The sequence below is a fragment of the Coregonus clupeaformis genome, chromosome 26 (genome assembly GCF_020615455.1).
Source record: "Coregonus clupeaformis isolate EN_2021a chromosome 26, ASM2061545v1, whole genome shotgun sequence".
NCBI lineage: Eukaryota > Metazoa > Chordata > Actinopteri > Salmoniformes > Salmonidae > Coregonus > Coregonus clupeaformis.
Window position 1 is genome coordinate 45,064,832 of NC_059217.1, and position 144,179 is coordinate 45,209,010.

General features: G+C 43.2%; 3 protein-coding genes, 1 long non-coding RNA gene and 1 other non-coding gene across 6 annotated transcripts in view; 3 read left to right on the top strand and 2 right to left on the bottom strand.

Annotated features, from left to right (window-relative positions):
- LOC121540747 (CD81 antigen) overlaps nucleotides 1-6,327 on the top strand; it is a 21,000-nt gene extending 14,673 nt beyond the window's left edge. Inside the window, exons 4-9 of one of the 2 annotated variants that reach the window (XR_005995543.2) lie at nucleotides 1-33; nucleotides 257-370; nucleotides 693-794; nucleotides 4,745-4,828; nucleotides 4,939-5,605; nucleotides 5,705-6,327. The exon at nucleotides 1-33 is cut by the window's left edge and continues 42 nt beyond it. Coding sequence is in view for 1 of the 2 variants with exons in the window: in XM_041849812.2 (XP_041705746.1) it covers nucleotides 1-33; nucleotides 257-370; nucleotides 693-794; nucleotides 4,745-4,828; nucleotides 4,939-5,004 (399 nt within the window). In the remaining variant the exon portion in view is untranslated. Of the gene's footprint in view, nucleotides 34-256; nucleotides 371-692; nucleotides 795-4,744; nucleotides 4,829-4,938 lie in introns of both variants that reach the window. The other variant, XM_041849812.2, reaches the window with a different exon arrangement.
- An 11,743-nt stretch (nucleotides 6,328-18,070) lies between these two features.
- Nucleotides 18,071-70,796, top strand: LOC121540096 (plakophilin-3). Its single transcript, XM_045207642.1, has 17 exons — nucleotides 18,071-18,503; nucleotides 37,260-37,351; nucleotides 39,678-40,205; nucleotides 40,358-40,474; nucleotides 40,706-40,852; nucleotides 41,184-41,432; nucleotides 41,803-41,963; nucleotides 46,591-46,714; nucleotides 47,676-47,880; nucleotides 50,004-50,178; nucleotides 51,308-51,425; nucleotides 52,083-52,247; nucleotides 52,475-52,657; nucleotides 53,553-53,706; nucleotides 53,971-54,166; nucleotides 58,650-58,737; nucleotides 68,931-70,796. Exons 1-17 carry the CDS (start codon nucleotides 18,275-18,277, stop codon nucleotides 68,970-68,972), a joined length of 2,973 nt encoding a protein of 990 aa, XP_045063577.1. The 5' UTR covers nucleotides 18,071-18,274; the 3' UTR covers nucleotides 68,973-70,796.
- A 28,823-nt stretch (nucleotides 70,797-99,619) lies between these two features.
- Nucleotides 99,620-132,294, bottom strand: LOC121539994 (anoctamin-9). The gene is made up of 20 exons (XM_041848646.2): nucleotides 132,250-132,294; nucleotides 131,941-131,999; nucleotides 129,755-129,834; nucleotides 123,603-123,737; nucleotides 122,228-122,321; nucleotides 110,369-110,429; nucleotides 109,038-109,120; nucleotides 108,726-108,830; nucleotides 108,383-108,547; nucleotides 107,704-107,740; nucleotides 106,642-106,753; nucleotides 106,017-106,074; nucleotides 105,756-105,853; nucleotides 105,267-105,460; nucleotides 104,578-104,730; nucleotides 103,780-103,927; nucleotides 102,684-102,806; nucleotides 102,274-102,367; nucleotides 101,866-101,978; nucleotides 99,620-100,431 (listed from the first exon to the last, which is right to left on the bottom strand). The coding sequence occupies exons 1-20, from the start codon at nucleotides 132,278-132,280 to the stop codon at nucleotides 100,416-100,418; spliced, it is 1,959 nt and encodes a 652-aa protein (XP_041704580.1). The 5' UTR covers nucleotides 132,281-132,294; the 3' UTR covers nucleotides 99,620-100,415.
- Nucleotides 132,295-132,450: 156 nt separating this feature from the next.
- On the top strand, nucleotides 132,451-132,523 carry trnaa-ugc. The gene has a single exon. It is a non-coding gene; the product is annotated as a tRNA-Ala (tRNA).
- A 4,856-nt stretch (nucleotides 132,524-137,379) lies between these two features.
- Nucleotides 137,380-140,686, bottom strand: LOC121540921. The gene is made up of 3 exons (XR_005995568.1): nucleotides 140,625-140,686; nucleotides 139,174-139,266; nucleotides 137,380-137,458 (listed from the first exon to the last, which is right to left on the bottom strand). It is a non-coding gene; the product is annotated as an uncharacterized LOC121540921 (long non-coding RNA).
- Nucleotides 140,687-144,179: the final 3,493 nt, after the last annotated feature.

The window sequence follows — 144,179 nt, forward strand, 5'->3', positions numbered from 1 at the left end:
GCTGGGATCTGGGGATTCAGCAACCGAGACACAGTAAGACACCCACCCACCCACACAACCCCCTCCACCCCCCCACCCACCCCACCAACTCACACAGGGTACCAACATACACCCCACCCCACCCCCACCCCACACCCACACAAACACACTCCCCCTGCCCCCCCCACACACACACAAACACACACACACACAGACCCCCCACACACACACACACAGAGACATTGTACAAACCCCTAACTAACGTCTGCTGTTCCAGATCTCCAAGGAGATGATTAACTTCTATGATGCAGCGTACATCAAGTCAGTGGACGTCGTAGACTCCCCCACCAAAACAGCTGCTATCAAAGTCCTGGAGGTGTTCCACGAGACGGTACGTCGTCACCCTCACCATTATCATATAAGTCTGTTAAATTGTTATAGTATCATGTTATCTTACAACGGTAGCTATTCTTGTTGAAAAATGTCTCTGTTATTGCTGAGGGAAAGAGATGCACAGCTGATCACAGTGTTATTTCAGTGTTCGTTATGTTTGTTACAATACCTCTATATGATGTATTCTCCTCAATGTGATAGTTTGTTGTGTGATCGTTCAGTAGCACCTACGGGAGGGGGGGGGGGGGATACCAATCAATCGACTAATCAATCAAGCAATGGCATGACTGACCGGTTGTCTCTACCTGTGTTTTCGTCAGCTGGACTGCTGTGGTAAAGGAGATGACTCCCCCTTATTCGTACAAGTAGCCGGAGCCCTGTGTCCCAAGAAGACCCTGGAAGATGCCCTGTTGAAACCTTCGGTACAGTACACCACACGGTGGCGGTCGGTGCCGTTTAAAATGGAGGACAATTATGTTTTTTAATGAGCATGGCCTTATTTCTATTACAGCATATTGGATGACTGTCATTCATATTCCATCCACCCAGCTCAATGTAACGTTGGTAGGTTTAGGCCTCTACATGATACTAAAATGTTCCCTATACCCATCATGAGGTTGCTACAACCTAGCCTATGAATAAAGGTTTACAACGTAGGTGCACAGGTCAAGAGACATTTGAGTAATCAAGGTGACAGACATTGACACTCAATACTGCCTTGCACAATCTTGCTTGCATCTAGTTGATCTAGGGTGTAATCATTAGTCCAAACAATTGCAAACGAGAGTTTCTATTGGACAAATTCAGGTATGTTTATTCCCATTTCATTCCGGTTTCTTCCGTTTAAGAAACGTTTTAAAACAGAATTGTCAGAATGAATACACCCCTGATCGCAAACACAGTCACTTTCATAGTAGCCACATACAAACAGCATGATCACTTGCTCGTTGTATAATTCCTTCTCACATCCACGCGCTCGCCTCCCCTCACCTTTTCCCTTCACTTGTGGACATCAGTGCACAACACAACAGCTGTCTGTGACCAAGCGAAAAAACCTTTTCAAGCCAAACCTTCATACCATAACCGCTAACCGCTACACACAGCCTTCATCGTTATCACCATATTAGCTAACGTTAGTAAACCTGCTACAATCATGCAGTACAGTTTAGCAAGCAGTTTAGCAGTTACACCGGCGTGCCCCTGTGGCAATACATTTATAAAACCAAAAGCTTACCTTGACTTGGAAGAGTTCCAGTGTTGGATAGCCTCTCTGTTTGAGCCGGGTGTTTGAGTAGGCTAAACTATCCAGTTGCATTCACTTAGCTAAGTAAGTGAAAGAGAAAAAAAATACAACAAAATATCTCTCTCGCTGTTGTTCCAAACTGTTCAACTATTGTCTTTCTCTCTCTTTGAGTCAATTACTCACCACATTTTAGCTAGCTAGCAGTAGCTTATGCTTTCAGTACTAGATTCATTCTCTGATCCTTTGATTGGGTGGACAACATGTCAGTTCATGCTGCAAGAGCTCTGATAGGTTGGAGGACGTCCTCCGGAAGTTGTCATAGTTACTGTGTAAGTCTATGGAATGGGGTGAGAACTGTGAGCCTCCTAGGTTTTGTATTGAAGTCAGTGTACCCTATAGGAGGACGTAAACTAGCTGTACTCCGGCTACACCATGTTGCAGGGTGTTTTAATCAATTATTTAGTGACGTGAATATATTTAGTATAGTTTTATCTAAAAAGGATAACTTTTTAAAAATGTTTTTAATATAAAAAAAAAATGTAATTCACTGAGGAGGATGGTCCTCCCCTTCCTCCTCTGAGAAGCCTCTACTGCAGTACACATCCATGTAAAATCACATGTTTTTACCTGGGATTTTATTCTATTTTCTTTTTGTGTGTGTAATTCTTACCCCCCAATTTCGTGATAACAATCTTGTAATAATATGCCATTTATCCAAAGCGACTTACAGTCATGCATGCATACATTTTTTGTATATGGGTGGTCCCAGGGATCGAACCCACTACCTTGGTGTTACAAGCGCCGTGCTCTACCAGCTGAGCTACAGAGGTCTCATCGCTGCAACTCCACAATGGGCTCGGGAGAGGCAAAGGTCGAGTCATGTATCCTCCGAAACATGACCTGCCAAACCGCTCTTCTTAACACCCGCCCGCTTAACCCGGGAAGCCAGCCGCACCAATGTGTCGGAGGAACACCGTTCAACTGACGACCGAAGTCAGCCTGCAGGCGCCCAGCCCGCCACAAGGAGTCGCTAGAGCGCGATGAGCCAAGTGAAGGCCCCCCGGCCAAACCCTCCCCTAACCCAGATGACGCTGGGCCAATTGTGCGCCGCCCTATGGGACTCCCCGGTCACGGCTGGTTATGACACAGCCTCGGATTGAACCCCAGGCTGTAGTGATGCCGCAACACTGCGACGCAGTGCCTCAGACCGCTGCGCCACTCTGGAGTTTTTTTAAAGGGCAATAAGATAATATAACTTCACATGAGTCAAACAGGTGGTTTTCGGACACGTGTAAAGTTTCACATACATTTTTCACATGACTCAGACGTGGTTTCCCAACATTTCACGTGATATAATAAATTCCACGTTTTTGCTTTTGTAACTGGCGAGATTAGAATCCGGATCTCCCACGGGAGAAGCCGACGTCTTGACCATTAGACCAAGAGGGCCAACGCTAACTTTTGAAGTCGCAAGCGGGGCTACCTCGTCACGTGACCATGAGCAACCGCGATCGACTCATTCATCGTGTGACCATGAGCAACCGCGATCGACTCATTCATCATGTGACCATAAGCAACCATGACCGACTCATTCATCATGTGACCATGAGCAACCATGACCGACTCATTCATCATGTGACCAGGAGCAACCATGACCGACTCATTCATCATGTGACCATGAGCAACCATGTAGCTGGACTTTCACATGTATATTTTCACATTTTAATGTCAACTCGGCAGGTAGCTTAGGGGTTAAGAGCGTTGTGCTAGTAACCGAAAGGTTGCTGGTTCTAATCCCCGAGCCGACTAGGTGAAAAATCTGTCGATGTGCCCTTGAGCAAGGCACTTAACTCTAATTGCTCTGGATAAGAGCGTCTGCTAAATGAGTAGAATGTAAATGTCAACTCAGGCTGTCAAACGATTACATTTTTTTATTGAGTTTATCGCAGGATTAATCGCAAATTCATAATTTGCTCAAATTGAGCTGTAATTTAAGATTCTTTATACGAAAATGCCTTACAAGAATATTGACGTCTTGATTTTGTCCAAAGTAACGGTTAGCAAATCAGGTAAATTGACAAACACACTTTCTTTAAGCTCAAAGTCAGCTTGTTTTGACATTGCATTGTTGTTTTTAGCTGTATAGATGATGTATTTTGGATGTTTTCAGTGTATTAACTTGAGTTAACGGATTACCTCTGACAGCGCTAATTTTAACATGTTAACGATGATAAATAAGGAGGCACGGAGCGCTAGTTTCTCTGTTCTTTTCACTGGGCTTCGTCCAACGGTCACTGACCAACGTATGAAGAAGAGAGGCGTGTGCCTGCAGCAGTAACATGCCGAATGGATGGCTCAGAAATAATACGTTATTATTTTTAACACACTTTTGATAGGCTCAGGTAGGCTAAGTTACCTTTCCAGAGAATGGCATTACAGAATTTGCAATTCCATATGTGGAAACATTGCTATTACAATATGTCAACACCACCTTTTTACATGTGAGGAGAATAACATTATTTCACCACCATGTGAGTTTTTCACTTGGAGTTTTCTTACACGTGAAACTGCAAATTAGGATTTTATTTTGTGATGATTTTCACATGTGAACTTGAAATTCCACATGTGAATGTGACACTTTCACAAGAGAAAGTGTTTCACATGTGAAACTGCATATCAGATTTTCACGTGAAAGTTTTTAAAATGTGAATCAGCAAATTTCACATGTGCAACTGCAATTACACATCTAAAGTGAAAACATGTTTTTTTTTCTCATGTGAAAAGGTGGTGTTAGCATGTGAATTCTACATTTAATTTAAGCTCAACATGTGCAAACAGTTATTTCAAATGTGGAAATGTGATTTCACATGTGAAACTGCAAATTTGACATTTGTATTTTTTTTGTAAGGGTCAATGTCCAGTGGACTCAATGTTTTGATTTTCTGTAAAAAAAAATATTGGTATTGGCCCAAAAACCATGACTTCCCTAGTAGGGAACAATAATCATTATTACTGTCAATCTCTATGTGTTGAATGAATGTTTTACACAGCAGGGTAGTATGCAGGAGGGAAAACAGCGGTTTGAATGAGGGTCCTGACTCCCCCCACTCTGTGTTCCATTCCCACTAGAGCTGTCATCTGAAGCTAAACGATCTGTTCTCTGAGAAGCTCTACCTGATTGGTCTAGCTGCCCTGGTGGTCGCTGTCATCATGGTGAGTAGCGTTACCACGGAGACGCTCCTGGACAGCAGTCGGATTTTCCTTTCTTTTGATGTTGATTAATTAAAGGTTGAATAAATGTCTTTTTTTTTTTTTCACTCTAGATCTTTGAGATGATCTTCACCATGGTTCTCTGCTGTGGGATCCGCAATGCCACCCCAGTGTACTAGAACCACAGAACCCTACTAGAACAACGGACCCATAGAACCACAGAACCACAATGGAGGGGCTCAAAGGTACAAATCCTCTACAGATCAAAGTAAACGAAGAGGATTGAAAACGTTACATTTTGTGTTGTAGTTCCTACTACTTATTATGTTGCATAAGTATGTACATTTCTATCAGTATTATAAATAGAGACTAGATTGTATTACAGTATTTTCTATGTTTTAACAATACTCCTAATAAGCATTTCGCTACACTATAACATCTGCTAAATATGGATATGCGACCAATATAATTTTATTTGACGGTTTGAGCCTGTCGATAATCTTCGATGACAGTCAGACGGTGACCAACAGACATTCAGCATCTCTCTAATGCTAAACCTTTTACTTTCTTTTTTCATTGAGCCTTTTGTATGTTTTCGTGAAGTACTTCTCCAAGGTTTTGTATGTTTTCGTGAAGTACTTCTCCAAGGTTTTGTATGTTTTCGTGAAGTACTTCTCCAAGGTTTTGTATGTTTTCGTGAAGTACTTCTCCAAGGTTTTGTATGTTTTCGTGAAGTACTTCTCCAAGGTTTTGTATGTTTTCGTGAAGTACTTCTCCAAGGTTTTGTACGTTTTCGTGAAGTATTCTCCAAGGTTTTTGTATGTTTTCGTGAAGTACTTCTCCAAGGTTTTGTATGTTTTCGTGAAGTACTTCTCCAAGATTTGAAGAGTTCAGTGCTCTTTTTTTTTATGGTGTGTAAACTGCACACAATCATTTAGACTGCGTCCCAAATGGCACCCAGTTCCCTTTATAGTGCACTACTTTAGACCAAGGTCCATAGGGCTTTAGTAAGCAGTAGTGCACTACATTTGGGAATAGGGTGCCATTTGGGACTAACCCACAGATAGCTTGACGAACAGTGCTTTAGTTGGGACGGTGCTCGCTGGTACAGAGCCAGAGTACCAACTCCTCACATTTCCTACAGCTCGAGCACAGTCACCGCGCCACGTGTTATAGAATATTAGCTTTAAAATATATGTCCCGGAACAGAAGCTTTTCTTGTTCCACTTCAAGTGCTGCCTGCCTACGAACCACTAATAAAAAATAGCACCCTATTTCCTACATAGTGCACTGCTTTTGACCCATAGTTCTATAGGTCCTGGTCAAAAGTAGTGCACTGTAAAGGGAATAGGGTGCCATTTTCGGACGCAGACGCAGTATCTGTCCTTCCCTCCTCCGAGATAGTGGAGCTTAACAGTGACGTTATATATGGATCTAATTCATAATGAACCACAACTAAATTGTGAAAATGTACACTTCTAATAAAAAACCTTTTCTCTTTCTCTCTGTGTATTTGTTGTGGTTTGAAGTTTGTCATTTCACTCTTGACCATCAGAGGGCAGAGTAATATTGATGATGAGCACACGTTTAATTACATTTCCATTTCTACCTTTGGGATCAGATTAATGAGTAAAGATCATTTAAAGTAATGTGTCTAATTAAGCAATAAGGCCTGAGGGGGGGTGGTATATGGCAAATATACCACGGCTAAGGGCTGTTCTTAGACGCGATGCAACGCGGGTTGCCTGGATACAGCCCTTAGCCGTGGTATATTGGCCATATACCACAAACCCCTGAGGTGCCTTATTGCTATTACTGGTTACCAACATAATTAGAACAGTAAATTATCATTTTTTTGTCATACCAGTCGTATATTGGCTGATATACCACAGCTTTCATCCAACCAGCATTCAGGGCTCAAACCACCCAGTTTATAATATTCGACATACCACGTATTTTAGAACAATTTCCAAGTACAACCAACTTGAGTACCAAGTGTGTCACCTTAGTAATGTCATTTCTTAATCACATACTCAATTTATCTCTCAGACTTGAACACAATAAGCATCACCTACTTCCCATTGTTGGTACCCACCTCTATTCTCAAGAAACCTCAATAGGACAGTCTGCCCAAACATCAGAAAGTACTGCTAGTCCCAAACCTTTTGGAAAGTGTACCAACACACACACACACACCTCTACCACACACTATTGCTGTGTCAGCCATTCCACCCCACCTTCTTCCCCTCACCCTCCTCCCCTCACCCTCCTCCCCTCACCCTCCACCCCCAACTTCCTCCCCTCACCCTCCTCCCCTCACCCTTTTTCCCCTCACCCTCCACCCCCACCCCCACCCTCCTCCCCTAACCCTCCACCCCCCCCCCTCCTCCCCTCACCCTCCACCCCCACCTTCTTCCCCTCACCCTCCACCCCTCACCCTCCCCTCCCCTCACCCTCCACCCCACCTTCCTCCCCTCACCCTCCACCCCTCACCCTCCTCCCCTCACCCTCCACCCCTCACCCTCCTCCCCCTCACCCTTCAACCCCTCACCCTTCAACCCCTCACCCTCCACCCCTCACCCTCACCCTCCTCCCCTCACCCTACACCCCTCACCCTCCACCCCCACCTTCAACCCCTCACCCACCACCCCTCACCCTCCACCCCTCACCTTCCACCCATCACTCTCCACCCCTCACCCTCCTCCCCTCACCCTCCACCCTCCACCCCTCACCATCCACCCCTCACCTTCCTCCTCTCACCCTCCACCCCTCACCCTTATCCTCTCACCTTCTACCCTCACCCTCCACCCCCTCACCTTTGACCCCTCCCCCCTGTTATATATGGCTAATGAATGTGTTATAATGTTCTAGGTGCCCTTCAAATAAGTTTGATCAAATAAAGGGTTTACCTTCATTTTTAAATATGAATACTTGGGGCTCTATTCAACCAGATCCACTTTAGCCGACATCAGCATTGCGGTTGTTTTGGCGTGTCGGAGGTGGAACTGCATTAAAACTGTCAAATCCACAAGTAGCTCCTGGCGTTATACTTTCATGTATTCCGTTTAATGATTTTCTATTATTTCTCAATCTAAACGCGAGTGGGACGGGTGTGGCTTCGTGACAATGATCACAAGAGCAGCTGCTCACCGATTTGACAGCTCCAACGCAGTTACGCCTCCGACACTGCCAAAAACATCAGCAAGTAGGTGTCGGCTATAGCTTGATCTGATTGGATCCAGGCCTTTGTCTATCTGTGAGAGAACTCATTTAAACTGAAATGAACGCGTTGCGACACATTTAAATTTAAATAAAAGTTATTTCTCTCTCACTATCTCTGTCAGTGTGAGCAGGATGTGGTATGTATTACAAAACATTAAACATGACATGAAACTCCTGTCCTGGTGTGATATCAGATGTGCTAATCAGATTTATTTCAAATGATCTGTCTCTTTGTACAGCATTCTTGTCTCAACGTCAAACACAGACACAGACACACAGACACACACACAGACAGACACAGACACACACACAGACAGACACAGACACACACACAGACACACACACAGACACACACACAGAGACACACACACAGACACACACACAGACACACACACAGAGACACACACACAGACACACACACAGACACACACACACAGACACAGACACACACACACACACACACACACACACACACACACACACACACACACACACACACACAGACACAGACACAGACACACACACACACACACACACAGACACACAGACACACACACAGAGACACACACACAGACACACACACAGACACACACACAGACACACACACAGACACACACACAGACACAGACAAACGCAGTGGTGGAAAAAGTACCCAATTTTACTTGAGTAAAAGTAAAGATGCCTTAATAGACAAATAACTCAAGTAAAAGTGAAAGTCATCCAGTAAAATACTACTTGAATAAAAGTCTAAAAGTATTTGGTTTTAAATATACTTCAGTATCAAAAGTACATTTAATTGCTAAAATAGCCTTAAGTATCAAATGTAAAAATAAAAGTATAAATAATTTCTAATTCCTTATATTAAGCAAACCAGACGGCACCATTTTCTTGTTTATTTTAATTTACGGATAGCCAGGGGCACACTCCAACACTCAGACATAATTTACAAAAGAAGCGTTTGTGTTTAGTGAGTCTGTCAGATCAGAGGCAGTAGGGATGACCAGGGATGTTCTCTTGATAAGTGTTAATTGGACCATCTTCCTGTCCTGCGAAGCGTTCAAAATGTAACTAGTACTTTTGGGTGTCAGGGAAAATTATTTTCTTAAAGAATGTAGTGAAGTAAATAGTAAAGTACAGATACCACCATAAATCTACTTAAGTAGTACTTTCAAGTATTTTTACGTAAGTACTTTACACCACTGCACACACACACACACACACACACACACACACACACACACACACCCGCACACACGCACACACACACGCTTTCTTTCTCTCACTCTCTTTATCTCTCTCTCGCTCTGTCAAACACACGCACACAAACACACTCCCTAATTTCTCTCTCTCCCTCTCTCTCCCTCAATTTCTCTCCATTTTCTCACTCTCTCACTCACTGGTGTCATTCTGGTGCATACGGTGGAGACAGGGCCTGAGAAGTAAACTCTTTCTCCATACCAAAGCCAAGCTAGTTGTGAGGGCGGTGACTATTAGGAATCCTCTATAAACATTTCATCACTTTTTTTTTTGGGGGGGGGGGGGTTCCACTAGATAAGATCACTCTCTCACTACGGCAACATCTACAGAGAACCTTACCTGAGACGTACCCGTCCTGTTCCCTATCCACTAGGACTTAATGCCGATGGTGAGTAAAGACAGTTTGACTGCTATTAGCTAGAGGCTGCTGTTCGGGAACAGGTGCTTGATAATGGGGGTTTTGTTACTATGAATTTATTTACAGATAAAATATTGGAATGTTTAAGAATTTTCAGCAGCATCATTAGACTGTTCCTAGTCCTAGTGGGGTTTGACGAGTGCTATTATTGCTGATTGACACACAATGATTGGACACTGTATTAGGTAATGGACAGGGGCCATGGCGACATTAAGTGTGTTACTAGGGATACAAAGGGGTCAGTGTAGGGTTGGTTATGTCAGGGCATTTGGGAGACAGGTGTACTACACTAGATTACATCCTGCTCCCTAGACCTGTCTGTTAAACTAGGTTACATCCTGCTCCCTAGACCTGTCTGTTAAACTAGGTTACAGACCTGCTCCCTAGACCTGTCTGTTAAACTAGGTAGCTGCTCCCTAGACCTGTCTGCTAAACTAGGTTACATCCTGCTCCCTAGACCTGTCTGTTAAACTAGGTTACAGACCTGCTCCCTAGACCTGTCTGCTAAACTAGGTTACAGCCTGCTCCCTAGACCTGTCTGCTAAACTAGGTTACAGCCTGCTCCCTAGACCTGTCTGTTAAACTAGGTTACATCCTGCTCCCTAGACCTGTCTGTTAAACTAGATTACAGACCTGCTCCCTAGACCTGTCTGTTAAACTAGGTTACATCCTGCTCCCTAGACCTGTCTGCTAAACTAGATTACATCCTGCTCCCTAGACCTGTCTGTTAAACTAGGTTACATCCTGCTCCCTAGACCTGTCTGTTAAACTAGGTTACATCCTGCTCCCTAGACCTGTCTGCTAAACTAGGTTACAGCCTGCTCCCTAGACCTGTCTGTTAAACTAGGTTACATCCTGCTCCCTAGACCTGTCTGCTAAACTAGGTTACATCCTGCTCCCTAGACCTGTCTGCTAAACTAGGTTACAGACCTGCTCTGGACAAAGGAGATCTAATCTGTCTTTGGGAATAGGGACCTTGACTACCTCTGATCCTTAGGGAATGGTTGATCACTGCCCTCCTTTGACATACACTGGTCCAAAAATACACGTTGATCCATTTGAACACATTGAGATGACAAGATACAAGATACTGGTCCTAACAGGTAGCTTAGTGGTTAAGAGCGTTGTGCCAGTAACCGAAAGGTTGCTGGTTCAATCTCTGAGCCAACTAGTGATAACAGATCATGTCATGTATACTGCGTAGTGAGCAAGATCACTTAACCTGTAATTGCTCCTGTAAGTCGCTCTGGATAAGAGCGTCTGCTAAATGACTAAAATGTAAATGTAGTGATAGCCAGATCATTTATGTATACTGCGTAGTGATAGCCAGATCATTTATGTATACTGCGTAGTGATAGCCAGATCATTTATGTATACTGCGTAGTGATAGCCAGATCATTTCTGTATACTGCGTAGTGATAGTCAGATCATTTCTGTATACTGCGTAGTGATAGCCAGATCATTTCTGTATACTGCGTAGTGATAGCCAGATCATTTCTGTATACTGCGTAGTGATAGCCAGATCATTTCTGTATACTGCGTAGTGATAGCCAGATCATTTCTGTATACTAAAAGCAACGTATTTGCTCTTTACGGGAAATATGTTAAAAGGTGCTGATCACACACCTACAGCACTGTTGCACATTGATCACACAGCCTGACTGCCTGTTGCTATGCTAAGATAAACACGGCAGACACAACAGAGGTGTGTCAGTCGGAGCTTTAATCACAGTGTAGGACCATAGTGCACCACACCTTGTTGCGCAACACACACTCTGATGTCAGACTGCCCACGTTGTGTGATAGGCTAAAATCAAATCAAACTTGATTTAAAGTGTATTTGGATCAGAATATATTACTATGTGGAGAAAAAAAAAGTGATTTGAAATTGGAGAAATACACGTGTAATCACATATGAATGACCTATTAGTAGGCTATTGTGTTATTATTGTTATTATTAATATTTGTATTATTATTATTATTATACTGAAAATATTAATAACGTTATTATTTATGTTATTGTCATTATTTCTATTCAGTCTTAAGTTCTATTGGGCCATCCACATCGAAATACACATTAGGGGAGACCGGGGCATATTGTCACAGGGGCAAGTTGTCACATGGGCTTTTTACTCTGAAACTAAAAGGTTTTGTTTCAAAAGTCCCAATTAGACAAATGTTTGCCTTCTTGATTAGAGGTTACCTATGTTGGTTTCAACCGTCTAGGTCAAAACACTCTGAGATGAGGACAATTCTGTGTTTTTCATACCAAAATGTAAAATGTTTCAATCTTGTTATTTTTTTTTAATAAATGTTTGATCAACAAGGAACCACCAAAAATACACAGTGTGATACAATAAGGCGAGTGTCAACTATGATGTCATGTTGAGTTTGAATGGCTGTGTCAAGCTATGTGCTCAGGGCAGGGGCATGTTGTCACTACAGACCCCCTGGTTCGATTCCAGGCTGTATCACAACCGGCCGTGATTGGGAGTCCCATAGGGCGGCGCACAATTGGCCCAGCGTCGTCCGGGGAAGGCCGTCATTATATATCACAGTTTTTTACAATCACTTTGGCACTAATTTCAGAACCTTGAAGTAATTTTTCAAAACTCTAGACACAAAACTCACAACCAATGATCAAAATGGACATTTTTCAAAACTCTAACACTTTTTTTCAATTGCTTGGATACAATACACATAAAACTAAGATCATTTGTTCATTTAACAAAAATCACCTGTTCAATATGACACAACTTAACATCAAAGTACTACTATTTCAAAAGGCAATTCACACATTACATTTCAGATGAGTGTCTATTCATTTCATTACAATTATCCAACTATCAATTGATACAACTGCTCAAAATGATAAGTAACTGTTGCATTACTCTTAATGCATAGTTGTATGGAAACAGACAAACAATATTCCATGTTTAGATCATGAAAGTTTCAAGATAACGAGATTCATTGTCACCAATTAGCGTGGAGCATGAACCAATTAGACTACATTATCTATGGATGTAATATTTCATCATCATTCTTTATCAGACACCATTTCTATGGTCCCATGTACCACCTTTTCAGACTATTTACAGTATTGACAGTACTGCACTGTATGGATGCAGGCCCTTGTAATTGCTTGTCCAATTCTGCCAACTCGTTACTGATGAGTTCACATTGTGGAACGAGTATATAAAGAATTGATTGGGATCCACTTGCAACAACATAGCGATACGTACTGTAACATGGAGCCGGCAGGTGATCCAGGTCACAATAGAGGTCAAGCAGTGGTGGGAGGAAGACGAGGAAGACGTGTTGGTCAAAGGAATGGCAGGGGACAAGCACCCCTTCTGAGAGGTGTTCGTGGGGGAACGTGGTAGAGGACAAGGTCACGGACCAAGATAGCGGCAGCAACAGCAAAGAATGTCCAATGAAATCCGAGCAATAGTTGTAGACCATGTCATAAATCATGGCATGACAATGACTGAGGCGGCTACAATGATACAACCAAACCTCAGAAGGTCAACCGTGGCCTCAATAATCACAACTTTCCGCAATGAGAACCGGTAAGTCGTCAGCATGCACTAAACATTATGCTACTCTCAATTGTCAAATGACTGCATACCAATGTGTATCACAGAGTAGGTGATGTGACCAAGTGTCTTCTTATTGTAATATTCCCTGTAGAATTGAGACTAGGCCAAATAGGGGAGGCAGAGGCAAAATTCTGACTGACCAACAAGAGCAGGCTGTGGTCGATTTGGTTCGGGCCAGAAATGATATTCGCCTTACAGAAAATCGCCAGCATGTGATATGCAATATGTTTAACAATGTGGAATCCATAACTTTGCCGACTATTGCATGCATGCTGAAAAGGCACCAGGTGTCTTTAAAACAACTATACCATGTGCCTTTTGAAAGAAATGCAGACAGAGTGAAGCAAATGAGGACTGAGTATGTTCAGGTATGTTCAGTTTCAAGATGGCTGTTGTAATAAAATTCCCTAATAATTCTACATTGTACAGTAATCAGTAAATCTCTTTCCAAAATGTATTTTTAGAGGGTGATGGAGCTGGATGCTGATGACAACCATCACAAATTCATATATTTGGATGAGGCAGGCTTTAACCTGGCCAAGACAAGGAGAAGAGGTCGGAATTTCATTGGCCAGCGGGCAACCATCCAAGTACCTGGACAACGTGGGGCCAACGTTACCATGTGTGCGGCTATATCAGAAGATGGTGTGGTGGGACACAGACCTCGTATTGGATCATATAATGCAGCTCTCCTTGTAACCTTCCTTGATGAGCTCGATGAGGTCTGTAGAGCCGATGGCGTGACCCATGTTATTGTGTGGGATAATGTCAGGTTCCACCATGCTCATATGGTGCAAGCATGGTTTCAGGCCCATGCACAATTTACCACCCTGTATTTACCCCCATACTCTCCTTTCCTTAACCCGATTGAGGAATTTTTCTACACATGGAGATGGAAGGTTTATGATAGGCGCCCTCATGAACAAGTCACTCTTCTCCAGGCCATGGATGACGCATGCAATGACATCACGGCAGACCAGTGTCAGGCCTGGATTCGCCATGCCCGAAGGTTTTTTCCAAGATGTTTGGCTAATGAAAACATCCATTGTGATGTAGATGAGAACCTATGGCCAAAACCATAAGACAGAGTTGATGAAAATGTAGAAGTACAGTAATCACTCCTATGCTTTGCTTTTTACAGTACAAGCAAGCAAGTTGAGGAACACTGCATTCGATGTTTTACAGTACTGTATTGTTTTTCATCAATATATTTAAGATTTTGTTCAATGATTCCACTGTGTCTGTAGTATTCTCTCTACTACTGCAGTACTTTTACAGGGATGTATTTACATGTAGTACCATAATGAAACATGTATCACCTATTTTGTACTACAATATTTCATGATTGTACGAACAATGACACAGTGAAACTATCGGTTGCTTGTATGTGGGTGATCTAAATTAACGTTTCATTGGTATTTCACAATAAATTTGTTTTTTGAACCAATGATTGTGCAAGTGCAAGATTTCTTTAAAGATATGAATGCACAATGCAATGTTTTGAACATTGGACAGCCTGTGTTACAAGTGATGACCGTTTTGAGTTTTGTGTCTAGAGTTTTGAAAAATGACGTCAAGGTTCTGAAATAAGTGCCAAAGTGATTGTAAAAAACTGTGTTTGGGGCTCCCGAGTGGCGCAGCGGTCTAAGGCACTGCATCTCAGTGCTTGGAGCGTCACTACAGATCCCCCAGGTTCGATTCCAGGCTGTATCAGAACCAGCCATAAATAATAATAATAATATGCCATTTAGCAGACGCTTTTATCCAAAGCGACTTACAGTCATGTGCGCATACATTTTTACGTATGGGTGGTCCCGGGGTTGGAACCCACTACCCTGGCGTTACAAGCGCCATGCTCTACCAATTGAGCTACAGAGGACCACATGGGAGTCCCAGCGTCGTCCGGGTTTGGCCGGTGTAGGCCATCATTGTAAATAAGAATTTGTTCTTAACTGACTTGCCTAGTTAAATAAAGGTAAAATAAGTAAATAAATAAATAAAAATCTAATATGTTTTAATAAAGGAACGTTGACATAGTCATGTATTATCATGTTCAGTTCATTTATAAGGATTTACCACAATAAAGTGCAATTATCTCCAATAAGCAGAGAAATTAGATATATAGTTGCAATCATCTAGTTAGCTTTTTTTTGTTGAATATTCTTACTTCAAATAGTATCAGGTGATGCATAATGCTTCAACTTTTGCCACTAACAGCACAGATAACATTGTGACAACTGGCCCCATACTGTGTGACAACTGGCCCCATACTGTGTGACAACTGGCCCAGCTACTGTGTGACAACTGGCCCCATACTGTGTGACAACTGGCCCCATACTGTGTGACAACTGGCCCCATACTGTGTGACAACTGGCCCAGCTACTGTGTGACAACTGGCCCCATACTGTGTGACAACTGGCCCCATACTGTGTGACAACTGGCCCCATACTGTGTGACAACTGGCCCAGCTACTGTGTGACAACTGGCCCCATACTGTGTGACAACTGGCCCCATACTGTGTGACAACTGGCCCCATACTGTGTGACAACTGGCCCCATACTGTGTGACAACTGGCCCCATACTGTGTGACAACTGGCCCAGCTACTGTGTGACAACTGGCCCCATACTGTGTGACAACTGGCCCCATACTGTGTGACAACAGCGATTTCTGCATAGTGCAACTATAATTTTGCAATAAATTATGAGAGATGTAAAAGTGACTTTAATATATTCATCAATATTTAAATGGATCTTAATAGATATACCAATGCTGAGAAATCTACAATTAAGTTTCAAGTGTGACAACCTACCCCAGTCTCCCCTACACTCAGAGTCCCTTTACATGCAGAGTAATAATTCGATAATAAACTGATTATGGCAGTAGGTAGATTATGCAATAGTCATGTAAACATCTTACTCTTCTTATCTTAATTGGCATAAGGTCAAACTCGAAGTAAGCATACACGGATTAAAACACCTGGTTTTCTGAGCAATCTTTCGAATGATTAGGTTATATGTAAATGCCTTAATCGGCGTTTCAGTGGGGTATTTGATCTGCCCATGCCGAGCGAGCCTCCCTCTTTAGCGCAAGTGAAGTTCGGAACAACTGAATACACACTTTATATGTCCGAACTCAGAATCAAATATGCTTCCCAAAAATAACATGGTCGCTGCAGTGCTTAATGTGTGCCGGATCCTGTGGCACCTCTCCGTTTTGGACTGTTTCGTTCGGGGACCTATTTGGCCGGATCCGGTACCTCTCTTGGCATGAAAAATAATGTAAACTTTTTGCAATGTAAAAATTATAATAAAAGCGATCAAAGTTCATTCGAGTTGCCTCTTCGTTAATTGTCCTGCCCCCGGGCCTAATATTAAGTCCAGCCCGGGCCTGATATTCAGTCCAGCCTGATATTCTAAAAGTAGTTTCGATTTGGGCCGCCCCGGGATTATGGTTTGCCTGACATTGTAACCTATGTTTCAGACCAATGCGTGGCCATGGCTGTGTGAGTAGCGCGCCTGTATCTCTCACAGAACTAGAATGAGATTCACTTTCTATGATCTCTCTCCCTCTCTCTGCTCTGATAGACATGAGCCTGCAACTCTCATCTCTCCAGCGTTGCGCGTCATCATTTATCTCGTTATAGAATCATAGACGCGCGAAGGCTTCTGGAGGAGCTGCAGCAACCCTGATTAATTGAAATACATTTGCCAAAGTTATAGAATAACTGCTGTTTTAGAAAGAAATTAAATATTTCAGAATGTCTTACTACACCATGAAAATGCCCCTAATTTAGCCACAGAGGATCAACAGCTTCTTCTTTTTTTTAAACAGCATGCAGACAAAACAGGCCTTTCGCAATATTTCAAATACAATCACTGGAAAACACAGGTTGGAAACTAAATGAAAAGAGAAGACTCTAATTTGTCTGCTGTAGGCTATCAAAATATTTGATGAACTTCCAAATATTGTTTTACGAAGTAAATACATTTCGATAATTTACGAAGTAAACAAGAGCGAGATATAGGTTTTTGGCACGAACGCATCAGACATCACCCGCGAGTGAGCTGCGCATCATTGGGTGAGTCAGTGAAACTGGAAAGCATGTTTAGGACTATCATTTCCTCCTCATATTGTAGCCTACAATATGTCTCCACAAACCTAGGCCTATACTATTGATGGATTCAAGGTCGTTTTTATTGATCTCTGATTCTCCGTTTGTCAGGGTCAAAGGAGCCTGTGATTTCGATCATTTGTGCGGTACTAAAAAAGCCAAAGTCTCCAGTCATGAAAAATTATGTAGAAATGCGTTTATAAAAGGCAATGTTTTTCCCGGACCCTAAGCTACTAAAATGCTCCCCATGTGTAAGTGCCTCTACTCTAATGCTCTTTGCCATTACGCAAATGCGATGATATGCATGCAATGCTTTATTATAAAGTACCTCAGAACTCCCCAGGTCACCCCCCTCGCACGCTCACTTTTTGTTCCGGCACCTCCCGGTATACAAATTAAGCACTGGGTCGCTGTGGTAGAAAGTTTATTTTTATTGACGATTTTCTGCATTTATCAGAGTGCCATCAGGTAGCCTGATTTCAGATGTGTCCATGTAAACAGGATGATTAGGGTAATCGTTCTTCTAGCAAAGCAATAACTATTATATGTGCATGTAACCGTACTCAGTGAGAGAGCTCCTTTTCCTGTGCCAGGTAGCCTCTTCTCTCTCACAGACTCCACCCCGTTGCTATTCCACCAGATACCGTATAGTTCATTAACGAGGGAGCAGTCGGTCGAAAAGTATCTCACACAGGAGTGAGAAACTCAACACCGAATACCGACTTTACTGATGACCAAATTAATTATTTCCGGACCAGAATTTGTTTAGACGAGAAACACACACATTGCGCTCTCTGTTGGAATCCTTGGAACTTTTATATTGCCCGTTCGAGGTTCGACAATGAGTTTCGTGGCTCAAGATAATGTATTTCTGTCTGCTTTGCAGCCCAATTCCGCCGTCAGCACTTACGCGATCCCGTCCGAGATCCAGCTCGGGGGTAATGGGGGCACCCTGTCGGATGAGATGACCCGGGCCAAGCGGGTCCAGCAGCAGGTTGCAATGCGGCTCGCCGAGAAAACCTCGACGCTTCCCCGACAGAACGGCTCGGCCTCACACTACACCTCCTCAGGTAGGACCTAGCCTCCTATGGCGACATGTCACTCAAATGTACGCTAGGCTACCTACTACATTGCCGCATTCAGAGATCATTTACTGATTTGATTTGATACATAAGCAAACTATTGACAGTGCTCAATCCAGCCGCAGTAACTGTCGGTAGAACTGCATTGCAATGTGTTTATGAGTGCTGACAATGGGGATGGTTGGTCTCATCATTGAATGTCAATGTCTTACATTTTGATTTCCGTTCATCATGATCCATTACACCTTATGGTACAACAAACTGCTTAATACTGATATATAAATATACCTTTCTTTCTTTCTTCAAACATGAATCATGAAGTCTACAAATGTTGAAATACCCACAATCCTCTAAAAACATTGCAACGCCAGGGTTGTGGGTTCGTTTCCCACGGGGGGCCAGTATGAAAAATGTATGCACTCACTAACTTTAAGTCGCTCTGGATAAGAGCGTCTGCTAAATGACTAAAATATAAATGTAAATTATACAAATTGAGGAAATTAAATAAATGTGTCCTTATAAAATATACTTAGATTTTGAGCAACCTACTGAGTTGGATTTATTCTTAACTTTTTGGGTTAAATTAAATTAACAAATAATTTAAAACGACTTGCATGACTTTTTACTAACTATATATATATTTTTTAATTAAATACATTTTAGAAATGTAGCAGATGCTGTTATCCAGAGCAACTTACAGTAGTGAGTGCATATATTTTAATAATTGTTTTCCCCTGTGGAAATTGAACCCACAACCTTGGCTTTGCAAGCAGCGTGCTCTACCAACTGAGCCACACAGGACCACTCTGGAATAGTTGTGGATAAAGACGACCTGATTCAGTTCTGCCACTCAGCTACCTCAGTCTTTGTATAAGCCTGTATAGAATAGAATAAAATAACTTTATTTTTCCCTAAGAGAAACTGTCCGTTTTGGGTTGTAGCAATGCTTTACCTTGAAGTTTTGACACAATTTAATGTTTAGCTGACAGGCTCAAACAAGCATAGCTTTCATAGACGGGTTAGCTGACAATGTCATGAAAACGATGCACGTGCCTCAATGGGGCAGAAGTTTGTGTGTTGTTGTGATTCTGGGTGGCCAGATAGCGTGGCCCCCTGTAGCTCAGTTGGTAGAGCATGGCGCTTGCAACGCCAGGGTTGTGGGTTCGATTCCCACGGGGGGCCAGTATGAAACATTTATGCACTCACTAACTGTAAGTCGCTCTGGATAAGAGCGTCTGCTAAATGACTAAAATGTAAAAAAAAAAAAAAAAAAAAAAGGAGAAGCTGCCATTTAGGGAATTGTAAGTGACTGGTTCCAGCTAGTTTTATCTTGTTCTTGATACCATGTTTTGTTTTGATGTTTTGACTGTCACCTCTTTGCTAACATGGCTACAGTTCAATAGCAAGCTAACCAACAACTGTAACGATGTATTTGAGAGACAACAAGTGCTCATTGTCCAAATGTATTTATGTTTTCAATAAACATTTGGAGACTAAATATAGTTGACATGTTGTCAACAGCCTAAGCCAACCCCGCCGGTTTTGCCCCACAGTTGCGCACACTTCGGTTTTGTTGCTAAACAACCAACTCATCTATAAAATGAACTCACTGCCAGGAGAGAGAGAGGAGCCCTTGCCAAGAACTAGGGTGAAAGAAAGAGCTTCAGTGAAACAAGGCCTAGGCCTAAGGTGAATTCACTTCAGTGAGATTGAGATCCAGAAGATTGGGTTACAGGTGTTACTCAGGCTAAATCTGCTCTAAGATGACCTATGACCTCACAGCTACCCCGACACAATGAGGACTAGGGTGAAAACAAAGCGCTTCAGTCAGACTTGGTTCAGTCAGACTAAGTTCAGTCAGACTTGGTTCAGTGAGACTTGGTTCAGTGAGATTTGGTTTAGTCAGAATTGGTTCAGTGAGACTTGATTCAGTGAAACTTGGTTCAGTGAGACTTGTTTCAGTCAAACTTGGTTCAGTCAGACTTGGTTCAGTCAGACTTGGTTCAGTGAGACTTGGTTGATTGAGATTTGGTTCAGTGAGATTGAGTTACAGGTCTGTCTTAGTCCGCTTTAGAGAGGAGAGGGTTTAATGGATACGTAGTTAATGAGAGGCGGCGAGAACAGGTTTCTGTGATGGTGATCTACCAAGTCTTGTCAGGAAAATTACATATCAATGGCCTTTCGGTCTGTCAACACAAAGCAGGCTTGTTATGTAACCTCTCTCTGGGACTGTCGAGGGCTAGCTAAGCTGTGGGACTCCCTGGATGTTAAGTTAATCGTTTCCTAAAGTCTTTAGAGTTATCCCATGTGTTAAATTACGGTGTTTAGTAGTCAGTGACAGTGTTAGCTTCAGGCTGCTACCAGGAGAGGGGGTGTGGTGTTCAGTGACAGTGTTAGCCTCAGGCTGCTACCAGGAGAGGGGGTGTGGTGTTCAGTGACAGTGTTAGCTTCAGGCTGCTACCAGGAGAGGGGGTGTGGTGATCAGTGACAGTGTTAGCCTCAGGCTGCTACCAGGAGAGGGGGTGTGGTGATCAGTGACAGTGTTAGCCTCAGGCTGCTACCAGGAGAGGGGGTGTGGTGATCAGTGACAGTGTTAGCCTCAGGCTGCTACCAGGAGAGGGGGGTGTGGTGATCAGTGACAGTGTTAGCCTCAGGCTGCTACCAGGAGAGGGGGTGTGGTGTTCAGTGACAGTGTTAGCCTCAGGCTGCTACCAGGAGGGGGGGTGTGGTGATCAGTGACAGTGTTAGCCTCAGGCTGCTACCAGGAGAGGGGGTGTGGTGATCAGTGACAGTGTTAGCCTCAGGCTGCTACCAGGAGAGGGGGTGTGGTGATCAGTGACAGTGTTAGCCTCAGGCTGCTACCAGGAGAGGGGGTGTGGTGATCAGTGACAGTGTTAGCCTCAGGCTGCTACCAGGAGAGGGGTTGTGGTGTTCAGTGACAGTGTTAGCCTCAGGCTGCTACCAGGAGAGGGGGTGTGGTGTTCAGTGACAGTGTTAGCTTCAGGCTGCTACCAGGAGAGGGGGTGTGGTGTTCAGTATTAGGACAGTGTTATGACCATAACATAACACAGTGTATTGGATGTCCCCTTTAGCACCATGTTGCCATTTTATTATATTTACCTATTCTGACACTTCCAATTGGTTGGCTTAGCTCACATGACTGTATTAGCTGAGTCGACCATGCTGTGTAGACATTCATGACTAAGGTTTATTGTGCCATACCTGTGTAGTCTGCAGATTGAGGGCTCTATTCAACCCGTATCGCGGAAGTTACAGTGTTACAGCGTGATTGAATTTTAAAGGCAATGTTCCCGCGTTAGCGGAGACTGCATTGACGTTGAACGCTGAATATGTCGGCTCAATCTGAAATGACCTTAACATTTCACTCGCTTCAGTGCTCTAGATTGAATACAGCCCTGAGACATTAGTAAGGGCTACCTGAGACTCGTATGGGACATATTACATACAGAATAGCGTTGTTTATCTAATAAACAAAGACTAACGTTGACTAGGGACGGGCATGAGTCCTCCAGTACTCGAAACAGACGTCAAAGCTCGATCTTTAACCAGAGATCATTTTTTTTCAAATACTTGGTGGAATGTGCTTTGTGGCTGCCGGAACAGGCAAGTAAAATGTTGTCTAGAAACCAACGTTAATTTGCTTTGACTCTGTTGTTCCATTTGTACATGTGCATTTGTGGGGCACAACAAAAAAAGAAGCCAAGCATCACACAGTTCTTCTCCCTAAATTCCCTTTCCCCTCGGTGTCTCATTCACTCAATTGTGTTCTGACCGCTCCTTACACACACAAGCTCCCGTTAGGCCTACATAAATAAATGCCTATAAAAACAACATCTAACTGATGGGATACATAAGCTACATTCCTTGCCAAATGACGTCAGTTTTAGCACAAATTCAAAATGGACTGGTTGATTGAAGTAGGAAAATGTGTTCCAACAACGAGCTGCAGTTTCGGAATAATTGTGCCCAGTCTATTTTCTGCTTAGGCTACTTTGCCAACTGCTAGTGCCATTTAGAATTGGTTAGCCTAGGCTATAACCCCCCTAAACATAGACAGGTCCCACACTGAAAATACGCAAAAACATTATTTTGATGAAGACAGGAGCGTATTTTCATCAGAATCATTAAGCCTAGGCCTATTCACCAAACAGATGTCGTAGCTGTAATTGATCACCATGCAGTGTTCACTGTGGAATTGTTAATGCATTTAGAACATTCCAAAGAACGGGCAGAATAAACTAAATTGAACGTCTGTATATCGAAAAGAAGACAGATTTTGGTTTGTAACCCTGAATAAATTGTCTTTCAACTCGCAAAATTGAGCCCTGTTCCAGAATAAGTTTTCCAGACTTGAGATTGCGCATCACTTCGCACTGGCAATGTTTTTTCATTTGGATAAATATTCTGTTCTGTTTTATTCTGTTATATTACATCATGGTTAAAAAATAATATATAAAAAAGGTGTATTGACTGTGATATGGGATCGGGAAATAAGAGCGTCTTGTCTGCTAAATGAACAAAACAAGGCCATGCCATTGCACAGCCACAGGCTTCTACAAGCAAGCTCCACTGCTGAGGTTACGGACTTTTGGAAGATTGGGTTCCACAATATAATATAACCAGTTGATATTACTTCAATAAATTGCGCTTACTTCTTTATCGACTTAATATATATATGGGGCAATTTAGCAACTAGGATTTGTTATCTGTAATGGTTATGATAAATTAGACATTATTGTGCACTGTTGGCATAGATCTATAGATAGATGTGCATATATTATTTTTCTCCAATGCGGGCCTTATGTTCTAAAAATATATATTTTTCCATTTGAGTACCGAATATCCACCCCCCCAAAAAAAAAAAAAAAAAAAAAAATCTGTGAGTACTCGAACAGTCAAAGAATGTCAAATGCTCATACCTAATGTTGACTCACTGATCCGAACCTCTCACTTCATGAGATATACAGTACAGTGCCTTCGGAAAGTATTCACACCCCTTTACTTTTTCCACATTTTGTTGTGTTACAGCCTGAATTTAAAATTGATTAAATTGAGATTTTGTTTCAAAGATCTACACACAATACCCCATAATGTCAAAGTGGAATTATGTTTTTAGAATTGTTTACAAATTAATTAAAAATGAAAAGCTGAAATGTCTTGAGTCAATAAGTATTCAACCCCTTTGTTATGGCATGCCTAAATATGTTCAGGAGTAAAAATGTGCTTAACAAGTCACATAATAAGTTGCATGGACTCACTCTGTGTGAAATAATAGTGTTTAGCATGATTTTTAAATGACTACCCCATCTCTGTACCCCACACATACAATTATCTGTAAGTTCCCTCAGTCGAGCAGTGAATTTCAACCACAAAGACCAGGGAGGTTTTCTAATGCCTCGCAAAGAAGGACATTGAATATCCCTTTGAGCATGGTGAAGTTATTAAATACACTTTGGATGGTGTATCAATACACCCAGTCACTACAAAGATACAGGCGTCCGTCCTAACTCAGTTGCCGGAAAGGAAGGAAACCGCTCAGGGATTTCACCATGAGGCCAATGGTGACTTTAAAACAGAGTTTAATGGCTGTGATAGGAGAAAACTGAGGATGGATCAACAACATTGTAGTTACTCCACAATACTAACCTAAATGACAGAGTGAAAAGAAGGAAGCCTGTACAGAATAAAAATATTCCAAAACATGCATCTTGTTTGCAATAAGGCACTAAAGTAATACTGTAAGAACATTGACAAATACATTTTACTTTTTGTCCTAAATACAAAGTGTTATGTTTGAGGCAAATCCAACACAACACATCACTGGGTACCACTCTACATATTTTTAAGCATGGTGGTGACTGCATCATGTTATGGGTATGCTTGTCATCGGCAAGGACTAGGGATTTTTTTTGGGGGGGATAAAAATAAATGGAATAGAGCTAAGCACAGGCAGAATCCGAGAGGAAAACCTGGTTCAGTCTGCTTTCCAACAGACACTGGGAGACAAATTCACCTTTCAGCAGGACAATAACCTAAAACACAAGGCCAAACATACACTGGAGTTGCTTACCAAGAAGACATTGAATGTTCCTGAGTGGCCTAGTTACAGTTTTGACTTAAATTGGCTTGAAAATCTATGGCAAGACTTGAAAATGGCTGTCTAGCTATGATCAACAACCAACTTGACACAGCTTGAAGAATATAAAAAAGAATAATGTGCAAATATTATACAATCCAGGTGTGCAAAGCTCTTAGATAATTACTCAGAAGGACTCACAGCTGTAATCGCTGCCAAAGGTGATTCTAACATGTATTGACTCAGGCTTGTGAATACTTATGTAAATGAGATATTTCTGTGTTTTCATTTTCAATACATTTGCAAAACATTTCTAAAAACATGTTTTCACTTTGTCATTATGGGGTATTGTGTGTTGATGGGTGAGAGAGAAAAAAAATCGATTTAATCCATTTTGAATTCAGGCTAACACAACAACATGTTGAATGGGGCGGCAGGTAGCTTTAGTGGTTAAGAGCGTTGTGCCAGTAACGGAAAGGTCGCTGGTTCTAATCCCCGAGCCGACTAGGTGGAAAAATCTGTTGATGTGCCCTTGAACAAGGCACTTAACCCTAATTGCTCCTGTAAGTCGCTCTGGATAAGAGTGTCTGCTAAATGACTAAAAATAAAAAAAATATGTCAAGTGGCTGTGCTTTCTTAAAGGTACTGTATCCTCGACAGGCAGAGACACATACCTGAGTCAACATACCTTCTTCTATCTGATCTGGGTCAACTGTGTACAAACAGAGTAGCTCTCCAATTCACTTTTAAAGTAGGACTACGTTGCAATAGATAAACTACAGTGGCGTTTTAAGATGAGGGAGAAACGGCAACATTTTTAATGAGAAATAAACTATATAAATAAATATGAAACAAGGCATGATTGCTTATTGACATCACAAGCCTATGTAATCTTGTTCAGTGCTATAAACCAGTCCAGGGTGGCTACCAGTGGCGGTTGGTGCCGTTTAAGATGAGGGAGGACAATTTAATTTTTTTATGAGCATGGCCTTATTTCTATTACAGCATATTGGATGACTGTCATTCATATTCCATCCACCCAGCTCAATGTAACGTTGATAGGTTTAGGCTACTACATGATACTAAAATGTTCCCTATACCCATCATGAGGTTGCTTCAACCTAACCTATGAATAAAGGTTTACAACGTAGGTGCACAGGTCAAGAGAAATGTGAGTAATCAAGGTGACAGACAGTGACACATTCAATACCTCCTTGCACAATCTTGCTTGCATCTAGCTGATCTAGGGTGTAATCATTAGTCCAACATTTGCGAACGAGAGTTTCTATTGGACAAATTCAGGTAAGTTTATCCCCGTTTCGTTCCATTTGCTTCTATTTAAGAAATGTTTTTCAACAGAATCTGCGGAATGAATACACCCCTGATCCCACGCAAACACAGTTCACTTTCATAGCAGCCACATACAAACAGCTCGTTGTATTCCTTCTCGTATCTACGCGCTCTCCTCTTCTCACCTTTTCCTTTCGCTTGTGGACTTCAATGCACAGCAGCTGTCTGTGACCATGCGAAAAAACCTTTCCATGCCAAACCTTCATATCATAACCGCTAACTGCTACACACAGCCTGCATTGTTGTCACCATATTAGCTAACGTCATAGTCAACATAACTACTAGAACTAACACGTTAGTAAACCCGGTGGCAATAAATTAATAAAACCAAAAGCTTACCTTGACTTGGAAGAGTTCCAGTGTTGGATAGCCATAGCCAGCTAGCTAACATAGCTTCCCTCTCTGTTTGAGCTGGGTGTTTGAGTAGGCTAAACTAGCTAGCTGCATTCGCTAGCATTTCTAAAGAAATGAATTTGTTCAAAACTGTTCAACTATTGTCTTTCTCTCTCTTTGAGTCAACTACTCACAACATATTATGCACTGCAGTGTTAGCTAGCTGTAGCTTATGCTTTCAGTACTAGATTCATTCTCTGATCCTTTGATTGGGTGGACAACGTGTCAGTTCATGCTGCAAGAGCTCTGATAGGTTGGAGGACGTCCTCTGGAAATTGTTAAAATTACTGTATAAGTCTATGGAAGGGGGTGAGAGCCACAAGCCTCCTAGGTTTTGTATTGAAGTCAATGTACCCAGAGGAGGACGGAAGCTAGCTGTCCTCCGGCTACACCATGGTGCTACCCTACAGAGTGCTGTTGAGGCTACATTAGACCTTCATTATTTGGTAACGTGAATATATTTGGTATAGTTTTATCTAAAAAGTATAACTTTTTTAGTGTTTCACAATTTTTATTGTTATGAAATTCACTGAGGAGGAGGGTCCTCCCCTTCCTCCGCTGACTAACTACAACTTTGAAGGTTTAGTGAAGCCTTCCAGATGCTTTGAAGCCTGTTTTACTGTTGTAAGGTATTGTATCATAGAGGCTGAATAGGTATCCCAGTTTAGGATAATATGTTAATGCAACGTAGTCTCCTAACCACACAGCCTCTGTATGAGTAAGCAAAACTAAATGCTGAGTAGACTAGTAGCCTAAATGAAGTAATATTGTATTCCAGTCACGGCTCAGGGCTCAGCTGCCTTGATGGAGATATCAAACACGGCTCAGGGCTCAGCTGCCTTGATGGAGATATCAAACACGGCTCAGGGCTCTGCTGCCTTGATGGAGATATCAAACACGGCTCAGGGCTCAGCTGCCTTGATGGAGATATCAAACACGGCTCAGGGCTCTGCTGCCTTGATGGAGATATCAAACACGGCTCAGGGCTCAGCTGCCTTGATGGAGATATCAAACACGGCTCAGGGCTCTGCTGCCTTGATGGAGATATCAAACACGGCTCAGGGCTCTGCTGCCTTGATGGAGATATCAAACACGGCTCAGGGCTCTGCTGCCTTGATGGAGATATCAAACACGGCTCAGGGCTCTGCTGCCTTGATGGAGATATCAAACACGGCTCAGGGCTCTGCTGCCTTGATGGAGATATCAAACACGGCTCAGGGCTCTGCTGCCTTGATGGAGATATCAAACACGGCTCAGGGCTCTGCTGCCTTGATGGAGATATCAAATCACTTAGTCAGTAATAGCACCTTAAGCAATCTGTTGAACAACACAGTTTATGGCAATGGGAAGTGCAGATTATCATTACAATGCAATGCTGTTTCCTGTGAGATGGTGCTAAGAGTCACCGGCAGGGAATTAATGACAAATACAGTTTAAAAAGTTAAAAGTACACTTTTACACTATTATCAATGCAGTTATGTTTGTGCTAGTAGAAAAGCACATGAACAATACTAGAGCAAAACACCCACAGATGAAAACTCCCTGAGGGGATTTCACCTTTATCCAAATACTGACTAACTATTACTCTGCAGGGAGAAATGTAAATGGCTAAAAGAGGATACAAATAAACATTAAAAAAAAGACATACCTATTTGTAACATATTCATGACATTTGATCAATAAATGAAATATGGTGATGCAGTAATAACATTATTAACAGATTGTTTACTTAGATAAGGATACAATGAAAATGGATACTTCATTTAACTTTAGTAGGCCTGCAGAGCCTAGAGAGAAATAGACTCCGATTTCGGATGTTTGGAAAAAAAAGGTCCTTAGAACGTCTATATATATATATCTTCGTCGGCGCTCACAAAAACGAATGAAAAAATGTTTGACCAGCACTGTGCGCGCACTAACGATGCTCAGAGCAGGAGCATATTGCATAAACCACTGTGCCGCCAACAGTTCACAGAGCAGTAGCAAGCCGTGATTATACTTGATGATATTTGATGGTAATAGCGCGTCATTTAAAATTAATTTTTGTTTTAAGCCTTCCCCAAACTATATCCCTAACATTAACCACTCGGAATTAATGCCTAAACTGTTAACCTTGGAGTTTACCCTGTAACCACGTGGAATAGTGCGTCAAAAGATAAGACATTCATCCATAATACGTCGAATTTCGAAGGGAAACTTTGAGATCTTGTTGCAGACAGACCAGGTATAAGGTTCCTGTTGAGTGACAGGTAGACTCTGTGTTTGGGTGTTGTCAGCAGGGTTGGGCTTGGGCAGGGGGCCCGAGCCTTTGGGTGCTGTCTCTCTGTCTTTCTCGCTCAATTTCTCACTCTTTCTGGCCTCATTCTCCACCAACCGGTTTGTTGCCTGTTCCCTGAGGCTCTGACTTAGCCAAGCATGAAGCTCACACACCACTCCCTCCTGCCTACCTGACTGGGAACACATACATACACACACACACACACACACACACACACACAAGTGCAGTCTTGCAGTCCTCAACTTTGTACGGTAAGCTACGTACCAGTGCTTTCACAAACTAGCATGAAGTAGTACAATATTGAACCAGCGAGCCTCAGAGCCGGATCGTACAGCTTATGCCCATCCACCATCCCAGTCCACAATGCCCTAGCCTACTGTATGGTAACCCAAACCTTAACCCTTACCTTAAAGGAAAAATCCAATCCACCCAAAGTCACTAATTCCTCTAATTTACAGTGTTAAATAACACAAATAATGTTAGAATTTGCTTTGGGGTGAACAACTGTTTCATTTTGGCATTATAATAAGGTTGGTAGCAACATGTGAAAATCGTTGTGAAAATCTGTTGCAGCTACAACATCCACAATGCAATGCTCTCCCTTTATGGGCTAGCTAGCTATCTAGCTAGGTAGCTAGCAAACGTAGCTACACACATTTATACCAAAGACTTTATCCGCATGTAAAGTAGCTAGCTTCTACCCCCAGGCCATACTGTGAGTCCCTTTGGATAAAAGCGTCTGCTAAATGGCATATTATTATTATTATAAGACTCCTGAACAGCTAATCATGGCTACCCGGACTATTTGCACCCCCACCCCATCTTTTTACGCTGCTGCTACTCTGTTAATTATTTATGCATAGTCACTTTAACTCTACCCACATGTACATATTACCTCAACTACCTCAACTAGCCGGTGCCCCCGCACATTGACTCTGCACCGGTACCCCCCTGTATATACAGCCTCCCTGCTGTTATTTTATTTGACTTCTGCTCTTTTTTTCTCAACACTTTTTTGTTGTTGTTCTTTTATTTTACATTTATTAAGAAATAGATGCTTTGTTGGTTAAGGGCTTGTAAGTAAGCATTTCACGGTAATGTATACACCTGTTGTATTCGGCGCACGTGGCAAATAAAATTTGATTTGATTTAGATAATTAACTTGCCATCTGTAATATCATATAGCTTTGGAATCGTGACATTATGTACTTGTGAGGAAAATAGGCAGGTTTCTCAACATATACACTGACTTTGAGAAGGGATCGCGTGACGATTAGATTAGCAACCGCGTGACGCAGCATGACAACGTGAACGCGATTGGTCGACAGTCTGCTGGGTTGGATGTTATACGTTCCTCCATTCATTGTCTAATGGAATTCCTGTCTCCTTTCTATAATATCTCTGGCAAAGGCACCATGCAATACACCCTGGACTGAAGAGGCAGGAAAATAGGAGAAATGTGGTGGAGCCTCCGTTAAATGACACGTTTCTCGAGGTAGGAATTTGGCAAAAATATGATCAATGGCTCATCCGAGAGAAGACATCCTCCATATATGACATTGGCCAGTATTGAAATCTGACATGTATGATAGACGTTTTCGCGATCTAAAAGTCGTATTCCTGTTAACTTCCAGGGTAGTGAGGGCAACTTTATCACAGTCCTACGTCATACCGGACGGATTTCTGACTGCTTGAACGCCAACAACTCAGATACACATGAAAACATTATATGGCCCAGGGGATTGATAGAACATCACTCAGAGATGCACAAAAACAATATAACATTCAAAATGGGTGAATCTTTACTTTAACCATTCAGGAATTAATGCCTAAACTTAACCGTCAAACTCCCTCCCTGGTTCTCACAAACATATTCCATATTTCCTCAGGATAGGATGTAATATCAGTCTATATATGGAGCGTTTATTTCCAAAACGCTATATCCACCAATTTTCTTTCATATTTGTGTTTTTTCATTAGAAAACGATTGCTTATGGGGACCTGTGTGTAAAGTATTACTGCTCTCAGATTTTTTTATTTATAGATTTTATGTGTATGAAAATGTTTTGTTGTTGTTGCAAAAACGCTATATATCCTTTGTTTAGCTGGAATGGAATGTTTGTATCCTGTACACTTGACGGTGATATGTGGTTGTCTCACCTAGCTATCTTAAGATCAATGCACTAACTGTAAGTCACTCTGGATAAGAGCATCTGCTAAATTAGAAATGTAAATGTTTTACATACAGATCTCATATTAGTGTATCTATTTATTTATTTTTATTTTTTTTTTATAATAATTTTAATGTCACAAATGTATCATTTGTATAGTTCTTTATTAGTAATTTGTTACATTTGACTGTAAAACCTGGCAGTACTCATTATTTATCTGAGAGTGAGGTGGATATATATCATTTTGGAAAAACCATCAAGTGATAGATTTTTAGAACATTAACAATAACAATATATATTTTTTAGAACATGAACAATAAAAATATATATGTTTTAGAACATGAACAATAAAAATATATATGTTTTAGAACATGAACAATAAAAATATATATGTTTTAGAACATGAACAATAAAAATATATATGTTTTAGAACATGAACAATAAAAATATATATGTTTTAGAACATGAACAATAAAAATATATATGTTTTAGAACATTAACAATAAAAATATATATGTTTTAGAACATTAACAATAAAAAATATATATGTTTTAGAACATTAACAATAAAAATATATATGTTTTAGAAAATTAACAATAACAATATGTGCATATATATTGTATTTATTGAACATTTCTATGGAGCGTTTTAGTTTTAGATACAGTATTTGTAATGTGAATATTGCACAGCCTGTTGAGACAGAAAACTTTATTTGGCCTTGTTATCTAGTTTCAGTAAAGCCAGATAACTCTGTCAACCAGGCGTGTGTGTGTCTGTGTGTGTGTGTGTGTGTGTGTGTGTGTGTGTGTCTCTGTGTGTGTGTGTGTGTGTGTGTGTGTCTGTGTGTGTGTGTGTGTGTGTGTGTGTGTGTGTCTGTGTGTGCGTGCGTGCGTTTGTACGTCCAGCCTTGTCCAGCTAGTAAAGCCAGATAACAGTTTCAGTGAACTGCAGAGGTCAGTCAATCTGTTCTGTACCACTTCCTTCTGACATAGATCCTGTCACTAGCACGACTCTGTTACCACACACACACACACACACACACACACACACACACACACACACACACACACACACCACCCTAAGGTCACTGCTCTCTATGCCTCTCAGTGCTGTATTTACACAGCAACATTTATTTAGTCACTGTGTCTCTCCCCCGAGGACGCAGGGTTGGGTCCAAATAGTCTTTGTTTTCTTTTGAAATATTTTAGCTGTGCTTTATTTGATCTTGTCTGGAGTAATACGGCCAGTGGAATAGCCCCATTGCAGGATCCTGCACCTCCGGCGCTACAAGCTTGCTACATCACACGCTCAAAGTGTTTGAAAGAAAACAAATACTAATTGCTCCCAGGTCCAGTTGGTGCATGTAAGCTACTATGTAATACCGGACGGATTTCTGCCTGCTTGAACGCCAATAACTCAGATACACATGAAAACATGAAATGACCCAGGGGATTGATAGAACATCACTCAGAGATGCACAAAAACAATATAACATTCAAAATGGGTAAATCTTTACTTTAACCATTCAGGAATGAATGCCCAAACTTAACCGTGAAAAACCTGTGGACAGGGGTGGTGGATGGGCGTAAGCTGTGCGATCCGGCTCTGAGTCTCGCTGGTTCAATCCCAGTGCCAGGCGCTAGTTTGGACTCTGAAGTCAATTACAGCATTTCTGTGAGATGTTGTTGAATATTTGCTCACGCCAGGTAAATGAAGGATCTGCTTCGACCAGTCTGTGGCCATGACTCCCCTATAATCTAAGCAGTCATGTCACAGCATGTGAAAAATGTAAACGTAATCACATAGTTGTTTCTGCAGAGCTCCCTCCCTGGTTCTCACAAACATATTCCATATTTCCTCAGGACAGGATGTACTATCAGTCTATAGATGAAGAGTTTATTTCTCTCCCCCGAGGACGCAGGGTTGGGTCCAAATAGTCTATTGTTTTCTTTTGAAATATTTTAGCTGTGGTTTATTTGATATTGTCTGGAGTAATACGGCCAGTGGAATAGCCCCATTGCAGGATCCTGCACCTCCGGCGCTACAAGCTTGCTACATCACACGCTCAAAGTGTTTGAAAGAAAACATATTTGAATTGCTCCCAGGTCCAGTTGGTGCATGTAAGCTACTATATACAGTGAGGGAAAAACGTATTTGATCCCCTGCTGAATTTGTACATTTGCCCACCGACAAAGACATGATCAGTCTATAATTTTAATGGTAGGTTTATTTGAACAGTGAGAGACAGAATAACAACAACAAAATCCAGAAAAACTAATGTCAAAAATGTTATAAATTGATTTGCATTTTAATGAGGGAAATAAGTATTTGACCCCTCTGCAAAACATGACTTAGTACTTGGTGGAAAAACCCTTGTTGGCAATCACAGAGGTCATACGTTTCTTGTAGTTGGCCACCAGGTTTGCACACATCTCAGGAGGGAATGTGCTTCTTCTTGAGCCACTCCTTTGTTGCCTTGGCCGTGTGTTTTGGGTCATTGTCATGCTGGAATACCCATCCACGACCCATTTTCAATGCCCTGGCTGAGGGAAGGAGGTTCTCACCCAAGATTTGACGGTACATGGCCCCGTCCATCGTCCCTTTGATGCGGTGAAGTTGTCCTGTCCCTTTAGCAGAAAAACACCCCCAAAGCATAATGTTTCCACCTCCATGTTTGACGGTGGGGATGGTGTTCTTGGGGTCATAGGCAGCATTCCTCCTCCTCCAAACACGGCGAGTTGAGTTGATGCCAAAGAGCTCGATTTTGGTCTCATCTGACCACAACACTTTCACCCAGTTCTCCTCTGAATCATTCAGATGTTCATTGGCAAACTTCAGACGGGCCTGTATATGTGCTTTCTTGAGCAGGGGGACCTTGCGGGCACTGCAGGTTTTCAGTCCTTCACGGCGTAGTGTGTTACCAATTGTTTTCTTGGTGACTATGGTCCCAGCTGCCTTGAGATCATTGACAAGATCCTCCCGTGTAGTTCTGGGCTGATTCCTCACCGTTCTCATGATCATTGCAACTCCACGAGGTGAGATCTTGCATGGAGCCCCAGGCCGAGGGAGATTGACAGTTATTTTGTGTTTCTTCCATTTGCGAATAATCGCACCAACTGTTGTCACCTTCTCACCAAGCTGCTTGGCGATGGTCTTGTAGCCCATTCCAGCCTTGTGTAGGTCTACAATCTTGTCCCTGACATCCTTGGAGAGCTCTTTGGTCTTGGCCATGGTGGAGAGTTTGGAATCTGATTGATTGATTGCTTCTGTGGACAGGTGTCTTTTATACAGGTAACAAGCTGAGATTAGGAGCACTCCCTTTAAGAGTGTGCTCCTAATCTCAGCTCGTTACCTGTATAAAAGACACCTGGGAGCCAGAAATCTTTCTGATTGAGAGGGGGTCAAATACTTATTTCCCTCATTAAAATGCAAATCAATTTATAACATTTTTGACATGCGTTTTTCTGGATTTTGTTGTTGTTATTCTGTCTCTCACTGTTCAAATAAACCTACCATTAAAATTATAGACTAATCATTTCTTTGTCAGTGGGCAAACGTACAAAATCAGCAGGGGATCAAATACTTTTTTCCCTCACTGTATATTGTAAATATTGTTGTCCTTCTGCCTGTAGTAGAGGGTAACCAATAAGGAGGTCAAAATAGCTGATCATATGTTTTGGTGAGGGGTGGTGTGTGTGTGTGTGTGTGTGTGTGAGAGAGAGAGAGTGTGTGTGTGTGTGTGTGTGTGTGTGTGTGTGTGTGAGTGTGTGTGTGTGTGATAGAGTGTGTCTGTGTGAGAGTGTGTCTGTGTGTGTGTGTGTGTGTGTGTGTGTGTGTGTGTGTGTGTGTGTGTGTGTGTGTGTGTGTGTGTGTGTGTGTGTGTGTGTGTGTGTGTGTGTGTGTGAGAGAGAGAGAGAGAGAGAGAGTGTGTGAGAGTGTGTGAGAGTGTGTCTGTGTGAGAGTGTGTGTGTGTGTAAACAGGAACATGAGTTGTTGGTCTTGTATAATGTATGCTTCGGGCCTAGTTAGTTAGTTTACAATACAAGGTAACTCTGGATGAGTGTCACCTTTGTAGCTCCCAGTGTTATTATGACAAGATATTCCCTTATCTCTACTCTGTACTATCTCTACTCTGTACTATCTCTGCTCTGTACTATCTCTACTCTGTACTATCTCTACTCTGTACTATCTCTGCTCTGTAATATCTCTGCTCTGTACTATCTCTACTCTGTACTATCTCTGCTCTGTACTATCTCTACTCTGTACTCTCTCTGCTCTGTACTATCTCTGCTCTGTACTATCTCTGCTCTGTACTATCTCTACTCTGTACTATCTCTGCTCTGTACTAACTCTACTCTGTACTCTCTCTGCTCTGTACTATCTCTGCTCTGTACTATCTCTACTCTGTACTATCTCTACTCTGTACTATCTCTGCTCTGTAATATCTCTGCTCTGTACTATCTCTACTCTGTACTATCTCTGCTCTGTACTATCTCTACTCTGTACTCTCTCTGCTCTGTACTATCTCTGCTCTGTACTATCTCTGCTCTGTACTATCTCTACTCTGTACTATCTCTGCTCTGTACTAACTCTACTCTGTACTCTCTCTGCTCTGTACTATCTCTGCTCTGTACTATCTCTACTCTGTACTATCTCTGCTCTGTACTATCTCTGCTCTGTACTATCTCTACTCTGTACTATCTCTGCTCTGTACTATCTCTACTCTGTACTATCTCTGCTCTGTACTATCTCTGCACTATCTCTGCTCTGTACTATCTCTGCTCTGTACTATCTCTACTCTGTACTATCTCTGCTCTGTACTATCTCTGCTCTGTACTATCTCTACTCTGTACTATCTCTACTCTGTACTATCTCTGCTCTGTACTATCTCTACTCTGTACTATCTCTGCTCTGTACTATTATCTTCTCTCTGCTCTGTACTATCTCTACTCTGTACTATCTCTGCTCTGTACTATCTCTGCTCTGTACTATCTCTACTCTGTACTATCTCTGCTCTGTACTATCTCTACTCTGTACTATCTCTACTCTGTACTATCTCTGCTCTGTACTATCTCTACTCTGTACTATCTCTGCTCTGTACTATCTCTGCTCTGTACTATCTCTGCTCTGTACTATCTCTGCTCTGTACTATCTCTGCTCTGTATTATCTCTGCTCTGTACTATCTCTACTCTGTACTATCTCTGCTCTGTACTATCTCTGCTCTGTACTATCTCTGCTCTGTACTATCTCTACTCTGTACTATCTCTGCTCTGTACTATCTCTGCTCTGTACTATCTCTGCTCTGTACTATCTCTACTCTGTACTATCTCTACTCTGTACTATCTCTGCTCTGTACTATCTCTGCTCTGTACTATCTCTACTCTGTACTATCTCTGCTCTGTACTATCTCTGCTATATATAATGTAGCTATAGTGTGTTACCAACAACACCTGCCTATATAATAACTACTTTATGAAGGGAATTACAGTTCTAACCTCAGTGGACCTTGGACCAGTAAGTACAATATCCAGTCATACAAGTTTTACAATGCCATGTCCCATGTCATTAAAGTCGTTATGTCAAAGCCATGTCCCATGTCATTAAAGTCGTTATGTCAATGCCATGTCCCATTTCATTAAACTAGTAATGTCAATGCCATATCCCATATCATTAAAGTAGTTATGTCAAAGCCATTTCCCATATCATTAAAGTAGTTATGTCAAAGCCATATCCCATATCATTAAAGTAGTTATGTCAAAGCCATTTCCCATATCATTAAAGTAGTTATGTCAAAGCCATATCCCATATCATTAAAGTAGTTATGTTAAAGCCATATCCCATATCATTAAAGTAGTTATGTCAAAGCCATTTCCCATATCATTAAAGTAGTTATGTCAAAGCCATTTCCCATATCATTAAAGTAGTTATGTCAAAGCCATATCCCATATCATTAAAGTAGTTATGTTAAAGCCATATCCCATATCATTAAAGTAGTTATGTCAAAGCCATGTCGATGTTTATTTTGTGTGTGGTGGTGGCGAAAAATACAAGGTCTCATTGTTTTGGTTTGATGTTTTAGGTCCTTCCTTAGTGTTGTCTTTAGATTGGATCAGGCTTAGGTTTCAGGTCCTTCCTTAGTGTTGTCTTTAGATTGGATCAGGCTTAGGTTTCAGGTCCTTCCTTAGTGTTGTCTTTAGATTGGATCAGGCTTAGGTTTCAGGTTTTTCCTTAGTGTTGTCTTTAGATTGGATCAGGCTTAGGTTTCAGGTCCTTCCTTAGTGTTGTCTTTAGATTGGATCAGGCTTAGGTTTCAGGTTTTTCCTTAGTGTTGGCTTTAGATTGGATCAGGCTTAGGTTTCAGGTTCTTTCCTTAGTGTTGTCTTTAGATTGGATCAGGCTTAGGTTCATGCTGATTCATGACATTTTCAGATTTTCCCTCTCTTTTGTTTCGTAGAATACGGCGGTTCTTCAACGATGAAGTACCAGACCTTCAACCCAGGGTTCAGCTCCAAGTCCTACGTCTACACATCCTCCAGACCTGTCATGGTGAGTTCTACCCAGGTATTATAAAGGTATTCTGAACAATATCGGCCTACCAAAACATACAGTATAATCTTACATACTGAATCTTAGGAAAATATTGCTTCCATTACACATCCAATGGTTTCTGGGTATCAGATAATATGTTTAGCAGATGGTTAAAAGAGCCCTGCAGACCTAAGGGTTGTCTCCAATAAAGATATATTATAGACAGTGTCTGTCTACATCAAAATATGCAGCGTAAACTCTGTGTCTGCTCTCTGCAGCTCCCTGTAAATACAGTCGTCTATGACACAGTGGGATGGTTTCACAGTGCAGTGTGCCGGAGCCATTGAGCTAGGTCTTCTCTGGGCTCTGGAAGTGTGGTATTTCACAGCGGCTCTCCACCACTCTCTCCAGGATCTAAAGTCCACCCTCCAGATTCCTCCACATCTCACAGTCAGAATATTTCCACCCTCCAGATTCCTCCACATCTCACAGTCAGAATGTTTCCACCTCACGTTAGCATAGCAGATATCATTAGACAATGACACCATTACGCAATGACATTGTTGAATAAACTTGCCATTGATACATTCATTCATTTAATTAATGTAATATTTTACCAGACGTATATTGTGTTTTTAGATTCAGCAAATATACAGTACATACCAGTGGAGGCTCCTGAGGGGAGGACGGCTCATAATAATGTCTGGATCGGAGCCAGTGGAATGGCATCAAACACATGGAAACCATTTGTTTGATGTATTTTAATATTTGATGCCATTCCACTGATTCCGCTCCAGCCATTACCACGAGCCCGTCCTCCCCAATTAAGGTACCACCAGCCTCCTGTGGTACATACAGTAGAATATATACAGTAAGAAAATGATTCAAATTACACGGTGACGGTAACAGCATAAAATACTCCCTTATAGTGTGACGAGGTGTGAATGACGGAGTCAGGCGCAGGAGGTAAAACAAGTACAGGAGGTAAAAACACTGAAATCCAGAGTTTATTCAGTGTTACATGAATAAAGTGCAGCAAGCGTCAAAACGAAACTAGCACAAGGGAAAAATCCACCTTGGCTACATTCAAGGAAAGAGTAGCTCAACCGAGTTACTCACTCTCACAATGAACAATCACTCACAGAGGACAAGGGGGGCAGAGGGAACACTTATACACAGACTAATGAGGGAATGAGTACCAGGTGTGTGTGATTGACAAGACAAGACAAGACAAGACAAATGGAGTGATGATAAATGGAGCGGCAGTGGCTAGTAAGCCTGTGACGACGAACGCCGAAACCTGCCCCGAGCAAGGAGGAGGGGGCAGCCTCGGCTGAATTCGTGACATATAGTGGCCTTGTTGACTGCAAAAAAAATCTAAACTCAACAATTTCCCATGACTTTACAATGAGCTTTTTCACAATGTAGGTACACAGACTTTTTACTTGTGTCAACACTAGTCCATAGAAATGAACCACTCCCTTTTATGACAGTGACTCATAGCATTTACAGTATGTGCTGAAGGGTTTGGAAAGGTCATAGGTCAGAGTTTGGTGCCCGCGCTGCAGAGTATAATAGAGGCGGGGTCATAGAGGCGGGGTCATAGAGGCGGGGTCATAGTGATTTGCATTAAGCAGTAGACATATAGAATTAGACCACAGTGATTTGTTCATTCTCAACATACAGTATAGAAATGTGCCTCTGGCCTTCGAAAAAAAAACAAATTCTTTCTCTGGCTGTTATCATAGATAACATGCTGCAGGTGGTTTCTGAAAATAATTCAATCTTTCTAAGAATCCATTGAGTCTAAGTCAGGGAGGGTTTCCTTCCAAGGTCGAGAGAGAAGGCGCTGTTGTACACTCCAGCCACTGACAAGATGGAACGGTATCTGTGGTCACATGTCAACAATACTGATGGAATGTTGAAGTTCGTCACCTGGAAGCCAAATATGGTCTACCAGTTTATTGAGATCTGTACTAGAGTTTTCTCCCGGGGTGCCTGGCATGTCTCAGCTTGTCTTTGTCAATAAAACATGTCATACTCTGGAAGCCATCCTGATCTCTCGTCATTATTGATCACCCCCCCAGACCTTCACTACTGCGTAGTAATAAGGATTCACCATGCCTTTCATCCTGCCATAGTGCCCTTGAGCAAGGCACTTAACCCCTATCTACTCCAGGGGTGCTGCACCGAGACAGACGCTGTGCTTTCAATTTGGGAGGGGGGAGGGGGGGGGTTTACAGTCTGTGTCTCGGGGGTTGGTTAAAAGCAAAAATACTCATTTCCATGGACTTTAAGGAAAATATACAATAAAATCTTCTTCTTCTTCTCCCCCCTGTCCCAGGCACCCAGGGTGGCTCAGTACTCTGGCGGTTTCTCCTCCCGCTCTGCGGTGGATCTGAGTGGTGGTCAGAGAGTCGCAATGGGGAGTGGAGGAGGAGGAGGAGGAGGAGGAGGAGGTGGAGGAGGAGGAGGAGCATACCAGTACCACGATAACATGAGTCTGAGCGGGGGCTACCAGGGAGAAGGGGGATACCAGGGAGGAGGGGGATACCAGGGAGAAGGGGGCTACCAGGGAGGAGGGGGATACCAGGGAGGAGGGGGATACCAGGGAGGAGGGGGATACCAGGGAGGAGGGGGATACCAGGGAGAAGGGGGGCTACCAGGGAGGAGGGGGCTACCAGGGAGGAGGGGGCTACCAGGGAGGAGGGGGATACCAGGGAGAAGGGGGCTACCAGGGAGGAGGGGGGCTACCAGGGAGGAGGGGGCTACCAGGGAGGAGGGGGATACCAGGGAGAAGGGGGCTACCAGGGAGGAGGGGGATACCAGGGAGAAGGGGGCTACCAGGGAGGAGGGGGCTACCAGGTACCATGTTAATGAGTTACTGTATTCTATGTACTGTATAATTATTCCACTACCATTCAAATACTTTTGGACAGCTGAAGAAAGGCACCGTTATTTTTGGGGGGGGCATATGTTAATACTGAATGTATACCAGTGTGCTGATGAACTCTGTTCTACCAGGTTGGAGGAGGAGGGGCCATGAGGCAACAGATGACCCGGGCGATGAGCTGTGCTCCCGGCCCAGACCTAGAGACCATGTCCCTGCGCTCCGTGAGGCTCCAGAACCTGCCCGCTCAGGTATCTGAGTTTAGATACACTATACTATGTGTTCTGTGTGTATTGTGTCAATGTCAACGTAAGGTTTTTCTTTCAAGTGTTGTTTTGTATGTCTGTATTGATGTTGATGTTCTCTATCTGTATTGATGTTGATGTTCTCTGTCTGTATTGATGTGGTATTGATGTTGATGTTCTCTGTCTGTATTGATGTTGATGTTCTCTGATTCTGACTCTTTCTGATTCTTGTTTCAGCCGTCCCCAGTGGCAGCCTGGGTGGCTGCGGACTGCAGTGATGGGGGCAGCCTGGTCTCGGACCGCGACGCCACCTTCAGGCGCCAGCAGTCTGTCTACAGCACCGTCAATGGAGGAGCCTACAGCTCAGGGACCCAGATGAGACAGGTAGGAGGAGGAGGAGGGTCCATGGTCTTCCAAGCCCCAATGAGTATGGTTGGTGGAGCTTAAGATTAACACATTCCGTTTGCAATTCTTATATGTTCCATGGCATGTGAAAATGAGTTGTTATCCTATTTCCAATACATTTGAAATGTATTTCGGAACAAATAATGCACTCCGTCCAAATTAGCTTTTCAGGTGTTTGTGAAAGCAAGTATTTTTTTTTTCTCCACTAATTCATTTTTAACATGTTAAAATTTAATTTGTGTTACAATATAATTATTCTAATATTTACAGCACTTTTTTTTTTTTAAATGAACATTTCCATTTCCGGTAGGGAGGAGAGGATATGATGACGGTACAGCAGCAGCATTCCTTTAAAGGGCCAGCATACCGCACCATCAGCAGAATCAACAACAGGAACAACAAGATGTCCATGGGCTCCATGTCCGGGGCTTCCACCCTCCCCTCAGGGGGAAGCAGCTACGGCGGTGGAGGGGGAGGCTTCGTCATGTCCAGGGCTTCCACCCTCCACTCTGGGGGGAGCAACTACGGCGGTGGAGGGGGAGGGTTCATGATGGGCCAGGTGAGGATTGCGATTGCGATAAGTTTATTGGCCATTTGCATGGACATTTGTTATGTGAGGTCAGCAAGCAAACGGAATAGACTAAATGAATACACTATGAGACAACAATAATACAACAACTCTGAGAAGTGAGGACACGTAGCCCCGTGATGGGCCAGGCCTAATCTGAGAGGATTCTTAGCATCTAGCCCAATATTGCTATTTTATCTGCCATGATTGTAAATGTATGTTGTTTTTAATGTCGTATTAGTTTTGATTCTTCTTTTATTCTTCTTTTTTTTTGCTTGAGTAGAGCTTTGATATATAATGAAAAAGCGCTATACAATTTACAAATGTATTATTATAATTGAATATGATGCATTGTTATTAGATGTCGTCTGGGTCTCAGGGAAATCTGATGATAATGCAACAGCAGAGACAGGCCACTCTGCCCAGGACGATGTCCGTCAAGAGCATGCACAGTGTCGGGAAGGGCATGGATATCTACGACAGACAGATGGACATGACTGGCAGCATGGGCAACCTCAGCGGGTGAGGACTGGATACTAGGGTCGAATATCGGGAAGCCGGTTACCGAGATTTACCCGGGGATTTACCGCCCAAAACCACTCCCTTTTACCGGGATAAATAATTGCGAGAGAAACTGGTAAATTAGAATAAATTATTTATATGAACAGCATGGCGTGAAATGGAACTGTTAAATTATATGAGATGTCTAAATCATCATGGTAACTTTTTTTTTCTTGTGACAGGTAGACCTACATTTTCTGCAGCATAGCCTAATTTACCCATCTCCATCTGGCTTTCGGGGTCACCTTATTTTTTTATTGTAAAGATTTTTTTTTGTTTTGTTGCGGCTGCAGAGTTTTAAAACACTCCTATATCGTTGCTTTAAACCAGTGCACGAGCGAGCCATGATCATGATTATTATTTTGGGATTATGCCTGAAAAGGAAAGTGGGTAGTTTCTCATGTTTTAACTCCCAATCTCACCCACACGGGCTAAACTCACCACTAATACACAGTTATCTGATACTTCTTACATTTTAGTGGTTAGGAATATCAGAGGGGTTAAAAGTCTCAAATGATACAGTATGGTCAACACTTCCTATCCAATGCTGGTTGTAATACTACTGAACAAGTTGAGATATAGTATGAACATTCTCACCCCACATTCCTTTAAGAATCTGGTCAATCCAAATACATGAGCCTCAGGGAAAGCAGATTTTTTTTTAGAATGTGTGCATTAGAATGTGTGACATTAGAATGTGTGCATTAGAATGTGTGACATTAGAACGTGTGACATTAGAATGTGTGACATTAGAATGTGTGCATTAGAATGTGTGCATTAGAATGTGTGCATTAGAATGACATTTGGGTTGGTGTATTGCCTGAAGCAAGGATGAACATGTTATTACATAAATATAGAGAAAAACCTCAGAGTGAACCTGCTCCGTCCGTCCGTAACCAAAGAGCAGGTCGATTCTGTGGTAAAGATAGCGACACTTGTTACATATAGGTCTACGACTGTATTTGTTGCAGACATTTTCATTACAACAGTGTGTTAAAACATGCTCCGGTACTTTGAAAGTATTTTTTTTTAAACCTCCCGGTTTGGGCTGGATGTGTCAATGTGTAGTTCACACATGCATAATCTATGAGCATAATTACTTTCTTCCCTCAATTAGCCACGAAATCCCTAGCTTGAAAGCGACTCTTTTCTTGAAGTTATGCCGCGCCATTTTGCTACATTTCCCCCCACGTGGGCCAGCCCCCTTGCAATTTGAGTTCTTGCCAATGAGCTTCAGCCCCTAGCATTTGAGTGACAGCTAGCAAGAAGCCTGCCCAGCGTTATCCAATGAGGTTGCAGGGCGGGCCCAATGGCTCAGTGGACATAGCAAAGAGGGAGATGGAAATGACGTGGTGCACATATCTGCATATATGTGACATAGTACGCAGTTTTCAGGGACCACTTTTGGCTCATGAGCGCTACTTTCAGAACTACTGGCTAAAAAGTATGCAAAAGTACCGGATAATCTCTTTTAAGGGGTTTCACAGAGCTTAAAGGGATAGTGAAGCATCACTTTAAGTCCAAAGGTTGGTCCCTTTCACAGTGGTGTACCACAGTTTAGCTGTTTTAGAGCTAAGAGCAAATTTTGCATTTCTAAAGCTAATTTCCTATAATTATAAAAGTAAAATGTCATGACTTATGATGTGTTCATATACTATCTAGGGGGACCGAACTCCGGGGGGACCCCTGCCTGTGCCTGTCTCGGTCAAGCACCGTTTACCTCTTCCCAGACTTGGTCGGTGATCCGGTCTTATCCGGACGGGATCAGGCTAGCCAAACAGCGTGCTAACGTACTGCTAAGGTTAGCTAACGTACTGCCACTGGCGATTCCTGGCCTTCCACGGTGGAATTATTTGTGTAGCTCTCTCATTTAGCATACGTAGCGTTTAGTCGCTTGGTTATTCTAAACGGACCGTGCTGCGGTCAGAGAGATTCCCGAGACCGAAGGAAGACGCAACTCAGTTTTCTTTGGCTAGCTCTGTGCTGCCAGTGGGCTTGGCTAGTGCTAGCCCGCGGGGATAATGAGAAGCCGCATGGCTGACAACGGCTAGCATACAGTACTGTGAAAACAGTGCCACTGTGTTTGGCTATGGCCGACCGGGGTACTACATTGCTGGAGCTCCTTTGCCTATAAAACGGCCGGGATTCAGGCGGGCTTTACGGTATCAGGCGCTCTCTGTCCACAAGGGGGCACCCCTCCCACATATATAGCTTATTACTGGGATTCATTGCTGATTCCACCCTGGTCCCTATAAGGTGCTTAGTGATGAAAGGTTATTATCATGCTAACAAAGTCTGTGGTTCATATGAACTCCAAGATGAGCTGTCTGTCTCCTGCTCAACGCATTTTGTTTCTGGGAATTGGATTCAATTACGAATTGTCTGTTATCATAGATGGGGTCAGTTTTTCAACGCTGTCTGTCCCTTTTCCAGCTGGGTTACAAGGTGCGGTGTCACCGGTACCTATGACTGGTGGGCATGATAACCTCTATTATAAAAATGTTTTCCTGGGTCTAATTTTAGTGCATGCAGCCCCTGCGCACCTAGCGCGATGAGACGGTAGGTGGCACGACCTGGGGTCTCTCCTTGCCCCCCTCACCAGATGTTTGTTGAGACAACAGTACCCCCAAGTACCACGGCCAATCGGGGTATGTGACTGGTAGCCGAAGCCCCTGAGCCCAGAGTGGACCCGCGCTTGAGGAAAACGTTGGCACATAAACACATTGTTTCTAACCCCAAGTTCCACGGTGTTCACGGGTGTGGAGTGGTGTGCCCTATATGTGAGCTGAATAAAAAAGAGTCCCTTCCCCACAGTCAGACACTCGGTTGTCAAGAATGGTGGAAATGGAAAAAAAGGCATGAAAGAATTACCAAATTCTGCCACAAGGTGGCGTTCCACCCCTTCAGATGACACTTTACGGGAGGATCGCTGTCTGTGTCGACCAATGGCGCGCATGTGCAGTGTCGCCCTGGATTACGCAAACAGTGACATCGGGGTACAGGCTACAATTCGTTGTGGTTCCTATGTCAGAGGCCTAGGACGGCTGGTACAGCTGGTATTTCCTGGTTCCCAGAAGGGGGCGGATCTTTGTATCCCATTTTAGACCTGCGTGCACTAAACAAGCACTTCAGGGTCTACAAATTCCGAATGCTCACGATTTGGTTCTCCTCCATCAACCTGAAGGACACGTACTTTCACGTGGCCATATATCCCTTCACAGGAAGTTCCTGAGGTTAAAATTTTCAAGGCTGTAGCCCACAAGTTTCTGGTACTCCCGTTTGGGCTTTCCCTCTCGCCTTGCACTTTCACCGTTCTCGGGGTCTCCTAGACATGGGAAATGTTCGGCAGGGCCAACGTAGATCTTTACCCATCGCGAGAAAAGACGCATTGTCGGCTGTTTTTCTCGATAAGGGACCTGACTGCGCCGTTGGGAACGGCTGCTCTCACGCACCAGTGGCCTTGGACCCTCCTTTACGCGTTTCCCCTGTGGACCTGATTCAGCCCACGCTGGAGAGGGTGCGTCTGGAGGGCTTGTCGTTGTTGATCCTTGTGGCCCAAACGACCTCGGTTCGCGGAGATCATTTGCCTTTTAGTCGGGGACCCGTGGCAACTCCCGTTGCGCAGGGACCTGTTGTCCTAGGTGCACGGGCAGGTCTGGCACCCATTGAGCGTGTACATTGTGCGGACCAGGGGTGTGTGACCAACTTTTTGTCTGGTTTTGCTATTCCGGCTCTGTGATGATGGGAAATGTCTCTTTCCCAAGAGCTGTAGATTCTGAGGTGGCCCCCTGTAGTGGCAGGACTGGTTTGGGTGTGGCACCCATGAGTTTCATCAGGCTTCACATTTCACACACAAACAGCCGGCGCCTAGCGGTTAGCACAGCAGATGGAAAAACCCACAGTGTGTTAACGTTAGCTTGGTTAACATTCACACAGGCACAGGATTATACCATGGGAGTGAAACCTGTGAATCATGTTGACCTGGCTGGTCAGCTGGACTGGCGATGTATTACCTCATTTAGCCTAATCATGCATCAGGGTTGGGGTCAACTCCATTTGAATTCCCAGCAAATTTTTTGAAAGAAATTGAAGATAATTGGATTTGGGAATTTCAGTGGTACTTCTTGAATTTGACTGTAATTTAAATGGAATTTACTTACAACCCCACCTAGAGGGACAGTTTCCCGGAAAACAGGACTAAAAAGCAATTTCAATGGTGATTATCGATTGAGTAGATTTTGCTTTTCATTCCAGGACTAGACTTAGTTTTATATGTGTCCCTATAGAGCAGGGTGTCAAACATATGGCCCATTCAATCTGGCCCACAAAGGTTTTTTTTTTAGGGAAAAACTTTGACATTGAAAAGAGCTAAAACCAAATTGAAACTGTGTATAAAATGATAATGGACCTACATCTATAGTCTCTTCACTCAGTTATCGAAACGAAAACTACACAATCAGGAAGTAATAGAAAATGGATAAAGGACTATTTCTTTAGCCAATTTGTACAGCGAGGAAACATAATCAATAACCGAAACATAACCGAATGTGATTGATTGATTGATTGATTGAGCTTTCTGATTGTACAGGATCAATAGCCTGGACATGCCTACGGCGGTGAGGTACCTGATTGAGGGGGATGCTGACCTGCAGGTTCTGGGAGCAGCTTATATCCAACACGAGTGTTACAACAACACTGAGGCCAAGAACGAGGTAACAAGGGACTTCCTTTACATTCTGCAGTCACCATCTCTGTTTCTCTGGTACTTCCTTCTTATGATGTTTCCCATGTCAAATAATGCGTCCCAGTCGGTGTGCGAATGTTATTAACATAATAATAAGGAATAACAGAAGTGGAGTTGCATAAAGAACTATTGTCTATCGACACATTGACACGCTCCAGGTGTATCGACACATTGACACGCTCCAGGTGTATCGACACATTGACACGCTCCAGGTGTATCGACACATTGACACGCTCCAGGTGTATCGACACATTGACACGCTCCAGGTGTATCGACACATTGACACGCTCCAGGTGTATCGACACATTGACACGCTCCAGGTGTATCGACACATTGACACGCTCCAGGTGTATAGACACATTGACACGCTCCAGGTGTATAGGCACATTGACACGCTCCAGGTGTATAGACACATTGACACGCTCCAGGTGTATCGACACATTGACATGCTCCAGGTGTGCCAACTGTCAATCTTGGCCAATATGCTTATCATTAATGTCATAGTTCAGCAGACATTCATGTGATCTAAGTAATTCTAAAAGGATGTTGTCTTGTTGAAGTGACAGACACCATTTTGTTTGAAGTATTTTGTCACAGACAGGTAGCTTGTAGGCAGCTTGTCAGTGTCACACATATATTTTTTTCAGCTGTGGTTCTGTGAACTAGCAGGAATAGAGATTATGTTTGTGGTCTCTTGTTGCTGGGGTAACAGGGCATATATTCTGGATTCTAAATTAAGCCCTAGGTCTTGTAAATCTGAAAATATTGGACAGCTTTAAGCAATATGGCAGTTGCTTCACCTCGCCTTTTGAAATCGATCTAATCATTTCAGAAATACAGGAGTGCCTAGGGAACAGAGGCTAGGGGGTCACTTTGGGATTCAGAATGAGTCCGAACCTTACAGAGTTGTTCCTCTCTCCCACCACAAGATACACCGCTATAAGGGCATCCCAGAGCTGGTGAGGCTGTTCAACAGTGAGAACCAGGAGGTGGCTCGCTACGCCACGGGCGCCACCAGGAACCTCATCTACGAGAACATGGACAACAAGATGGCCCTCATCGAGGCGGGCGGGATCCCACAACTCATAGAGGCTCTGAAGGAGAATGACGACGAGCTACGGAAGAACATCACAGGTACGACGTTTTATATTTTTAACATGTTAGTCATTTAGCAGAGACTCTTATGCAGAGAGACTGACGTTCATCTGGAGCTACACTACCGGTTAAAACGTTTTAGAACATCTACTCATTCAAGGGTTTTTCTTAATTTTTTACTATTTTCTACATTGTAGAATAAGAGCGAAGACATCGAAACTATGAAATAACACATATGGAATCATGTAGTAACTAAAAGAAGTGTTAAACAAATCAACATATATTTTACATCTGAGATTCTTCAAACAGCCACCCTTTGCCTTGATGACAGCTTTGCACACTCTTGGCATTCTCTCAACCATATGTGTTATTTCATTGTTTTGATGTCTTCACTCTTATTCTACAATATAAAAAAAATATTTAAAATAAAGAAAAACCCTTGAATGAGTAGGTGTGTCCAAACTTTTGACTGGTAGTGTAGCTAGGGAAGACAACCACAGATAGCAGTCATAGTAAGTCAAACTTTCCTGAGAGACTAAGCACTCTGTCAATCTATCAGGTACAATGTAGGGCTCTATGCTGACATGTGCTCCTAAGTATAATTTTTTGGGAGCACACAAATAAATTTAGGAGCACAATGAACAATAGTAGAGGTAGTAATGATACGAATTGCGTAGCAATTACAAAATACAGGGTTTAAGATTGCGATATAGCTGACAATGTGGCCTTTTCCTTTCTGTTTGTGTCACTAAGTGGTTTTCATACTACTGATAAATTACCACAAAGAGTGTGATAACTTTCATCTGTGGTTACCGGGTTGTTAGCTAGCTAGCTGCTGCTCTAACGTGACTGAACAAGGTTAGCGACTCGCTAATGTCCCCCTCCAGAAATAAAACCATTAACATATTGGTCCATATTATCAGTCAGGTGTGCTATTCAGCAATAAGCATTATCACCTGATGTAGCCCACCTGATGCAGCCCACCTGATGTAGCCCACCTGATGCAGCCCACCTGATGCAGCATAGTGGCTAGAAATGAATAGGCTGAGGGTTGCCCATCTGCATTTTCCCCACTGCGCTAACCATTAGCTAGCTAGATCACAAACTCTATAAAGGTCGACAGGAACGTCTCCAAAAACACTTTCCACTGGCACTCAAGCCAACCCAGGATCATGTAGGTTACTGCGAATATAATGTAGGTCTATATGTTACACCTGACCCATGTTACATTTAGCCCCGGTCTACCCTACGCATTTAACTCAGTTGGCGACATTGGGCAGCGCTAGCACACATAAACCATAATGCTGCTAAAAAAAACTCTGGTTCTGAAATTAATGCATTTCACACATCTTGGGGGACTTGAAAAGTACGTATAGCCTAGAAACACTAAAAAGCTCTGTGGTTCCTCCTCTTTTAACAGTGGCCATCAAAACTGCTTTCAAATTGCAAAATGTAAGGTTAGGATTTGAGGGGGTGAGGTTAGGGTTGAGGGGGTGAGGTTAGGATTTGAGGGGGTGAGGTTAGGATTGAGGGGGTAAGGTTAGGATTTGAGGGGGTGAGGTTAGGATTGAGGGGTAAGGTTAGGATTTGAGGGGGTGAGGTTAGGATTTGAGGGGGTGAGGTTAGGGTTGAGGGGGGTAAGGTTAGGATTTGAGGGGGTGAGGTTAGGATTTGAGGGGGTGGGGTTAGGATTTGAGGGGGTGAGGTTAGGATTTGAGGGGGTGAGGTTAGGGTTGAGGGGGTGAGGTTAGGATTTGAGGGGGTGAGGTTAGGGTTGAGGGGGTGAGGTTAGGATTTGAGGGGGTGAGGTTAGGGTTGAGGCAGGGCCGGACTACCGCATTTGGGGCCCTGAGGCACCGACATTTTGCAGTTTTAAAGCTAATTTTCTGCAATTCTACACATGTTGCTATCATATACTGTACTGTCTGGGGGTTGGGGGCTCCCTGGAGGTCGGGGGCCCCCCGGGGCACATGCCCTGCGTGCCCATTCGGTAATCCGGCACTGGGCTAGTCATAGGTTTAGCAAACTGCCATACAACATCATTCAAATGCTGCTGTCTGGCTGTACTGCATGTAACATGCCTTTTTATTATGTGTTTGTGAGCCACTGTTTAGAGATGACCACTCTACTGAGCATCTCTCTCTCTCTGGGTTTTCTGTCAGGTATTCTGTGGAACCTGTCATCCAAAGACAACCTGAAGGAGAAACTAGCCAAGGAGACGCTAGCTGAGCTCACAGAGAAGATCCTGATCCCACTGTCAGGCAGCGGAGACTCTGAGGTCATCCAGCAGAGCCCCTCCGAGGTTGACATCTTCTACAATACCACCGGATGTCTCAGGTATAGTACACTATAGTACAGTATAGTACAGTATAGTACAGTACACTATAGTACAGTATAGTACAGTACACTATAGTACAGTATAGTACAGTACACTATAGTACAGTATAGTACAGTACACTATAGTACAGTATAGTATAGTACAGTACAGTATAGTACAGTATAGTACAGTATAGTACAGTATTTTATTTTATTTATTTAACTAGGCAAGTCAGTTAAGAACAAATTCTTATTTACAATGACGGCCTACACCGGCCAAACCCGGACGACGCTTGGCCAATTGTGCACCGCCCTATGGGACTCCCAATGACGGCCCGGTTGTGATACAGCCTGGAATCAAACCACGGGGGTCTGTAGTGACGCCTCAAGCAGATGCAGTGCCTTAGACCGCTGCGGCACTCGGGAGCCCAGTATAGTACAGTACACTATAGTATAGTACAGTACACTATAGTACACTGTAGTACAGTACACTATAGTACAGTATATTCTACAACAGCACTGCATGTCTCAGGTACAGTACTGCAGTTATACTACAGTAAAGTTGACTATATTATGGAACACTAACATTTTACATTTACATTTTAGTCATTTAGCAGACGCTCTTATCCAGAGCGACTTACAGAAGCAATTAGGGTTAAGTGCCTTGCTCAAGGGCACATCAACAGATTTTTCACCTAGTCGGCTCGGGGATTAGAACCAGCGACCTTTCGGTTACTGGCACAACACTCTTACCCACTAAGCTACCTGCCGCCCCACTAACATACAGTACAGAACACTACACTACAGTATAGTACAGCCTTCTCCTCCTCCCCCTCTGTCTAAGGACACTGTTGTCACATGCACTAGCTTGGCATGTCAGCTATTTGACACACGTCAGCTCTTTGACACATCAGCTCTTTGTCCCATGTCAGCTCTTTGCCCCATGTTAGCTCTTTGACACACGTCAGTTCATTGACATGTCAGCTCTTTGACACATGTCAAGTTCATTGGCATGTCAGTTCATTGACATGTCAGCTCTTTGACACATCGGCTCTTTAACACACGTCAGCTCTTTGATAAATGTCAGTTCTTTGTACTCTGATTTATGTTTGCCTATCCTGTCTCTAACCTGTCACCCTGCTGTCCCCAGGAACCTGAGCTCAGTGAACGAGAAGACCAGACAGAAGATGCGGGAGACCAACGGTCTGGTCGATGCCCTGGTAAGATACATCCAGGCCTCGCTACAGGACGGCAAGGTGGAGGAAAAGGTGAGGATGAGCTGCGTAGTGAACTGCAGTACAGATAGTGGACTGGAGGACAGATAGTGGACTGGAGGACAGATAGTGGACTGGAGGACAGATAGTGGACTGGAGGACAGATAGTGGACTGGAGGACAGATAGTGGACTGGAGGACAGATAGTAAACTGGAGTACAGATAGTGGACTGGAGGACAGATAGTGGACTGGAGGACAGATAGTGGACTGGAGGACAGATAGTAAACTGGAGTACAGATAGTGGACTGGAGGACAGATAGTGGACTGGAGGACAGATAGTGGACTGGAGTACAGATAGTGGACTGGAGGACAGATAGTGGACTGGAGGACAGATAGTGGACTGGAGTACAGATAGTGGACTGGAGGACAGATAGTGGACTGGAGTACAGATAGTGGACTGGAGGACAGATAGTGGACTGGAGGACAGATAGTGGACTGGAGGACAGTTAGGAGAGTTACTTAGCCGTGTGGTATTTGCAGAACAATGCGTAACTGCACCTTCAGTGTTTTCTCCGATCAAGTGTCGAACGTGTCGTCATTAGGAATTCAATAAATACTCAACATTCTATGGTACATTTGTTCATGTGAAAGCCTCACATCTTTGACTTTGATATTAAAACATACTCAACTTGTGTGTGTGTGTGTGTCCAGGGAGTGGAGAACTCGGTGTGTGTCCTGAGGAACCTCTCCTATCAGCTGTACAGTGAGATCCCGCCCTCGGCCCTGCTACGTCTGGAAGGACCAACCAGAGACCAGGACACCAGCAGGAGTGAAGCTATTGGTTGCTTCACCCCTCAGAGCAAGAAAGTAAAAAATGTATGTATCACAGTGTTCTTCTTCTTCTTCTTCTTCTTCTTCTTCTTCTTCTTCTTCTTCTTCTTCTTCTTCTTCTTCTTCTTCTTCTTCTTCTTCTTCTTCTTCTGTCAGTTTAGCAGTTGAACCATTGTCTTAATGGTCTTCAGAATGACCCTGTCTATGTGTAAATGGAACTCCTGTATCACATAGTCCACATCACATTGGCCCATTACCTTCTCCCTTTGCAGAAGATGAACCAGGACCTGGTTACGTTCACGGAGGTGGCCCGCGTACCCAAGGGTCTGGAGTGGCTGTGGCACCCCCAGGTGGTGGGGCTGTATAACCGCGTGCTGCAGGCCTGTGACATTAACTCCACCACCCGCGAGGCTGCAGCCGGGGCCCTGCAGAACATCACAGCTGGAGACAAGAGAGTGAGTGTCGAGCATCCCCACTGCCAATGGTGCTGTCCCTCTCTCTCATCGCCATCTCACACCTCACCACCCATCCCCTGATGGTGCCAGATAGACTAGGGGGTCATCTCACCTCACCATCCGTCCCCTGACGGTGCCAGATAGACTAGGGGGGGTCATCTCACCTCACCATCCGTCCCCTGATGGTGCCAGATAGACTAGGGGGTCATCTCACCTCACCATCCATCCCCTGACGGTGCCAGATAGACTAGGGGGTCATCTCACCTCACCACCCGTCCCCTGACGGTGCCAGATAGACTAGGGGGTCATCTCACCTCACCACCCGTCCCCTGACGGTGCCAGATAGACTAGGGGGGTCATCTCACCTCACCACCTGTCCCCTGACGGTGCCAGATAGACTAGGGGGTCATCTCACCTCACCACCCGTCCCCTGACGGTGCCAGATAGACTAGGGGGTCATCTCACCTCACCATCGGTCCCCTGACGGTGCCAGATAGACTAAGGGGGGGGCTCCTCAGACTATCTGGCTGGCTCCTCAGACTATCCATGAAGCCTCCGTAACCAAGGCCACTGATAGGTGCGCTAGGGTCAGGTTTTTTTTAGAGGGCTGGACACCTGACAGTGAGAACTGCAGCTCCAACTCACATCATTGAACTCTATAGCTCACTCAGCATTCATAGAACTATGACAGTGGTTGTCAAGCTGGGGTACTAGAACCCCTCTGGGTTACCTTGCCTTTCCACAGGGTGTAATTGACTCATCGGAAAATAGGCCTAATGATCAGTTCCATATAAAGGGGGGGTACTTCAGACAGAGCAGAACGGGATTGCAGGGTACAGTAATGAAAGAGGTTTGAGAAAATACTGACCAAGAATTACCTTTTTTTCCTCCTCAGTGGGCCGGGGTGCTGAGTCGTGTGGCTCTGGAGCAAGAGAGAATGCTTCCTGTGATGTTGGACAAACTGAGGACCAATCGTGACCAGGAGCTGAGATCCCTCACCGGCTTCCTCAGAAACCTGTCACGTCACGCCAAGGACAAGAACGCCATGGGTCAGTAACTAATCCTTGATTCCACTTGCCTCGGACCTCATCCTCCATTGAGCTTAAAGAGGAAGGCGAGCAATTCAAGGATGTCAATGTGAGATGTGCATGAAGATTGGTGTTATTAACAAATGGAGGAAAACCCATTTATTTCACGCTAGAGCAAGGACCAAACACAAGAAGACTAACAAAGCCATACCCATCTATTTCAGGGGTGTATTTGACTGCCACGTGGGATGAATTAAATTAGATCAACCCTTTTTCACCCTCTAGCAAACAAGGCAGTGAACAACCTGGTGGCCAAGCTGCCCACTGACGGCCAGCAGAAGGAGCCGTCCAGCGACGTGGTAGTCAACATCTGTGGAGCGTTGAACAACCTGGTGACCTGCAGCTCCGTCGCAGCCCGGGACATCACTTTCTTTGACGGGCTGCAAAAACTGGTGGCCATCAAGAACTCCCACGACAGCAGGTACGGGGATGAGAAGGAATATTGGTAGCAGTGCTTCTGCTGGTGGGTCGTTCCACAGATTCCGTGCCTTTTGAGAAATGTAATGTTTGATTTCACCTCATGTTCAATTTCATGAAAAACTAGTTTTCCTATCTCAAGAGGTAAAATAAAATAAAAAATGACTATAGTAAGGCCTATTAAGTGCCAAATAAAGTAACGGGGTTGACCGTAACAGGCCCTGTAGCCCCCAGTATCACTCCTACCCCCCCAGGCGCTATCATTTGTTGACTTCTGTAACCGTAAAAGCCTTCGTTTCTTGCATGTTAACATCAGAGGCCTCCTCCCCAAGTTTGAGGTATTCACTGCGTTAGCACACTCTGCCAACCCTGATGTTCTAGCAGTGTCTGAATCTTGGCTTAGGAAGGCCACCAAAAATTCAGAAATTTCCATCCCGAACTACAACATTTTCCGTCTAGATAGAACTGCCAAAGGGGGCGTAGTTGCAATCTACTGTAGAGATAGCCTGCAGAGCTCTATCATACTATCCAGGTCTGTGCCCAAACAGTTTGAGCTTCTACTTCTAAAAATCCACCTTTGCATAAATAAGTCTCTCACTGTTGCCGCTTGCTACAGACCCCCCTCAGCCCCCAGTTGTGCCCTGGACACCATATGTGAATTGCTTACCCCCCATCTATCCTCAGAGTTCGTACTGCTTGGTGACCTAAACTGGGAAATGCTTAATCTCACACAAATTATCAAGGAACCTACCAGGTACAACCCTAAATCCGTAAACATGGGCACCCTCATAGATATCATCCTGACTAATTTACCCTCTAAATACACCTCCGCTGTCTTCAACCAGGATCTCAGCGATCACTGCCTTATTGCCTGCGTCCGTAATGGGTCCGCGGTCAAACGACCACCCCTCATCACTGTCAAACGCTCCCTAAAACACTTCAGCAAGCAGGTCTTTCTAATTCACCTGGCCCGGGTATCCTGGATGGATATTGACCTCATTCCGTCAGTAGAGGATGCCTGGATGTTCTTCAAAAGTGCTTTCCCCTCCATCTTAAATAAGCATGCCCCATTCATAAAATTCAGAACTAAGAACAGATATAGCCCCTGGTTCACCCCAGACTTGACTGACCTTGACCAGCACAAAAACATCCTGTGGCGTACTGCAATAGCATCGAACAGCCCCCGCGATATGCAACTTTTCAGGGATGTCAGGAACCAATATACACAAGCAGTTAGGAAAGCAAAGGCTAGCTTTTTCAAACATAAATTTGCATTCTGTAGCACTAACTCCAAAAGGTTTTGGGACATTGTAAAGTCCATGGAGAACAAGAGCACCTCCTCCCAGAGCTACCCACTGCACTGAGGCTAGGAAACACTGTCACCACCGATAAATGTACGATAATCGAGAATTTCAATAAGCATTTTGCTACGGCTGGCCATGCTTTCCACCTGGCTAGCCCTACCCCGGCCACCAGCTCTGCACCCTCCGCTGCAACTTGCCCCCCCACCCGCTTCTCCTTCACCCAAATTCAGATAGCTGATGTCCTGAAAGAGCTGCTAAATCTGGACCACTACAAATCAGCTGGGCTAGACAATCTGGACCCTTTCTTTCTAAAATTAGCCACTCTAGATTTAAACTGTTACAGACCTATATCCATCCTGTCCTGCCTTTCGAAAGTATTTGAAAGCCAAGTTAACAAACAAATCACCGACCATTTCGAATCCCACCGTACCTTCTCCGCTATGCAATCTGGTTTCCGAGCTGGTCATGGGTGCACCTCAGCCACGCTCAAGGTCCTAAACGATATAATAACCGCGATCGATAAAAGACAGTACTGTGCAGCCGTCTTCATCAACCTGGCCAAGGCTTTTGACTCTGTCAATCACCGGATTCTTATTGGCAGACTAAATAGCCTTGGTTTCTCAAATGACTGCCTCGCCTGGTTCACCAACTACTTCTCAGATAGAGTTCAATGTGTCAAATCGTAGGGCCTGTTGTCTGGACCTCTGGCAGTCTCTATGGGGGTGCCATAGGGTTCAATTCTCGGGCCGACTCTATTCTCTGTGTATATCAATGATGTCGCTCTTGCTGCTGGTGACTCTCAGATCCACCAGACCTTCACAGCTCTGTATGGGTTTTGACTGACAGATCTCAGGCTCTGTTCTTCACAGCTCTGTATGGGTTTTGACTGACAGTTCTCAGGCTCTGTCCTTCACAGCTCTGTATGGGTTTTGACTGACAGATCTCAGGCTCTGTTTTTCACAGGTCTGTATGGGTTTTGACTGACAGATCTCAGGCTCTGTTCTTCACAGCTCTGTATGGGTTTTGACTGACACATCTCAGGCTCTGTTCTTCACAGGTCTGTATGGGTTTTGACTGACAGATCTCAGGCTCTGTTCTTCACAGCTCTGTATGGGTTTTGACTGAAAGATCTCAGGTTCTGTTCTTCACAGCTCTGTATGGGTTTTGACTGACAGATCTCAGGCTCTGTTCTTCACAGCTCTGTATGGGTTTTGACTGAAGGATCTCAGGTTCTGTTCTTCACAGCTCTGTATGGGTTTTGACTGACAGATCTCAGGCTCTGTTCTTCACAGCTCTGTATGGGTTTTGACTGACAGATCTCAGGCTCTGTTCTTCACAGCTCTGTATGGGTTTTGACTGACAGATCTCAGGCTCTGTTCTTCACAGCTCTGTATGGGTTTTGACTGACAGATCTCAGGCTCTGTTCTTCACAGCTCTGTATGGGTTTTGACTGACAGATCTCAGGCTCTGTTCTTCACAGCTCTGTATGGGTTTTGACTGACAGCACTGCTAATTGGGCAACCTTTGCTAATGTTTTGTTGTCTGAGTGAGAGAAATGCTGTAAATTAAAACGACTATGTATTTTGAAAGATGAGACGTTGAGGATTATAATAAATACCGCTTTGATGTCATACAACCAAGCCAAACACCTGAGTCCAAATGTGCACTTCACATTTCCAAATCATAAAACTCATGTTATATACAGTGTCAACCTTTATGATCACTTGTGTTTGATGTACAGTTACAAGATGGCGTGGCGTCACACCATGGGTTGTTCTGAACAGAATGATCCTGTGTTTGTCTATTGTGATTAAAAGTTGCTGCGGAACACGCGCCTGAGTGCACTCGTGATTCCTCGTGACCTTGGGACTATAAGATTCTCTCTGCGCAAAGCATAGTTCTGAGATATTGAGCATCAAAGTTTTCACATCTCAGATCTCAGAACTGTTTTGTAATTAATTAATCTTTCGTAACCCATTCATAACCCATTATAGTATTAAAAATCCTGAGACGTTGGTAAATTCGTGTTTTTAAGGGGGGGTGCAATCGCAGATAAAACCTTATGGCTCAGAATTTTTTTTATCTGGGTTCAGCCATTAGGCTCTATCTGGCAGTTCTGTATTAGACATGTTCAGTTTGTAAGTAAACTGTAGCTATTTGAATACATAAATGATAGAACAACAGTATTTTACCAAGAAAGTGTCAGAACACATCATCAAATACTTTAAGAAATATATTATGATCATCAGACTAATTACTGTCATCACCGAACAACGATGTGACGACATCATTTCCTTTAAGGTTTCTGACAGTGTTGATTTTTTTTTGCTTGCGTGTCGTTATCGCTGGCTCGACTAGCCTAGACCATGCTTAGAGGGAGATGGCAAAGACACGCGTTCTGATTGGTCCTTCTGTATTTGTTCAGGCTTGTGATTGGATTGCACATGGAACCATATGGTGCCAAGTTCAAATGGTTTTACGCAGAAAGGACTTACTAGTTTTTTACATTTCTTCACTTAAAATGTACTTTGAAAGAAATCTAACTCCACAGACTTATGAAAGGTCAAACTAAAGGTCAATTATATGTGACTAACTCATTTTTGACAAAAATGTCATATAAAACGTCCTTTCTATGCACACCAAAATGATGATCTGTTTCTCTGAATTGCCTTGTGAAAGCCTAACACTGTATGATCGTATTTTACAACTTAGCTAGTCATGTTGGCAATAGAACATGCTTTCAAATGATGCCCACCTGACCCAGATTGCGATTTATAATGGGCCGTTTTTTGGATTGCGTAAACAACAACAGTAATTGTGTGATGGTGGGGATGCAGGGCTGTGTTCCATACAAAACCAACTATAAGTGTTCTTGGTCTAGTTCCTCAACGGCACCATGTCATTCTTTTGGCTTATGTTGCACCAACCCCACATTTTCCAGGAATTAGAGCGAATCTTAGTCCAACTGCTAGTTTATAACCTGGTATTTATGGTGTCTCTCTTGTAGTCCAGCTAGTTAAAAACCTGGTATTTATGGTGTCTCTCTTGTAGTCCAGCTAGTTAAAAACCTGGTATTTATGGTGTCTCTCTTGTAGTCCAGCTAGTTAAAAACCTGGTATTTATGGTGTCTCTCTTGTAGTCCAGCTAGTTAATAACCTGGTCTTTATGGTGTCTCTCTTGTAGCCCTGGGAAGCTGAAAGCAGCCAAAGCAGCAGCCACAGTCCTCTGCAACATGTTCCAGTACAAGAAGCTGCACAAGGACTACAAACAGGTGAGAAACACCACTGGAGAATGGTAGAGAGGAGAGGATCACAGACTACTGGAGAATGGTAGAGAGGAGGATCACAGACTACTGGAGAATGGTAGAGAGGAGAGGATCACAGACTACTGGAGAATGGTAGATAGGAGGATCATAGACTACTGGAGAATGGTAGAGAGGAGGATCACAGACTACTGGAGAATGGTAGAGAGGAGGATCATAGACTACTGGAGAATGGTAGAGAGGAGAGGATCACAGACTACTGGAGAATGGTAGAGAGGAGGATCATAGACTACTGGAGAATGGTAGAGAGGAGAGGATCACAGACTACTGGAGAATGGTAGAGAGGAGAGGATCACAGACTACTGGAGAATGGTAGAGAGGAGGTTCACAGACTACTGGAGAATGGTAGAGAGGAGAGGATCACAGACTACTGGAGAATGGTAGAGAGGAGGATCACAGACTACTGGAGAATGGTAGAGAGGAGAGGTTCACAGACTACTGGAGAATGGTAGAGAGGAGGATCATAGACTACTGGAGAATGGTAGAGAGGAGGATCACAGACTACTGGAGAATGGTAGAGAGGAGGATCACAGACTACTGGAGAATGGTAGAGAGGAGGATCATAGACTACTGGAGAATGGTAGAGAGGAGAGGATCACAGACTACTGGAGAATGGTAGAGAGGAGAGGATCACAGACTACTGGAGAATGGTAGAGAGGAGGATCACAGACTACTGGAGAATGGTAGAGAGGAGAGGATCACAGACTACTGGAGAATGGTAGAGAGGAGGATCACAGACTACTGGAGAATGGTAGAGAGGAGAGGTTCACAGACTACTGGAGAATGGTAGAGAGGAGAGGATCACAGACTACTGGAGAATGGTAGAGAGGAGGATCACAGACTACTGGAGAATGGTAGAGAGGAGGATCACAGACTACTGGAGAATGGTAGAGAGGAGAGGATCACAGACTACTGGAGAATGGTAGAGAGGAGAGGATCACAGACTACTGGAGAATGGTAGAGAGGAGGATCACAGACTACTGGAGAATGGTAGAGAGGAGGATCACAGACTACTGGAGAATGGTAGAGAGGAGGATCACAGACTACTGGAGAATGGTAGAGAGGAGGTTCACAGACTACTGGAGAATGGTAGAGAGGAGGATCACAGACTACTGGAGAATGGTAGAGAGGAGGATCACAGACTACTGGAGATTGGTAGAGAGGAGGATCACAGACTACTGGAGAATGGTAGAGAGGAGGTTCACAGACTACTGGAGAATGGTAGAGAGGAGGATCACAGACTACTGGAGAATGGTAGAGAGGAGGATCACAGACTACTGGAGAATGGTAGAGAGGAGGATCACAGACTACTGGAGAATGGTAGAGAGGAGGATCACAGACTACTGGAGAATGGTAGAGAGGAGGATCATAGACTACTGGAGAATGGTAGAGAGGAGGATCATAGACTACTGGAGAATGGTAGAGAGGAGGATCATAGACTGCTGGAGAATGGTAGAGAGGAGGATCATAGACTGCTGGAGAATGGTAGAGAGGAGGATCACAGACTACTGGAGAATGGTAGAGAGGAGGATCACAGACTACTGGAGAATGGTAGAGAGGAGGATCATAGACTACTGGAGAATGGTAGAGAGGAAGATCACAGACTACTGGAGAATGGTAGAGAAGAGGTTCACAGACTACTGGAGAATGGTAGAGAGGAGGATCATAGACTACTGGAGAATGGTAGAGAGGAGAGGTTCACAGACTACTGGAGAATGGTAGAGAGGCGGATCACAGACTACTGGAGAATGGTAGAGAGGAGGATCACAGACTACTGGAGAATGGTAGAGAGGAGGATCACAGACTACTGGAGAATGGTAGAGAGGAGGTTCACAGACTACTGGAGAATGATAGAGAGGAGGATCATAGACTACTGGAGAATGGTAGAGAGGAGGATCATAGACTACTGGAGAATGGTAGAGAGGAGGTTCACAGACTACTGGAGAATGGTAGAGAGGAGGATCACAGACTACTGGAGAATGGTAAAGAGGAGGTTCACAGACTACTGGAGAATGGTAAAGTGGAGAGGATCACAGACTACTGGAGAATGGTAGAGAGGAGGATCACAGACTACTGGAGAATGGTAGAGAAGAGGTTCACAGACTACTGGAGAATGGTAGAGAGGAGGTTCACAGACTACTGGAGAATGGTAGAGAGGAGGTTCACAGACTACTGGAGAATGGTAGAGAGGAGGATCACAGACTACTGGATAATGGTAGAGAGGAGGTTCACAGACTACTGGAGAATGGTAGAGAGGAGGATCATAGACTACTGGAGAATGGTATAGAGGAGGATCATAGACTACTGGAGAATGGTAGAGAGGAGGTTCACAGACTACTGGAGAATGGTAGAGAGGAGGATCATAGACTACTGGAGAATGGTAGAGAAGAGGTTCACAGACTACTGGAGAATGGTAGAGAAGAGGTTCACAGACTACTGGAGAATGGTAGAGAGGAGGTTCACAGACTACTGGAGAATGGTAGAGAAGAGGTTCACAGACTACTGGAGAATGGTAGAGAGGAGGCTCACAGACTACTGGAGAATGGTAGAGAAGAGGTTCACAGACTACTGGAGAATGGTAGAGAGGAGGTTCACAGACTACTGGAGAATGGTAGAGAAGAGGTTCACAGACTACTGGAGAATGGTAGAGAGGAGGATCATAGACTACTGGAGAATTGTAGAGAGGAGAGGATCACAGACTATTGGAGAATGGTAGAGAAGAGGTTCACAGACTACTGGAGAATGGTAGAAAAGAGGTTCACAGACTACTGGAGAATGGTAGAGAGGAGGATCACAGACTACTGGAGAATGGTAGAGAAGAGGTTCACAGACTACTGGAGAATGGTAGAGAGGAGGATCATAGACTACTGGAGAATGGTAGAGAGGAGAGGATCACAGACTACTGGAGAATGGTAGAGAGGAGGTTCACAGACTACTGGAGAATGGTAGAGAGGAGGATCACAGACTACTGGAGAATGGTAGAGAGGAGGATCATAGACTACTGGAGAATGGTAGAGAGGAGGATCATAGACTACTGGAGAATGGTAGAGAGGAGGATCATAGACTACTGGAGAATGGTAGAGAGGAGGATCATAGACTACTGGAGAATGGTAGAGAGGAGGATCATAGACTACTGGAGAATGGTAGAGAGGAGGATCACAGACTACTGGAGAATGGTAGAGAGGAGGATCATAGACTACTGGAGAATGGTAGAGAGGAGGATCATAGACTACTGGAGAATGGTAGAGAGGAGGATCATAGACTGCTGGAGAATGGTAGAGAGGAGGATCATAGACTGCTGGAGAATGGTAGAGAGGAGGATCACAGACTGCTGGAGAATGGTAGAGAGGAGAGGTTCACAGACTTCTGGAGAATGGTAGAGAGGAGGATCATAGACTACTGGAGAATGGTAGAGAGGAGAGGATCACAGACTACTGGAGAATGGTAGAGAGGAGAGGATCACAGACTACTGGAGAATGGTAGAGAGGAGAGGGCACTAAGGACATAACACAGGTAGTACTGTACTGGTAGAGAGGAGGTTGAGAAGACTCTTTATTGCCTCATTGCTGGGTAAGTCTGCTATCTCCCTTGTCTGGTAGGGAATCAGAGCTTTTATCTATCATTCACATGCATGCATGCACATACACATATACACACACACACACACACACACACAAACGAACACACACACACAAAAAAACACACACACACACAGCGTAAAGTAAATGATCAGTGCTTAGATATACGGCTGGCATAAAACTTTCACCTCATAGTGAATGGATGACTGTAGAACCCAACCCTCATTCCCGTGTCTGCGTGTGTGTGTGTGTGTGTGTGTGAGTGTGTGTGAGTGAATAGGATCACATGTTTGTGTGTGCATGTGACGCAGTTTGCATCCCATTAACCAGCTTTGAGGATAGGGAGGGTTCATATTCAAACAAAAACATACACCTCTAACGGTTAGGCGGCAGGTAGCCTAGCGGTTAGAGTTAACCCAAAGGCTGCGGGTCCAAATACCTGAGCCGACCAGGTGGAAATGTGTCAATGTGCCCTTGAGCAAGGCACTTAACCCAAGTTTGTTCCAGGGGCGCCGTACTACTATGACCTCTGACCCTGTAAAACAACACATTTCATTGTGGTCCTCTGTAGCTCAGCTGGTAGAGCACGGCGCTTGTAACGCCAGGGTAGTGGGTTCGTTCCCCGGGACCACCCATACACAAAAATGTATGTACGCATGACTGTAAGTCGCTTTGGATAAAAGCGTCTGCTAAATGGCTTATTATTATTTTTATTTTTTTGGGGGTTCCTACTTAGCGTAATCTTTATGCTCACACACAGTAATGTAGAATATGATCATATGTGCCATTTAGCAGACGCTTTTATCCAAAGCGACTTACAGTCAGTCATTTTACATATGGGTGGCCGCAGTGGAAATTCATCCTATGGTATCTGCTGTTGTAAGCGCCATGCTCTACCGATTCAGCCACACAGGGCCACCCAAACATACACACATACACACATACACACACACTCATACACACATACACACACACTCATACACACATACACACACACTCATACACACATACACACACACTCATACACACATACTCATACACACATACACACATACACACACACTCATACACACATACACACACACTCATACACACATATACACACACTCATACACACATACACAAACACATATACACATACACAAACACACATACACACACACACACACATACACACACTCATACACATACACACACACACACATACACACACACACACACATACACACAAACACATACACACACACACACACATACACAAACACATACACACATATACACATACACAAACACATACACACATGTACACATACACACATACACACACACACATACACACATATACACACACACACACAAAGACATGTGAGAGGCTTGCTAGAAATGTTGCTGTTTCAGATTGTGGTCCGCCCCACCTGAAGGGAACAGCTCTCTCTGTCTTAGGGGATTTCCTGGTGAACAAGTCCCAACACACCCAAAATACCTCCCTCCCTCTACAGTACCTGCAAGCTTCTTCTCCACAGATTGTTTTTTTTTGTACAACTATTTGAACAGTTTATCATAAAAGAAACAATTCCCAACATGTCTCAACTGTCATGTGTAATAAATTCATTGGGACTGAGTTCTGTTAGGTTGTTAAACCTTCTGTACGTTAGACTGCAACATTAGCTACTGTACAGCCAGTGTGTCTCAAGCTCAAAGGTCACATGTACTGCATTTTTCACTTGACACAATTACTCCCCTTTCTGAGTTTCAAAGGTCACAGATCAGTATGTTAGTCTGGTGCCAGATCAGTATGTTAGCCTGGTCCCAGATCAGTATGTTAGTCTGGTGCCAGATCAGTATGTTAGCCTGGTGCCAGATCAGTATATTAGCCTGGTCCCAGATCAGTATATTAGCCTGGTGCCAGATCAGTATATTAGCCTGGTCCCAGATCAGTATATTAGCCTGGTCCCAGATCAGTATGTTAGCCTGGTGCCAGATCAGTATGTTAGCCTGGTGCCAGATCAGTATGTTAGCCTGGTGCCAGATCAGTATATTAGCCTGGTGTCAGATCAGTATATTAGCCTGGTGCCAGATCAGTATGTTAGCCTGGTCCCAGATCAGTATATTAGCCTGGTCTCAGATCAGTATGTTAGCCTGGTCCCAGATCAGTATATTAGCTTGGTCCCAGATCAGTATGTTAGCCTGGTCCCAGATCAGTATATTAGCCTGGTCCAAGATCAGTATGTTAGCCTGGTGCCAGATCAGTATATTAGCCTGGTGCCAGATCAGTATATTAGCCTGGTCCCAGATCAGTATATTAGCCTGGTCCCAGATCAGTATGTTAGCCTGGTGCCAGATCAGTATGTTAGCCTGGTGCCAGATCAGTATGTTAGCCTGGTGCCAGATCAGTATATTAGCCTGGTGTCAGATCAGTATATTAGCCTGGTGCCAGATCAGTATGTTAGCCTGGTCCCAGATCAGTATATTAGCCTGGTCCCAGATCAGTATGTTAGCCTGGTCCCAGATCAGTATATTAGCCTGGTCCCAGATCAGTATGTTAGCCTGGTCCCAGATCAGTATATTAGCCTGGTCCCAGATCAGTATGTTAGCCTGGTGCCAGATCAGTATATTAGCCTGGTGTCAGATCAGTATATTAGCCTGGTGCCAGATCAGTATGTTAGCCTGGTCCCAGATCAGTATGTTAGCCTGGTCCCAGATCAGTATATTAGCCTGGTCCCAGATCAGTATATTAGCCTGGTGCCAGATCAGTATGTTAGCCTGGTCCCAGATCAGTATATTAGCCTGGTGCCAGATCAGTATATTAGCCTGGTCCCAGATCAGTATATTAGCCTGGTGCCAGATCAGTATATTAGCCTGGTCCCAGATCAATATGTTAGCCTGGTGCCAGATCAGTATATTAGCCTGGTGCCAGATCAGTATGTTAGCCTGGTCCCAGATCAGTATGTTAGCCTGGTCCCAGATCAGTATATTAGCCTGGTCCCAGATCAGTATGTTAGCCTGGTCCCAGATCAGTATATTAGCCTGGTCCCAGATCAGTATGTTAGCCTGGTGCCAGATCAGTATATTAGCCTGGTGCCAGATCAGTATATTAGCCTGGTCCCAGATCAGTATATTAGCCTGGTCCCAGATCAGTATGTTAGCCTGGTGCCAGATCAGTATGTTAGCCTGGTGCCAGATCAGTATGTTAGCCTGGTGCCAGATCAGTATATTAGCCTGGTGTCAGATCAGTATATTAGCCTGGTGCCAGATCAGTATGTTAGCCTGGTCCCAGATCAGTATATTAGCCTGGTCCCAGATCAGTATGTTAGCCTGGTCCCAGATCAGTATATTAGCCTGGTCCCAGATCAGTATGTTAGCCTGGTCCCAGAACAGTATATTAGCCTGGTCCCAGATCAGTATGTTAGCCTGGTGCCAGATCAGTATATTAGCCTGGTGTCAGATCAGTATATTAGCCTGGTGCCAGATCAGTATGTTAGCCTGGTCCCAGATCAGTATGTTAGCCTGGTCCCAGATCAGTATATTAGCCTGGTCCCAGATCAGTATATTAGCCTGGTGCCAGATCAGTATGTTAGCCTGGTCCCAGATCAGTATATTAGCCTGGTGCCAGATCAGTATATTAGCCTGGTCCCCAATCTGTTTGTGCTGTCCTGCCAACTCCTATTCAGGGGTGTAGCGCAGTTTCGAATGCCCCTGAAAGGTTGCTTGTTCGAATCCCCAAGCCGACTAGGTGAAAATTCTGTTGATGTGCCCTTGAGCAATGCACTTAACCTTAATTGCTCTTATGAGTTCAAATCAAATCAAATCAAATTTTATTGGTCACATGCGCCGAATACAACAGGTGCAGACATTACAGTGAAATGCTTACTTACAGCCCTTAACCAACAGTGCATTTATTTTAAACAAAAAAAGTAAGAATAAAACAACAACAAAAAAAGTGTTGAGAAAAAAGAGCAGAAGTAAAATAAAGTGACAGTAGGGAGGCTATATATACAGGGGGGTACCGTTGCAGAGTCAATGTGCGGGGGCACCGGCTAGTTGAGGTAGTTGAGGTAATATGTACATGTGGGTAGAGTTAAAGTGACTATGCATAAATACTTAACAGAGTAGCAGCAGCGTAAAAAGGATGGGGTGGGGGGGCAGTGCAAATAGTCCGGGTAGCCATGATTAGCTGTTCAGGAGTCTTATGGCTTGGGGGTAGAAGCTGTTGAGAAGTCTTTTGGACCTAGACTTGGCACTCCGGTACCGCTTGCCGTGCGGTAGCAGAGAGAACAGTCTATGACTAGGGTGGCTGGAGTCTTTGACAATTTTGAGGGCCTTCCTCTGACACCGCCTGGTATAGAGGTCCTGGATGGCAGGAAGCTTTGCCCCAGTGATGTACTGGGCCGTACGCACTACCCTCTGTAGTGCCTTGCGGTCGGAGGCCAAGCAGTTGCCATACCAGGCGGTGATGCAACCAGTCAGGATGCTCTCGATGGTGCAGCTGTAGAATTTTTTGAGGATCTGAGGACCCATGCCAAATCTTTTCAGTCTCCTGCATCTGGTAAAGGTAAAGGAACAACCTATGTCAACTCTGTCAGACACCATAAAAGTCATTTCATTTTTACACTTATTGTCCAACAGGTGTTTAAAGGCCTTGATTGTCTAATTCTAACATTAGATTATTCAAATATGTAATACAATGTTTTATAGCACTATTAAAAACATTTTGCCATGTTTTTCTAGATTTAGAACATAAAACAACATTTATAAAGCAAACATTATCCCTTAGGTCTAGCATTATCCCTTAGGTCTATCACAGCAAATACTTCAATTGTGTAAGTTGATGTTGCAGAACAGTGACAACATTTTTTTCTTCTGATTATTGACAAAATAATCGATCTTAAAGGAAAACTCCACCCAAAAAAACTATAATTTGGTATTTGTTTCATTAGTCCTTTGTTGACATAGTCCCAAAATGTTTTGCTTGTCAGCAATCAAGTTTTCAAGATATGTAACTTTCAAAATACAGAAATCATCCCCATATAATGCATTTTGCATCATATGATGCTGCGTTCTGCTGTGTTTTTTCATTTCGGGACTATGTCAACAAATGGACTAATGAAACAAATACCCAAAGATATTTTTTAGGTGGAGTTTTCCTTTAAGGGCGGTTAATCAGTGATGGAGTTGACAACAAATACTCAACACAGACCTCATATTTTTGCCTCTAAAAATAAAAGTTCAATACAAACATTTGTAAAATATGGAAAATTATTTATTTGAAAATCCCCAATAAAAACATAACCATTCTATCAGATCTTTCAGCACTCTGACGGAGTTGACGTTATACAAAAATATGACTGAGTTTATGTTTTACGGAGTTGACAAAAATGGAATTTTTCTTCTTAATTCAAGTGGTATACACAGTAGCAATTTAGTTTTTCCTCAGTTGCTTTCTGACTCGAAAACTTAACTGAATGTAACATATTTGAACCAAAATTCATATTCTATCTAAATCTATCAGGCAGATGGCGTTGACAGTTTATGGTTGTGACCAGGATGATTCCAATATTGTTTAAATCTATCAAAAGTAGAGAACTTTCCAGACCATGAGTGCTCTGGTTGCACTACATGTAATGAGGACATGAAGAAGGGGTCCTTATGGTGTAGCTGACCCTGCTTATTCCTGATTCATTTAGGATTTTAGACAAATCTGACGGAGTTAACCAAACCTCCAGACACATCTTTTAGGAATCTAAATTTTTTGGGAGAAATATTATTTAAAGTTACAGAGGACTATTGCAAGAAACTACATAAGATAATGTTCAGTTAATATCCATTATTGCCAGTTTTTAGAATTTTGTAAACTTTTTGGGAGAGTTTGAAATTGGGATCCTTTGCTCCAGACAATGGAATTTCCAGGCATAGGGCCGACGTGGAAATGAATAATATTGAAAGATGAAAATTCCAAAAAACAAATATATTCCCATATAAAATTCCCCTAAATGTACATTTCAAGCTCAAATAATGCAAACACAAAACAAAATTATCAACTATAAAAATGTACGTTTCCCTGCCGGAAAAGGATTGTCCCGACTTTCATGAATCCCTGAGCTAATTTCCTGCTATTCTACCCATTTTGCCGTGAAGCTGAGAGAAAAATGTGCAGTTTAAAGCAAATTTCCTGTAATAAAAAAATGGTAATTCATGGCTTATGACATGTTTACATTTACATTTTAGTCATTTAGTAGACGCTCTTATCCAGAGCGACTTACAGGAGCAATTAGGGTTAAGTGCCTTGCTCAAGGGCACATCGACAGATTTTTCACCTAGTCGGCTCGGGGATTAGAACCTGCGACCTTTCGGTTACTGGCACAACGCTCTTACCCACTAAGCTACCTGCCGCCTACCTGCTGTGCCGTGTTCATATGCTATCTTGCGGGGGGGCTGCAGAGGGGTGGGTGCTATTCTAGTGCTCCTATTGTAATTCTGCACAAACAGATCTGGGACCAGGCTAACAGTTAATACATACTTTCACATATGTCCTGACAAAACGTCTCTCATGTTTGTGTTTTACAGAAAGGGTTCACACGACCAGACTTTGCAGACGTGACAATCTAAAAAAGGAACAGATGCAATGTCTCTCGCGCCTTCTGCCAAGTGGCTGGAAACGTATGTGAACACTTAAGTGGTCAAAGACTGGTCTGTACAACTGAAAACATTGCTTCTTGGACTACTTCCTACTTATGGAGTTAGATGAACTACACCACAGTGCAAGTGACAACAGAGATGGAACCTGTATATTTTAATATAATATGTATTCAATGCTGTAGCTTTGAATGCTGTAGCTTTGAATGCTGTATGTTTGAATGCTGTATGTACTATATGGTGGAATCAGGGCCTTTTTTTCTCAATGCAACAAATCAGTCTGCTGTAACCAATAATGCTATGACTTGTTTCTCCTCCCTACCCAGCGTTGTTTGGAACAAACCCAAAGATTTAAGGCCCCATTTTGTTAACCTGGTCCCAGATCAGTTTGTGCTGTATAGCCAACTCTTATGGTCATTGTCACAATACAACACAAAACTGATCTGGGACCAGGCTAGTATTTTGTAGTAGGATGGTTTGCTATCAATGGTGCTTTTACTTTTGCTGAATGGTTGAATTATTGATGTTGTTCATTGTGTTTTTTGTATTAGTTTTTGTGTTGTCTGGGGTTTATTTCTCAGACAAAACCAGAGTATCACTGAAAGTTATAATGAGTTATAAATTAAAACGGAATGTATGTTTTTATGGATGTGTGGAAAAACTGAACTACTGACACCTGAACTGAACTACTGACACCTGAACTGAACTACCGGCACCTGAACTGAACTACCGACACCTGAACTGAACTACTGACACCTGAACTGAACTACCGACACCTGAACTGAACTACCGACACCTGAACTGAACTACAGACACCTGAACTGAACTACTGACACCTGAACTGAACTACCGGCACCTGAACTGAACTACCGACACCTGAACGGAACTACTGACACCTGAACTGAACTACCGACACCTGAACTGAACTACCGGCACCTGAACTGAACTACCGACACCTGAACGGAACTACTGACACCTGAACTGAACTACCGACACCTGAACTGAACTACTGACACCTGAACTGAACTACTGACACCTGAACTGAACTACCGACACCTGAACTGAACTACCGGCACCTAAACTGAACTACCGGCACCTGAACTGAACTACCGACACCTGAACTGAACTACTGACACCTGAACTGAACTACTGACACCTGAACTGAACTACCGACACCTGAACTGAACTACCGGCACCTGAACTGAACTACCGGCACCTGAACTGAACTACCGGCACCTGAACTGAACTACCGGCACCTGAACTGAACTACCGGCACCTGAACTGAACTACCGGCACCTGAACTGAACTACCGGCACCTGAACTGAACTACCGGCACCTGAACTGAACTACCGGCACCTGAACTGAACTACCGGCACCTGAACTGAACTACCGACACCAGAACTGAACTACCGACACCTGAACTGAACTACCGACACCTGAACTGAACTACCGACACCTGAACTGAACTACCGACACCTGAACTGAACTACCGACACCTGAACTGAACTACCGACACCTGAACTGAACTACCGACACCTGCACTGAACTACCGGCACCTGAACTGAACTACCGACACCTGAACTGAACAACTGACACCTGAACTGAAAGCTTTACACTTGTTTTTAGATCAGAGAGAAGACAAAGATCATTAGACTATGAGACCACTCTTATCTCCATCGACCATATGAAAGAAATTATACTAACTAATTTTTACATTGTGCTTTTTAACTGTTAACTGCAGATGTGTGTCGAATAAATCTGGATGATTTGTAACTAATAAAGCTAAAAGTCAATAAATGAGTTTTGTTATTGAGTATGAGAATAGAAAATAGATGTTCTTTCAAGGTTTAATATCAACCAGGGTCAGGACGTTTTTATTGAACAAACAATACATTGGACATGTATTAAATGCATTATGAAAAAACTCCTGCCCTTTTATAACAGGATGAAGCTGCATTTGTGCTCCATGCAGAAGTAGACATTGTTAATGTTGTAAATGGCTATTGTAGCTGGAAACGGCTGATTTTTTATGGAATATCTACATAGGCGTACAGAGGCCCATTATCAGCAACCATCAGTCCTGTGTTCCAATGGCACGTTGTGTTTGCTAATCCAAGTTTATCATTTTAAATGTTAATTGATCATTAGAAAACCCTTTTGCAATTATGTTAGCACAGCTGAAAACTGTTGTGCTGATTAAAGAAGCAATAAAACGGGCCTTCTTGAGACTAGTTGAGTATTTGGAACATCAGCAATTGTGGGTTCGATTACAGGCTCAAAATGGCCAGAAACAAAGAACTTTCTTCTGAAACTCGTCAGTCTATTCTTGTTCTGAGAAATGAAGGCTATTCCATGCGAGAAATTGCCAAGAAACTGAAGATCTCGTACAACGCTATGTACTACTCCAGGGTTCTTCAATTCCGGTCCTGGAGGGCCGAAACACCTCTGTTTTTCATCCTCTCCTTCTAATCAGGGGCTAATTCAGACCTGGGACACCAGGTGAGTGCAATTAACTACCAGGTAGAAATAAAAAAACAGAAGTGTTTCGACCCCCCAGGACCGGAATTGAAGAACCCTGTACTACTCCCTTCACAGAACAGCCCAAACTGGCTCTAACCAGAATAGAAAGGGGGAGTGGGAGGCCCTGGTGCACAACTGAGCAAGAGGACAAATACATTAGAGTGTCTAGTTTGAGAAACAGACGCCTCACATCTCCTCAACTGGCAGCTTCATTAAGTAGTACCCGCAAAACACCAGTCTCAATGTCAACAGTGAAGAGGCGACTCCGGGATGCTGACCTTCTAGCCAGAGTTGCAAAGAAAAAGCCATATCTCGGACTGGCCAATAAAAAGAAAAGATTAAGATGGGCAAAAGAACACAGACACTGGACAGAGGAAGATTGGAAAAAAAGTGTTATGGACAGACGAATCGACGTTTGAGGTGTTCGGATCACAAAGAAGAACATTTGTGAGACGCAGACCAAATGAAAAGATGCTGGGGGAGTGCTTGAGGCAATGTGATGGTCTGGGGGTGCTTTGGTGGTTGTTAAGTGGGAGATTTGTACAGGGTAAAAGGGATCTTGAAGAAGGAAGGCTATCACTCCATTTTGCAACGCCATGCCATACCCTGTAGACGGCGCTTGATTGGAGCCAATTTCCTCCTACAACAGGACAATGACCCAAAGCACAGCTCCAAACGATGCAATAACTATTTAGGGAAGAAGCAGTCAGCTGGTATTCTGTCTATAATGGAGTGGCCAGCACTGTCACCGGATCTCAACCCTATTGAGCTGTTGTGAGAGCAGCTTGACCGTATGGTACGTAAGAAGTGCCCATCAAGCCAATCCAACTTGTGGGAGGTGCTTCAGGAAGCATGGGGTGAAATCTCTTCAGATTACCTCAACAAATTGACAACTAGAATGCCAAAGGTCTGCAAGGCTGTAATTGCTGCAAATGGAGGATTATTTGACGAAAGCAAAGTTTGAAGGACACAATTATTATTTCAATTAAAAATCATTATTTCTAACCTTGTCAGTGACTACATTTCCTATGCATTTTGCTATATTTCCTATTCTAACTCATTTCTTGTATGTTTTCATGGAAAACAAGGACATTTCTAAGTGGCCCCAAACTTTTGAACGGTAGTGTATGTGGCTGCTATGAAAGTGAACTGTAATTAATTAAAGGAAAACTCCACCTAAAAAATATCTTTGGGTATTTGTTTCATTAGTCCTTTGTTGACATAGTCCCAAAATGTTTTGCTTGTCAGCAATCAAGTTTTCAAGATATGTAACTTTCAAAATACAGAAATCATCCCCATATAATGCATTTTGCATCATATGATGCTGCGTTCTGCTGTGTTTTTTTCATTTCGGGACTATGTCAACAAATGGACTAATGAAACAAATACCCAAAGATATTTTTTAGGTGGAGTTTTCCTTTAAGGGCGGTTAATCAGTGATGGAGTTGACAACAAATACTCAACACAGACCTCATATTTTTGCCTCTAAAAATAAAAGTTCAATACAAACATTTGTAAAATATGGAAAATTATTTATTTGAAAATCCCCAATAAAAACATAACCATTCTATCAGATCTTTCAGCACTCTGACGGAGTTGACGTTATACAAAAATATGACTGAGTTTATGTTTTACGGAGTTGACAAAAATGGAATTTTTCTTCTTAATTCAAGTGGTATACACAGTAGCAATTTAGTTTTTCCTCAGTTGCTTTCTGACTCGAAAACTTAACTGAATGTAACATATTTGAACCAAAATTCATATTCTATCTAAATCTATCAGGCAGATGGCGTTGACAGTTTATGGTTGTGACCAGGATGATTCCAATATTGTTTAAATCTATCAAAAGTAGAGAACTTTCCAGACCATGAGTGCTCTGGTTGCACTACATGTAATGAGGACATGAAGAAGGGGTCCTTATGGTGTAGCTGACCCTGCTTATTCCTGATTCATTTAGGATTTTAGACAAATCTGACGGAGTTAACCAAACCTCCAGACACATCTTTTAGGAATCTAAATTTTTTGGGAGAAATATTATTTAAAGTTACAGAGGACTATTGCAAGAAACTACATAAGATAATTTTCAGTTAATATCCATTATTGCCAGTTTTTAGAATTTTGTAAACTTTTTGGGAGAGTTTGAAATTGGGATCCTTTGCTCCAGACAATGGAATTTCCAGGCATAGGGCCGACGTGGAAATGAATAATATTGAAAGATGAAAATTCCAAAAAACAAATATATTCCCATATAAAATTCCCCTAAATGTACATTTCAAGCTCAAATAATGCAAACACAAAACAAAATTATCAACTATAAAAATGTACGTTTCCCTGCCGGAAAAGGATTGTCCCGACTTTCATGAATCCCTGAGCTAATTTCCTGCTATTCTACCCATTTTGCCGTGAAGCTGAGAGAAAAATGTGCAGTTTAAAGCAAATTTCCTGTAATAAAAAAATGGTAATTCATGGCTTATGACATGTTTACATTTACATTTTAGTCATTTAGCAGACGCTCTTATCCAGAGCGACTTACAGGAGCAATTAGGGTTAAGTGCCTTGCTCAAGGGCACATCGACAGATTTTTCACCTAGTCGGCTCGGGGATTAGAACCTGCGACCTTTCGGTTACTGGCACAACGCTCTTACCCACTAAGCTACCTGCCGCCTACCTGCTGTGCCGTGTTCATATGCTATCTTGCGGGGGGCTGCAGAGGGGTGGGTGCTATTCTAGTGCTCCTATTGTAATTCTGCACAAACAGATCTGGGACCAGGCTAACAGTTAATACATACTTTCACATATGTCCTGACAAAACGTCTCTCATGTTTGTGTTTTACAGAAAGGGTTCACACGACCAGACTTTGCAGACGTGACAATCTAAAAAAGGAACAGATGCAATGTCTCTCGCGCCTTCTGCCAAGTGGCTGGAAACGTATGTGAACACTTAAGTGGTCAAAGACTGGTCTGTACAACTGAAAACATTGCTTCTTGGACTACTTCCTACTTATGGAGTTAGATGAACTACACCACAGTGCAAGTGACAACAGAGATGGAACCTGTATATTTTAATATAATATGTATTCAATGCTGTAGCTTTGAATGCTGTAGCTTTGAATGCTGTATGTTTGAATGCTGTATGTACTATATGGTGGAATCAGGGCCTTTTTTCTCAATGCAACAAATCAGTCTGCTGTAACCAATAATGCTATGACTTGTTTCTCCTCCCTACCCAGCGTTGTTTGGAACAAACCCAAAGATTTAAGGCCCCATTTTGTTAACCTGGTCCCAGATCAGTTTGTGCTGTATAGCCAACTCTTATGGTCATTGTCACAATACAACACAAAACTGATCTGGGACCAGGCTAGTATTTTGTAGTAGGATGGTTTGCTATCAATGGTGCTTTTACTTTTGCTGAATGGTTGAATTATTGATGTTGTTCATTGTGTTTTTTGTATTAGTTTTTGTGTTGTCTGGGGTTTATTTCTCAGACAAAACCAGAGTATCACTGAAAGTTATAATGAGTTATAAATTAAAACGGAATGTATGTTTTTATGGATGTGTGGAAAAACTGAACTACTGACACCTGAACTGAACTACTGACACCTGAACTGAACTACCGGCACCTGAACTGAACTACCGACACCTGAACTGAACTACTGACACCTGAACTGAACTACCGACACCTGAACTGAACTACCGACACCTGAACTGAACTACAGACACCTGAACTGAACTACTGACACCTGAACTGAACTACCGGCACCTGAACTGAACTACCGACACCTGAACGGAACTACTGACACCTGAACTGAACTACCGACACCTGAACTGAACTACCGGCACCTGAACTGAACTACCGACACCTGAACGGAACTACTGACACCTGAACTGAACTACCGACACCTGAACTGAACTACTGACACCTGAACTGAACTACTGACACCTGAACTGAACTACCGACACCTGAACTGAACTACCGGCACCTAAACTGAACTACCGGCACCTGAACTGAACTACCGACACCTGAACTGAACTACCGACACCTGAACTGAACTACTGACACCTGAACTGAACTACCGACACCTGAACTGAACTACCGGCACCTGAACTGAACTACCGGCACCTGAACTGAACTACCGGCACCTGAACTGAACTACCGGCACCTGAACTGAACTACCGGCACCTGAACTGAACTACCGGCACCTGAACTGAACTACCGGCACCTGAACTGAACTACCGGCACCTGAACTGAACTACCGACACCTGAACTGAACTACCGACACCTGAACTGAACTACCGACACCTGAACTGAACTACCGACACCTGAACTGAACTACCGACACCTGAACTGAACTACCGACACCTGAACTGAACTACTGACACCTGAACTGAACTACTGACACCTGCACTGAACTACCGGCACCTGAACTGAACTACCGACACCTGAACTGAACAACTGACACCTGAACTGAAAGCTTTACACTTGTTTTTAGATCAGAGAGAAGACAAAGATCATTAGACTATGAGACCACTCTTATCTCCATCGACCATATGAAAGAAATTATACTAACTAATTTTTTACATTGTGCTTTTTAACTGTTAACTGCAGATGTGTGTCGAATAAATCTGGATGATTTGTAACTAATAAAGCTAAAAGTCAATAAATGAGTTTTGTTATTGAGTATGAGAATAGAAAATAGATGTTCTTTCAAGGTTTAATATCAACCAGGGTCAGGACGTTTTTATTGAACAAACAATACATTGGACATGTATTAAATGCATTATGAAAAAACTCCTGCCCTTTTATAACAGGATGAAGCTGCATTTGTGCTCCATGCAGAAGTAGACATTGTTAATGTTGTAAATGGCTATTGTAGCTGGAAACGGCTGATTTTTTATGGAATATCTACATAGGCGTACAGAGGCCCATTATCAGCAACCATCAGTCCTGTGTTCCAATGGCACGTTGTGTTTGCTAATCCAAGTTTATCATTTTAAATGTTAATTGATCATTAGAAAACCCTTTTGCAATTATGTTAGCACAGCTGAAAACTGTTGTGCTGATTAAAGAAGCAATAAAACGGGCCTTCTTGAGACTAGTTGAGTATTTGGAACATCAGCAATTGTGGGTTCGATTACAGGCTCAAAATGGCCAGAAACAAAGAACTTTCTTCTGAAACTCGTCAGTCTATTCTTGTTCTGAGAAATGAAGGCTATTCCATGCGAGAAATTGCCAAGAAACTGAAGATCTCGTACAACGCTATGTACTACTCCAGGGTTCTTCAATTCCGGTCCTGGAGGGCCGAAACACCTCTGTTTTTCATCCTCTCCTTCTAATCAGGGGCTAATTCAGACCTGGGACACCAGGTGAGTGCAATTAACTACCAGGTAGAAATAAAAAAACAGAAGTGTTTCGACCCCCCAGGACCGGAATTGAAGAACCCTGTACTACTCCCTTCACAGAACAGCCCAAACTGGCTCTAACCAGAATAGAAAGAGGAGTGGGAGGCCCTGGTGCACAACTGAGCAAGAGGACAAATACATTAGAGTGTCTAGTTTGAGAAACAGACGCCTCACATCTCCTCAACTGGCAGCTTCATTAAGTAGTACCCGCAAAACACCAGTCTCAATGTCAACAGTGAAGAGGCGACTCCGGGATGCTGACCTTCTAGCCAGAGTTGCAAAGAAAAAGCCATATCTCGGACTGGCCAATAAAAAGAAAAGATTAAGATGGGCAAAAGAACACAGACACTGGACAGAGGAAGATTGGAAAAAAAGTGTTATGGACAGACGAATCGACGTTTGAGGTGTTCGGATCACAAAGAAGAACATTTGTGAGACGCAGACCAAATGAAAAGATGCTGGGGGAGTGCTTGATGCCATCTGTCAAGCATGGTGGAGGCAATGTGATGGTCTGGGGGTGCTTTGGTGGTTGTTAAGTGGGAGATTTGTACAGGGTAAAAGGGATCTTGAAGAAGGAAGGCTATCACTCCATTTTGCAACGCCATGCCATACCCTGTAGACGGCGCTTGATTGGAGCCAATTTCCTCCTACAACAGGACAATGACCCAAAGCACAGCTCCAAACGATGCAATAACTATTTAGGGAAGAAGCAGTCAGCTGGTATTCTGTCTATAATGGAGTGGCCAGCACTGTCACCGGATCTCAACCCTATTGAGCTGTTGTGAGAGCAGCTTGACCGTATGGTACGTAAGAAGTGCCCATCAAGCCAATCCAACTTGTGGGAGGTGCTTCAGGAAGCATGGGGTGAAATCTCTTCAGATTACCTCAACAAATTGACAACTAGAATGCCAAAGGTCTGCAAGGCTGTAATTGCTGCAAATGGAGGATTATTTGACGAAAGCAAAGTTTGAAGGACACAATTATTATTTCAATTAAAAATCATTATTTCTAACCTTGTCAGTGACTACATTTCCTATGCATTTTGCTATATTTCCTATTCTAACTCATTTCTTGTATGTTTTCATGGAAAACAAGGACATTTCTAAGTGGCCCCAAACTTTTGAACGGTAGTGTATGTGGCTGCTATGAAAGTGAACTGTGTTTGCGCGTAATCAGGGGTGTATTCATTCCGCCGATGCTGTTGAAAAACATTTCTTAAACGGAAGCAAATGGAACGAAACGGGGATAAACATACCTGAATTTGTCCAATAGAAACTCTCGTTTGCAACTGTTGGACTAATGAGTACACCCTAGATCAGCTAGATGCAGGCAAGAGTGTGCAAAGAGGTATTGAATGTGTCACTGTCTGTCACCTTGATTACTCAAATGTATTTTGACCTGTTCACCTACGTTGTAAACCTTTATTCATAGGCTAGGTTGAAGCAACCTCATGATGGGTATAGGGAACGTTTTAGTATCATGTAGTAGCCTAAACCTATCCATGTTACATTGAGCTGGGTGGATGGAATATGAATAACTAAAATGGGTTAGTCCACTAGGTTGACCCAACCTACTGTACTAACCTGTATATCTGACCCAACCTACTGGACTAACCCGTATATCTGGCACAACCTACTGGACTAACCCTTATATCTGGCCCAACCTACTGGACTAACCCTTATATCTGGCCCAACCTACTGGACTAACTCTTATATCTGGCCCAACCTACTGGACTAACCCTTATATCTGGCCCAACCTACTGGACTAATAACCCTTATATCTGGCCCAACCTACTGGACTAACCCTTATATCTGGCCCAACCTACTGGACTAAGTCTTATATCTGGCCCAACCTACTGGACTAATAACCCTTATATCTGGCCCAACCTACTGGACTAACCCTTATATCTGGCCCAACCTACTGGACTAACTCTTATATCTGGCCCAACCTACTGGACTAACCTGTATATCTGACATTTACATTTTAGTAATTTAGCAGACGCTCTTATCCAGAGCGACTTACAGTTAGTGAGTGCATACATTTTTGTGCTCCATGCAGAAGTAGACATTGTTAATGTTGTAAATGGCTATTGTAGCTGGAAACGGCTGATTTTTAATGGAATATCTACATAGGCGTACAGAGGCCCATTATCAGCAACCATCAGTCCTGTGTTCCAATGGCACGTTGTGTTTGCTAATCCAAGTTTATCATTTTAAATGTTAATTGATCATTAGAAAACCCTTTTGCAATTATGTTAGCACAGCTGAAAACTGTTGTGCTGATTAAAGAAGTAATAAAACGGGTCTTCTTGAGACTAGTTGAGTATCTGGAACATCAGCAATTGTGGGTTCGATTACAGGCTCAAAATGGCCAGAAACAAATAACTTTCTTCATTCAATACGCTTTAGGTCGAAGGACACAACGTCAGGCAGCCCCGTGGTCCTTACCCAGGTCTCCTGCAGGGTCTGGGTCAGGGCGACAGTCCAGGAAGTCTGGGTTGAGGGTGAGCATGGGGTCCTTATCGTCCTGGAAGAGGGTCTGGGAGGTAAGGGTCAGGCCTCAGGAGTGGTAAGGGTTAGGCACAGGGGTCAGAGAGGTTAGGGTTAGAATAGCTCCAGACAACAGTCCTTCAAAAGGAAAGGTCTATTCATTAGGCTGGTGGTAGATACAAGATCTATACACATGTATTTAGAAACACACCAACATACTGTATATTAAATAAGAACAATGAATCAGAAGTCCTTTCAGATAGGAATATAGGGGATGGGGAATATAGGGGATGGGGAATATAGGGGATGGGGATTATAGGGGATGGGGATTATAGGGGATGGGGAATATGGGGATGGGGAATATGGGGATGGGGAATATAGGGGATGGGGATTATAGGGGATGGGGAATATAGGGGATGGGGATTATAGGGGATGGGGAATATAGGGAATGGGGAATATAGGGGATGGGGAATATAGGGGATGGGGAATATAGGGGATGGGGATTATAGGGGGTGGGGAATATAGGGGATGGGGATTATAGGGGATGGGGATTATAGGGGATGGGTATTATAGGGGATGGGGAATATAGGGGATGGGGATTATAGGGGATGGGGAATATAGGGGATGGGGAATATAGGGATGGGGATTATAGGGGATGGGGAATATGGGGATGGGGATTATAGGGGATGGGGAATATGGGGATGGGGATTATAGGGGATGGGGAATATAGGGATGGGGAATATAGTGGATGGGGAATATAGGGGATGGGGAATATAGGGGATGGGGAATATAGGGGATTGGGAATATAGCGGATGGGGAATATAGGGGATGGGGAATATAGGGGATTGGGAATATAGCGGATGGGGAATATAGGGGATGGGGAATATAGGGGATGGGGATTATAGGGGATGGGGAATATAGCGGATGGGGAATATGAGGGATGGGGAATATAGGGGACGGGGAATATAGGGGATGGGGAATATAGGGGATGGGGAATATTGGGGATTATGGGGATGGGGAATATGGGGATGGGGATTATGGGGATGGGAATATAGGGGATGGGGAATATAGGGATGGGGATTATAGGGGATGGGGAATATAGGGGATGGGGAATATAGGGGATGGGGAATATAGGGGATGGGGATTATAGGGGATGGGGAATATAGGGGATGGGGAATATAGGGGATGGGGAATATAGGGGATGGGGAATATAGGGGATGGGGATTATAGGGGATGGGGAATATAGGGATGGGGATTATAGGGGATGGGGAATATAGGGGATGGGGATTATAGGGGATGGGGAATATAGGGGATGGGGAATATAGGGGATGGGGATTATAGGGGATGGGGAATATAGGGGATGGGGAATATAGGGGATGGGGATTATAGGGGATGGGGAATATAGGGGATGGGGAATATAGGGGATGGGGAATATAGGGGATGGGGAATATAGGGGATGGGGATTATAGGGGATTGGGAATATAGCGGATGGGGAATATAGGGGATGGGGATTATAGGGGATGGGGATTATAGGGGATGGGGAATATGGGGGATGGGGATTATAGGGGATGGGGATTATAGCGGATGGGGAATATAGGGGATGGGGAATATAGGGGATGGGGAATATGGGGATGGGGAATATTGGGGATTATAGGGGATGGGGAATATAGGGGATGGGGAATATAGGGGATGGGGATTATAGGGGATGGGGAATATAGGGGATGGGGATTATAGGGGATGGGGATTATAGGGGGATGGGGAATATAGGGGATGGGGATTATAGGGGATGGGGATTATAGGGGATGGGGAATATAGGGGATGGGGAATATAGGGGATGGGGATTATAGGGGATGGGAATATAGGGGATGGGGATTATAGGGGATGGGGAATATAGGGGATGGGGATTATAGGGGATGGGGAATATAGGGGATGGGGATTATAAGGGATGGGGATTATAGGGGATGGGGAATATAGGGAATGGGGAATATAGGGGATGGGGATTATAGGGAATGGGGATTATAGGGAATGGGGATTATAGGGGATGGGGAATATAGGGGATGGGGATTATAGGGGATGGGGATTATAGGGAATGGGGAATATAGGGAATGGGGAATATAGGGGATGGGGAATATAGCGGATGGGGAATATAGGGGATGGGGATTATAGGGGATGGGGATGATAGGGGATGGGGAATATAGGGGATGGGGATTATAGGGGATGGGGAATATAGGGGATGGGGAATATAGCGGATGGGGATTATAGGGGATGGGGAATATAGGGGATGGGGAATATAGCGGATGGGGAATATAGGGGATGGGGATTATAGGGGATGGGGAATATAGGGGATGGGGATTATAGGGATGGGGAATATAGCGGATGGGGATTATAGGGGATGTGGATTATAGGGGATGGGGATTATGGGGATGGGGATTATAGCGGATGGGGATTATAGGGGATGGGGAATATAGGGGATGGGGATTATAGGGGATGGGGAACATAGCGGATGGGGAATATAGGGAATGGGGAATATAGCGGATGGGGATTATAGGGGATGGGGATTATAGGGGATGGGGAATATAGGGGATGGGGAATATAGGGGATGGGGAATATAGGGGATGGGGATTATAGGGGATGGGGAATATAGGGGATGGGGATTATAGGGGATGGGGAATATAGGGAATGGGGAATATAGGGAATGGGGAATATAGGGGATGGGGAATATAGGGGATGGGGATTATAGGGGATGGGGAATATAGGGGATGGGGATTATAGGGGGTGGGGAATATAGGGGATGGGGATTATAGGGGATGGGGATTATAGGGGATGGGTATTATAGGGGATGGGGAATATAGGGATGGGGATTATAGGGGATGGGGAATATAGGGGATGGGGAATATAGGGGATGGGGATTATAGGGGATGGGGAATATAGGGGATGGGGATTATAGGGGATGGGGAATATAGGGGATGGGGATTATAGGGGATGGGGAATATAGGGGATGGGGAATATAGCGGATGGGGAATATAGGGGATGGGGAATATAGGGGATGGGGAATATAGGGGATTGGGAATATAGCGGATGGGAATATAGGGGATGGGGAATATAGGGGATGGGTATTATGGGGATGGGGAATATAGCGGATGGGGAATATAGGGGATGGGGAATATAGGGACGGGGAATATAGGGGACGGGAATATAGGGGATGGGGAATATTGGGGATTATAGGGGATGGGGAATATAGGGGATGGGGATTATAGGGGATGGGGAATATAGGGATGGGGAATATAGGGGATGGGGATTATAGGGGATGGGGAATATAGGGGATGGGGAATATAGGGATGGGAATATAGGGGATGGGGATTATAGGGGATGGGGAATATAGGGGATGGGAATATAGGGGATGGGGATTATAGGGGATGGGAATATAGGGGATGGGGATTATAGGGGATGGGGAATATGGGGATGGGGATTATAGGGATGGGAATATAGGGGATGGGGATTATAGGGGATGGGGAATATAGGGGATGGGGAATATAGGGGATGGGGATTATAGGGGATGGGGAATATAGGGGATGGGGAATATGGGGATGGGGATTATAGGGATGGGGAATATAGGGGATGGGGAATATAGGGGATGGGGAATATAGGGGATTGGGAATATAGGGGATGGGGATTATAGGGGATTGGGAATATAGCGGATGGGAATATAGGGGATGGGGATTATGGGGATGGGGATTATAGGGGATGGGGAATATGGGGATGGGGAATATAGGGGATGGGGATTATAGGGGATGGGGATTATAGCGGATGGGGAATATAGCGGATGGGGATTATAGGGGATGGGGAATATAGGGGATGGGGAATATTGGGGATTATAGGGGATGGGAATATAGGGGATGGGGAATATAGGGGATGGGGATTATAGGGGATGGGGAATATGGGATGGGGATTATAGGGGATGGGGATTATGAGGGATGGGGAATATAGGGGATGGGGATTATAGGGGATGGGGATTATGGGGATGGGGAATATAGGGGATGGGGAATATAGGGATGGGGAATATAGGGGATGGGGATTATAGGGGATGGGAATATAGGGGATGGGATTATAGGGGATGGGGAATATAGGGGATGGGGATTATAGGGGATGGGAATATAGGGATGGGATTATAAGGGATGGGGATTATAGGGGATGGGAATATAGGGAATGGGGAATATAGGGGATGGGGATTATAGGGAATGGGGATTATAGGGAATGGGGATTATAGGGGATGGGGAATATAGGGGATGGGGATTATAGGGGATGGGGAATATAGGGGATGGGTATTATAGGGGATGGGGAATATATGGGATGGGGATTATAGGGGATGGGAATATAGGGGGATGGGGATTATAGGGGATGGGGATTATAGGGAATGGGGAATATAGGGAATGGAGAATATAGGGGATGGGGATTATAGGGAATGGGGAATATAGGGAATGGGGATTATAGGGGATGGGAATATGGGGATGGGGATTATAGGGGATGGGGAATATAGGGAATGGGGATTATAGGGAATGGGGAATATAGGGGATGGGGAATATAGGGGATGGGGATTATAGGGAATGGGGAATATAGGGGATGGTGAATATAGGGGATGGGGAATATAGGGGATGGGGATTATAGGGAATGGGGAATATGGGGAATGGGGATTATAGGGAATGGGGAATATAGGGGATGGGGAATATAGGGGATGAGGAATATAGGGATGGGGATTATAGGGGATGGGGATTATAGGGAATGGGGAATATAGGGAATGGGAATATAGGGGATGGGGAATATGGGGATGGGGAATATAGGGGATGGGGATTATAGGGGATGGGGATTATAGGGGATGGGGAATATAGGGGATGGGGATTATAGGGGATGGGGAATATAGGGGATGGGGAATATAGCGGATGGGGATTATAGGGGATGGAAATATGGGGATGGGGAATATAGCGGATGGGGAATATAGGGGATGGGGAATATAGGGGATGGGGATTATAGGGGATGGGAATATAGCGGATGGGGATTATAGGGGATGGGGATTATAGGGGATGGGGATTATAGCGGATGGGGATTATAGGGGATGGGAATATAGGGGATGGGGATTATAGGGGATGGGGAACATAGCGGATGGGGAATATAGGGAATGGGGAATATAGCGGATGGGGATTATAGGGGATTGGGAATATAGGGGATGGGGAATATAGCGGATGGGGAATATAGGGGATGGGGAATATAGGGGATGGGGAATATAGGGGATTGGGAATATAGCGGATGGGGAATATAGGGGATGGGGAATATAGGGGATGGGTATTATAGGGGATGGGGAATATAGCGGATGGGGAATATAGGGGATGGGGAATATAGGGACGGGGAATATAGGGACGGGAATATAGGGGATGGGGAATATAGGGGATGGGGAATATTGGGGATTATAGGGGATGGGGAATATAGGGGATGGGGATTATAGGGGATGGGGAATATAGGGGATGGGGAATATAGGGGATGGGGATTATAGGGGATGGGGAATATAGGGGATGGGGAATATAGGGGATGGGGAATATAGGGGATGGGGATTATAGGGGATGGGGAATATAGGGGATGGGGAATATAGGGGATGGGGATTATAGGGGATGGGGAATATAGGGGATGGGGATTATAGGGGATGGGGAATATGGGGATGGGGATTATAGGGGATGGGGAATATAGGGGATGGGGATTATAGGGGATGGGGAATATGGGGATGGGGAATATAGGGGGATGGGGATTATAGGGGATGGGAATATGGGGATGGGGAATATAGGGATGGGGATTATAGGGGATGGGAATATAGGGGATGGGGAATATAGGGGATGGGGAATATGGATTGGGAATATGGGGATGGGGATTATAGGGGATTGGGAATATAGCGGATGGGGAATATAGGGGATGGGGATTATAGGGGATGGGGATTATAGGGGATGGGGAATATAGGGGATGGGGATATAGGGGATGGGGATTATAGGGGATGGGGATTATAGCGGATGGGGAATATAGCGGATGGGGATTATAGGGGGATGGGGAATATAGGGGATGGGGAATATTGGGGATTATAGGGGATGGGGAATATAGGGGATGGGGAATATAGGGGATGGGGATTATAGGGGATGGAGAATATGGGGATGGGGATTATAGGGGATGGGGATTATAGGGGATGGGGAATATAGGGGATGGGGATTATAGGGGGTGGGGATTATAGGGGATGGGAATATAGGGGATGGGGAATATAGGGGATGGGGAATATAGGGGATGGGGATTATAGGGGATGGGAATATAGGGGATGGGGATTATAGGGGATGGGAATATGGGGATGGGGATTATAGGGATGGGGAATATAGGGGATGGGATTATAAGGGATGGGGATTATAGGGGATGGGGAATATAGGGAATGGGGAATATAGGGGATGGGGATTATAGGGAATGGGGATTATAGGGAATGGGGATTATAGGGGATGGGGAATATAGGGGATGGGGATTATAGGGGATGGGAATATGGGGATGGGTATTATAGGGGATGGGGAATATATGGGATGGGGATTATAGGGGATGGGGAATATAGGGGATGGGGATTATAGGGGATGGGGATTATAGGGAATGGGGAATATAGGGAATGGAGAATATAGGGGATGGGGATTATAGGGAATGGGGAATATAGGGAATGGGGATTATAGGGGATGGGGAATATAGGGGATGGGGATTATAGGGGATGGGGAATATAGGGAATGGGGATTATAGGGAATGGGGAATATAGGGGATGGGGAATATAGGGGATGGGGATTATAGGGAATGGGAATATAGGGGATGGTGAATATGGGATGGGAATATAGGGGATGGGGATTATAGGGAATGGGGAATATGGGGAATGGGGATTATAGGGAATGGGGAATATAGGGGATGGGGAATATAGGGGATGAGGAATATAGGGGATGGGGATTATAGGGGATGGGGATTATAGGGAATGGGGAATATAGGGAATGGGGAATATAGGGGATGGGGAATATAGGGGATGGGGAATATAGGGGATGGGGATTATAGGGGATGGGGATTATAGGGGATGGGGAATATAGGGGATGGGGATTATAGGGGATGGGAATATGGGGATGGGAATATAGCGGATGGGGATTATAGGGGATGGAAATATAGGGGATGGGGAATATAGCGGATGGGGAATATAGGGGATGGGGAATATAGGGGATGGGGATTATAGGGGATGGGGAATATAGCGGATGGGGATTATAGGGGATGGGGATTATAGGGGATGGGGATTATAGCGGATGGGGATTATAGGGGATGGGGAATATAGGGGATGGGGATTATAGGGGATGGGAACATAGCGGATGGGGAATATAGGGAATGGGGAATATAGCGGATGGGGATTATAGGGGATTGGGAATATAGCGGATGGGGATTATAGGGGATGGGGAATATAGGGGATGGGGAATATAGCGGATGGGAATATAGGGGATGGGGATTATAGGGGATGGGAATATGGGATGGGAATATAGGGGATGGGAATATGGAATGGGGATTATAGGGGATGGGGATTATAGGGGATGGGAATATAGGGGATGGGGATTATAGGGGATGGGGAATATAGGGGATGGGGATTATAGGGGATGGGGAATATAGGGGATGGGGATTATAGGGGATGGGGAATATAGCGGATGGGAATATAGGGGATGGGAATATAGGGGATGGGGATTATAGGGGATGGGGAATATAGGGGATGGGGATTATAGGGGATGGGAATATAGGGATGGGGGATATAGGGATGGGGAATATTGGGTATTATAGGGGATGGGGAATATAGGGGATGGTGATTATAGGGGATGGGAATATGGGGATGGGGAATATAGGGGATGGGGATTATAGGGGATGGGGAATATAGGGGATGGGAATATAGGGGATGGGGATTATAGGGGATGGGGAATATGGGATGGGATTATAGGGGATGGGGAATATAGGGGATGGGAATATAGGGGATGGGGAATATGGGGATGGGGATTATAGGGGATGGGGATTATAGCGGATGGGGAATATAGCGGATGGGGAATATAAGGGATGGGGAATATAGGGGATGGGGAATATAGGGGATGGGGAGTATAGGGGATGGGGAATATTGGGGATTATAGGGGATGGGGAATATAGGGGATGGGGAATATAGGGGATGGGGATTATAGGGGATGGGGAATATAGGGGATGGGGATTATAGGGGATGGGAATATAGGGGATGGGGATTATAGGGGATGGGGATTATAGGGGATGGGGAATATAGGGGATGGGAATATAGGGGATGGGGATTATAGGGGATGGGAATATGGGGATGGGGATTATAGGGGATGGGGAATATAGGGGATGGGGATTATAGGGGATGGGGAATATAGGGGATGGGGATTATAGGGGATGGGGAATATAGGGGATGGGGATTATAGGGGATGGGGATTATAGGGGATGGGGAATATAGGGGATGGGGAATATAGGGGATGGAGATTATAGGGGATGGGGAATATAGGGAATGGGGAATATAGGGATGGGGATTATAGGGAATGGGGATTATAGGGGATGGGGATTATAGGAATGGGGATTATAGGGAATGGGGAATATGGGGATGGGGAATATAGGGGATGGGGATTATAGGGGATGGGGAATATAGGGGATGGGGATTATAGGGGATGGGGAATATATGGGATGGGGCTTATATGGGATGGGGAATATAGGGGATGGGGATTATAGGGGATGGGGATTATAGGGAATGGGGAATATAGGGGATGGGGATTATAGGGGATGGGGATTATAGGGAATGGGGAATATAGGGAATGGGGATTATAGGGGATGGGGAATATAGGATATGGGGATTATAGGGGATGGGGAATATAGGGAATGGGGATTATAAGGAATGGGGAATATAGGGGATGGGAATATAGGGGATGGGGATTATAGGGGATGGGAATATAGGGGATGGGAATATGGGGATGGGGATTATAGGGAATGGGGAATATAGGGAATGGGGATTATAGGGAATGGGGAATATAGGGGATGGGGAATATAGGGGATGAGGATTATAGGGGATGGGGAATATAGGGGATGGGGATTATAGGGGATGGGGATTATAGGGAATGGGGATTATAGGGAATGGGGAATATAGGGGATGGGGAATATAGGGGATGGGGAATATAGGGGATGGGGAATATAGGGGATGGGGATTATAGGGGATGGGGATGATAGGGATGGGAATATAGGGGATGGGGATTATAGGGGATGGGAATATAGGGGATGGGGAATATAGCGGATGGGGATTATAGGGGATGGGGAATATAGGGGATGGGGAATATAGCGGATGGGGAATATAGGGGATGGGGATTATAGGGATGGGGAATATAGGGGATGGGGATTATAGGGGATGGGAATATAGCGGATGGGGATTATAGGGGATGTGGATTATAGGGGATGGGGATTATAGGGGATGGGGATTATAGCGGATGGGGATTATAGGGGATGGGAATATAGGGGATGGGGATTATAGGGGATGGGGAACATAGCGGATGGGGAATATAGGGAATGGGGAATATAGCGGATGGGGATTATAGGGGATTGGGAATATAGCGGATGGGGATTATAGGGGATGGGGAATATAGGGGATGGGGAATATAGCGGATGGGGAATATAGGGGATGGGGATTATAGGGGATGGGGAATAAAGGGGATGGGATTATAGGGGATGGGGAATATAGGGAATGGGGATTATAGGGGATGGGGATTATAGGGGATGGGGAATATAGGGGATGGGGAATATAGGGGATGGGGATTATAGGGGATGGGGAATATAGGGGATGGGGATTATAGGGGATGGGGAATATAGCGGATGGGGATTATAGGGGATGGGGAATATAGCGGATGGGGAATATAGGGGATGGGGAATATAGGGGATGGGGATTATAGCGGATGGGGAATATAGGGAATGGGGAATATAGGGAATGGGGATTATAGGGGATGGGGAATATAGGATATGGGGATTATAGGGGATGGGGAATATAGGGAATGGGGATTATAAGGAATGGGGAATATAGGGGATGGGGAATATAGGGGATGGGGATTATAGGGGATGGGGAATATAGGGGATGGGGAATATAGGGGATGGGGATTATAGGGAATGGGGAATATAGGGAATGGGGATTATAGGGAATGGGGAATATAGGGGATGGGGAATATAGGGGATGAGGATTATAGGGGATGGGAATATAGGGGATGGGGATTATAGGGGATGGGGATTATAGGGAATGGGAATATAGGGAATGGGGAATATAGGGGATGGGGAATATAGCGGATGGGGAATATAGGGGATGGGGATTATAGGGGATGGGGATGATAGGGGATGGGGAATATAGGGGATGGGGATTATAGGGGATGGGGAATATAGGGGATGGGGAATATAGCGGATGGGGATTATAGGGGATGGGGAATATAGGGGATGGGGAATATAGCGGATGGGGAATATAGGGGATGGGGATTATAGGGGATGGGGAATATAGGGGATGGGGATTATAGGGGATGGGGAATATAGCGGATGGGGATTATAGGGGATGTGGATTATAGGGGATGGGGATTATAGGGGATGGGGATTATAGCGGATGGGGATTATAGGGGATGGGGAATATAGGGGATGGGGATTATAGGGGATGGGGAACATAGCGGATGGGGAATATAGGGAATGGGGAATATAGCGGATGGGGATTATAGGAGATGGGGAATATAGGGGATGGGAAATAAGTGCAAATCAAGTCAAATCCCTAAAAGAGGGGAGAAAAATTCAACTCCTATAAATATTTACTCACATTTAAACTAAAATAGACCTATGAGGAATTATTTCCATCACACAATTTCTACCAAATCCACACAAAAGGTAAAGGTAAGTAGTAGTCATCAATACACAGTAATCATCAATACACAGTAATCATCAATACACAGTAATCATCAATACACAGTAATCATCACGACACAGTAATCATCAATACACAGTAATCATCAATACACAGTAATCATCAATACACAGTAATCATCAATACACAGTAATCATCACGACACAGTAATCATCAATACACAGTAATCATCAATACACAGTAATCATCAATACACAGTAATCATCAATACACAGTAATCATCACGACACAGTAATCATCAATACACAGTAATCATCAATACACAGTAATCATCAATACACAGTAATCATCAATACACAGTAATCATCAATACACAGTAATCATCACGACACAGTAATCATCAATACACAGTAATCATCACGACACAGTAATCATCAATACACAGTAATCATCACGACACAGTAATCATCAATACACAGTAATCATCAATACACAGGAATCATCAATACACAGTAATCATCACGACACAGTGATCATCAATACACAGTAATCATCACGACACAGTAATCATCAATACACAGTAATCATCAATACACAGTAATCATCAATACACAGTAATCATCACGACACAGTAATCATCAATACACAGTAATTATCAATACACAGTAATCATCAATACACAGTAATCATCAATAAACAGTAATCATCAATACACAGTAATCATCAATACACAGTAATCATCAATACACAGTAATCATCATGGCACATTAATCATCAATACACAGTAATCATCAATACACAGTAATCACCAATACACAGTAATCATCAATACACAGTAGTCATCAATACACAGTAATCATCAATACACAGTAATCATCAATACACAGTAATCATCAATACACAGTAATCATCACGACACAGTAATCATCAATACACAGTAATCATCAATACACAGTAATCATCAATACACAGTCATCATCACGACACAGTAATCATCAATACACAGTAATCATCAATACACAGTAATCATCACGACACAGTAATCATCAATACACAGTAATCATCAATACACAGTAATCATCAATACACAGTAATCATCACGACAAGTACAGTAGATCTATAGCTTTATCCTAAACCGGTTCAGAAATCCCAGCGGAGACTCAAAGTGTTCTAAAGAAGCGACACGCTGGAGGCAAATGACTGGATGGCTTAGTATTTCTCATTAAGGCCTAGAGCAGGGCTGCCCAACCCTGTTCCTGGAGAGCTACCCTCCTGGAGAATCGTCTAGAATGTCTTTGTATGCTGTAGCGTTAAGATTTCCCTTCACTGGAACTAAGGGGCCTAGACCGAACCATGAAAAACAGTCCCAGACCACTATTCCTCCTCCACTAAAATGTACATTTGGCACTATGTATTCGGGCAGGTAGCGTTCTCCTGGCATCCGTCAAAACCAGATTTGTCTGTCGGACAAGTGATTCATCACTCCAGAGAACGTGTTTCCACTGCTCCTAGCTAAAAAAACGTTAGCTGACATGGGCTAATTGATCTGGACATTTCTGAGAAGTTATAAATAGCTCTCTAAGGAATGCAATGACTTTGCACATGAAGAAATTGCAGTGGATCCCAAACTGTGGGAGCACCCCACAGTTTGGGATCCACTGACTTAGCAGATGCTCTTATCCAAAGAGACTTACAAAGTGCATTCAACTAAAGTAAGTAAAACAACCACGATTATTGCTAGTATAGTAAAAAAAAACTTCAAAATATCTATTATCTGCAAAACCATTGCTGGTTAATGACTGACTGACTGCAGGATCTCAAAAACAACAAGGGCCCTTCATGTCCCCAACGTTGTAAGGCTGATCCAGCCAACTCACTGCTGGAAGGCAGGCACACCCCATTGAAAACCAAATACCTCTTCGCAGATGTAGAAAATACCTTTTCAATTCACTTCCTTCCTGACATTCCTAGTAGATGTGTGAAGGGGAGTGAACAAGGGCAGAAGGGAGGGAACGTATTTCTGGAATAAAGCAAAGCCAGTGATTGTGCAGCCCTCAATTCTCTCTACTTTATCAATGAGTACTGGGACTGTCTGTTGGTGTAAATCTATGATTCTACAGTAAGTTATACTTTGCAAGAGCAATGTGTGGGACTCTGGAGCTTCTTTCCTTTGAATAAATTACACAATAAGCAAATTACTGTAAATTACAACATCATTTATTTGCTAATTAAAGCACAGAGCCAAGTTCTGAGACGATGCTTTACATAGTCTGTTAGGCTGTGTCCCAAACGGCACCGTTTCCCCAATATATCGTGCACTACTTTTTTACCAGGGTTATAGGGTACAGTTTAGGACGCAACCAGAGACTAATGTCTACAGACTGTTCTGTGGATGACTCAGACAGAGACTAATGTCTACAGACTGTTCTGTGGATGACTCAGACAGAGACTAATGTCTACAGACTGTTCTGTGGATGACTCAGACAGAGACTAATGTCTACAGACTGTTCTGTGGATGACTCAGACAGAGACTAATGTCTACAGACTGTTCTGTGGATGACTCAGACAGAGACGAATGTATACAGACTGTTCTGTGGATGACTCAGACAGAGACTAATGTCTACAGACTGTTCTGTGGATGACTCAGACAGAGACTAATGTCTACAGACTGTTCTGTGGATGACTCAGACAGAGACTAATGTCTACAGACTGTTCTGTGGATGACTCAGACAGAGACTAATGTCTACAGACTGTTCTGTGGATGACTCAGACAGAGACTAATGTCTACAGACTGTTCTTTGGATGACTCAGACAGAGACTAATGTCTACAGACTGTTCTGTGGATGATTCAGACAGAGACTAATGTCTACAGACTGTTCTGTGGATGACTCTAAATACAGCGTTATAGTAAAATAATTAACTGCACATTTCCTGTGGTCTACTGTTCGGTCATTGGCTGTGAAAACCAGAACATTATAGCCCATAGGTTCCTTGTCTTTCAGTAGCCTGATTTTGAACAATTCCAAAAGTTAAACCGGTACTACAGGAAAAAACATAAGAGCTGGTCTATAACAAGCCTTGTTTTCTAGCCTAGCACTGTTCAAATTGTTAATACTAACTGGTCCTGCATATCCTGCCATAAAGGGCAACAACAGATCCATTTAGTTTAAATTTCAATTTCAGCATCAATCTTAAACCATTGTATCACCTATAAGAATGGTAAACACAGCAGGACAAATACAATACAAACACACCCAGAGCTGTAAGAGACTTTCTCTCTCTCTCTCTCTCTCTCTCTCTCTCTCTCTCTCTCTCTCTCTCTCTCTCTCTCTCTCTCTCTCTCTCTCTCTCTCTCTCTCTCTCTCTCTCTCTCTCTCTCTCTCTCTCTCTCTCTCTCTCTCTCTCTCTCTCTCTCTCTCTTCCATGACCAGTTTGTCAACATATTAACTTATGTTAATGAGTAGGCTATAGTGAAACCTGCCCTGGGGGGAACAAGTTAAACCTCTCATAGTGAAATGTGCCCTGGGGCAACTAGTTAAACCTCTGATCTCTGAGTAACCCAACACTTCGGTTTCCTATTGATCATCAACAACCTGTGCAGATCACTGTAGGCTAAACTATCCTTCTGAATGCATAGACCTTTTAATAAAAATTCTGAATTTTCTAGCACAAAAGGCCTCTCCAAAAATGCACTTTACACATTATAGCCTGCAGGAAACCCAGCTAACAACAAATGTTCCTACAACATTAGAGAACGTTCCCTTTAAGAGTCTCGTTAGGTTATTACCTAATGTTTTCATAGGAATGTTCCAGTGATGTGCAAGGACTGTTTCCAAAGGACCATTCCCTTAATGCCAAACATAACATACACAGAACGTGGTTACAGTGGGGAGAACAAGTATTTGATACACTGCCGATTTTGCAGGTTTTCCTACTTACAAAGCATGTAGAGGTCTGTAATTTTTATCATAGGTACACTTCAACTGTGAGAGACGGAATCTAAAACAAAAATCCAGAAAATCACATTGTATGATTTTTAAGTAATTAATTTGCATTTTATTGCATGACATAAGTATTTGATACATCAGAAAAGCAGAACTTCATATTTGGTACAGAAACCTTTGTTTGCAATTACAGAGTTCATACGTTTCCTGTAGGTCTTGACCATATCACGAGTTCTGTAGTGGATGCGGTGGTGGAGTCAGGCGCAGGACACAGAAGAATAGTCAAGACGACTTTACTCAAAATTAAGTGACAAACACACCCAGAGCTGTAAGAGACTTTCTCTTTCTTCTCTTTCTCTCATGTGGTCCTCTGTAGCTCAACTGGTAGAGCACGGCGCTTGAAACGCCAAGGTAGTGGGTTCAAGCCCCGGGACCACCCATACACAAAAAAATGTATGCATGCATGACTGTAAGTCGCTTTGGATAAAAGCGTCTGCTAAATGGCATATTATTATTATTATTATGTTCTGAGAATATAAGATATTAATGTTCTAGACATGTTTCATGGAAAAGTTAGAAGAACATTCCTGTGTATCAGTCGTCAGGACGTCATCTGATGGTCCCAAAGAAACGTCCCCAACCCCCCAAGAAAAACAAACAGCATTATACAACACCCCTTGTTACCTTGGCTGAGCCCATCAAGGTTCTGATTGGTGAACCACTGATCCATTCACAGCTCTTTGTTTGTTGGCAAGGGACACACAAACAATTCCTTTAACGTACAGTGTTTTCAACTTACATGTTCGACACCCTTTGACATACATGATTACATTGTGCATGTTCATTTGCACAGTAAGTACTGTTCAACACGCGCTACGCCAGTGGCTTTGATAGGCTCGGCAACAGAGGGTGACGTGTAACCAAAAATATATATACATTTGGCTAACGTTTCTTTGGGACCATCAGACAACGTCCTAAAAACATATTTACGGACGTCTCTGTAACAAGCCGGGAACTAGACAAAGACCTCCAGGGGACCGTGACAGAATGTCCTATGTTTTTAAACATCCTTGGACACAGGCATGTTCTTGCAACTTTCCAATGAAACATGAAAATGGCAACCATGTTTTGTGTATGCTTGGTGTGACATTGATGGAATATTCTCCTAACCCTCAGAAAACTGGATACATGAATGTTCTTGCAACGTTCCCATGAAACGTGTCTGGAACATTAATATAAGATATTCTGAGAACAAGGTAACCACGTTCTGGGTAAGTTCTGTTTGACATTAAAGGAATGTTCTCCTAACTAACACCAAAACATGCTAAATAATGCAAGATATGTAAACATTATTAAATTGGCCAGTGTTCCATTTCTTAAAGTGGCCAGTGATTTCTAGTCTATGTCTATAGGCAGCAGCCACTAATGTGCTAGTGATGGCTGTTTAACAGTCTGATGGCCTTGAGATAGAAGCTGTTTTTCAGTTTCTCAGTCCCAGCATGTATACATGATACATCCAGAAGATGTTACTTGTCCCATGCATTCTTTTCACCACGTGGCTCAAATGTAACGTTTTTTTTTGTAAATATATTCATCACACTGCTCTTAGCCTGCAATAAAACCTTAAATCTATCTTTATCGAACTAACTGCACACCCTCTGCAAGAGCTATATTTTAGTTAAATGTGATGTTTCTGTTTCTCTGTCCTGGAGTTCTTTTAAAAACTTGATGGTATAGCAATGGCCTAATAAAATGTATGCACTGTAAATCGTGTCTGCTAAATGACTCAAATGTAAAGCATATTGTTTTTTACTAGCCAGTATAATTTAGAAGCTTTGACACACATCGTCCAAACAGCGGCCGAAAGGCAAATGCGATCTAATGCCGACGTTAGGAGACATCTTGCCAATGTGCAGTGGTGTAAACTACTTTAGTACTTTAAAGTAGTTTTGCTTAAGTAATATTTTGGGGTATCTGTACTTTACTTTACTTTACTTTACTATTTATATTTTTGACTACTTTTACTTTTACTTCACTACATTCCTAAAGAAAATAATGTACTTTTTACTCCATACATTTTCCATGACACCCAAAAGTACTTGTTACATTTTGAATACTCAGCAGGACAGGAAAATGTATGGATTCCAATTCAAGCGCTCATCAAGAGAACATCCCTGGTCATCCCTACTGCTTCTGATCTGACTCACTAAACACACATGCTTCATTTGTAAATTATGTCTAAGTGTTGGAGTCCCTGACTTTCCGTTAAAAAAAAAAAATAGAAAATGGTGCTGTCTGGTTTGCTTAATATAAGTCGGAAGTTTACATACACTTAGGTTGGAATCATTCAAACTCGTTTTTCAACCACTACACACATTTCTTGTTAACAAACTATAGTTTTGTGCATGACACAAGTAATTTTTCCAACAATTGTTTACAGACAGATTATTTCACTTATAATTCACTGTATCACAATTCCAGTGGGTCAGAAGTTGACATACACTAAGTTGACTGTGCCTTTAAACAGCTTGGAAAATTCCAGAAAATGATGTCATGCTTTAGTAGCTTCTGATAGGCTAATTGACATAATTTGAACCAATTGGAGGTGTACCTGTGGATGTATTTCAAGGCCTACCTTCAAACTCAGTGCCTCTTTGCTTGACATCACGGGAAAATCAAAAGAAATCAGCCATGACCTCAGAATTTTTTTTGTAAACCTCCACAATTCTGGTTCATCATTGGGAGCAATTTCCAAATGCCTGAAGGTACCATGTTCATCTGTACAAACAATAGTACGCAAGTATAAACACCATGGGACCACGCAGCCGTCATACCGCTCAGGAAGGAGACGCGTTCTGTCTCCTAGAGATGAACGTACTTTGGTGCGAAAAGTGCAAATCAATCCCAGAACAACAGCAAAGGACCTTGTGAAGATGCTGGAGTGTCACGAAAATGTTGTTATCTCAATGGTTGAACTCAACTATCACTCCAGCTTTGAATAATTCCCAGAGGTTGTAAGGTTCTGGTTAACAAAGAATTAAACAAAGTCCCAGTCTGCAATAGATCAGTCTTTTATTCAGAGAGCGCTCTGCCCCCAAAGTGCAGAGCAAGTCCTTTTATTCACACACACAAGTTCTTATCGTAGGCTACTCCCTGCTTAGGCGGGCTGTATTTTTCCATTAGGCCTCTACATGGTTATCACATCTACAAGCCTCTCGCTTCCCTTCCCTAGGTGGGGACATCTGGTTTCCCATCCAACCCCTGCATGCATAGCTGCAAAAGACCACAAGGTCCTATTTCTAAGTCTAACTAAGCTACACACATCATCAGATTATAGTCTTATGATTCTAACACATTTCACACAGTTATACAGTTTCGGGGTAGAATACTTTAGTCATTACTTTAAACATTTAAATGCTTCTATCATGGAGGAAACAGGTACAAAAAGTATCTATATCCACAGTAAAATGAGTCCTATATTGACATAACCTGAAAGGCTGCTCAGCAAGGAAGAAGCCACTGCTCCAAAACCGCCATAGAAAAACCAGACTATGGTTTGCAACTGCACATGGGGACAAAGATTGTACTTTTTTGAGAAATGTCCTCTGGTCTGATGAAACAAAAATAGAACTGTTTGGCCATAATGACCATCATTATGTTTGGAGGAAAAAGTGGAATGCTTGCAAGCCAAAGAACACCATCCCAACTGTGAAGCACGGGGGTGGCAGCATCATGCTGTGGGGGTGCTTTGCTGCAGGAGGGACTGGTGCACTTCACAAAATAGATGGCATCATGAGGAAGGAAAATTATGTGGATATATTGAAGCAACATCTCAAGACATCAGTCAGGAAGTTAAAGCTTGGTCGCAAATGGGTCTTCCAAATAGACAATGACCCCAAGCATACTTCCAAAGTTGTGGCAAAATGGCTTAAGGACAACAAAGTCAAGGTATTGCAGTGGCCATCACAAAGCCCTGACCTCAATCCTATAGAACATTTGTGGGCAGAACTGAAAAAGCGTGTGCGAGCAAGGAGGCCTACAAACCTGACTCAGTTACACCAGCTCTGCCAGGAGGAATGGGCCAAAATTCACCCAACTTATTGTGGGAAGCTTGTGGAAGGCTAGCCGAAACGTTTTACCCAAGTTAAACAATTTAAAGGCAATACTAATTGAGTGTATGTAAACTTCTGACCCACTGGGAATGTGATGAAATAAATAAAAGCTGAAATAAATCATTCTCTCTACTATTATTCTGACATTTCACATTCTTAAAATAAAGTGGTGATCCTAACTGACCTAAGACAGGGAATTTGTACTATGATTAAATGTCAGGAATTATATAAATGTATTTGGCTAAGGTGTATGTAAACTTCCGACTTCAACTCTAAGTATATTTTAGCAATTACATTTACTGTTGATACTTAAGTATATTAAAAAACAAAATACTTTTAGACTTTTAATTAAGTAGTAGTTTTTTACTGGGTGACTTTCACTTTTACTTGAGTCATTTTCTATTAAGGTATCTTTACTTTTACTCAAGTATGACAATTGGGTACTTTCTTCCACCACTGGCGATGTGCAAACGCTCTCCATACCACATCGGGCCGACGTCGGCGAGACGCTGTCTGGGTACGTGCCAGAGTGAACGTCACCAAATTGGAAGCACTTGAAGTCTTTTGTTCTCTTTTATTTTTTCATTTGTGCTTTCAAAATCAAGGCGCGCGCTAGGATGAAATCATATATCATCCGGCTCCTCCTGTGGATGAATAACTCCAAGGCTTGACTTTCGGTCCAGCTGCTAGAATTACTTGCGGATCCTGTACTCGTGGTCACGTGACGTCTCACCTTTTAGCAAGGTTGGCATTTATTGTCATGACTCACGTACTGGAGGCAGCTCTTATAATAATAATAATAAGTCATTTAGCAGACGCTCTTATCCAGAGCGACTTACAGGAGCAATTAGGGTTAAGTGCCTTGCTCAAGGGCACATCGACAGATTTTTCACCTAGTCGGCTCGGGGATTAGAACCAGCGACCTTTCGGTTACTGGCACAACGCTCTTAACCACTAAGCTACCAGCCACAAAGTCAGAAAATCCAACCTTAACCCTTTACCACACTGCTAACCCTAACTTTAAATTAAGACCAAAAAGCAACAACAAAAAAAAAAACATAAATTTTTAGGATTGGCCTATAGCCAACTTATGCAGCAGATTCATGACAATAAAAGTCAACCTGCACCTGTTCGCGGAAACTTTCAGAAGTAGGCTATCTGCTTACCTTTTACAACAGTCCTCACAATGAACGCTGAGTCTGAACAGGTTTTTTTTTAATTAGGACAATTATCAAGTTACATTGGATCAGAAGCGATGAACATACTGTATAAAAAAAAAGTAATGTGACCGAGTTTACAGTCCTTACTGTAGGTTATTACATGACTCCGCCCCCATCCATCCATCCAGGTACAATACAAAGTAATGTAGGTCATTGGTAGCACATTAATAACAATGTCTCTTAAGTGTCACTTTCGTTAAGTTAAAGTGAATGTGTTATGTCTTATAACGCGAAGCATATCTCAGTGTTTAAAATAATATATTACATTTCCTGTCCACAGTTTACAAACACAAGTATCTCACTTTAACATAACATACCACTGTGATGCAATACCATGCCACAACATGCCTGTACAGAACGGTAAACAAGATGATTTAACAACAAAAAAACACACAGTGCAACTTCACGAAACATAACAAATAGCAACATCTAGAAGTGTTTTCCTTTTACATTAACTATAACTATATCTAGGGTCAGAAGTCATATGTCCTTTTACATTAAGACAATATTTTTCTCTCATAAGAAACGGTAACTATATCTAGGGTCAGAAGTCATATGTCCAGCATTCTGACATCATCTGACACAAAACAACAAATACAAAACCAATAAAACCCAGGCGATAAGCACTCCCTCTCTCCCTCTCTCTCTCTCTCTCTCCGCACACTGAACATGTCCTCCGTAGCGCTGGTAGTCAGTCACATCCGAGTGGATACTGTGGATACTGTGTCCATAATGTTTTTCAGACATCACTGTGGTCAACATTAGACTGCTCCAAACACTGTGGCGATGTCATACCTTCGATGACCTGTAAGAACCACAAGCACATTCTTTCATTTTGAACAATATGAGACGGGAAATTAGACATTTAGCAATAGCAAATGCTGAATTTGACAAAAGGATATAGGGTAAGACTTCCTATGAATATCCTCTTCAGAATGCATTTAAAGCACATTCATAATGCCTTATGAGCTATGCATAGTGTATTAAAATGCTCGATATAGGCACTAATAGACGTATCATTTCAATTGAAAACTCTAAAAACATTAAAACATCTATTTACTGACCCTGCGGGTTCTTTTTTGTTACCAGACATGTCTATAGTATCAGCTTACCTGAGCTTAGGGCTGCAGAGTTACCGAATCTTCTGTCATTTTGCTAATTAAGCTGCAGAACTACCGGTAATTTACCAAAGTTACCGGAATCTTCTGTCATTTTGCCAATTAAGCTGCGGAGCTACCGGTAACTTACCAAAGTTACCGGAATCTTCTGTCATTTTGCTAATTAAGCTGCGGAGCTACCGGTAATTTACCAAAGTTACCAGAATCTTCTGTCATTTTGCTAATTAAGCTGCGGAGCTACCGGTAATTTACCAAAGTTACCGGAATCTTCTGTCATTTTGCTAATTAAGCTGCGGAGCTACCGGTAATTTACCAAAGTTACCGGAATCTTCTGTCATTTTGCTAATTAAGCTGCGGAGCTACCGGTAATTTACCAAAGTTACCGGAATCTTCTGTCATTTTGCTAATTAAGCTGCGGAGCTACCGGTAATTTACCAAAGTTACCGGAATCTTCTGTCATTTTGCTAATTAACAGAAAATATATGGCAATCTATCGTAACTTTGGTAATTTATACTTAAATAACTTTTACAAAATGTATTAATATATAGTGTTCATTTTTTACTGATCTGTGCCCATAATGTCTATGAGTTTCTAGTAGATAGCCCATATGGTTCAAGAGAAAATAGCCGAATTAATGAAAAAAGCATGAATCAACAATGCCATTATTTTCAATTAACTCTGAAACTCTTCTAACTTTTGATTTTTTTCCCAACCAGTTTGACGCCAAAGCATTGGCAACAAATACATACTGACATAGTTAAATAAATAAGTGTATAAAAGTGATATTTCATGCTGAAACCCTCATATTAAACACCAATGGTATTCACTAAGTTGATGGTTTGTATTTAGGATCGTAAAACATTACAGCTTTGTCATTCTATTGTTTAAAAAAAAATAATCATCTTATAAAATGGTTTCATATATTATACACGTGATAAGGCCACACAGAGGGCCAGAGATAATTACAGACACCTGTGGTAATCTGAAGTACCCAAAAGGGCCACTAGATGTCTTGTGCTAGATTACATAAAAAACCTTTGAAAGATACCATCATTCTGGTAGTTTACTGGTAAACTTTGAAAGTTTCCAGTAATATCCACTCCCTTTGAAAACCCCCTACCTGAGCTCTTCCTTCAACCTGTTGAGTTTATCAAAGAGCCTGAGATTCTTGACATCCAAGGGAACGCTGGGAACAAACCAGGCGGTGATGAATTTACATATGACCACCACATGCTGTACACAGAGATTACGAGGAGAGGGAGGGAAGAAAAAACATCAACATTAAGTTAACAATATTCAATTAAGTTAATAATATTCAATTAAGTTAATAATATTCAATTAAGTTAATAATATTCAATTAAGTTAATAATATTCAATTGAGTTAATAATATTCAATTGGAAATAATCCATTTTCAAATGTCAACGTATCAACTATCAAGTAAATGGCAAAGTTACTTCGCTCAATTTTACTGTGAGTCAAGACAAGAAATTGTCTATAAATTATTTGAGCTAAATATTTCTAGCTTACCTCAAACAGGATAACAAAAGCGAAGCGCATGGCTAAGATGAGCCAGAACTGTGGAGTGAAACTGTAGTCTTCATTACTTCTATAATCTTTATAACTGGTGAGAGAGTGAGAAAACAGACATTCAAATCCCAAATCAACGACTAAGCAGAGAATCCTGGAAGGATATTCCAGGGGATCAGTGGAATGAAGTAAGGACAAGTATTAAATACATGCAAACGAAAGTTATTCCATCATAAATGATCACTCATTTCCTAGTATAAAGGAACAACTTTTGCTTCCATGTTGAATACCTTTCCTTGTTTCATTCAATTTCAGAAATAATACTTATGCATCCTCTGGACTATCCCTGTTTAAAACGGACAACATGGACATCATTTCGGGATGATTAGGGGCTGGTAAGGGGTATGAACCTGCAGTGGGAGACATTCTGTCCGCTGGGCGTCACCATCTGGTCCGGTGAGAACTCCTTGTAGATTCTCTGGTCGTTCATGTGCAATATGGACAGGGTGTTGTTGATGTAGCCGGACATGCAACTATAGGATAAAGAGAACATACTGAAATATATATACTGTTACTATTAGCAGACATGTAGCCTGAGGGACTCACAGAACTGTCAACATTGACCGTGACACATGGCTGTGTCCCAAATGGGGCCCTATGGCCCCTGGTCAAAAGTAGTGCACTATATAGGGAATAGTTTGCTATGGGACCTGGTCTAAAGTAGTGCACTGTATAGGGAATAGTTTGCTATGGGCCCTGGTCAAACGTAGTGCACTGTATAGGGAATAGGGTGCCATTTGGGACGTACATAGCCAGTGACACAAACCCGTCCCCATTCATAACAGGAACCACCGATGGCTCAGTAGGTTAGAGCATGTAGTGTTACTCACTGGATGATGCTACGTGTACAGTATGCATGGAGCATGTAGTGTTACTCACTGGATGATGCTACGTGTACAGTATGCATGGAGCATGTAGTGTTACTCACTGGATGATGCTACGTGTACAGTATGCATGGAGCATGTAGTGTTACTCACTGGATGATGTTACGTGTACAGTATGCATGGAGCATGTAGTGTTACTCACTGGATGATGCTACGTGTACAGTATGCATGGAGCATGTAGTGTTACTCACTGGATGATGCTACGTGTACAGTATGCATGGAGCATGTAGTGTTACTCACTGGATGATGCTACGTGTACAGTATGCATGGAGCATGTAGTGTTACTCACTGGATGATGCTACGTGTACAGTATGCATGGAGCATGTAGTGTTACTCACTGGATGATTGCTACGTGTACAGTATGCATGGAGCATGTAGTGTTACTCACTGGATGATTGCTACGTGTACAGTATGCATGTGGTAGTAACAGGGAATGATCTACTCACCAGGGTTTGGGTCAATTCCATTTCAATTCAGTCAATTGGAATTTCAGTTTACTTCCTGAATCGAAATGGAATTGACCCCAACCCTGAAACTGTCTAGTCAGAATGGAGAGACTTACTCCATGTCTGTGACTGTTCCATTGACGCAGGGTCCATAATGGTAGCGGTATACCAGGCGGGGGATAAAATCTGAAGATATGCCAATAACCAGGCCGTTGGCTATGACTGCCAACACACCGATAGCCTCCAACACATCTGTCCATACACCTAAGGTAAGAAACAGAAAACAACACATACATTGCATAGTAGATTATACCTTTATATGTATTATATAACGTATATTTCCATATTACACAACAATATACCATTTCCAAGCTAACAAGGAAATTGATAACATGCTCATAAAAAATAAATAAAAATCACCAGGTTGTCAGATGTACACTGTGAAGACCTCGTTCATATTTAACCAGGTTGTCAGATGTACACTGTGAAGACCTCGTTCATATTTAACCAGGTTGTCAGATGTACACTGTGAAGACCTCGTTCATATTTAACCAGGTTGTCAGATGTACACTGTGAAGACCTCGTTCATATTTAACCAGGTTGTCAGATGTACACTGTGAAGACCTCGTTCATATTTAACCAGGTTGTCAGATGTACACTGTGAAGACCTCGTTCATATTTAACCAGGTTGTCAGATTACACTGTGAAGACCTCGTTCATATTTAACCAGGTTGTCAGATGTACACTGTGAAGACCTCGTTCATATTTAACCAGGTTGTCAGATGCACACTGTGAAGACCTCGTTCATATTTAACCAGGTTGTCAGATGTACACTGTGAAGACCTCGTCCATATTTAACCAGGTTGTCAGATGTACACTGTGAAGACCTCGTTCATAAACGTTCTGTTTCTCACCGATGTTGTTGGTCTTCTTGGGTACCATCCTGCGCTCCAAACTGACCATCTTGATGGCGTCGAGGCGTATCTCGACGACGTTGTTGATGAAGGCCAGCAGGGGAGCCAGGGGGAACGCAGCCACAAAGATGGTGGTGAAACTGAACTGGAGAACTGGGGAGGGAACAAAACAATAAAACTGAGTCCCAAACTAACTATGACTTCAATGACTTCAGTACCCTCACAGCATCTGGCCTCTGTTCCAACATCAGCACTAGCATACCACTTACAATGAAGCACTGTTTTTGGGGCATGTGTAGCAGAAGGCATCCTTACTGACTGCCTGAGACCTAGGAGGAGCACAGATCCAGTGAAATGCCTTGGCTTTTCTGCGTCGGTGGTATTGATGGTGCTTCTTGAGTATGGTCGTGTTGACCGGTTTGGGTGGAACTTCCACTCTCCCACACATGCATTCAAAGTGGTCCTGTGTGGCTCATTTGGTATAGAGCATGGCAACGCCAGGATGGTGGGTTTCGATTCCCGGAGGCCATCCATTACGAAAAATGTTTGCATGCATGACTGTAAGACTGGGTAAAAGCGTCTGCTAAATGTCATATTATTATATATGTTATACTGTACTAGTGTGGATATTGGAACATAGCCTCTGAATAGGCTGAACCCTGACCCTGCCCTGGTCATCTGTGACGTACCCATCTCCAGGAACTCATTGAAGAGGCTGAAGGAGTCCACGTCTTTGAGACGGTAGTTTCTTAGGCAATCACGGAGCATGCAGTTCTCACACAGATCTTGCCCCTGATTGGTCTGTTGGTCTTCCTTCTTGTAACAGTGGGCACACTTCCTCTGTAGCTTGGTCCTCTGCCTCTTCAGCCACCTGTTGAACCAGCTGTACACAGAGACAGGAAACAGCGCTGAATGATGGACCTGGGCTCTCAAATGGACAGACCATTCAATATTGGGTCATGGTCTGGTTTAGTGGGACCTATGCCGACCCATGACCACACATTGCTCTCAGAGCCAGCCCTTAGATCCTTGGCTCCTTGCACTAACTTTCTGTATCACCTGTCCCCCGTGTTTCATACATCGCTAACCCAAATCTGTTCATAACAACAAGAGATGTTAATCAACTTTCCCTCATCAACATACACTATAGCAATGTACTTGTGTCGATGTAGACTTACGGGCCTCCGAACTCGAAGATGTTGCTGATGGTTTGTTTCAGAACCATAATGATGGCCATCTGGATGAAAAGGTCTGTGAGGCAGCCACTGGGGTGGCACTGAACAGGGACGACACGGGGACAACATACAGCAGTTAGCTAGCGTCAGGTAAACAGTGAATATCGAATTATTTTCTCTTAACTTCCACTCCCATTTCAACTACTATTTGTGAAGGATAATCAAATTGTTACACATGTTCCTGGATCCCTCAGGATCCCTCACCTCCTCCAGCCTCCACTTCCCTGCTATCCGCACGTAGCCACCGGGGTGTCCATTTATCCTGAGAAGAGCAACAAACATGTCACTACTCCAACTTCAACAAACGTGTCACTACTCTAAGTTAATTTGAAAAAGTGTTATATGCACACCTATGGTTTATTCAGCTGCTTGGAGATAAATCTGATCAATAAAAAAGGAAGAAACTCCAGCCCACTGCTCCACAAACAAATGGTTCTCAAACCTCCTCATGCTGTGTCTTCCTTTACTCTAACTTCACAAACACTCTTCTAATCCATTTTACATTTTAGTCATTTAGCAGACGCTCTTATCCAGAGCGACTTACAGTTAGTGAATACATATATTTTTTTATACTGGCCCCCCGTGGGAAGCAAACCTGCAACCCTTGCATTGCAAACGCCATGCTCTATCAACTAAGCTACATCCCTGCCGGCCATTCCCTCCCCTACCCTGGGCCAATTGTGCGCTGCCCATGAGTCTCCCGGTCGCGGCCGGCTGCGACAGAGCCTGGATTCGAACCAGGATCTCTAGTGGCACAGTTAGCACTGCGATGCAGTGCCTTAGACCACTGCGCCACTAATCCCAGATGAATGGGCCGTGGAGATCTCACCTGCCCAGGAAGAAAGCAATGTAGAAGAGAGAGGAGAAGAGGGTGAAGAACTGGAAGGTGAACATCTTGACCGTGAAGCTCCTCTCGGTGGCAGCAAATGACTGATTCTCCTCTGAAAGACAAAAGACGTCGTGAAGACTTGTAAACCACAACTACACCACCAGATGGCAGTCTGTAAATCACAACTTTGACCACCAGATGGCAGTCTGTAAATCACAACTTTGACCACCAGATGGCAGTCTGTAAATCACAACTACACCACCAGATGACAGTCTGTAAACCACAACTACGCCACCAGATGGCAGTCTGTAAATCACAACTTTGACCACCAGATGGCAGTCTGTAAATCACAACTTTGACCACCAGATGGCAGTCTGTAAATCACAACTACACCACCAGATGACAGTCTGTAAACCACAACTACACCACCGGATGTCAGTCTGTAAACCACAACTAAGCCACCAGATGACAGTCTGTAAATTACAACTTGACCACCAGATGGCAGTCTGTAAATTACAACTTGACCACCAGATGGCAGTCTGTAAATCACAACTACACCACCAGATGACAGTCTGTAAACCACAACTACACCACCGGATGGCAGTCTGTAAACCACAACTAAGCCACCAGATGACAGTCTGTAAATCACAACTTGACCACCAGATGGCAGTCTGTAAATCACAACTTGACCACCAGATGGCAGTCTGTAAATCACAACTTGACCACCAGATGGAAGTTTACAAAGTAATTATCAAAAGGCAGTCCCTACAGGATTCTGCGATTCTGGGATCGCAAAATGTTTTGCAAAACCAACAATTCCTTTGACAAAGCACTGAACTATTTCCGCAAAATATGGTTCAATCAAGCCACACGTCAACAAACCTTTTCCCTCGTCAACACATTTTCTCAACAAATTGGACAAAATCCTTGCATATTGCCATGCTAAATATCAGAATTGCAGCAGCAAATCAAATCATTTTTGCTCGCAAATATCACAGAAAAATCCCTGCAAAATCCTGGAGGGACTGAAAAGTACTTTGAATCATGTAAGATTTCACCAACCTATATTACAGAGTTTCAGCGACACAATCCTGTTGACCTGCAAATATAGAAGAATACAGTCAGAGAAAGGGTAAAGGGTAAAAGGGTAAAAGGGTAAAAGGTCAAGGGTAAACGGTAAAAGGGTAAAGGGTTAAAGGGTAAAGGGTAAAAGGGTAAAAGGGTAAAGGATAAAGGGTAAAGGGTAAAAGGGTAAAAGGGTAAAAGGGTAAAGGGTAAAAGGGTAAAAGGGTAAAAGGGTAAAAGGGTAAAGGGTAAAAGGGTAAAGGGTTAAAGGGTAAAGGGTAAAAGGGTAAAGGTTAAAGGGTAAAGGGTTAAAGGGTAAAGGGTAAAAGGGTAAAGGGTAAAGGGTAAAAGGGTAAAGGGTAAAGGGTTAAAGGGTAAAGGGTAAAGGGTTAAAGGGTAAAGGGAAAAGGGTAAAAGGGTAAAGGGTAAAGGTTAAAGGGTAAAAGGGTAAAAGGGTAAAGGGTAAAGGTTAAAGGGTAAAGGGTAAAGGGTAAAGGGTAAAGGGTAAAATGGTAAAAGGGTAAAGGGGTAAAGGGTAAAATTACTAGCAGGATTACAGGCAGGGAAATAGCCATGGGCCACACTCAACTGATCAGTCTGTACACACACGCACACACACACACACACACACACTCACACACACACACACACTCACACTCAAACACACAGTGTGTACCCGTGTCATGATGGTGATGGTGAAGTAGTGTAGCACAGCTCCTAGTATCACAGCGGCCGTGTTGGAGTGGTCACTAAGGAACTCCCATGATCCTTCAGCCAACATCACCGTGGCAACCACCCGGAACACCACCAGAGCGTGGGCCAGGCCGATGATCAGCAGCATCTGTAAAGACATTCTCTTTAAAGAAATACTGCTCAGAACTGTCCCTATATGGAGCTGTCTTGAGAATCCGATTTGAAAGTCAGAATTGAAGTCAGATTCATCTTTAGACTATAAGTTGTGGGCCAGATGTCTCTTTCAAACTGGTTTCAAACAAGCTGTTTGTAAAATAGGCACTCACTACGAGAGTGACCAGGATGAGGACCAGGGTGCTGCGTAGGTAGGAGTGCTTGTGCTGTTTAGGCTCACATTCTGCATTGTTCACTATCTCCAGGATCAGCTCCTCCTACAGATAGAGGCACATATGGCGATTATAACACTCAAAAAGGGGGAGAGGCTTTGCCGATAAACAATCCCACCAGTTTCACAGAGCCATATTCTGCGGGGTCGGTTCGGGACATGTACAGATAGCTCTACCTATTTTTTCTTTAAAAGATTGGAAACAAAGTTGACCAAAGACTAACGTCAGGGCATGTGTTCCGCGGGACCATACCTCCTCCTCACACCAGTCGAACACCTTCCATGCACATGTATAGGAGGCCCTGTGTCGCTTCCAGAACTCCAGGAACAGGGTGGCTGAAGAAACAACAACAGCAGTACTGTATCTCAGCGCTAAAACCGTAACATACTACCATATGCAAGACTACCCCATAATAACATATCTGTAACATACTACCATATGCAAGACTACCCCATAATAACATATCTGTAACATACTACCATATGCAAGACTACCCCATAATAACATATCTTTAGGTTACTACCATATGCAAGACTACCCCATAATAACATAAAAACAACAACATTGGAGATGTTTTAAAGATGTTCATGGAATCATCCTAGCCTGGTCCCAGATCTGTCCCAGACCTTTTCACTCATTGTCACACCAAACGTCAAGACAATTCCAGGAGTTAGCAAGAGAGCAGAAACAAACTGGTAACCTGGCAATGATTCCTATTAGTACAGGTGTGGGATCTTAATTTGATCACTTTTTTGTTGCTGGGAATTTTCTGATGAGAAATGCAGATGAGCTTCGTGATTTACACTACCAGTCAAAGGTTTGGACACACGTACTCATTCAAGGGTTTTTTATAATATGCATCAGATGACCTGGCCTCTGCAATCCCCCCGACCTCAATCCAATTGAGATGGTTTGGGATGAGTCGGACAGCAGAGTGAAGGAAAAGCAGCCAACAAGTGCTCAGCATATGTGGGAACTCCCTCAAGACTGTTGGAAAAACATTCCAGGTGAAGCTGGTTGAGAGAATGCCAAGAGTGTGCAAAGCTGTCACCAAGGCAAAGGGTGGCTATCTGAAAAATTTGTTTAACACTTTTTTGGTTACTACATGATTCCATATGTGTTATTTCATAGTTTTGATGTCTTCACTATTATTTTACAATGTAGAAAATAGTAAAAAATAAAGAAAAACCCTTGAATGAGTAGGTGTTTCCAAACTTTTGACTGGTACTGTACATAAATTAAATGAAAACCCGCATTAACACATATTAACAGTACTCCACTTTTCATGACCACCGATCAAGCAACATTATGGACTAAACATCAAAAGCCTGTTGCTGCAAGATTATTTTGTTGCGACAATACAGGTCAAATTGAGATCCTACATCTGTAGCTTTCTCAGCACTGAAAACATAACATAACATAACATATCTTTAGGTTACTACTGGAGTATATACGACTCACTCCATACTGCCATGAACATAGTAAACATATATTTAGGGTACTACTGTATGTATAGACTCACTCCATACTGCCATGAACATAGTAAACATATATTTAGGGTACTACTGTATGTATAGACTCACCCCATACTGCCATGAACATAGCAAACATAACCGTCCCCTCGTTGTCAAATAGGATGCTGACCTGTAGAGAAAGAGATAGTTACATTGTACACTACACTAGATAGAAACCAGTTCCACAACACATATTTTTGTAGTGTACACAGTGGTGGGTTTGGTGTCAAATGAAGACAGAAAATAACCTCATACCTACTGTCAAATATGGTGGTGGATATTTGATTTAATGGGGCTTTTTTTGCTTCCACTGGTCCTAGGGCCCCTGTTAAGGTCAACAGCATCATGAACTCTACCAAGCACCAGGACATTTTAGCCAAAAACCTGGTTGCCTCTGCCAGTAGGCTGAAACTTGGCCGCAAGTGGATCTTCCAGCAAGACAATAGCCCCACGCACACATCAAAATCCATAAAGAAATTATAAATTGACCACAAAATGAACATTTTGTAATGGGGCATCTCAGTCTCCAGACTTGAACCCCATTGAAAACATGCGGTTTTAATTGAAAAGGACAGTCCATAAGTGCAAACCGAAGGATATCCAGGCTCTGGAAAGATTCTGTATGGAGGTCTAAGATCCCTCCCAATGTGAAATAATTAATACGGCAGACAGAGTGGGACATCTCCAATCTCATAAAACATTATTTAAAAAAAAATGCTCAGTGTTGTTATCCTTGTGTAACAGTGTTGCTTCCATCCCTCTCCTCACCCCAACCTGGGCTTGAACCAGGGACCCTCGGCACACATCAACAACAGTCACCCTCGAAGCACCGTTACCCGTCGCTCCACAAAAGCCGCGGCCCTTGCAGAGCAAAGGGTAACAACTACTTCAAGGTCTCAGAGCGAGTGACGTCACCGCTAACTAGCTAGCAATTTCACACCGGAGTACCAATAATTTTGAAACCTATCCCCTTTGAGAAATTGTTTTATTATTGTTTAACAAAATATATTTCTCTGTGCAGTTGTATTAGTACAAAATAGTATAATCTTCAAATTTTTTGGAGCATACAATATAGCTCAGTATTTGTATTATTTATTTGACACAGTCATTTTTTCTCATCTTTGGCAAGGGTGCCAATAACTTTGGAGGTTCCTACATTTACATATTGTGGTTTCTGCTGAATGGGCTAATCCCTTTCACATGAATCTGACATTTAGTTTCCTCTGGAATCACATGGTAATAAGCTTAAAGAAATACAATAACATAAAACATATAGTGTGATGTTTCATATTAAATATTACGTATTTAAAGATGTATTGCACTTTGAGAATTGTGAATTCTCGCTTCAATTTCTTTCCAGATTTGAAATAATATATATTTCAGTTTTATCTATATTGAAATGTAAAATCCAGTCACACCCTGGCTCTGGGGACTCTATATGTTGAGCCAGGGTGTGTAGATTAATTGTGTTTGTATGCTGTGTTTGAGTGTCTAGTTGTGTATATTCTATGTATTGTATTTCTGTGTTGGCCAGAGTGGTTCCCAATCAGAGGCAACGAGTGTCAGCTGTTGCTGGTTGTCTCTGATTGGGAGCCATACTTATAGAGGCTGTTTTCCCACATTAGTTGTGGGATCTTGTTCCAGTTGGTTTGTTCCTTTTGGTTTGTACTGTAGGACTGCACGTATCGTTTGTTGTTTTGTTCGAGTGTTTACTCTCTTTAAATAAATATGTTTGCCTTCAACACTGCGCCTTGGTCTACTCCGTCTAACGATCGTGACAGAAGATCCCACCATACCAGGACCAAGCAGCGTGTCCAGGAGCAGGCGGCATGGACATGGGAGGAAGCGCCGGGAAAGGAGCTGGAGAGGTTGGCGATGGCCCAGGTGGGCAAATCGTGGTCCTGGGAGGACATGCTCGGGGGCAAAGGGCCATGGGCTAAGATTAAGGCCCTGGCGAGAGAGGAGCAACGGCGTCAACAGTGTCGTCGTCGGACGGACGAGAGGCAACCCCAGACATTTTTTAGGGGGGCACACGGCATGGGCGACTGGGCAGCAGGAGGCTGCCACAGGGCGAAATGGGAGACGAGGAGAGAAGGCCACCGGGTTACGGGGAGCCATTGGTGAGAGGAGGGAAGGGAAGTTGTAGAGGCACGGCGAGAGGTACTGAGGTGTATTGCCAGTCCGGTCCGGCCCGTTCCTGATCCCCGTTTAAGGCCAGTGGTGTGTGTTCCCAGTACGGTCCGGCCTGTTCCTGTTCCTCGCACCAAGCCTACGGTTCGCGTCGCCAGCCCGGCCTGTTCCTGCTCCTCGCACCAAGCCTATGGTGCGCGTCGCCAGCCCGGCCCGGCCTGTTCCTGCTCCTCGCACCAAGCCTACGGTGCGAGTCGTCAGCCCGGTAAGGCCCGTTCCTGCCACTCGCACCAAGCCTACGGTGCGCGTCGCCAGCCCGGCCCGGCCTGTTCCTGCCCCTCGCACCAAGCCTACGGTGCGCGTCGCCAGCCCGGCCTGGCCTATTCCTGCTCCTCGCACCAAGCCTACGGTGCGCATCGCCAGCCCGGCCCGGCCTGTTCCTGCCACTCGCACCAAGCCTACGGTGTGCGTCGCCAGCCCGGCCCGGCCTGTTCCTGCCCCTCGCACCAAGCCTACGGTGCGCGTCGCCAGCCCGGCCCGGCCTGTTCCTGCCCCTCGCACCAAGCCTACGGTGCGCGTCGCCAGCCCGGCCCGGCCTATTCCTGCCACTCGCACCAAGCCTACGGTGTGCGTCGCCAGCCCGGTCCGGCCCGTTCCTGCTCCACGCACCAAGCCAGGGGTGCGAGTCGTCAGCCCGGTCCGGCCCGTTCCTGCTCCACGCACCAAGCCAGGGGTGCGCATCGTCAGCCCGTTCCGGCCCGTTCCTGTTCCACGCACCAAGCCAGGGGTGCGAGTCGTCAGCCCGGTCCGGCCCGTTTTCTCTCCACGCACAAAGCCAGGGGTGCGAGTCGTCAGCCCGGTCCGGCCCGTTCCTGTTCCACGCACCAAGCCAGGGGGTGCGCATCGTCAGCCCGGTCCGGCCCGTAGCTGCTCCACGCACCAAGCCAGGGGTGCGCATCGTCAGCCCGGTCCGGCCCGTCCCTGCTCCACGCACCAGGCCAGGGGTGTGCATCGTAAGTCCGGCACAACCCGTGCCTGGGTCACCGGTGCCTGGTCAGGTACCGGTCAGCTGCTCCACACCGGAGCTGAAGCGATCCGCTTCTACGATGTCCAGTCCAGCTCCAGCCAGCGGGGCCAGACCGGACCAGGGGCGCTACGGGGGGATTATTGGAGGGTGGTGGGCAAGCCCGGAGCCGGAACCGCCTCCGAGGAGGAATGCCCACCCAGCCCTCCCCTGTTTGGTTCAGGTTAAGGCGCGGTCGCAGTCCGCGCCTTTGGGGGGGGTACTGTCACACCCTGGCTCTGGGGACTCTATATGTTGAGCCAGGGTGTGTAGATTCATTGTGTTTGTATGCTGTGTTTGAGTGTCTAGTTGTGTATATTCTATGTATTGTATTTCTGTGTTGGCCAGAGTGGTTCCCAATCAGAGGCAACGAGTGTCAGCTGTTGCTGGTTGTCTCTGATTGGGAGCCATACTTATAGAGGCTGTTTTCCCACATTAGTTGTGGGATCTTGTTCCAGTTGGTTTGTTCCTTTTGGTTTGTACCGTAGGACTGCACGTATCGTTTGTTGTTTTGTTCGAGTGTTTACTCTCTTTAAATAAATATGTTTGCCTTCAACGCTGCGCCTTGGTCTACTCCGTCTAACGATCGTGACAAATCCAAACCATAACAAATCCTAATTACTTCTTAAAACATTAAACAGCAAATGTTTTATGAAAAATATTGGATAAATTAACTCCTGCTCATTAAATAAATTAAAATGTAATCTACCGGTATCTAAATTTGAAATAATTAATATGGTATTTGTTTCTTTATAGAGACTTTATATTATAATCTTTATTCTGTGTGGATAATTTCATATGCAAAGGATCAAAATACTTTCAAAACCTATCCAAAGTCCTCAGCTACAACTCTCATCAAATAGTTTTGCCAACAACAATTACAAACACTGATCCCAGCAAATAAGTGCACCAAAACCACCAATTGAATTTTCTAAACACTGTAGACCCAGAGAGACAGAATAATGATACTGAATTATATAAACCATTTTAAAGCCCGCAAACTATATTTGGTTTCTCACTCAAAATAAGAAGCCTTTCACACCTTGCAGAAACCAATCTCATTCTTGTCTTTAACTCCTAATGAGATGTGTGAAACACTGCCCAGGATTGTCCTGTTAGGTACCCACCACTCACACCTGGTTTCTCACCAGCACTGAAACAGTTAACCCCTCTACACCTGCTCTATCAGGCACCTGTGTTCAGAGCCCTTGGCCAATCAGGAAGCTACCTGTCGGCAGGAAAATAAATGTGGGGAGCCGGCAAGGACCAGAATGGAACAGGCTCACTCAGCGGGACGTCTGCTTCTTCTCTCTGCTAAGACGGACTCTACACACTCACTAGTAGGATACTTTACCCAAAAGGAACCTCTGCTGTCTTGGAAAGGAGTCATGACCAAAGAAATTGAGACTCTGGGAATTGGTCCTTCAGAACGAGTACTTCAACTACTAGCGCTACAGTAACTACATCATGGACTCCTGGGCCTACACAGACCCAACACAGAGGACGATCTTACCCGGACCCAACACAGAGGACGATCTTACCCGGACCCAACACAGAGGACGACCTTACCCGGACAACCTACTCACCAAACCCAGACCCAACACTGAGGACGATCTTACCCGGACAACCTACTCACCAAATCCAGACCCGACACTGAGGACGATCTTACCCGGACAACCTACTCACCAAACCCAGACCCGACACTGAGGACAACCTTACCACTATCTCCATACCAGTGCAAGACACACCCAAAGAACAGAAAATGGTTGCATGCATGCGAGGCAGCAGTATGTACAAGTCATTACAGAGGACTGAGTGGCTCCTCGCCTGAGCTGGCCTCCCTGGAGACACCCTACAACATCATAAAGCTGCTGTCTGAGACAATTTCCTCCAGCCACCCCCAGGAGGCGCTGGACCTGAACATCAAGCTTTTGCCCATCTCCCCCTCCTCTCTCCCCCAAAACTCTCACCTCCAGTGCCGACAACTCCGAAAAGCAGGTCATCAACAACAAAGTCAGTAGTGTCCAGCTCCATGACATCACCTTCTCAAGACCCTGGAGGACCACGTCACCAGCTCCACGACAGCACCTTCTCAAGACCCTGGAGGACCACGTCACCAGCTCCACGACAGCACCTTCTCAAGACCCCTGGAGGACCACGTCACCAGCTCCACGACAGCACCTTCTCAAGACCCTGGAGGACCACGTCACCAGCTCCACGACAGCACCTTCTCAAGACCCTGGAGGACCACGTCACCAGCTCCACGACAGCACCTTCTCAAGACCCTGGAGGACCACGTCACCAGCTCCACGACATCACCTTCTCAAGACCCTGGAGGACCACGTCACCAGCTCCACGACATCACCTTCTCAAGACCCTGGAGGACCACGTCACCAGCTCCACGACATCACCTTCTCAAGACCCTGGAGGACCACGTCACCAGCTCCATGACATCACCTTCTCAAGACCCTGGAGGACCACGTCACCAGCTCCATGACAGCACCTTCTCAAGACCCTGGAGGACCACGTCACCAGCTCCACGACATCACCTTCTCAAGACCCTGGAGGACCACGTCACCAGCCCTGTCCTCTTCATCCCAGAGATGCAGCCCTGCGGCCTTGCACCCCCCCACAACAATGGAGGAGATTGAAAGGACCTCCCTGAAGAGACTGTACCCTGATAGAGTGGACCAGAGCAGTGGTAGCCCACCTCCAAGCAAGCAGGCCAGATGGGAGGTGCAGCAGAGAGCACTCCTGTACGTGAGAACAGATTCTGAGGAGGTGTTTGATGCGCTCATGCTCAACACCCCAACTCTGAAAGGTCTGAGACAAGTGATTTCTGAAATGTATGGCCTACAAGAGGACACCATTGGGAAACATCTACAAGACATGCAAAAGAGGGATTTTTCGCCAATATGGATAACAACATAATTGAACACTACGGCAACCACTCGCCATTCCTCATAGAGATCTCTGAAGTCATGAGCGGTCAGTTCCAGGTCACTATCATGGAGTTTTGATGTTCGGCCCACCTAATGGCAAGGTCTGGCCAATCAAACTGCCTGCTGATTACAACTCTTTAAGCACTGCCCAGTGAGAGACTATTGGCCAGGCCTCCAGGGCATAGACCAATGGGGCCAGAGAGAACACAAGAACACACCCACCATCAATCAGTTCAACCGTGGGACCGACTTCAGACCAAAAACAGCGATGCCAGTCACTGCCTTTAGTAAATACCATTTAACCCCTTATGACTTTTACTGTGGTCAATATTTTATAACATTTATCATGAATTATGATGAAAAGGCTGTAAATACTTGATGTAAATACAAATTAATATGACATCTTGTCACATCTCCTCACGTTGCTCCCCTCCGGCGCTCTGATTCGAATCAGTAACACAAGCATTTCACTGCACACGCTATAACATCTGCTGAACTCTGTACGCAACCAATAAACTTTGATTTGATCACATTCTTGCTGCTTGTCATATACTTATAATTTCTACCAAGATATCTCAAGTGATGGGGAAAAAGGGAAAAGGGGATACCTGGTGACGTCAACAAGGGATCATATCTTTCACCTGGATTAACCTGGTCAGTCTATGTCACGTTTTGACTATTACTTCTCTGACCATTATGTTTGCTGTAATAGTACTACCAATAGTATACTGCAGTAGTAGAAATAGTAATAGTATAATGCAGTAGTAGTAGTAATAGTATAAGGCAGTAGTAGTATTAGTATAATACAGTAGTAGTAGTAGTAGTAGTAGTAGTATAATGCAGTAGTAGTAGTAGTAGTAGTAGTAATAGTATAATACAGTAGTAGTAGTAGTAGTAGTAGTAATAGTATAATACAGTAGTAGTATTAGTAGTAGTAGTAATAGTATACTGCAGTAGTAGTAATAGTACAATACAGTAGTAGTAGTAGTAGTATTAGTAGTAGTAGTAATAGTATACTGCAGTAGTAGTAATAGTATACTGCAGTACTACCAATAGTATAATTTCTATTTATTTGTATTTAACCTTTATTTAAACAGGGAGTCACATTGAGATACACAATCTATTTCCCAAGAGATCCCTGTATCCATTATAATAAAAACAGACTAATAAAACAACATACATATATATATATATATATATATATAACTTGTCATCAAGCCAGACACCCAGGTACTTATATTGAGAAACAATCTCAATTTGGGCTCCATTTGTAGCGGAAATATGCAGGTCCTCGGGGTCAACATTTCGTGACCTAGAGAACAGCATGAGCTTGGTTTTACTTGTATTTAACACTTAATTAATTATCTGTCAATTTTTAATCAAAGTCATGCTGAAGTTCACGAATGGCCTGCTGCACTGAGGTGGCACAGGAATACAAAACTGTGTCATCTGCATAGAGATGAATGTTACAAGTATTAACAGTGTTTCCTCTGTCATTAATATGAACAATAATGGACCCAAAATAGAACCCTGAGGAACACCTTTTAGAATCTCAAGAAATTCAGATCTAACCCCGTCTGTCAAGATGGCCTGAGTTGTGTGGCTAAGATCATTCTGAAACCATAAACAGGCTGTATATCCCAGGCCTACTCTAGATAACGTCTTCAGCAAAACAGATCAACAGTGTCGAACGCCTTTGGCAGGTCAATAAACAAGGCAGCACAGCTCTTTTTAGCATCCAAGGCATTGACAAAATCTTTAACAACTAGCGTGGTTGCCGTGGTAGCACTATGCCCAGGCCTAAACCCTGATTGGTTTATATAAAAAATACAACGATCAGATAAAAAGTTACAAAGTTGTACATTAACCAAGGATTCAATAATCTTAGCTAAACAAGGTTGTCTTGAAATGGGGCGATAGTTGTCCAGATCATGTGTTTCCTCATCCTTATGGAGTGGCAGCACATATGCGGATTTCAAGATAATGCAGTAGTAGTAAAAGTATAATGCAGAAGTAGTAATAGAATACTGCAGTAGTAGTAATAGTATAATGCAGTAGTAGTAATAGTATAATGCAGTAGTAGTAATAGTATACTGCAGTAGTAGTAATAGTATAATGCAGTAGTAGTAATAGTATAATGCAGAAGTAGTAAAATAATACTGCAGTAGTATTAATAGTATAATGCAGTAGTAGTAATACTATACTGCAGTAGTAGTAATAGTATAATGCAGTAGTAGTAATAGTATAATGCGGTAGTAGTAATAGTGTACTGCAGTAGTAGTAATAGTATAATGCTTGAAGTAGTAATAGTATAATGCTTGAAGTAGTAATAATATACTGCAGTAGTAGTAATAGTATAATGCAGTAGTAGTAATAGTATACTGCAGTAGTAGTAATAGTATACTGCAGTAGTAGTAATAGTATAATGCAGTAGTATGAATAGTATAATGCAGTAGTAGAATAGTATACTGCAGTAGTAGTAATAGCATAATGCAGTAGTAGTAATAGTATACTGCAGTAGTAGTAATAGTATACTGCAGTAGTAGTAATAGTATAATGCTTGAAGTAGTAATAGTATAATGCTTGAAGTAGTAATAGTATACTGCAGTAGTAGTAATAGTATAATGCTTGAAGTAGTAATAGTATACTGCAGTAGTAGTAATAGTATAATGCAGAAAGTAGTAATAGTATACTGCAGTAGTAGTAATATTATAATGCAGGAGTAGTAATAGTATACTGCAGTAGTAGTAAAAGTATACTGCAGTAGTTGTAATAGTATACTGCAATAGTAGTAATAGTATACTGCAGTAGTAGTAATAGTATAATGCAGTAGTAGTAATAGTATAATGCAGTAGTAGTAGTAATAGTATAATGCAGTAGTAGTAGTAATAGTATAATGCAGAAGTAGTAATAGTATAATGCAGAAGTAGTAATAGTATACTGCAGTAGTATTAAAAGTATACCGCAGTAGTTGTAATAGTATACTGCAATAGTAGTAATAGTATACTGCAGTAGTAGTAATGGTATAATGCAGTAGTAGTAATAGTATAATGCAGTAGTAGTAGTAATAGTATAATGCAGTAGTAGTAGTAATAGTATAGTGCAGTAGTAGTAAAAGTATACTGCAGTAGTAGTAATAGTATAATGCAGTAGTAGTAATAGTATACTGCAGTAGTAGTAATAGCATAATGCAGTAGTGGTAATAGTATACTGCAGTAGTAGTAATAATATAATAGTAATAGTATACTGCAGTAGTAGTAATAGTATACTGCAGTAGTAGTAATAGTATAGTGCTTGAAGTAGTAATAGTATAATGCTTGAAGTAGTAATAGTATACTGCAGTAGTAGTAATAGTATACTGCAGTTGTAGTAATAGTATAATGCAGTAGTAGTACTAGTATACTGCAGTAGTAGTAATAGTATACAGCAGTAGTGGTTATATTATACTGCAGTAGTAGTAATAGTATACTGCAGTAGTAGTAATATTATAATGTAGAAGTAGTAATAGTATACTGCAGTAGTAGTACAAGTATACTGCAGTAGTTGTAATAGTATACTGCAATAGTAGTAATAGTATACCGCAGTAGTAGTAATAGTATAATGCAGTAGTAGTAGTAATAGTATAGTGCAGTAGTAGTAATGATATAATAGTAATTGTATACTGCAGTAGTAGTAATAGTATAATGCTTGAAGTAGAAATAGTATAATGCTTGACGTAGTAATAGTATACTGCAGTAGTAGTAATAGTATACTGCAGTAGTAGTAATAGTATAATGCAGTAGTAGTAAAAGTATACTGCAGTAGTAGTAATAGTATAATGCAGTAATAGTTATAGTATACTGCAGTAGTAGTTATAGTATACTGCAGTAGTAGTAATAGTATAATGCAGTAGTAGTAATAGTATAATGCAGTAGTAGTAATAGTATAATGCGGTAGTAGTAGTAATAGTATAATGCAGTAATAGTAATAGTATAGTGCAGTAGTAGTAGTATAATGCAGTAGTAGTAAAAGTATAATGCAATAGTAGTAATAGTATAATGCAGTAGTAGTAGTATAATGCAGTAGTAGTAAAAGTATAATGCAATAGTAGTAATAGTATAATGCAGTAGTCTGCCTGTTAGTTCACAGCCCACAATTGCATTCACAAAAACCTGAGTGGCCTTATTTAGTAGAAGACTACACATTTCTAAGTTGTATTGTGTAACCACAGAATTCTTCCCTTAAGCCACTGTGCTAGAACCACTTAGTTTCAGATCAACCCCTGCCAACAGCTTTCAGTTGAGTTTTTTTTCTTCTTTTTTTTTGTATGTTTTTGCAACATTTCAACATTACTCTAGCTCCTGTAATATCCATGGCAGTTTATTAGGAACACCACCCTGTTCACCACCCCGTTCATGAAAATGGTTCGCTCCTACAGACAGTGAGTCAGGTGGCTGTGGCTTGCTATATAAAGCAGGCAGACAGGCATCGAGGCATTCAGTTACTGTTCGATTGAATGTTAGATTGGGCAAAGCTAGTGACCTAAGCGGCTTTGACCCTGGTATGATCGTCGGTGCCAGGCGCGCCGGTTCCAGTATCTCAGAAACGCCCTCCGGGGCTTTTCACGCACGACAGTGACTAGGGTTTACAGAGAACAGTGTGACAAACAAAAAACATCCAGTCAGCAGCAGTCCTGTGAGTGAAAACAGCTCGTTGATGAGAGGTCGAAGGAGAATGGCAAAAACCATGCAAGCTAACAGGCGGACCACAAACAGGCAAATAACGGCGCAGTACAACAGTGGTGTGCAGAACGGCATCTCGGAACACACAACTTGTCGATCCTTGTCACAGATGGGCTATTGCACCAGACGACCACACCGGGTTCCACTCCTATCAGCTAAAAACAAGAAGCGGCTCCAGTGGGCAGGCCATCACCAACAGTGGACAACTGAGGAGTGGAAAAACATTGCCTGTTCCGACAAATACCAGTTCCTGTTGCGTCATGCTGATGGCAGAGTCAGGATTTGGCGTAAGCAGCATGAGTTCATGGACCCATCCTGCCTGGTGTCAAAAGTACAGGCTGGTGGTGCATGAATGTACCGCTGTCCAATTATGCAGCAACCGCGTGCTGCCATCGCGTCAGCATGGACCAACATCCCTGTGGAACGTTTCCGACACCTTTTAGAATCCATGCTGGGAAGCCTCCCGAGTGGCTCAGCGGTCTAAGGCACTGCATCCTACAGCCTGGGGATTCCAGACTGTGTTACAGACGGCTGTGACCGGGAGCCCCAGGGGCGGCGCACAATTGGCCCAGCGTCTCCTTGTGGTGGGCGGGGCGCCTGCAAGCTGACTTCAGTTGTCAGTCGAACTGTGTTTCCTCCTACACATTGGTGCTTCGGCGTTAAGCGAGCAGTGTGTTAAGAAGCAGCGCGGCCTGGCGGGTCACGTTTCGGGGGACGCATGTATCGACCTTCGCCTCAATGGGGAGTTGCAGCGTTGAGACAAGATCATAACTACCAATTGGATTTCACGAAATTGGGGGAAAATTACATCCCCCTCAAAAAATAAAAGAATCCATGCCCTGAACAATTCAGGCTGTTCTGGAAGCAAAGGGGGGTCCGACCCGGTACTAGATGGGTATATCTAATAAACTGACCACTGAGTGTATGTTATGATTTTACCATGGCAATGCTTTGTATTGATACTTATCGGGTTTTATTGTTTTTCCAAAAAAAAAAAAAAAAAAAAAGAACTAACGAGTGAGTGAGTGAGTGAGTGAATGAATGAGTGATGAGTGAATGAGTGAGTGCGTACCTTGGCGTAGAGGCAGGTATCGCTGAGTAGCCACACTTTGCATCTCTTGTCACATAGCGGACACATTATTGTCTTAGACTCACACACCTCCTTTCTACAAGAAAAACATTATTAACCAGGTTGATACCTTGATACAGGTTATCACATAGTAATATTACACAGACACACACAGTCCGCACACACACAGTCCGCACACGCACACACAGTCCGCATACACACAGACACACACAGACACACACAGTCCGCATACACACAGACACACACAGACACACACACACACACACAGTCCGCATACACACAGACACACACAGACACACACACACACACACACACACACACAGTCCGCATACACACAGACACACACAGTCCGCATACACACAGACACACACAGTCCGCATACACACAGACACACACAGTCCGCATACACACAGACACACACAGTCTGCATACACACAGTCCGCACACACACAGTCCGCATACACACACACACACACAGTCCGCATACACACAGACACACACAGACACACACACACACACACACACACAGTCCGCATACACACAGACACACACAGTCCGCATACACACAGTCCGCACACACACACACACAGTCCGCATACACACAGACACACACAGTCCGCATACACACAGACACACACACACACACACAGTCCGCATACACACACAGTCTGCATACACACACACAGACAGTCCGCATACACAGACACACACAGTCCGCATACACACAGACACACACAGTCCGCATACACACACACACACACAGACACACACACACAGTCCGCATACACACAGACACACACAGTCCGCATACACACAGTCCGCATACACACACACACAGTCCGCATACACACAGACACACACAGTCCGCATACACACACACACACACACACAGTCCGCATACACACACACAGTCTGCATACACACACACAGACAGTCCGCATACACAGACACACACAGTCCGCATACACACAGACACACACAGTCCGCATACACACAGACACACACAGTCCGCATACACACAGACACACACAGTCCGCATATACACAGACACACACAGACACACACACACACACACAGTCCGCATACACACACACACACAGTCCGCATACACACAGACACACACAGACACACACACACACAGTCCGCATACACACACACACACACACACACAGTCCGCATACACACACACACACACACACAGTCCGCATACACACACACACACACACAGTCCGCATACACACACACAGTCCACATACACAGTCCGCATACACACACACACACACTCATAGTCTTTATACACACACACAGTCCGCATACACACACATACACACACATACACACACACACTCACACTCACATGAGTGGTGAGGTGTTGAAGAAAGCCAGTCCGTAGAGGAACACAATGACCCCCAACACAGCAGCAGGGATCAACAGACAGGTGTACCAACCCAGCCACAGGTAGTACAGCGCCACCTTCTCTCCAAAGTAACTCCTGACAGGTGACAAGATAAAGACAGATAAAGACAGACAGGTGACAAGATAAAGACAGATAAAGACAGACAGGTGACAAGATAAAGACAGATAAAGACAGACAGGTGACAAGATAAAGACAGATAAAGACAGACAGGTGTCAAGATGAAGACAGATAAAGACAGACAGGTGACAAGATAAAGACAGACAGGTGACAAGATAAAGACAGATAAAGACAGACAGGTGACAAGATAAAGACAGATAAAGACAGACAGGTGACAAGATAAAGACAGATAAAGACAGACAGGTGACAAGATAAAGACAGATAAAGACAGACAGGTGTCAAGATGAAGACAGATAAAGACAGACAGGTGACAAGATAAAGACAGATAAAGACAGACAGGTGACAAGATAAAGACAGATAAAGACAGACAGGTGACAAGATAAAGACAGATAAAGACAGACAGGTGACAAGATAAAGACAGATAAAGACAGACAGGTGACAAGATAAAGACAGATAAAGACAGACAGGTGACAAGATAAAGACAGATAAAGACAGACAGGTGACAAGATAAAGACAGATAAAGACAGACAGGTGACAAGATAAAGACAGATAAAGACAGACAGGTGACAAGATAAAGACAGATAAAGACAGACAGGTGACAAGATAAAGACAGATAAAGACAGACAGGTGACAAGATAAAGACAGATAAAGACAGACAGGTGACAAGATAAAGACAGATAAAGACAGACAGGTGTCATGATAAAGCCAGATAAAGACAGACAGGTGTCAAGATAAAGACAGACAGGTGACAAGATAAAGACAGATAAAGACAGATAAAGACAGACAGGTGTCATGATAAAGACAGACAGGTGTCAAGATAAAGACAGATAAAGACAGACAGGTGTCAAGATGAAGACAGATAAAGACAGACAGGTGACAAGATAAAGACAGATAAAGACAGACAGGTGACAAGATAAAGACAGATAAAGACAGACAGGTGACAAGATAAAGACAGATAAAGACAGACAGGTGTCAAGATGAAGACAGATAAAGACAGACAGGTGACAAGATAAAGACAGATAAAGACAGACAGGTGACAAGATAAAGACAGATAAAGACAGACAGGTGACAAGATAAAGACAGATAAAGACAGACAGGTGACAAGATAAAGACAGATAAAGACAGACAGGTGACAAGATAAAGACAGATAAAGACAGACAGGTGACAAGATAAAGACAGATAAAGACAGACAGGTGACAAGATAAAGACAGATAAAGACAGACAGGTGACAAGATAAAGACAGATAAAGACAGACAGGTGACAAGATAAAGACAGATAAAGACAGACAGGTGACAAGATAAAGACAGATAAAGACAGACAGGTGACAAGATAAAGACAGATAAAGACAGACAGGTGACAAGATAAAGACAGATAAAGACAGACAGGTGTCATGATAAAGCCAGATAAAGACAGACAGGTGTCAAGATAAAGACAGACAGGTGACAAGATAAAGACAGATAAAGACAGATAAAGACAGACAGGTGTCATGATAAAGACAGACAGGTGTCAAGATAAAGACAGATAAAGACAGATAAAGACAGACAGGTGACAAGATAAAGACAGACAGGTGTCAAGATAAAGACAGATAAAGACAGACAGGTGTCATGATAAAGACAGATAAAGACAGACAGGTGACAAGATGAAGACAGATAAAGACAGACATGTGTCAAGATAAAGACAGATAAAGACAGACAGGTGACAAGATAAAGACAGATAAAGACAGACAGGTGACAAGATAAAGACATATAAAGACAGACAGGTGACAAGATAAAGACAGATAAAGACAGACAGGTGACAAGATAAAGACATATAAAGACAGATAAAGACAGATAAAGACAGATAAAGACAGATAAAGACAGACAGGTGTCAAGATAAAGACAGCTAAAGACAGACAGATGTCAAGATAAAGACAGACAGGTGACAAGATAAAGACAGATAAAGACAGACAGGTGTCAAGATAAAGACAGACAGGTGACAAGATAAAGACAGACAGGTGACAAGATAAAGACAGATAAAGACAGATAAAGACAGACAGGTGACAAGATAAAGACAGACAGGTGACAAGATAAAGACAGATAAAGACAGACAGGTGACAAGATAAAGACAGATAAAGACAGACAGGTGACAAGATAAAGACAGATAAAGACAGACAGGTGACAAGATAAAGACAGATAAAGACAGACAGGTGTCAAGATAAAGACAGATAAAGACAGACAGGTGACAAGTTAAAGACAGACAGGTGTCAAGATAAAGACAGACAGGTGTCAAGATAAAGACAGACAGGTGACAAGATAAAGACAGACAGGTGTCAAGATAAAGACAGACAGGTGACAAGATAAAGACAGATAAAGACAGACAGGTGACAAGATAAAGACAGATATAGACAGACAGGTGACAAGATAAAGACAGACATAGTGAAGTAATAGTGAAGTGATTGGTCAAATTTGCAAGCCCTAGCATAATATGTGGGAAATTGTTGATTTTGCACACAAAAAATGTATAGCAGAATTGCAAAATCCTGGAGGGACTGCTTTTTCTCCATAATAGTTCCATACAGCCTTGAATAGAACATTGCTTCTCTAAAAACACATGTTCAGTCTGAACCTAAACCAATACACCTTCGCCCCAAAGTAATTTCCGCCAATGTGCATTCAGAAAGAATTCAGACCTCTTCCCTTTTTCCACATTTTGTTACGTTATATTCTTTTTTTCCCCTCAATCTACACAGAATACCCCATAATGACAAAGCAAAAGCAGGTTTATAAAATCTTTTTGCAAATGTATTAAAAATTAAATACAGAAATACCTTATTTACATAAGTATTCAGACCCTTTACTATGAGACTCGAAATTGAGCTCGGGTGCATCCTGTTTCCATTGATCATCGTTGAGATGTTTCTACAACTTGATTGGAGTCCACCTGTGGTATATTCAATTGATTGGACATGATTTGGAAATGCACACACCTGTCTATGTAAAGTCCAACAGTTGACAGTGCATGTCAGAGCAAAAAACTATCCATGAGGTCGAAGGAATTGTCCGTATAGCTCCGAGACAGGATTGTGTCGAGGCACAGATCTGGGAAAGGGTAACAAAAAATGTCTACAGCATTGAAGGTCCCCAAGAACACAGTGGACTCCATCATTCTTAAATGGAAGAAGTTTGGAACCACCAAGACTCTTCCTAGAGCTGGCTGCCCGGCCAAACTGAGCAATCGGGGGAGAAGGGCTTTGGTCAGGGAGGTGACCAAGAACCCGATGGTCACTCTGACAGAGCTCCAGAGGAACTCTGTGGAGATGGGAGAACCTTCCAGAAGGACAACCATCTGTGCAGCACTCCATCAATCAGGCCTTTATGGTATAGTGGCCAGACGGAAGCCACTCCTCAGTAAAAGGCACATGACAGCCCGCTTGGAGTTTGCCAAAAGGTACCTAAAGGGCTCTCAGACCATGAAAAACAAGATTCTCTGGTCTGATGAAACCAAGACTGAACTCTTTGGCCTGAATGCCAAGCGTCAGGTCTGGAGGAAACCTGGCACCATCCCTACGGTGAAGCGTTGTGGTTGCAGCATCATGCTGTGGGGATGTTTTTCAGAGGCAGGGACTGGGAGACTAGTCATGATCGAGGCAAAGATGAACGGAGCAAAGTACAGAGAGATCCTTGATGAAAATCTGCTCCAGAGCGCTCAGGACCTCAGACTGGGGCGAAGGTTCACCTTCCAACAGGACAACGACCCTAAGCACACAGCCAAGACAACGCAGAAGTGGTTTCGGGACAAGTCTCTGAATGTCCTTTAGTGGCCCAGCCAGAGCCCGGACTTTAACCCAATCTAACATATCTGGAGAGACCTGAAAATAGCTGTGCAGCGACGCTCCCCATCCAACCTGACAGAGCTTGAGAGGATTTGCAGAAAAGAATGGGAGAAACTCCCCAAATACAGGTGTGGCAAGTTTGTAGCGTCATAATTAAGAAGACAAAAGGCTGTAATCGCTGCCAAGGGTTCTTTAACAAAGTACTGAGTAAAGGGTCTGAATACTTATGTAAATGTGATATCATTATTTTATTTTATTTATACATTTGCTAAAATTTCTAAAAACCTGTTTTTGCTTTGTCATTATGGGGTATTGTGTGTAGATTGATAAAGAAAAAACAAACATTTTAAGACATTTTAGAATAAGGCTGTAACGTAACAACATTTTGAAAAAGTCAAGGGGTCTGAATACTTTCCGAATGCACTGTAGGTCATTCAATAGGACTTGGCTGTTTTTAGTAAGACAGAAATGTTGCAAACAGATCCCTCAGATGGTTAGTTGATTTATTCAGATATACAGTGCTTGTTTAATGCAGACAGTCCTCCACGGAGGAAGAACCGTAGCTTTCCGGGTCCCTTGTGCTAAAGAAAGAAGAGGAAACACGGGTGGTGGCCCTAACTAACCTAACATCCCTGATGGGTTGGCCCTGGAGACAGGCAGAAACACGGGTGGTGAGCCTAACTAACCTAACACTGATGGGTTGGCCCTGGAGACAGGCAGAAACACGGGTGGTGAGCCTAACTAACCTAACATCACTGATGGGTTGGCCCTGGAGACAGGCAACAACACGGGTGGTGAGCCTAACTAACCTAACATCCCTGATGGGTTGGCCCTGGAGACAGGCAGAAACACGGGTGGTGAGCCTAACTAACCTAACATCCCTGATGGGTTGGCCCTGGAGACAGGCAACAACACGGGTGGTGAGCCTAACTAACCTAACACTGATGGGTTGGCCCTGGAGACAGGCAGAAACATGGGTGGTGATCCTAACTAACCTATCCCTGATGGGTTGGCCCTGGAGACAGGCAGAAACACGGGTGGTGGGCCTAACTAACCTATCACTGATGGGTTGGCCCTGGAGACAGGCAACAACACGGGTGGTGAGCCTAACTAACCTAACATCCCTGATGGGTTGGCCCTGGAGACAGGCAGAAACATGGGTGGTGAGCCTAACTAACCTATCCCTGATGGGTTGGCCCTGGAGACAGGCAGAAACACGGGTGGTAGGCCTAACTAACCTATCACTGATGGGTTGGCCCTGGAGACAGGCAGAAACACGGGTGGTGGGCCTAACTAACCTATCACTGATGGGTTGGCCCTGGAGACAGGCAGAAACACGGGTGGTGGGCCTAACTAACCTAACATCCCTGATGGGTTGGCCCTGGAGACAGGCAGAAACACGGGTGGTGAGCCTAACTAACCTAACATCACTGATGGGTTGGCCCTGGAGACAGGCAGAAACACGGGTGGTGAGCCTAACTAACCTAACATCACTGATGGGTTGGCCCTGGAGACAGGCAACAACACGGGTGGTGAGCCTAACTAACCTAACATCCCTGATGGGTTGGCCCTGGAGACAGGCAGAAACACGGGTGGTGAGCCTAACTAACCTATCATCCCTGATGGGTTGGCCCTGGAGACAGGCAGAAACACGGGTGGTGAGCCTAACTAACCTAACATCACTGATGGGTTGGCCCTGGAGACAGGCAACAACACGGGTGGTGAGCCTAACTAACCTATCACTGATGGGTTGGCCCTGGAGACAGGCATAAACACGGGTGGTGAGCCTAACTAACCTATCCCTGATGGGTTGGCCCTGGAGACAGGCAGAAACACGGGTGGTGGAACTAACTAACCTATCACTGATGGGTTGGCCCTGGAGACAGGCAGAACACGGGTGGTGGGCCTAACTAACCTAACATCCCTGATGGGTTGGCCCTGGAGACAGGCAGAAACACGGGTGGTGTCCCTAACTAACCTAACATCCCTGATGGGTTGGCCCTGGAGACAGGCAGAAACACGGGTGGTGTCCCTAACTAACCTAACATCCCTGATGGGTTGGCCCTGGAGACAGGCAACAACACGGGTGGTGAGCCTAACTAACCTAACACTGATGGGTTGGCCCTGGAGACAGGCAGAAACACGGGTGGTGATCCTAACTAACCTAACATCACTGATGGGTTGGCCCTGGAGACAGGCAGTCCATCTGGCCCAACTCTTCCTCAGTTCCTTCTGATTCTTCCTCTGAAAGCACAAGCACAGAGTCAGGGACTGGAGCATACATATATACACACACACACACACACACACACACACACACAGATGACTCAATGTATTAGCATGAGAAATGTTTTAACATCTTCAAAAATGAATCATCACTTGGACAAACAGATACTCAGTGTGTGTGTGTGAGTGTGTGTGTTGAGTGTGTGTGCGTGCACGCATTCATGCAAATGTCAGTTAACAAGAACAGAAGAGGTGCCGTCAGACAGAAAATAATCACCTCACTATGTTTAATTGAGGGTGGCTCAGTAGTCTCTCAGAGAAACAGAGGAAAACAATGACATCGCTTTGACCTTTAGGAGTCTTTACGGCAGCCATTCACTCACATCACTTTGACCTTTAGGAGTCTTTATAGCAGCCATTCACTCACATCACTTTGACCTTTAGGAGTCTTTATGGCAGCCATTCATTCACATCACTTTGACCTTTAGGAGTCTTTACGGCAGCCATTCACTCACATCACTTTGACCTTTAGGAGTCTTTATGGCAGCCATTCACTCACATCACTTTGACCTTTAGGAGTCTTTATGGCAGCCATTCATTCACATCACTTTGACCTTTAGGAGTCTTTACGGCAGCCATTCACTCACATCACTTTGACCTTTAGGAGTCTTTATGGCAGCCATTCATTCACATCACTTTGACCTTTAGGAGTCTTTACGGCAGCCATTCACTCACATCGCTTTGACCTTTAGGAGTCTTTATGGCAGCCATTCACGCACATCACTTTGACCTTTAGGAGTCTTTATGGCAGCCATTCATTCACATCACTTTGACCTTTAGGAGTCTTTACGGCAGCCATTCACTCACATCGCTTTGACCTTTAGGAGTCTTTATGGCAGCCATTCACGCACATCACTTTGACCTTTAGGAGTCTTTATAGCAGCCATTCACTCACATCACTTTGACCTTTGTGAGTCTTTATGGCAGCCATTCACTCACATCACTTTGACCTTTAGGAGTCTTTATGGCAGCCATTCACTCACATCGCTTTGACCTTTAGGAGTCTTTATGGCAGCCATTCACTCACATCGCTTTGACCTTTAGGAGTCTTTATGGCAGCCATTCACTCACATCACCTTGACACAGAAACGTATTTTCAATCAGATAAACCCAGACACTTGGGTAGTGTATAGTGTGCATCCAAAATGGCACCCTATTCCCTATATTGACCAGAGACACTATATAGGGTGTAGGGTACAGGGAATAGGGTGTAGGGTACAGGGTATAGGGTTTAGGGTACAGGGTATAGGGTGTAGGGTACAGGGAATAGGGTGTAGGGTAAAGGGAATAGGGTACAGGGTGTAGGGAATAGGGTACAGGGTATAGGGTGTAGGGTACAGGGTATAGGGTGTAGGGTACAGGGAATAGGGTACAGGGTGTAGGGAATAGGGTACAGGGTACAGGGTATAGGGTTTAGGGTGTAGGGTACAGGGTGTAGGGTACAGGGTGTAGGGTATAGGGTATAGTGTATATGGTATAGGGTATGGGGTATATGGTATAGGGTATAGGGTAAAGGGTATAGGGTACAGGGAAAAGGGTATAGGGTATAGGGTATAGGGTATAGGGTATAGTGTGTAGGGTACAGGGTGTAGGGTAGACTCTCCCTCACAGGTATGCTTTCCTTTTTCACAATAAGTTGTCTGTGTGCTCCTCCGCTCGCATCTACTAAGAGCGTCTGCTAAATGACGTAAATGTAAAATGTGGACACAGGATGACATTTGTAATGAAAGATACTGTATAAACATTTCACTGCCAGCCAGGCACATTGTCTATTTACTTATCATACCCTTTGATTAAACTCTGTTATACAATGCTATACTACAGTACATAACATTTCATATAAATGGACTCTCATTCTGGCAGTAAATCCAGGTACTTTTCTATCTATGGACACTACATGACCCCATTTCCTCATGGGTGTGTCTACTGTCTACCTGAACCATGCTGTTCAGCGTCAGGAAGAGATCCACACACACCATAGAGACACAGGTTGTATCCCAAATGGCACCCTATTCCCTACATTGTGCACTACTTTTGACCAGAGCAGCAGACTACTGTCTTTACCTCGTGCAGGCAGAACTTTGCTTCAAACACTTTCTTCTTCATGAGTTCCCACAGGTTCTCTGTAAGAATGGACAGATGAGAAGGAGGAGGGGAACATTAGGAAGGGTCCAGTGTAACGTGTGTGTGTGTGTGTGAGAGAGAGAGAGAGAGAGAGAGAGAGAGAGAGAGAGAGAGAGAGAGAGAGAGAGAGAGAGAGAGAGAGAGAGAGAGAGAGAGAGAGAGAGAGAGAGAGAGAGAGAGAGAGAGAGAGAGAGAGAGAGAGAGAGGGGGAGGGAGGATTGGCGTGGGTGAGGGAAGAGCACTACTCACCTCCTGTATCGAGGAAGACATGATTCAGCATATAGTGAACAATCCGGATCCTGAAATAAAGAAGATATTTTAAGATGGCTGACAAAGACTGAGTATCTGTTTATGTACATGGGATGATTCCTTTTTAGAATGTTTGTCATGCTAATACGTTGAGTCATCAGACCGTGTGAGTGTGTGTGTCTCTGCATGCGTGTGTGCTGTCCCCCTGTAGCTCAGTTGGTAGAGCATGGCGCTTGCAACGCCAGGGTTGTGGGTTCGATTCCCACGGGGGGGGCCTTACCTGGTGGAAAGAGGGACAGTTCCTTGCTGTTTGCTCCAGTTGCAGGCATCAGACACCTTCAGTAGATACATGTACTTCTCAAAGACTTCCCTTGGGGCTTGGATCCCATAAAAGACCACAGTGTCGTCTACAATTTTCTAACACCAGAAATACAAGCAATGTTAATAACACAGAAATACAAGCAATATTAATAACACAGAAATACAAGCAATATTATTACAGATTTTTTTTTGTCAAACTCAATATTATTAACACAGAAATACAAGCAATATTAATAACACAGAAATACAACAATATTATTAGAGTATTTTTTTTGTCAAACTCAATATTATTAACACAGAAATACAAGCAATATTAATAACACAGAAATACAAGCAATACAATTACAGTATTTTTTTGTCAAACTCATCTAGAGAAAGCACAATTGGGTAGTACTTGTTAAACTACTACTTAGATCCTGCAGGTATAATGCTTTAGTACTTGTTAAACTACTACTTAAATGATGCAGGTATAATGCTTTAGTACTTGTTAAACTACTACTTAAATGATGCAGGTATAATGCTTTAGTACTTGTTAAACTACTACTTAAATGATGCAGGTATAATGCTTTAGTACTTGTATAGCATGTATGAGGGCTCTGTTTTCGGCTGGCGCTAATGTTAAACACAGGTTCGTTTTCAATTTCGTCATGTAAAAACTAAACGCCAGGTTTGGCAATTTACTTTGCTTGTGCTCAGATGGTAGGGGTGGAAATATTTTAGGTGTGTCCTTAGAAACATGATCCAAAGTGCTAATTTCAGGTACCGCTGATATGGATATTTGGTTTTAGCTGTAACGCAGTAGGTTACGTCATGAATTTTGACAGCGAAAACGCAGCCTATCCAGCCGTGACGCGCACTGCCCATATATCTACTATAATGAAGGCTGGTTCAACAACAAGCCCTCCCTCAGGTCTACTATAATGAAGGCTGGTTCAACAACAAGCCCTCCCTCAGGTCTACTATAATGAAGGCTGGTTCAACAACAAGCCCTCCCTCAGGTCTACTATAATGAAGGCTGGTTCAACAACAAGCCCTCCCTCAGGTCTACTATAATGAAGGCTGGTTCAACAACAAGCCCTCCCTCAGGTCTACTATAATGAAGGCTGGTTCAACAACAACCCAAGCCCTCCCTCAGGTCTACTATAATGAAGGCTGGTTCAACAACAAGCCCTCCCTCAGGTCTACTATAATGAAGGCTGGTTCAACAACAAGCCCTCCCTCAGGTCTACTATAATGAAGGCTGGTTCAACAACAATGCATGTCTTTTTATCCTGGAGGTTTTATGACATCATTACATTTTACATGTATTTATTGTTGTGGTTGTTTAAAAAAAAACTGATTGGTTGTAGTAAAATCAATCGAAAAAACAACGTTATTAGAAGGATTCACCTTCCTGGTTTTATGGTTACAACGTCTGTGGCGAGCATGCATTGCAACTTCTGCAGATGTTTGAATGCGATCTGATCTGTAAGATGGTTTCGATTATGTTCATAAAACAGTATAACGGTGAGAGGACGTTCTCCCTTACTCTTTATATTGGATCTTTGTCCAGCTACTGTGAAAAGTTTGGACGTGCGTAAAACCCTCCCTAGTCTGCATTGTTTTAATATTATATGCCCAGGGAGTGAAATGATGGCGCCTGTAAGTGTGACATAGCTTATTTTAAACTAGTTGTTTCGTTTTGTTTAGAATTTGTTCTCTTTTTAGGCCTTATCAATAATGAATTTAGTCTTGCTTATTGACAATGTTTGGCATGTCCATGCTCAGCCATAATGTAATTTACAGTAGGCCTAGCCCCTACATCAGTGTGAATGCTACTGAAGCCGTGCAATTAGTTAGAAATATGTGGACTGCAAATGTGTTCAAGTTGAAGTATTTTAGCAAAGATAGGTCATTTTGTTATTTCGTTTCTGTAAGCCATTTAACAAACTATAACTGACTAAGATTGGAATTTGAGTTGATTCCAATGTAATACATCAATTACATAATAATAAATACTCAACTTGAAGCAACCACATATTTCACCAATGGAGCACGTTCTGATTGGCCAGTGAGGGGCCAAGCCTCGACACACCCACAACTTGTTTATTCATCAAAACACAGCCCTTTCACGCCAACGCTAAGCAAGTGCCCCACGATAATTGTGATAGTGAAAATAGCAAAAATATTTCAGACACACCCCTGAACCTAGCGCTACCCTCTGTGCTTAGATTGACCAGTGTGTTAGATTTGTTAAAATAGAGGCCTTAGCCTATATAATGCCTTGTAACAAAGCTATGATAATAGACTTTGAAATCCTGAGCAGGTAAACTCATCTTAGTTTCAAGCCCACAGAGACATGATTATACTTACGTTTGGTTTTAAAACCCTCTAATAAAGATAATATGTATTTTACAAGAACAACAAAAGGAGGCTAAACTATCCTTGGCCTAAGAACATGCAGTGTGAAAAGGCCTACAGCTTGTTAAACTGGTCATATAACTCTACAGCTTGTTAAACTGGTCATATAACTCTACAGCTTGTTAAACTGGTAATATAACTCTACAGCTTGTTAAACTGGTCATATAACTCTACAGCTTGTTAAAACTGGTAATATAACTCGACAGCTTGTTAAACTGGTAACATAACTCGACAGCTTGTTAAACTGGTAACATAACTCGACAGCTTGTTAAACTGGTAATATAACTCTACAGCTTGTTAAACTGGTAACATAACTCTACAGCTTGTTAAACTGGTAATATAACTCTACAGCTTGTTAAACTGGTAATATAACTCTACAGCTTGTTAAACTGGTCATATAACTCTACAGCTTGTTAAACTGGTCATATAACTCTACAGCTTGTTAAACTGGTAATATAACTCTACAGCTTGTTAAACTGGTCATATAACTCTACAGCTTGTTAAACTGGTAATATAACTCTACACCTTGTTAAACTGGTAACATAACTCGACAGCTTGTTAAAACTGGTAATATAACTCTACAGCTTGTTAAACTGGTAATATAACTCTACAGCTTGTTAAAACTGGTAATATAACTCGACAGCTTGTTAAACTGGTAACATAACTCGACAGCTTGTTAAACTGGTAACATAACTCGACAGCTTGTTAAACTGGTAATATAACTCTACAGCTTGTTAAACTGGTAACATAACTCACTGTTATCTTCAAGTTCTTCATCTTTAGTTTCTCGATGAAGGCCTCTTGCATCTTGAAGGTATCTATCTACAGCTTGTTAAACTGGTAACATAACTCTACAGCTTGTTAAAACTGGTAATATAACTCTACAGCTTGTTAAACTGGTAACATAACTCTACAGCTTGTTAAAACTGGTAATATAACTCTACAGCTTGTTAAACTGGTAACATAACTCACTGTTATCTTCAAGTTCTTCATCTTTAGTTTCTCGATGAAGGCCTCTTGCATCTTGAAGGTATCTATCTACAGCTTGTTAAACTGGTAATATAACTCTACAGCTTGTTAAAACTGGTAATATAACTCTACAGCTTGTTAAACTGGTAACATAACTCTACAGCTTGTTAAACTGGTAACATAACTCACTGTTATCTTCAAGTTCTTCATCTTTAGTTTCTCGATGAAGGCCTCTTGCATCTTGAAGGTATCTATCTACAGCTTGTTAAACTGGTAACATAACTCTACAGCTTGTTAAAACTGGTAATATAACTCTACAGCTTGTTAAACTGGTAACATAACTCTACAGCTTGTTAAAACTGGTAATATAACTCTACAGCTTGTTAAACTGGTAACATAACTCACTGTTATCTTCAAGTTCTTCATCTTTAGTTTCTCGATGAAGGCCTCTTGCATCTTGAAGGTATCTATCTACAGCTTGTTAAACTGGTAATATAACTCTACAGCTTGTTAAAACTGGTAATATAACTCTACAGCTTGTTAAACTGGTAACATAACTCTACAGCTTGTTAAAACTGGTCATATAACTCACTGTTATCTTCAAGTTCTTCATCTTTAGTTTCTCGATGAAGGCCTCTTGCATCTTGAAGGTATCTATCTACAGCTTGTTAAACTGGTAACATAACTCTACAGCTTGTTAAAACTGGTAATATAACTCTACAGCTTGTTAAACTGGTAACATAACTCTACAGCTTGTTAAAACTGGTAATATAACTCTACAGCTTGTTAAACTGGTAACATAACTCACTGTTATCTTCAAGTTCTTCATCTTTAGTTTCTCGATGAAGGCCTCTTGCATCTTGAAGGTATCTATCTACAGCTTGTTAAACTGGTAATATAACTCTACAGCTTGTTAAAACTGGTAATATAACTCTACAGCTTGTTAAACTGGTAACATAACTCTACAGCTTGTTAAAACTGGTAATATAACTCTACAGCTTGTTAAACTGGTAACATAACTCACTGTTATCTTCAAGTTCTTCATCTTTAGTTTCTCGATGAAGGCCTCTTGCATCTTGAAGGTATCTATCTACAGCTTGTTAAACTGGTAATATAACTCTACAGCTTGTTAAAACTGGTAATATAACTCTACAGCTTGTTAAACTGGTAACATAACTCTACAGCTTGTTAAACTGGTAACATAACTCACTGTTATCTTCAAGTTCTTCATCTTTAGTTTCTCGATGAAGGCCTCTTGCATCTTGAAGGTATCTATCTACAGCTTGTTAAACTGGTAACATAACTCTACAGCTTGTTAAAACTGGTAATATAACTCTACAGCTTGTTAAACTGGTAACATAACTCTACAGCTTGTTAAACTGGTAACATAACTCACTGTTATCTTCAAGTTCTTCATCTTTAGTTTCTCGATGAAGGCCTCTTGCATCTTGAAGGTATCTTTCTCCGGATCATCCACTGTCTTAGCGACCAGGACATAGTCGTATGATAGTGGAGTATGCTGAGGAGGAAGGATGAACAAGATAGTGTAGACTTCAGTGATTTGATGGATCTAATACTAAACATGACGATTAAACAAAAGCAATAACTGAATCTGTGACATGATGATTACATGCAGCGCATTCGGAAAGTATTCAGACCCCTTCCCTTTTTCCACGTTTTGTTACGTTACAGCCTTATTCTAAACAGGTTTTTCGAAATTTTAGCAAATGTATATAAAAATATAAAAAACTGAAATATCACATTTACATAAGATTTCAGACCCTTTGCTATGAGACTCGAAATTGAGCTCAGGTGCATCCTGTTTTCCATTGATCATCCTTGAAATGTTTCTACAACTTGATTGGAGTCCACCTGTGGTATATTCAATTGACTGAACATGATTTGGAAAGGCACACACCTGTCTATATAAGGTCCCACAGTTGACAGTGCATGTCAGAGCAAAAACCAAGCAATGAGGTTGAAGGAATTGTCCGTAGAGCTCCGAGACAGGATTGTGTCGAGGCACACATCTGGGGAGGGGTACCAAAAAATTTCTGCAGCATTGAAGGTCCCCAAGAACACAGTGGCCTCCATCATTCTTAAATGGAAGAAGTTTGGAACCACCAAGACTCTTCCTAGAGCTGGCCGTCCGGCCAAACTGAGCAATCGGGGGAGAAGGGCCTTGGACAGGGAGGTGACCAATAACCCGATGGTCACTCTGATAGAGCTCCAGAGTTCCTCTGTGGAGATGGGAGAACCTTCCAGAAGGACAACCATCTCTGCAGCACTCCACCAATCAGGCCTTTATGATAGCCTGCTTGGAGTTTGCCAAAATTCACCTAAAGGACTCTCAGACCATGAGAAACAAGATTCTCTGGTCTGATGAAACCAAGACTGAACTCTTTGGTTTGAATGCCAAGTGTCACGTCTGGAGAAAACCTGGCACCATCCCTACGGTGAAGCATGGTGGTGGCAGCATCATGCTGTGGGGATGTTTTTCAGCGACAGGGACTGGAAGACTAGTCAGGATCGAGGCAAAGATGAACGGAGCAAAGTACAGAGTGATCCCTGATAAAAAACCTTCTCCAGAGTGCTCAGGACCTCAGACTTGGGTGACTGTTCACCTTCCAACAGGACAACAACCCTAAGCACACAGCCAAGACAACGCAGGAGTGGCTTCGAGACAAGTCTCTGAATGTCCTTGAGTAGCCCAGCCAGAGCCCAGACTTGAACCCCGATCAAAAATCTCTGGAGAGACCTGAAAATAGCTGTGCAGCAACGCTCCTCATCCAACCTGAGAGAGCTTGAGAGGATCTGCAGAGAAGAATGGGAGAAACTCCCCAAATACAGGTGTGCCAAGCTTGTAGCGTCATACCGAAGAATCGCTGCCAAAGGTGCTTCAACAAAGTACTGAGTAAAGGATCTGAATACTTATGTAAATGTTATATTTCATTATTTTTATTCTTAATACATTTGCTAACATTTCTAAAAACCAGTTTTTGCTTTATGGGGTATTGTGGGTAGAATGATGAGGGGGGAAAAAAACAATTTAATCAATTTTAGAATAAGGCTGTAACGTAACAGAATGTGGAAAAAGTCAAGGGGTCTGAATACTTTCCGAATGCACTGTATACTGTCGATAGAGTATATACAACAACCAGCAATGCACTGTAAAGCCGGGTTACATACAGTAACCCAGTGAAACAGGCCTGTGTTTCATCAGTCATCTCTTACCACTGTGGGAAGTAGTGGTGATGTCTCAGGACTATCGGAAGGGTGCCCGTTTTCCTTCACCACTCCCATCAGCTCCAGGAGTTCGATGCTGGCCTGAAACATGATGAGAACACAGGACCACACAGCAAGGTGAGTATGAGTTCGATGCTGGCCTGAAACATGATGAGAACACAGGACCACACAGCACGGTGAGTATGAGTTCGATGCTGGCCTGAAACATGATGAGAACACAGGACCACACAGCACGGTGAGTATGAGTTCGATGCTGGCCTGAAACATGATGAGAACACAGGACCACACAGCACGGTGAGTATGAGTTCGATGCTGGCCTGAAACATGATGAGAACACAGGACCACACAGCACGGTGAGTATGAGTTCGATGCTGGCCTGAAACATGATGAGAACACAGGACCACACAGCACGGTGAGTATGAGTTCGATGCTGGCCTGAAACATGATGAGAACACAGGACCACACAGCACGGTGAGTATGCACATCATCTTCTTCATCTTCTTTAATTAGATGACTCCAAGACAGCAATTAGACTTGCGGTTCCCAAACTAGTTACACCAGCTCTGTCAGGAGGAATGGGCCAAAATTCACCCAACTTATTGAGGGAAACTTGTGGAAGGCTACCCGAAACCTTTGACCCAAGTTAAACAATTTAATGCAATGCTACCAAAAAAATAATAATTTTAGTCATTTAGCAGACGCTCTTATCCAGAGCGACTTACAGTTAGTGAGTGCATACATTTTCATACTGGCCCCCCGTGGGAAACGAACCCACAACCCTGGCGTTATAGCGCCATGCTCTACCAACTGAGCTACATGGGACTACATGTAAACTTGTAGTGTATGTAAACTTCTGACCCACTGGGAATGTAATGAAATAAATAAAAGCTGAAAGAAATCATTCTCTCTACTTCTGACATTTCACATTCTTAAAATAAAGTGGTGATCCTAACTGACCTAAAACAGGCAATTTTTACTAGGATTAAATGTCAGGAATTGTGGGAAAACGGAGTTTGGCTAAGATGTATGTAAACTTCCGACTTCAACTGTATATGACCATGTGTATTGTGGCACGTTGAGAGAAAGAGCAGGGGCCACCTATGTCAATGTGTTAGCCTAAGCCTGGGTATGCTATGCAAATAAAAAGTGGAATTATGCAATATTTGAAAACGTAGCCTATGCAATTAAGGTAAATCACAGCATCATATTCAACTGCCCATTCATCTATTTCTTCCAATCCATGAAATGGCTACGAAATGAATCAATTAATTACCCACCAATGTGAAAGACCACAGCAAATGCATACCCAATTAGCAATGAATAAAAACGTATGACGATTATTTGTTCATGTATAGTTAATAAATAAGTAGGCTAAACCGATACTCAAACATCCTGTTGACAGGCAGGTGGATTCCTATAAGAACAATAGTTTTATCTACCTGTCTCCTGTGCCGCGACATGACAGCTGAATAGGTGTTCAATCCAACAGAGAGAGTTATCTCCGCTGTAGGTCTCCAACGACCAAACCACACAGCGCGTTCAAAGGAGGATTATTTTTCAACTCAACATTTGCACGTAACAAAAATAGCATTCGGTGCACCTGACAAACCACTTCTTCTGAATTCAAACACCGCATTTGTTTCTCACCCTCAGGAATGTAAAAGCGACTTTACCTGTTGCCCAGTGATGTCACTAACTGCATTGTTGCTTTCTTGGCCTGCTGGGGACTTTTGGAATCCGGATGGGTTGTGGTTGGGAGTAACAGCAGAAATATAGGCTAGCATACTACTTGATTGGTTAAACGGAGTTTGCATTATTATGTGTAAATAATTCGTTTGATAGTTATTCAATCTGGGCATCAAGAAATTGGAAATCTCAGGATGATTGTGTAAAGTACCTACTACTATCCAACAGGTGGCGGCAGAGTACACATTTTAAAGGACCGCACATAGGCAGCGCAGGTGCCAGGTAACAAGACGCTGAAATACACTGAACAAAAATATAAACGCAACATGTAAAGTGTTGGTCCTATGTTTCATGATCTGAAAAAAAAATATCGCAGGAATGTTCCATATGCACAAAAAGCTTTTTTCTCTTAAATGTTGTGCACAAATTTGTTTACATCCCTGTTAGTGAGCATTTCTCCTTTACCAAGATAATCCATCAACCTGACAGGTGTGGCATATCAAGAAGCTGATTAAACAGAATGATCATTACACAGGTGCACCTTGTGCTGGGGACAGTAAAAGGCCACTTTAAAATGTGTGGTTTTGTCACACAACACAATGTCTCAAATTTGAGGGAGCTTGCAATTGGCATGCTGACTGCAGGAATGTCCACCAGAGCTGTTGCCAGATAATGTAATGTTAATTTCTCTACCATAAGCTGCATCCAACGTAGTTTTAGAGAATTTGGCAGTACGTCCACAACCGCAGACCACGTGTAACCGCGCCAGCCCAGGACCTCCACATCCGGCTTCTTCACCTGTGGGATCGTCTGAGGGGGGGGGGGGGGTGTTGAGGACTATTTCTGTCTGTAATAAAGCCATTTTGTGGGGGAAAACTCATTCTGATTGGCTAGGCCTGGCTCCCCAGTGAGTGGGCCCCTGTCCAGTCAAGTGAAATCCATAGATTAGGGCCTAATGAATTTATTTCAATTGACTGATTTCCTTAAATGAACTGTAACTCATACAAAATCTTTGAAATTGTTGCATGTTGCGTTCATATTTTTGTTCAGCATAAATATGTTTTACAGCAATTTTTAGCAATTATCTGAGTCGATTATTTCATTCAATGATAACAACTGCTCTAAATATTTAACCTCCCCAAAAAATCTAAGATTATTTTATCATGGCGAATTAGGGGCGCTTTCATTGGCCCTGACACCAATGTGCCGCATTAGGAGGTAAACCCCCACTACCACGACTCAAACCAGGGTCCCTGTGACTGTCGGCCTAATACTTTAGCTGTGAAACTAAGAGATCTAAATCTCTTGACAAGATATAGTAATATTAAGATTGCTACATGCACTGTATGTTACGGTTATATGACATCGGTCCAATTTCCTGGACTACATGTTCTTCTGGAGACTGTCTTTGAACCTAGACGTCTACCTAATCAGAAGGCATACATGTGTATGTACACTATGAAGCGGTGTCTCCTCGTCGACCCTCTTTAATCCCAAACGGGGTCCAAGTGGGACCACCCAATGCCCTGTTATTACAGAGGAGAAGACGTATGTCTACAGCCCTCACCATTCATTTGGACTTCACAAGCCCTCCCCCCCCTCCTAAATCCAGTCCAGTATCTATAGAGGCAGTGGTAACAGCAATACACAGCCAAACCAAGATGGGACGGGAGCAACGTAACGGAGATGTGGCTGGGAAAGAGCAGACGGACACATGTTTCTGGATTGAGGGGGAGAGAGCCGTGTGTGTGTGTGTGTGTGTGTGTGTGTGTGTGTGTTGGATTTGGATTGAGGGGAAGCTCTCTCTCAAGGCAGAGAGGGCTTGTTTATAAGAGGATATTTAATACCTCACTAGATCAGCAGAGGGCTTGTTTATAAGAGGATATTTAATACCTCACTAGATCAGCAGAGAGGGCTTGTTTATAATAGGATATTTAATACCTCACTAGATCAGCAGAGAGGGCTTGTTTATAATAGGATATTTAATACCTCACTAGATCAGCAGAGGGCTTGTTTATAAGAGGATATTTAATACCTCACTAGATCAGCAGAGGGCTTGTTTATAAGGGGGATATTTAATACCTCACTAGATCAGCAGAGAGGGCTTGTTTATAAGAGGATATTTAATACCTCACTAGATCAGCAGAGGGCTTGTTTATAAGAGGATATTTAATACCTCACTAGATCAGCAGAGGGCTTGTTTATAAGAGGATATTTAATACCTCACTAGATCAGCAGAGGGCTTGTTTATAAGAGGATATTTAATACCTCACTAGATCAGCAGAGGGCTTGTTTATAAGAGGATATTTAATACCTCACTAGATCAGCAGAGAGGGCTTGTTTATAAGAGGATATTTAATACCTCACTAGATCAGCAGAGAGGGCTTGTTTATAAGAGGATATTTAATACCTCACTAGATCAGCAGAGAGGGCTTGTTTATAAGAGGATATTTAATACCTCACTAGATCAGCAGAGGGCTTGTTTATAAGAGGATATTTAATACCTCACTAGATCAGCAGAGGGCTTGTTTATAAGAGGATATTTAATACCTCACTAGATCAGCAGAGGGCTTGTTTATAAGAGGATATTTAATACCTCACTAGATCAGCAGAGAGGGCTTGTTTATAAGGGGGATATTTAATACCTCACTAGATCAGCAGAGAGGGCTTGTTTATAAGAGGATATTTAATACCTCACTAGATCAGCAGAGGGCTTGTTTATAATAGGATATTTAATACCTCACTAGATCAGCAGAGGGCTTGTTTATAAGAGGATATTAAATACCTCACTAGATCAGCAGAGGGCTTGTTTATAAGAGGATATTTAATACCTCACTAGATCAGCAGAGGGCTTGTTTATAAGAGGATATTTAATACCTCACTAGATCAACAGAGAGGGCTTGTTTATAAGAGGATATTTAATACCTCACTAGATCAGCAGAGAGGGCTTGTTATAGTTGCCCTGAGCCATAATGATGTTCTGTATGCTGAAAGCAATAAAGTATAGACACTGCTGTAACTTCACATGCAAACATCTGTAGGCTAGTTTAGGCCGTTGAGATGACCTGTAATATTTGTTCTTACTTTCATGTTGCTAAGCAACATAGTAACCTAAAATAAGTGCATAGCCTAGGCCCTATCACTGTCGCTTGGCCAAGGCCTACACATCTAGCTTCCGAACGGGCTCATTGTCCTCCATTTATTCCACCCCTTATGGACTAAAACATCTTGGCCAAGGCCTACACATCTAGCTTCCGAACGGGCTCATTGTCCTCCATTTATTCCACCCCTTATGGACTAAAACATCT

Excerpts from the sequence above, each read along its gene's own strand:
- LOC121539994 (XM_041848646.2), bottom strand. The coding sequence starts at position 132,280 with ATGCTGAATCATGTCTTCCTCGATACAGGAG. Across the intron at positions 105,461-105,755 it reads ATCTTCGAGTTCGGAGGCCC|CTGGTTCAACAGGTGGCTGA; the intron begins GTAAGTCTACAT and ends CTCTGTGTACAG. Across the intron at positions 101,979-102,273 it reads CTTTTGTTATCCTGTTTGAG|CATGTGGTGGTCATATGTAA; the intron begins GTAAGCTAGAAA and ends CTCTGTGTACAG.
- LOC121540096 (XM_045207642.1), top strand. The coding sequence starts at position 18,275 with ATGAGTTTCGTGGCTCAAGATAATGTATTTCTGTCTGCTTTGCAGCCC. Across the intron at positions 50,179-51,307 it reads AATACCACCGGATGTCTCAG|GAACCTGAGCTCAGTGAACG; the intron begins GTATAGTACACT and ends TGCTGTCCCCAG. Across the intron at positions 52,248-52,474 it reads AGAGCAAGAAAGTAAAAAAT|AAGATGAACCAGGACCTGGT; the intron begins GTATGTATCACA and ends CTCCCTTTGCAG.